This window comes from Scatophagus argus, chromosome 16 (assembly GCF_020382885.2).
Source record: "Scatophagus argus isolate fScaArg1 chromosome 16, fScaArg1.pri, whole genome shotgun sequence".
Taxonomy (NCBI): domain Eukaryota; kingdom Metazoa; phylum Chordata; class Actinopteri; family Scatophagidae; genus Scatophagus; species Scatophagus argus.
Genome location: NC_058508.1, coordinates 20,291,273 through 20,430,279, shown reverse-complemented (window position 1 = coordinate 20,430,279; position 139,007 = coordinate 20,291,273). Strand labels below are relative to the sequence as shown.

General features: G+C 44.8%; 11 protein-coding genes, 1 long non-coding RNA gene and 2 other non-coding genes across 28 annotated transcripts in view; 6 read left to right on the top strand and 8 right to left on the bottom strand.

Moving 5' to 3' along the window:
- Positions 1-46,898, top strand: part of cacng2a (calcium channel, voltage-dependent, gamma subunit 2a) — a 49,278-nt gene extending 2,380 nt beyond the window's left edge. The window contains exons 2-4 of the mRNA XM_046416322.1: positions 29,986-30,069; positions 44,370-44,510; positions 45,762-46,898. Of these exons, the coding sequence (XP_046272278.1) occupies positions 29,986-30,069; positions 44,370-44,510; positions 45,762-46,297 (761 nt within the window). The 3' untranslated portion in view covers positions 46,298-46,898. The remainder of the gene's footprint in view (positions 1-29,985; positions 30,070-44,369; positions 44,511-45,761) is intronic.
- Positions 46,899-55,791: 8,893 nt separating this feature from the next.
- On the bottom strand, positions 55,792-59,462 carry rpl3 (ribosomal protein L3). The gene is made up of 9 exons (XM_046416090.1): positions 59,327-59,462; positions 58,530-58,722; positions 58,097-58,265; positions 57,594-57,729; positions 57,203-57,389; positions 56,792-57,054; positions 56,609-56,704; positions 56,319-56,438; positions 55,792-55,926 (listed from the first exon to the last, which is right to left on the bottom strand). The coding sequence occupies exons 1-9, from the start codon at positions 59,327-59,329 to the stop codon at positions 55,882-55,884; spliced, it is 1,212 nt and encodes a 403-aa protein (XP_046272046.1). The 5' UTR covers positions 59,330-59,462; the 3' UTR covers positions 55,792-55,881.
- On the bottom strand, positions 56,005-56,137 carry LOC124074061. Its single transcript, XR_006845779.1, has one exon. It is a non-coding gene; the product is annotated as a small nucleolar RNA SNORA54 (small nucleolar RNA).
- On the bottom strand, positions 57,464-57,555 carry LOC124074063. Its single transcript, XR_006845781.1, has one exon. It is a non-coding gene; the product is annotated as a small nucleolar RNA U83B (small nucleolar RNA).
- Positions 59,463-60,039: 577 nt separating the features above from the next.
- Positions 60,040-66,840, bottom strand: slc25a39 (solute carrier family 25 member 39). Of its 2 annotated transcripts, XM_046416112.1 has the most exons (12): positions 66,514-66,839; positions 64,847-64,952; positions 64,623-64,682; positions 64,442-64,492; positions 63,646-63,755; positions 63,494-63,561; positions 62,816-62,940; positions 62,535-62,708; positions 62,231-62,340; positions 61,467-61,548; positions 61,289-61,369; positions 60,040-61,196 (listed from the first exon to the last, which is right to left on the bottom strand). In XM_046416112.1, the coding sequence occupies exons 2-12, from the start codon at positions 64,941-64,943 to the stop codon at positions 61,090-61,092; spliced, it is 1,065 nt and encodes a 354-aa protein (XP_046272068.1). In that variant the 5' UTR covers positions 64,944-64,952; positions 66,514-66,839; the 3' UTR covers positions 60,040-61,089. The 2 variants fall into 2 exon arrangements, with proteins under 2 accessions (XP_046272068.1, XP_046272069.1); XM_046416113.1 differs by lacking the exon at positions 64,442-64,492 and having other exon boundaries at positions 66,514-66,840.
- A 672-nt stretch (positions 66,841-67,512) lies between these two features.
- On the top strand, positions 67,513-76,336 carry grna (granulin a). Its single transcript, XM_046415801.1, has 14 exons — positions 67,513-67,658; positions 68,242-68,382; positions 69,445-69,582; positions 69,691-69,819; positions 70,414-70,495; positions 71,088-71,194; positions 71,374-71,527; positions 71,627-71,740; positions 72,335-72,429; positions 72,524-72,760; positions 73,017-73,385; positions 74,109-74,345; positions 74,500-74,742; positions 75,522-76,336. The coding sequence occupies exons 2-14, from the start codon at positions 68,242-68,244 to the stop codon at positions 75,663-75,665; spliced, it is 2,190 nt and encodes a 729-aa protein (XP_046271757.1). The 5' UTR covers positions 67,513-67,658; the 3' UTR covers positions 75,666-76,336.
- LOC124073524 lies at positions 72,583-74,108 on the bottom strand. The gene is made up of 2 exons (XR_006845689.1): positions 73,846-74,108; positions 72,583-73,445 (listed from the first exon to the last, which is right to left on the bottom strand). It is a non-coding gene; the product is annotated as an uncharacterized LOC124073524 (long non-coding RNA).
- A 1,000-nt stretch (positions 76,337-77,336) lies between the features above and the next one.
- rundc1 (RUN domain containing 1) lies at positions 77,337-82,704 on the top strand. The gene is made up of 5 exons (XM_046414171.1): positions 77,337-77,956; positions 79,255-79,413; positions 79,763-79,961; positions 80,052-80,147; positions 80,399-82,704. The coding sequence occupies exons 1-5, from the start codon at positions 77,564-77,566 to the stop codon at positions 81,259-81,261; spliced, it is 1,710 nt and encodes a 569-aa protein (XP_046270127.1). The 5' UTR covers positions 77,337-77,563; the 3' UTR covers positions 81,262-82,704.
- An 883-nt stretch (positions 82,705-83,587) lies between these two features.
- rpl27 (ribosomal protein L27) lies at positions 83,588-86,352 on the top strand. Its single transcript, XM_046414177.1, has 5 exons — positions 83,588-83,665; positions 84,206-84,288; positions 84,440-84,609; positions 85,887-85,997; positions 86,267-86,352. Exons 2-5 carry the CDS (start codon positions 84,208-84,210, stop codon positions 86,313-86,315), a joined length of 411 nt encoding a protein of 136 aa, XP_046270133.1. The 5' UTR covers positions 83,588-83,665; positions 84,206-84,207; the 3' UTR covers positions 86,316-86,352.
- Positions 86,353-86,922: 570 nt separating this feature from the next.
- ifi35 (interferon-induced protein 35) lies at positions 86,923-91,218 on the top strand. Its single transcript, XM_046414173.1, has 10 exons — positions 86,923-87,040; positions 87,353-87,378; positions 87,638-87,715; positions 88,130-88,288; positions 89,101-89,217; positions 89,290-89,434; positions 89,794-89,903; positions 89,993-90,176; positions 90,347-90,453; positions 90,575-91,218. The coding sequence occupies exons 2-10, from the start codon at positions 87,364-87,366 to the stop codon at positions 90,788-90,790; spliced, it is 1,131 nt and encodes a 376-aa protein (XP_046270129.1). The 5' UTR covers positions 86,923-87,040; positions 87,353-87,363; the 3' UTR covers positions 90,791-91,218.
- A 484-nt stretch (positions 91,219-91,702) lies between these two features.
- Positions 91,703-100,973, bottom strand: bcat2 (branched chain amino-acid transaminase 2, mitochondrial). The gene is made up of 11 exons (XM_046414172.1): positions 100,530-100,973; positions 98,354-98,425; positions 97,702-97,902; positions 97,297-97,407; positions 96,786-96,905; positions 96,474-96,637; positions 94,585-94,727; positions 94,308-94,393; positions 93,877-94,017; positions 93,705-93,779; positions 91,703-93,307 (listed from the first exon to the last, which is right to left on the bottom strand). The coding sequence occupies exons 1-11, from the start codon at positions 100,545-100,547 to the stop codon at positions 93,266-93,268; spliced, it is 1,173 nt and encodes a 390-aa protein (XP_046270128.1). The 5' UTR covers positions 100,548-100,973; the 3' UTR covers positions 91,703-93,265.
- A 171-nt stretch (positions 100,974-101,144) lies between these two features.
- Positions 101,145-105,076, bottom strand: hsd17b14 (hydroxysteroid (17-beta) dehydrogenase 14). Of its 2 annotated transcripts, none has more exons than XM_046414176.1 (9): positions 104,866-105,076; positions 104,726-104,764; positions 104,041-104,138; positions 103,659-103,725; positions 103,472-103,563; positions 102,650-102,754; positions 102,477-102,544; positions 101,989-102,085; positions 101,145-101,432 (listed from the first exon to the last, which is right to left on the bottom strand). In XM_046414176.1, exons 1-9 carry the CDS (start codon positions 104,945-104,947, stop codon positions 101,286-101,288), a joined length of 795 nt encoding a protein of 264 aa, XP_046270132.1. In that variant the 5' UTR covers positions 104,948-105,076; the 3' UTR covers positions 101,145-101,285. The 2 variants fall into 2 exon arrangements, with proteins under 2 accessions (XP_046270132.1, XP_046270131.1); XM_046414175.1 differs by having other exon boundaries at positions 104,963-105,073.
- A 2,653-nt stretch (positions 105,077-107,729) lies between these two features.
- On the top strand, positions 107,730-114,061 carry kcna7 (potassium voltage-gated channel, shaker-related subfamily, member 7). 3 transcript variants are annotated; one of them, XM_046414158.1, is made up of 4 exons: positions 107,730-107,962; positions 108,256-108,287; positions 108,647-109,380; positions 111,884-114,061. In XM_046414158.1, the coding sequence occupies exons 3-4, from the start codon at positions 108,700-108,702 to the stop codon at positions 112,820-112,822; spliced, it is 1,620 nt and encodes a 539-aa protein (XP_046270114.1). In that variant the 5' UTR covers positions 107,730-107,962; positions 108,256-108,287; positions 108,647-108,699; the 3' UTR covers positions 112,823-114,061. The 3 variants fall into 3 exon arrangements, with proteins under 3 accessions (XP_046270114.1, XP_046270115.1, XP_046270116.1); XM_046414159.1 differs by having other exon boundaries at positions 107,730-108,287; XM_046414160.1 differs by lacking the exons at positions 107,730-107,962; positions 108,256-108,287 and having other exon boundaries at positions 108,428-109,380.
- A 2,486-nt stretch (positions 114,062-116,547) lies between these two features.
- Positions 116,548-135,893, bottom strand: slc1a9 (solute carrier family 1 member 9). Of its 11 annotated transcripts, none has more exons than XM_046414150.1 (14): positions 135,693-135,893; positions 135,405-135,501; positions 135,233-135,322; positions 134,570-134,696; positions 128,358-128,516; positions 127,250-127,402; positions 126,824-127,080; positions 125,318-125,423; positions 125,098-125,224; positions 123,286-123,519; positions 122,335-122,529; positions 119,314-119,448; positions 118,706-119,144; positions 116,548-118,264 (listed from the first exon to the last, which is right to left on the bottom strand). In XM_046414150.1, the coding sequence occupies exons 5-14, from the start codon at positions 128,509-128,511 to the stop codon at positions 118,082-118,084; spliced, it is 1,983 nt and encodes a 660-aa protein (XP_046270106.1). In that variant the 5' UTR covers positions 128,512-128,516; positions 134,570-134,696; positions 135,233-135,322; positions 135,405-135,501; positions 135,693-135,893; the 3' UTR covers positions 116,548-118,081. The 11 variants fall into 11 exon arrangements, with proteins under 11 accessions (XP_046270106.1, XP_046270107.1, XP_046270105.1 ...); XM_046414151.1 differs by lacking the exon at positions 135,233-135,322 and adding an exon at positions 134,790-134,841; XM_046414149.1 differs by having other exon boundaries at positions 135,405-135,498.
- Between the last annotated feature and the right edge of the window lie 3,114 nt (positions 135,894-139,007).

Here is a 139,007-nt window from a genome sequence, read left to right as displayed (position 1 = left end):
AGACCGAGGCAGCTCTTTCTGGGTGTTTGGCTCCTGCAGGCAGGTTGAAGCAGGTTTCTGGTTGCAGCCTGAAGCTGTTGCATAAAAGCCTCCCACACCACTCTGGAACATTTTCTCTAGTCAGACATTAGAGTTTAAATAATGAAATAATAGCGTTTTCAGGAGCTGTAGTTATGGAGGAACCTTCATCATCTATCAGCCTGATATACGGGCAAACCAATACACTGGCCTGAGCCTAATTAAGGGCCTCTGCAGGGGTTCTGTCCTGTTAAAGAGGATGTGACACACAGTTCAGACAGGGTGTTTATTTTCATAATGAAGCCCCAAGAGTGAAGTCATGGTAGCAGAGACGCACTTCAGTCAGCAGGCCTGACCTGCCCGACAACCTTGATGACGGCGTGGCTGAACGCTGCTCGTCACGTCACCTTTCACCTGGCTGAACTTTCTGAGATGTCAAATCAGAGCGAGTCTTTTGAGATGACCTCCCTCGTCCGCCCTGTCAGACGGAGGCGGCGTGTTTCCTGTTATGTTCCGGCGGAGGCGCAGACTGTGACACTGTAACCTTGTGAGGGCGCAAAGCGTTACAAATCTGCTCATCTTCTTAGGTGTGAGATCCTGAAAGGTCACGGCGTCTGACTTCATGCTCCTCTGGCTCCTGTGATAAGCAGCCAGGCTCTGGCTGCGCGTTCTGTTCAAAGCTTAATAGCTGGTTTGAAGTAACGAGTCTCATTTAAAACGTCTGTAATCAATATTTTTACAATCGCGGTGGATCAAGTGGCACAGTGACCTGAATCTGCAGTCTGTCTCTGCTTTAAAGAGCTTTGTAGTGAGTTTCAGCTCGTTTGGCTGTCTGACCAGAATTTCACTGTTTTTTAGTGGCACGTCACCTGCTCAGCACAGACATGCTTAGAGAGCAGCCGTTAACAGCTGAAGAGACAAAGGAAGACATCTCACCCAGGACCGGGTAGAGACCAAATACTGAGCTAAAAGATGGGCTTAAATTCACCAGGTGGACACAAAACACAACTCGATATGAATGAGGATGTTGCTCCCTAACTGCTGGATGTGTAAATAAAGGTCTGCCGACAAGGTTAACACATGAACCCAAAAGCCATTGTAAAGTCATAAGCCCTAAACTTTGGATTTCGAGTGCTAAACAAGTCATCACCAAATGTGACAGCATTTTAATAACGGAGCCTCCACTTGTATTCCCTGTGCAACTATAAATGTATCAGTGATTAAGTTTAGATGCAAGAACAGCTTGATTGACTGGAATCAGTGACAGAACAGTCGTCTCCTGTGTCAAAGTGGGACGTTTTCTTTGGCAGACAGCCTCTACCTCTGAGTAGGACTTCAATACGTTTTGATCATTGCATCGTGCCCTTGTCAATATCTGCCCAGCACCGAGAGCTGGCTCTGAATGCTCGATCAGATTCTTCCTCAGTCTTGCTTACAGATTCTTTGATCAATTATTTGATTTATTCAGCCACAGTCCTTGAATGTGTTTAGTCATGCACTCAGCAGGTGGAGCAGGTTGCCTACTAATCACAGGGTTGCCAGTTTGATTCCTGACTGCCGAGTTTCCTCGAGCAAGATTCTGAACCCTGCTAATTTAACCAAGCAAAGTATGGAAAGAAGTTTTAGTTTCTATACTGAACTTCAAATATCCGATCGGTACAGCTCTCAAAAAAGTTTCATTTTGTTTCCACCTCAACTTCTCATCACACTGTTTACACCTCAGCTGTTCCTGAGAAGCTGCTCAGGTGACAGCAACAGAAAACTGTGGTTTCACTGGTACAACTGCAGATGTGAGCGTCTTTGTAAGTCTGTGAAGGTGTCACAAAGAGTTCCTGGTAAAAGAGCTCATGCAGCCGTGCCTGGGTGGTTAAAAGAGCTAACGCTGAGTGCTGACACAGTGCTCTGGTGTATTAAATGTTCCTGTAAGGATAACATTAAAGCACATAGAATTAATCACAGCTGGAGTGTGATTGTGACGGTGAGTGGCCTTTATCCGTGCCAGGAAAACTGGCAAACAAAACGGACAGAGTCAAGACGAGATCAGAACATCACACTCTTGGCTTGGTGAGTGTGTGCGTGTGTGTTGCTTTTTCGTCGGCACAATGAGCCTCTCCCTTTGAATCCGAGATCAAAATGGCAGGAAATAAACCCAGATTTGTCATTTGTGATTCATGAATGATCCCCGGCCCAGAAGAGGCAAGGGAGTGGAAAAAAGGGGGCCAGCGCATTTACTTACCGGGGTCAGATTCATTTAAATTCTAATTCAAATAACTTCCTGCTCAGGAAATTGGGTCTTAAAAAGCAAGTACATTTAATTATAGGTAGTTTGCACATTTTAAACCAAAAATTGGGGCAGAAGTTGAAAAAACAGAGAAGCACAGAGCGGATGCAGCTGGAGAGCTGCAAGCCCGGCCTTGTTTCAGCATCGATAATCAGGAGGAGTGATATCAAGCTTAACATTTCAGATGTTAATTAGACTTCAGTTCGCAGCTCAGCGCAATTAATTCAAAGTGCCAAGATGACTAGCATTCATCTTTCCCGCAGCTCCTCTTAAATGCAGTCTTACTGGCGATCGGGCTGCAAACGGTTGCAGCAGTCGCTCGGTCCTTATAGCAGCAGAGAACACAGACTGGTGTGTTTGGCAGCGCAGGCCCACACATCCTGCTCGCAGAGTGGACACGGGTGGGCGACCGTTTGTGTTTGTATAACCAGCTACTGGAGAGGAGAACCTGCGAAAAAGCAAAATGGGAATACCCACACTGGGTGCTTCGACAGCTCGACCTCTGCTTCACTCACTGCCTGTCAGAGAAACACCAGCAGAGAAAAATCATCTCTTCTGGAGGAAGAAAGAACTGTGTTATCTGGCAGAAGAGCGTAGGTTTGTGTGTGTGTGTGTGTGCACATACATGCAGCATATTGCATAATATATCAGACATGTCCCAAGCCAATCAGACAGTCTCAGCTGAGATGAAGATGCTGATCATCCTGAACTCCACGGTGTCCACGTTGGCCTGCTCGTGTTGCATCTCTGCTCCTCTTCGCCCCAGCTTGGATCCACGGTGCAGCATTTCACTCCTTATATGAGTGAAAATTGGTGCGTGTGAATGCGAAAAGTTGACGGTGAACAAGCACCGATGCAGAGGTTGACAAAATGTATGGATTCGCTGAGCTACACGGGCAGTCGTGGATCAGCGGTTAGGGTATCGGACCCGTAACCGGTGGGGCGCTGGTTCGATTCCCCGTACCAGTGTCCATGGCTGAGGTACCCTTGAGCAAGGTACCTAACCCCCACTGCTCCCCGGGTTTGCTGTGTGTGTGTGCACGTCACTTGGGTGGGTTAAATGCAGAGCACGAATTTCGAAGTGAGTTCCCCCCAATGACAAAATATGTCACTTTAAAAAAATTAACAAAGAGCAGGGTGCAAAACACGCAGGCGGCGTCTCCTCAGTTTTAGCAGGTCTCGTGTCGACGTCCTTCAGAGAGCAACGACACCAGCGCTGATAAGACAGACGGGAGGTAATTGGCAGTAAATTTAAACGTCATCACCTGCAGATCACATCTGTGGCTTGTTGACAGGTTAAAAGTGTCTACTGTTTGGCTTTGCGTGTTTGACCTCTTTGTGTGTTTGACCACCACACACTTTCCGTAGTGCAAATTTTATATGTTGGACCAAACAAGGCGTTTGAGGAAGTCACCTCGGATGCTTTGCACTGTCTTCAAACATTTTATTATGAAATGATTAGTCGACTACTTGAAAGAATTAAATTTGATACCAAAACAAGCATCTGAATATACAACATCAATGTGTCCATTTTCATTTGTTCTGGCTTAGTTTCCCTCCAGATTTTGCTGCTTGTATCAGCTTTGCAAACTAGTTTGGTCGAAGATGAGATTTTGTTCAAGAAGCGGTAAACAGTTCGACTTCTTGCCTTCAGCTGTTTGATTCTATCTGCTGCCAGAAACGTCAGCTCTGACTGTTTCACTCTTTGGATGTTAAACCTGCACCTACTGCTGCCCTGCCGTTGTTGATGATGTTCAGTATTTTGACAATCCAGTCTTCCATTTTGGAGATGGATTTAACGGTTCCACAGACGCAGATGCAGCTGCAGACTGTGCAGACGGAGATTCGGCAGGTGAGGCGTGAGCTCTGCACGCCGTAAACAGGTGTGCTGCTGATGAATTGGGCCCCTGAAGCCGTCGCTCCTCCGTCCCTATGTGGGACGTCTTAAAGAGCAGCTGCTGCGCCTCCATGCACTCTCAGCCAGGTGTAGCGCTTTGCGTTTGCTGCTAATCTGAGGCATTCATCTTCATTACAGCGCCGCCCTCAGGCTCCACGCAGGCAGGACGACGGAGTCAGGGAGGACCCCGAGATGAGGGAGGGCGACCATCGTGTCTGATGTGTTCAGGCAATAAGAAGGAAGTGTTTAGATGTATTTTAGCGATGCAGGATCCAAAATCCAGTTGAAATTATGACCTTGCGAATATTTGCTCCTTTGCTTCCACGTCAACAGAACACCTACCGGCCAAGTTGTAGCCAGCGGATGTTTGCTTTATACAAGCACCATCAAGTGATCCTTACCAGGCAGAGATAAATTAGAAAAATGTGCTTTCCTTTTTCTTTTTTTTAGCTAAAATGGCTTCAGTAGCCTCCCACAGCTCCTGTCAATCATCACAGATCACAGTTCACACATACTGCCTCATGATTTTATGTATAAGCATGTGGGAGTATCAATGTAGTGTACATGCATGCATTTGGAAACACATGTGGGAGTATGTTGTGTGTGTGTGCATAGGTGCTTTTGTGAACATGTCTGAATGGTGGTGTTTATGAGTGCACAGCAGAGAGGCAGGATGAGATAAAAGCAGATAGCAGAGCAGCACAGCAGAGAAGAGTGGGATTAGTCTCATAGTCCAATCAGATAAGGATTACCCAGCTGGAGTATGCCCACCCAGGCTAATGTCCCGGCCCTAAAGTGGCATTACACTGTATTACGACACCGATCCACCGTACAGCCAGCTGCACGGGCCGGATTACAGTTAGTCACAAGTCGAGAGCAGCGTGGATGGTAAGTGTGTTCAGGGCCTCGCAGCCACTTGTTGAAAGGGAGCCTTCCCTCCTCCCGCTCCTCCTCCTCCTCCTCCTTCTCCTCCCCCTCCTCCTCCTCCTCCCCCGTCAGGATGGTATCACTACTCTGGGCTGCCTCTCCCCTCAGCTGATGGCAGCTTGTGTGAAGTGACTGAGCTTCAGCTGCACTGCACTGCCACTCTGCCCTGCAGCGGGCGATGGATGGGATTCATTTCGCCCTCGCCTGTCTTTCACTGGAGCTCCGCTGAGACTGCAGACAGTCGCTGCCGAACACGACTGTTTTATTGGTCTCCACTTTGCCCTCTCTATTGCCCACTAAGGCCAAATTACAGGACAGACATTACGGGATTAGGCCGAGGCCAGAGACAGAACAGTTTAGGGCTCCTGGCCTTCGGTTGTGTTGCTGGTGAGGTTGTCATTTGTTATAATTCTTCAGTCACAGCGATGTGCATCAACAGACTGGGATGCTCATTGACTGTGTGTGAGTGCAGCCGCAGGTCTGTTCAGGTTTGACACCAGTGCTGTTATGGTGCAGCACAGTACAGTATGTTGTGTTTACGTAAACGGTGCTGTGTTTGTGATTTAAACTGTTTCATTGCGTTATTGTTCATTATTTCAGACATTCTCTTGCATCCTGAATGGGGAGATAGAAGTAGCCTCAGTGTGTAATATGTAAACCAGCGTTTGAACACATAAGTGAGAGCAGACAGGCCAAAGAACTTAGAAACAGAAACTGCAAACGCTTCTTGTGGGAAACAGGAAGTTCACAACCCATTTACTGTGACAGATAGATCATGATCCAATTTTTTTTTAAAAAAATGATTTGATCTCTTCAGATGAACAAAAAACATCCAGAATTTTATCAGACTTGAAAGGATGGTGGAGGATAGAAGCACACGTCACAATGACCCCCCCCCTCGTATATTAATGGTCATGTCTTTGTAGCTCTGTGTAGCGGGATTCATCCGTCCTGACCGAGTCTCTGAGATGAGATGGACAGTAGACGGCTGTGATGGCGCAGTAATTGGTTTTGTGTATGATTAATGGCTCAGGTGGATTTCGTCGATGGCAGAGAGGCTGTAAACTTCAGTCGCACTCTCCCGTAAATGCTGTCACCCACTCAGAGTGAAGACCCTACCTCCTCCTCCTCCTCCTCCTCCTCCGCCTCCTCCTCACAGTCTCAGCTATAAATAAAAAAAAAAGAAATAAAAGAACAATCATTAAAGACATGCGTCAAAGCAGGCACAGCGTTTCAGTTACTACGCAATTATAGTCCCCTCTGACCCCCGACACACTCGGCTTCACTGTGTGGCTCTAGCCTTGATTTACACGTGTTATTTTTAGCTGTTGTTGGTCCTGTTGGGTGGGGTCTGTCTTTATCCTACATGACCAGAGAACAAATCAATACACAACATACCCTGGGCCGGTCTTTGTGTAAGCATGCTGTGTGGCACCAGACCACGAGAGCCATGGACTTCCGGCTGCTAGCACAAGCATTTCCACGTCGTCCTGCTCCTGTAACTCAACAGAATATTCACTTCAGATGGAAGTTTGGGACAGGACAACAAAAGGACATGATGTGCCAATAATGTAAGACATTTTTCAGGACAAATAGCCAACATTTTCTGTTGCTTCTCTGTGTCATATACACCATATAGACAAAAGTATTGACACACCTCTTTATTACTGAATCCAGGTGTGGGATGGGGCTGTTTCTAAGGGTTTGGGCTCGGCCCCTGACTTCCAGTGAAGGGAAATCTTAATGCTTCAGCACACCAAGACATTTTGGACAATGCTATGCTTCCAACTTTGTGGCAACAGTTTGTTGAAGGCCCTTTTCTATTCCAGCATGACTGTGCCCCAGTGCACAAAGCAAAGCTCCATAAAGACATGGTTGGATGAGTTTGGTGTGGAAGAACTTGACTGGCCCACACAGAGCCCTGACCTCAACCCCATCCAACACCTTTGGGATGAACTGGAACGGAGATTGTGAGCCAGGCCTTTTGGTCCAACATCAGTGTGTGACCTCACAAATGCTCTACTGCATGAATGGGCACAGAAACACTCCAACATGTTGTGGAAAGCCTTCACAGAAGAGTGGAAGCTGTTAGAGCTGCAAAGCTGTCTGTGTGTTTAGAATAAGACGTCATTAAAGTCACTGTTGGTGTGATGGTCAGGTGTCTCAGTACTTTTGTCCATGTATTGTATGTTCATGAACTGAATAACTCTTTTATGCGATTTTATGGTGAAAAATTTATTGATTAATAGAGAAAATAACCTGCAGATCAATCAACAATAAAAACAACCAAAAATAAACTATATACAAGTTGAGCAAGCTGTTCAGTCCACTGCAGGCCTCACAGGTCAGAGGTTAAGAGTCAAAATGGTGAAAATGGAAGTTGTGTTGGCTCTCAGCTTCTGTTTATCAAACAAACGTTGTTCCCCTGAAGATGTGAAGTTTCCATGTTAGAGTGGTTTGAATAACCACTCGATTTTCACTGAGATTGCACTCTGATTACATAGAATTGATCCTCTTACAATGAAAGTGTAATTACCAGCAGGCCAATCTGTGATTCCATCGCACAGCAGAGCTCCTCTCCGTTCCACTTCACCGGCCGTATCCTTAAGCTGTGGAAACATCCCAAAGAGACCCTGTAGTAAATGATAATTAACTGCAGATACAATCCATTCATTTAAGGAGGTGCGATTCACACTTTTTCTCTTTTTTTTGTTGTTGTTATTCCTGCAATGGCACGAAGAAAGTACGACAAGCGGCCTTTTGATTAATTGGTGGCGTCCGTAGCGCAGTTCATTTGCAATCTATTACGCCGTATTTGCTTTGTGTCAGAATGCAACCCAAACACACTGCATCATCTCAGAGTCGGAGGAAGAAACAGGAGCAGAAGTTCCAGAGCGGCTTTGGTGGCTGAGCCGCAGGTTCGACCGCCTGTTGCTTATGATGCTAACGCTAATAATAATAACAACAGTAATGATTGTAGGATCTATCAGCGCCTTAAGGATTACAGCTGTAGGCGTGATTCATTCTGTTCCAGCTTATTTTTAAAGGGTCAGTTCACCCAAAGTACAAAAGTACACATTTTGATTGAGAATATTTCTACCATACTTGGACTTAAACTCTTTATAGTACAAAAATTATTTCTCCAAAGACACTCACAAGTTGTTTGTGTGTGTGTGTGTGTGTGTACAATCATAATAGAGTTGATTTTTTTTGTTCAATATGACATTCCAGAGATCAGAACAAATTAACTGTAAAAATATTATGTGCAGTAATCAGCAGTGAAACTAACCCAGGTCAAAACCTCAAAACAGATAAAGTGTGACTTGGACTAACTGAGTGCTAAGATTATTGCGTGTGCTCATGGTGGACTTGTGGCGTGTTCTACTGATGAACAAGCTGAGGTGTTCCCACCTCTGCAAAGCCCTCTTTAGCACCTGGTGGGAGAGCTGCTGACAGCACAGTCCCAAGCCTGGACTCTGAGGCGGGGCGGGGCCGAGCCGTGGGGCACCACCCGGGGCCCGGGTGGAGGACGGCTGGAGGTCTGAGTGTGGAGAAGCAGATAGCGTGATGTACAGCTGATCCATGCGGCTCAGGAGAGCACAGGTGTGTGTCTGCATCTGAAGAGCACTGCACAGGCTTTGCGGTGCGTTCGGATGTCACATGTCTTTGGGATTTGTGATTGATTTGTTTTAGAGCAACAATGCAAAGACACCAGACGGTGCTGTAATTTCATCCGATTGATTTTTTTTTCAGTTTCAAGAGAACAAAAACGTCTGCACAAAATCTCACATCTGATTGGTGGATTAGAAGCGGTGATCCGACGTCGGCACCCTTAACGATGACGGGTCAAACAGCTCTTATTTTTCTTTTTTTCATTTTACTTTCATCTACACTTGTCAACGGATTTTATTTTATCCACTTTTCAGACTGATTTTGGCCCAGTAAAAACGTGAACATAATGAACTTAGTTTGGTGTCTTTGGAGGTGTGGCGCGTCCTTTGGCGGCCATGTTGGAAACGAAGCCCCGAAGGCACCAAACTGGCCTTTAGGGCTGCGTTTCCCTCTCTGAGGACGCGGGAGCCGCCAGTCAGCGTGACGCCGCTCAGATGGTCATGTTTACCGCACTCCAGAGTGACTATTTACTGCAGTCAACAGGACTGGCAGACCCCACTGTCACAGCAAATGGTGCTGTTGGGGAAACAAACAGTTGTAATGAGATTGTATCTGTCAAGTGAGACTGCTGAAAACCGCCTCAGTCCAGAACGCAGGAGTTTAAGAAGGAGGCAGAGACACAAGGTTATTACACAGTTCGCTGGTGAGCAGTGGAAGTTTGACATTTCGTGTGACTTCGCTGGGTCGACGTTCGACCTGCACAACCAGTAAAATTAAACAAAATCTGACTGTGACCAAACCTTATTGATTAAGACGCTGTTTATTCTATCACTCACATGTCTCGGCGGAGCAGCTTGATGGAGTGAGTCGGCCGTTTAACCTGAAGGATGATGATTTAATAGGCTTCCTACAGGAAATGATGTAAACGTGGTGTCTGAGAAAGGCTGACACTCGATTCTTCATGTCTGTGGAGGTGAGCTCTGTGACTGTAACGCTGAGACAAAGCATCGGCCCGAACTGCTGACGGTGCTGCTGATTTTTGCCGGGATAAAAAGACAATGCCGCGCTAAATCTGCAGATCGCAGCCAATCAGGGAATTTGTCAAAATGAAGTCGCCACATCCTGATGTGGGCGAGGATAAGGTGTTGGCAAAGTCCACTGAGGAGGATGATGTAATTTCCAGGAGAGCATGCTGCTTCTCACCCCCCCTTCCCCTGTGTGTGTGTGTGTGTGTGTGTGTGTGTGTGTGTGTGCAGACGTGTGTGTGAGCGCTCACCTTCATGTCTCTGTGTTTCTGAGAGCAGTAAGGAACAGGATGAATGTTTAATGAGGAGCAGCGTGGCTTCCCTTTGCTCCCTCAGATCTCTTTCCAGGACAGGGAGTCTCTCATGATCATAGCAGCATGCACACAGGCAGCTCTTGGTGAGAAGAGGCCACACGCGCGCACACACACACACACACACACACACACACACACACACACACACACACACACACACGTATGAACATGTGGAGATGTGAACCACACGTCTGCTTCTTTTCCTTCCTCTCGGCGTTGTGGATCTGAGTGCTGTTGCTTTATAGCTGTGTGTCTGTAATCGGCCTGCTGTGTGTGTGTGTGTGTGTGTGTGTGTGTGCGTCTTTAATGTGTCATGCCGTCCTTGACATCACCATGCCAGTCTTGAGGATGACTGCGTGAAGATGAATCTTTAATTTACCCACAGTGTTCCTCGTGAAGCCGGAGCTCAGCTGCTGTTCAGGAGCCTTCGAGGCTTCGCCTTTCGGTCCTCGAGTTGGCGTCGATCGCTGAAAAGAATCGAATCGTCTTTCATTGGCCGTCGTCTTTGCCATCTGTTGCCGGGTTGGTTTGAGACAGTCAGAGGTGAGAATACGCAGAGCGGTTAGATTAGATTAAACGATTACATGTTGTGATGAAGGCTGAAACAGAAAAGCCTCTGATTGGACAGGCTCCACCAGAGGCATGCTGGGATTGCCGGTGCACGACTAACAACGTACATAAAGTATGTAAGTTAAGTTCTTATTGAACAAAGTCTCTGAAAAGACACTGCAGTTCATGACAAAGCTTCTCAAAGGGGTGCAGCAGCTGCATGCAGCTTCCCGGAGACGCTCAGCACGTCGGGTGCGTTTGTTGACCGTAGACGAAGACGTCACGTGGTGACGAGTTACTCAGCGCAGTAAATGTAAGAATATCAAAATAGTGTTGGTTACTGTTACTGTAACACGTAAAGCTCACAGTGTGATTGGTTACACCTGGCAGATTCATATTACTTTCCTCAGACAGTCCTCAGAGAAAGACATGAAGGTTTGTGATAAAATAACTTCAGGCTGTTTGACCTGTCAGTCCAGCCCGACGTTGTCCCTTGTCCTTCTCTTACTAGTGTTAGTGTTATGATTAGATAATAAACACATTGCTTTATTGGTGCTTGAACCTTAACCAGACTGCGACCGTTTCGCCACATGCTCGCCAGGCACCGTGTTGTCACACCTGGTTTTTACTGACCGCAGAGCTTTTTTCAGCACTGCGTTTCAGAGCACATTACTCTCATAGGAAGACATCTGGGCTGGAATTGATCAGTTTGTGATTCCACATCCCTCACAGCCGTGGCAGGAGATGGACGGTCAGCGCGTTTCGTGGGTTTTCAAGCTTTCATCGTGCGGTGCAGGTTTGATTGAAGACTGTAACTGTCAGAAAGCCTGTTTTATGGATCCTCTCAATGGATTTCTGAGCACAAAGAGATCATAGTAAAGAATAATTGGTCATTATCTTGTACTTAGATGTACATGGTGGTACCGTTAGTGATGGCAGACTGTAAAACGAGGCATAAGCAAATACTCACAGTGACCTTGTTTATCTTCATCTGGAAGATTTTTGCGTCTCCGCCGGATTTTCTCTGTTTACGCCCCTTTCACGTTGCATATGCATTCATTTCACAGACTGTCAGCGCTGCTGCACGTGTGCCCTTGAAAGGACACTTGGACAAAATGGACATTTGTTGAACACTGTACACATTTCATCTCTCATGTTAACTGTATGAAGCCAGATGATCTGTGTGTGTGTGTGTGAGAGAGAGAGAGAGAGTGTAATTCGGCAAATGTGGGTCACACTCCAAACGTCATCTCTCAAAAATGTGCTTGTAGTACGCAGTGAGGCGGGCTCATCACTGCAAACGCTAACCACATACGGGCTTAATTAAAACGATTACTCAGTGGAATGAAGTGGCGATCTCACCTGTTCACCTTTTCGCGTTCAGAGGCCGTAACATTAAATGTCCTGTGTGGGGATTTCACCGAAAAGAAAGACACAGGGAATGATGGGGAGGGGGACCAAAAGAGGCAGTGAAGAATTGGCGAGGAGAAAAGTGCTCAAGACAACGTTTGTCTTCTGCCCTGAGAGGACGGGAGGGACACACACACACACACACACACACACACACACACATGCAGCTGCATTTACACAGTTGCAATGAAACAGGCAAGTGGATGAATACATGCCTCCATCCATCTAACCATCTTGCCTGCCCTCCCTTTGCTGCCATCCCTTAAACCCCCACCCGCCCGTTTATTTTCACCCCCCTCCATCCCTCCTCCCAGCATGCCGCGCTGCACGCCGCTGCAGCAGGGCAAGAGATGACATGTGGACACTCAGTGAATTGCCAATCGCCACCGAGAGAGGGAGAGACGGGGAGAGAGAGGGAGGGAGGGACGGGGGAGGTGGTTTGACGCATCCAGACTGCAACCATTGGCTTTTTTTTCCTACATTAAAGATTAGAAAAAAAGAACTGCAGAGAAGCACTACACTGAATACTGGATGTACCCCCCCTCCTCTTCCTCTTCTTCCTCCTCCCTCCAAGTCTCTGCCTCCTCAACCCTTTGCTTCTCTGACCCACCTCACCCTCTCCATCCCTCCCTCCCTCTCTTTCTCTCTCTCTCTCTCACACACACACACACACACACACACATACTTTCAGCTCAGGAAGAGAAATCAATAGCCACAAATTAATCATTCTGCCTTGGGCAGCCCAAAGGAGGAGGTGTGGGGGCGCCAGAGAGCGGGGCGTTTAGAGAGCTATAGAAAGGTATTAGGAGAGATTTCTCGAGATGTTAAGAATTTAGGGAAATTGGGACCACACACACATGCGCGCACACACACACACACATGTTGTTGAACCGCTGCAGAAGGTGTGTTAAAACTAAATCTGTGAGCTGTGAGGGGCAACATGAAGGAAATCCAGCTGCAGCACAAGGGTCACTGTCAAAGTTCACTTTTGGAAACATGTTCTGTTGTGGCCGCGTATTGGCAAGAACCTGGAGACAGAATCACAACACCTGGGCTTCAATTCAGTACGTCGTGACGCATGGCGATTTTTACTTCCTCCTGTCTCAGCTGCTGCTGTTACGTTGGAGTGGACGAATCACGTGCCTGAAGACAAAGACAAGCTTACAAGTTGCTGATTTGATGGTTGGCCTTTCAGTCTCCACCAAGGAGGCTCACAGTCAGTTATGAAGCAGTGAAGTGAAGTACAGCATGAGTTTGTGCCAGTCATCAGAGTCTGATTGAGTCAGGGACCAGGTCTACCAAATCACCAAACCTATCCAGTCATTGTAAGTAGTGGACAGTGGGAAGCAGGTGTCTCACAGTGCAGGGGTTGGTCTCTCCTGCCCATGAGCGATGAGTTACAGGACTGCACCTCAGACGGTGTGCCGGTCGTGAATTTTCTGATATCTAACTGTTATCGCTGCTTTTAAAATGGAGCTTTCGGCTTTCGGTGAGAGAAGCTCAGATCTCCTCCCGATGAGTCCGCCAAGTCGGGCTGCCATTTTGGTGCTGTGGACGGAGCAGCTTTGGCTCGGAGAGACGGAGAGGTTCACCATCACAGATATCGATCGGCCTGTCCGAGGCCTCGAGGAGTCATGTGAATTTGTAAACTGAGTAATGTTTCCACTTGAGAGACATCCAATAGCATCCAAGCCGGCACAAGATTCGTAATGTGGGCATGAGATACTGTGTTTACAGTAAACCAGCATTAGTCACCCTCACAGGCTGACAGTCGAAACCAGCTGAACGTAACTCTGCATTTACCTCACTTCACCTTTACTGGAAATTGCTGCTCTGAGTTTGGCTTTTATGCGTCTCTGTGCATTTGCCTTCGTGCTAAGACTTTATCTCTGCCCAATAACCTTATCTGCTAAACTGCTCAAGTGTTGCTGAGGTCTGCAGTTTTCAAGAACAAGAGGACTCAGATGGAATTATTTAAATCAAGTGAAAGCTCTGGTTAAATCATTATTCGAGCACGAGCAGAGACATGCCTCACACACACACACACACACACACACACACATGCTGCCGAAATCACAGGTTGTGGACAGAATTATAGCAATAGTGCGTCTTATGGCTGGTGTCTCAGTGGCTGCTTTGTTGATATCATTCATCTTTACGAATTAACAAGTGAGAAGTTGATATCTGAAGGCAGGCGAATGGATCAAAAACAGCTAAAAGTAGTGGACACACGAGATGTAATAGCAAGCGACAGGCAGAGTAAATGGTGGATCTTCAAAGTGCGTCCACGTCCTGAGCCACAGCTGCCCCAGCAAACAGAAACAGTAAGCTAAAATGTAGGCCTAAAGGACAAGTGGTTGGACAGCTAAATGTCTTTAAAATAGAAATAAAAATCTTTATTCAATTTAAAAGAGAGGAAAAAAGAGAAAACTGTGGGCTGAAAACTTCCACAAATGGACCGAGAACTAAACCTTAGCTTGTGTTAAAACAGGATGATGTTTCCCATCTGGCGGTTCTCACTCCATTCAGAGCAACAAGTGCTTCATTTGGGGGAGGAAAGGCCTCTCACACAGTAATGCAGGCACAGGGGCGGTGGGAGGGATCCTATCAGAACAGAGGAAACAGAAAAGGAGATGAGATGAGGGCATTGTGTAAATGAGAGCAGGCCGAGGGGGTTGAGATTAATATCATATGCTGGGAGGAGAGGGATATCAGGAAAACCTTCCGGGCTTCCTTATGAGCTCCAGGTAATGAAATCGGGCTGAGAAGATAACTTAGTGGGCCAATTTACTCGAGTGTACCCGACTTACTGAAAGACCAGGCAACCTTTAAATCTTTAAACCAGTAAGTTATTATTCGCCTTCTCGTTGAGTCAAAGCAGATGGCCGCCCACCTCAACTTCCTTATTTCAACCAAAACCATGATCTGCTTCCTGAACCTGGCCCAGTAGTCTGTGTGGCTAAACCTGATCAAACTGCAACTGTTTTACGTTAATAACAGTCCAAAAGTCCTGATGAACCCACACAGCTTTATTTTGAAAGTTCAAGCGGATGTTGGATCTCTTCTCAGGCGAGCCCTGCGCCACAGGAGTCCTGCTCCTCTGATGGACGAGTTCTGACTGGGCCTGTGTTTTGTTCCAGGCCGTCTCAACTAACAGATGAACAGATTTATGTACTTTCATCCCTGAGCCCCCCCCCCCCCCCCCGAGAGCTCATTTGTGATCGTTAAAACTCTTTCATACTGTCACCACTCTCACCCCCGGCAGCCCGGACTTGTCCTCGACGATGTGGCGAAACCGAGCCTCTTCCGGGTAACGACGACTTATGGGCCCACGTGTCATTAGCGAGCGATGGACTCCAAAATATCCTGTTTTCACTGCAAAGAAAGACTGACATATGAAGAGTGAATCACAGTCGCTGTACATTCAGCCAACTGAGAATGTGATGATGGCTCTGATATTCAGGCTGGATGGATGCTTTTCCAGCTCTTATCATCTCTTCCAAACACACATGAGATGTTTCTCTTTTTTACTGTTTGAAATATTTGGAGATCTTGTGTTATCCAGCTCTGACGTGGACAGCAGCCGCTAACCGTCAGTGTTATGTGGTGATATATCAGGTGGAGAGACTTGGCTCTGGATGCTCTGTAGGTATAACCTGATAGTCTGTTGGTGCCTTGTTGGCAGAGCATTAGCTGAGTATTATGTACAGTGGGAACGTTCCAGAGTACTACTGCACAGTACTACTTTACACAGCCTTTAACTTTCAGTCATACATATTCTATAGATTGTGAAAATGCTTAAGATTAAAAAAACAAAAATATTTTATCTAACAAGAAAACAATCCCATCTAGACATGTTTTAAGATTATTGATTATCATTATTATTATTATTAAAATACTTTAAATAATCTGAATTTGTTATTCTACAAAAAACACTCAAAATTATCTCTGAAATCCTTAGAGTGACATCTATTTCCCTCATTTAAAGTTCCAGAGTCTACAGATACGTGTTATTATTTTGCATTTCCAAAGCTGAACTGCTGGACACAGGATGTAAAGTTCATTCTCAGTGTTCTCAGGGGGAATTTACTCTTTCAGGAATGAACATGAAAACAATCTGCATCATCCTGCAAAGTGAAGCTCGGACACTCAGCTGCAGGGACAAGAAGAAAAGTCCGGGGGGTACTTTAAAGGATGTAGTGAAAAAAGGTTAGAGATGAGCCGATAAATTTAAAAACATTTAGAAAAGCTGTCACTTTATTCTATATAAAGAATGGGTCACATTTTTGATCTGAACTGTACGTGGATTCATTAACTCTACAAGCAACATTTAAGATAAGGGCAGCCTTATCTTAAAGTTCGACGGCGTGAAGACACTTCAAAGTCAAAATGCCTAATAAAACATCTGAGGGAGGGGACTCATGACAAGTCCCTGGCTTAAATATTTATATATCTTCCATATAATATATTCCAGAGGTCAAAGCTGTTGACCTTGTAGTTGAGGTTGTGCCAGAAGAAAGAACTGGTGACGTTTTTGATAACTTGAGAAGGACGAATCTGTTACACAGCATTAAGTAACAGTACGAAGTGGCATGAAGAGAAATCTCACATCTGTGCTTTAGTACAGTACCTGAGTAAGGCGGTTTGATGCATTACGCCACCACATTAAATCCATCACATCAGAGGTCGATCACCACGACGGTTCTGCAGTAAAACATCAGCCTGATGTGTGTGATCTCACCTTCACACGGTACGGCCTTGCAGTACTTTTGTGATATTACTGTGGATGATGACGTAAAAACACTACGACACTCGGAACAAAGTGGGAACAAAGATCTTCTCTGCGAACAGCCCACAGATAAACAGGAAACCAGTGTGCATATGGTGCCTTTCATGCCAGTGTGACACCAGTGAGATGGTGAAGGGAAGAGGAGGTGGGTTGCACAGCAGATTTGGAGTGTGTGTGTGTGTGTGTGTGTGTTGTTGAGAGCAGTGCTAAAGTGCATTTAACAGGCCTGGACCCCCGACACCCTGCAAACAGCAGAGTGAGTCAGCCTGTAGTCCTGATCAGTTCAACACAGAAAGCTAACGGATGACACAAACATGATAATATCTACTGACACACACACACACACACACACATGCTGACCACATCCTTCTGTTGAAATATCAGTTCACACGTGTGACTTCGGCAGCCAGAGGAAGAACAGCAGCGTCAACTCTTCAACTAAAGTTTGAAACAGATGTTTGAACCTTAAAGTTAAAATGACACCAAAGATGAACCCTGTAGATGTAGATGATGTGTCCTTCTGTTTGACCATATTGCCCATCACGCTCTCTCCGGGTGTTCTGTCCTCTTTGACTCTCCGTACCTTTTTACTCTTCGTTTCTGTTTCCATTACATTTTAACGGACACCTAATCCAAAGTGCTTTACACCATGTGAGCAGGTGGACGCTTCAGTGTCGTCCTCAAGGACACTTTGACAGGGTGCGTGAACTCTGTTACTCTGTCACTGTACACCGTGCAGTTTTGTTTCATTTAGTTTAAATTACGGCAACTGACGTCTTTAGAAATCCAATATGAGCAGCTCATGAAGATGTGTTTCCAGACCGGGTCAAACTACAGGTTTGTGGCTCAGCAGAAACCAGGATTCTCAGAGTCTGAAACACGAGACTTTTTTTACACAACTTTTACAAGAGCAAGACTTGACACAATAACACTGTGGCACTTTTAAATTTACTTCTATTGTTTTTATGGTGAGGGTTGCGTGATGCCAGTAAGTAAGTGAATAAACCAGTAAATTACATGTCAGTAATATCAACATTAGCAGATAAACAGTCTTTCCGTCTCTGTCTCCTTCCTGCTGTATTCCTGCATCTCTGTCCATCATTCCTGCTCTCTTTCTCACTGTCTCAGTGTGTTTCATTTCTCCTACGGTAATCGTTATAATCTAGTGAAACAGCTGCATCGACTGCCTTTGATTTGTGATCGTTTATTACCACCCCTCCTCCTCCTCCTCCTCCTCCTCGGATCTGTCCTCGTGTGTTCCCACTATTATTAATGGCTGTTGGGAATCCAGTTGACTTAAATAAGAGTGCGGCACGTTCACCAGATCAATGTGCAGCTGTTTTAAGAGGGAATTTATGATGCCCGGCCACTGTTGTGCTGTGCTCAGTGTGCAGATTTTGCGCTGATACGGTGAGCTCGCTTCCAGGCCACGTGATGTAAATCATAGGAACAGGCCAGCAGCGGGGTCAAATCATTTAGGGTTTCATCACAGCGAATGAGCATCAGCTACAAGTTCATCATCACCAGCGCGGGGAGGTGAACAGTACAGCGTGCCGATAGCTCAGCACTGCTGCCAGTTTATTAAAGTGAGCTGAAGTGAGTGTGATGTTTTCCAGGCTGTGGATATAAACCCGAGGTGAGAAAGTTTAAAGGACGCTTTGTTCTCCCTGCTTGGATGCCAAACTGTGAGCTTTGCTGCTAACAGCTAAAAGAGGAGCTCAGCATTAAAACAGGATTTAATGACGAAACGAAAGTTTGACAAGCTGAGAGCTATCTGATTAGCCTCGGCTAACCACGAGTGATGAAAAGGAAAAGAGGCTGAAGTTAAAAACAGACAGAGAGAGATGCTGATTGTTTGTTCGCAGGCCTGAACTCGAAATACACTTAAAACAACCTTCTGAGAGTCATTCCTTGCATGCATCATCCTGAACCAGGGATGCATGTAAACATTTATTTATTTATAACATCTCCTGTAGTCAGTGTCCTTAAGCGCTCTCACTGTTTCCACCTCGCAGCGAAAAATAAAACTCACATCTGCAGGTAGAATTTGTTGCAGCAACAAATCAGAATACAGCCGCAAGTCAGTGGCTTGTGTTGAATAATGGAGGTTAAGGGGACGTTCCTGTTTGTTTGGGTCCACTCAAACAATTAGTCAGTCAACTGAGAAGATGATTGAGTGAAAATCCCTTGAGGTAAAAGATGACTCTTCTGATGTTCACTTGAGTAATTATTTTAAGTGAAAATGCCAAAACAAAATCAAAGGTTGAAGGTTCTTAAATCTGAATATTTTCTTCTATCATTGTTGAGGATCTTTGGATTTTAAATTGTTGGGTGAACAAAACAAGAGCAGGAAATCAGTGTTTAGTTACTGCTGCTATGCAATGACATTGATAGAAAAAGACAAGAAAGAAGACTAACATAAAATGTTTGCATTGAAAAGCCTCCTGCTCACCTTCTCTGAGTAAACCGTGCTTCCCAGTCTGTTAGCATGTTGCTGTGGAACCTTTTAAGCTCATGCAGGTCCATTAATTCAGGTCTGAGGGATTAGATGGAGGTTTGTTGGAGTGCGGTGCTGTGCTGCAGGCAGGACCCACCTCAGTCCTGCAGAGAGGAAACTTTAGGTCCTGCAGCGACACGGCGAGTCCACCTCATGGTTGGTTGAGCTCCTGCCTTCAGTCAGACACATACTTTACACAGCATTACTTCAGCTCTCTCGCTTTGTCCTCACCCCACGCCACAAAAGGTCCTTTTGTGATTTGGGACTCCCTGAGATAAAAGGGATAAAATCTTTAATCCAGAATTTAAATCGATCGTTCTTCTGCAGCTGAACCAGACTTTTGAAAACCAAACACAGCTTGTGTTGAAATTCTGCAAGTATCAGAAATTTGAGAACAAATTCCCACAATGTGGCCACTGCCATCCACAAACCATCCAACCAACAACCAGAAATGACCAGACTCCATGAACCATGGGCTCAGTCTCTGTGACGTCCCCTCTGTGATGTTTCTGAAGAACCTTATGAAGGAGCTTCAATCTGCATAATCCATAAAGGGCCAAAGAAGCTGAGCACAGACTTCTTGGATGTCTGTTAGTACAATTAACAGCACAGTCAACCATATTGTTTGCTTGAAAAATTCTCCAAAAGGCTCCAACACCACGAACACAGCCAAGGTCTCCATGACTCGAATTAGCTGATGTGACGCCCGGCTAACAGCTCGTAGCTAGCTGTCACTCAGTGGCCACACCCTTAATTATCCACACCTTTAAGTTTTAATATAATTTGAACGAGTAGCTTATATAAACATTGTCATGAACGGGGAAATTAGATATTGAGACCAAATGTGTTTTTTGTTCCAGGCTATAAACATGATTACATTTTAACACAGTATCTTACGGGGAATGGTTCACTTTTGGAGCCAGCCTCAAGTGGCCATTCAAGGAACTGCAGTTTTTGGCTCTTCTTCATTGGTTTCATTTCTCAGCCGCTTTCTGCAGCTTGCAAATGACTGGGGCGACATTTCTTACGTTTTTCAATGCACTGGGCTGTCAGCACTTCAGCATCTCAGCTTCTTTGTTGTTCTGGTGCATCTTCAAAACAAAGACGGATGAGATGAGCTGATGATATAACTGCACTCTCATATACTGCTTTTATTTACATAGCGCTGTGATTCACCATCATCTGACGCACCTCAGAGTTATTATACAGTCTGACACACACTGCAGCCAGTATTTTATTGAGCCCGTCCTGCACAGTGTGACTTGTAAAGGTCTTAAATCTATTAACAGTGGAGAATAAGTGGGGTGACTGAAGGTCATTCGATATGAGGTTTTCTGGAACAAAAGGATGCTGTCACAGCACAAGTTATTTGACTCAGGACAACAGACCAAGCCATTAAGATCAGTCGTTTAAACTGTCATTTCTCTGCAGTCCCATTTGAATTTGTGATTTTGGTTGACGTCATTCCTGTGGATGAATCAGTGCGGGTTAATTCATCCTAATTTTTTTTCTGACGCTGAATTTTCTGAATCTTACACCAGGTTTTGGCAGATAGGAAGCAGCACTGAGTGCTGTTGGTCAGTGATGATGAAAACAAAGTTTAGGAATTTAGCATTTCTCAGTGTTTACAAGCTCTTACTCACCGACCTTTGGTTGATTGTCTTTCTCCTGCCTGACTCGGGCAAAGACTGAAACTAGACTCTGCATGTGTTCATTCTGCTTTTGAATGTGGTTTCTCAGTAGGTTTGGAAATAAGTCAGTCTGGTTTTACTGGTGAGCTCCTCCTCCACTTTATTATGTCCAGCTGTCTTTAAATAAAGTTGTACAAGTCTCAGAGCGCAGGATCACAAACTAGTTTCCCCCCTTGGAGCTGATTACATGATTATGATTGGCGTAGGTGAGGTGTTGCTTTTGCAATTGCCGTTATTAGCGCGAGGTGTTTACTTGGCCTGCGTTCTGGGAATGCCTCTCTCTGTGGGTGCTGCTGCTGCTCAGGGACTCTTCTGAGAACCGGACAGCTCTCGCTCTATCTGACCAGAAGGCTGTGACGCACTGCTGTGACACCGGTGACTCACTGGTTCCCTGTTCCTGGATCTGTGAAATCTCATCCTACCCTTCATCGCGGCCTCCGTGACCCCGCATGTCCCAGTGCGTCCACACGTCTCGACTGAGACACACACAGATGGACCACGGGCTGGAGAAATCCCTCCCACTCCCTCTGACATCTCTGAGGGTGATGCTGCTTGACTTGTCTTTGTTTATAATGTGCTGACACCTCACGGAGGAGGAAGATGAGGAGGAGGAGGAGGAGGAGGAGGCCTTTATGAGGAGTAAAAGGGAGGAAGAAGAAAGACAGCATGCATATCTGAACTGAAACTGGGAATGGACAACTTCATTCTGCTTTAACTTACAATTATGAAGTAAATGTTGATTACACAATGTAGTAGCTGTAGCATAATAACAGGTGTGTGTTTAGTTTGGCTCTCTGTGAGCCTCACTATTCAATCACTCTACAGTTCTGTGTGCTGCTGGGTACAAAATCTCCCACACACTTGATTCACTGTTCAACCCCCTCTGCTTTCATGTCTCCATTATAGCCTAAATGAATGAATTAGCTTTTTCTCCTGCTTTCCTCTGCAGAATGTCACCTGTGCACTGAAACAACCTTCCTTGCGTTTCTTAGCTGCCCACATGGCATACATTCATTATTAATGCTAATTATTGGTTACATTTTTGCACTCAGTCCCACCACATCTCAAGCTGCGCTGAAACGCAGAAGCTGCCTCTACGCCTGAAGTTCCTTCAGTGGCGAAGGGTCTAATGCAGAATAAAAACAGAGAGACTATAAATAAAGAGTGATTTGAAGAGAGGAGTCGAGGAAGCAGTGGGGTGAAGCGAATATGACGGAATGGGTCTGGCCTCCCTGCAGGTTCGCTGCTCCTTTGGTGGTGGATCACAGGCGATCACTTCCTCCCTCCCCATTTCTGTGGCATCAACACATCATGTCAGGAGTAAACAGACCCACACAGCTCAGCTGGCAGACAGACGCCGCTTTTCACGTCAGAAACGGCCGACGTCGCGGCATTCGGGGCAGAGAGGAGCGGCTTTGTTGGGGAAGCGCTCAGAGCCGAGCCGTGGGAGGTCAAACGACTGTCTAACATCTGTCAGTCATCCTCCAACGAGCCGAAACCTGACGGCACCTCGCTGCCTCCATTAATCTGCCTCCCACATCACCTACAGCTACAGCTGGGGTGTTACATACCTGCCAGCTTCTCCGCAGGCTGCAAGATGCATCTTTATTTGCAAAGCTGCTAATGTTGTGTTCTCCTTGTTCCCCGGGTTTCTTTTAATGTAGACACAGTGACACACAGTGACATAAAACACCCTGAAAACATATTTTATCTGATTGCACCTATGAGCGATGGGCTCCGACACGAACACAAGATTTTCTGTCAGTTTTTAGCATTTCACACTAGAGATTTTCTTCTTCGACAGTTAGAAGGTTATTCTATCAGTGTTTTAGTGTGTGTGTGTGTGTGTGTGTGTTGCTTAATTATGAATTTTAATGTTATAGAAAATACATTTGAAGTCACGATTTCAGGCACTTTACAGTCTGCCCCTGTTTTAATTCTGCTGCTCTTGTGATACATGTCAAATATATATTTTTAAAAACTTTTAAAAAACTTTTTTAAAATGTCTAAATCCCCCCTTCTCTGAAAAGGTATTTTTGATGACTCATCCTGCACTCGGGGGCGTATACAAAAATGATGTCCCATCAACTGTGATTTGGAGAAAGCAGCTAACCTTTCATACGGAGATTTTAACAAGCAGCACCAAGTGAAACGTCTGGGTGCTGCTCCAGAGCGGAGAGAACCTCATCCAACAATCCAGCCTGTCTCAACAATACATGCTTCACTCCATATGCTCCACATAAACCCATGAAAGAAATGCTGAATGAGTCATGAGTCACTGAGTCTCATATTGTATTATTAAACACCAGCATGTTTTGATCAAATGTAGGCTCATGGTGATCACAAGCAACAGATGTGAGTCTACACGAGGCAACACATTCCCACTTGAGATGCAAACAGGAATTCAGAGTGAATGACTCCGGTCTAAATCCCCTCCTCCTGCACCTCTTTAACAATAACATGGTGTTAGTGGGGGGGCCTTTGAGGTTTGTGTCCAGGTCTGATCTGTTGTGGATCTGAGCCACTAAGGCATTTTTAAATCCCTTGAACGATTTGATCAGATGCATCGTGAAATTATAACCTGCCAGGTCGTTCCGTTTCACTTTGAAATGCGTCGCATTACTTAAGCTAAAGATGCTATAACTGTCATTTCACTGTGTCTTTAAGTCCTCGCGCAACAGTTCGGCTCCGGCGCTGACATGAAAACAGCATGTTTTCACAGCCCGAGAGGCTTTGCCACATCTGCATTGTGTGTGTGTGTGTTCGTGTGTGCGTGCAATGGGGGAGAGACGGAGTGTATGGGCCTCCCTTCCTTAGCGGGGTCATTACCAAGATGAATATAGTGATTATAAGGATGAATAAGGTGTGATTATGAAGATGAATAAGGCGATTAGGGCTCTTGTCACTGCTGCTAGGGCGGCTGTTCATTAGAAGGCAGAAGGTGTCAGCGTGTAACATGCGTGAACCCATTACCTTTTCATCCACAGGGGATTTGTAGCCACATACCTATACATGCATGAGAATGCTGCGACGCCCCAGCAGCACGCCAGAGGAGACCATTTGTGTTCATTTGTGCGGTTAAATGACCCGTGTGTGCAATATATCTCTTTCCATTGGCTGTTCAGTGTTATAGTCGGGCTTATGTGTTTGACCCTAAAGGACGCGGGCACACCTGACTGCAGGTGGCTGCGTGGAGCTAACGCTGGCTTGCAGGTGCTGTAAGCGCAGCTGACTAATGCTGCATGCTGTGTCACTGAAGCCGCTGTGTGTCCAGGGGTTAAAGACACCTCACCGGCTCCGTCCATGTGATCCCGGAGGTGGGAGGAGGAGGAGGAGGAGGATGCAGGGGGAGGAAGGGGTTCCTAATGCACTCACTGGCTGCCTGGAAAGTTTTTGAAAATGCCGCCCACTGACAAAGCAGAAGTGGGCTTGAATCTCTCTCCAACTCTCTCTCTCTCTTTTAAACGCCACCTCCTACGCAGTCAAGAGTCCTCGTGACCTCCCTGCAACCCCCCCCACACCCCACACCCCTCCCTTCACTCCACTCCCCCGTTCCATCATGCACCTCCTCCATGTTTGTGTCTCATCAAAGCTTTGTCTGCAGCGCTGTGGCAGCTGTGATCAGGTTTGATCACTGTGTGAAGGTTTCGTGTGTGGGCAGGTCCGAGCAGGACGGCTCTCTCTCCTCCGCCAAGCAGGAAGGATTCGTCTGGTGCTTCTTCTTTCCTACCTGCAGATATGCACAATGTGATGATAGCCAGTGTGAATACAGTGTGGAGAGAAAGGATAGTTTTTCATGTATGGTCACGTTGGTGTGATAGATTGTTCACAATCAGTCGTAAGGGTTACAGCAACGGACTGCTTCCAGTTATTTCAAATAATGTGTCAGAGGTCAGAGGTCAGGCTGGTTGATGATGTTTTTGCTTGTTTTCATTACATACACATTCTTGAATCCACTTTGAGGTACAGAAAGGTTGTGAAATTGCTGTGTTTGAATCAATTTCTTCTCTTCTGTAGTTTTGGTAGATGTGTGCGTCTTCAGCTTGCATCACGCTAACCTCACAGCCGACCACCAGCAAAAATATATTCAGTGCAGCAAACTGTGGCTTTGCTGGGTGGTCACTTCTGTCACAGAGATCACAGCTATGGGGTTGGGGCAAATGAAGCTCAAGTGAGAGTCAGAGCCGGCGGCAGGCCATCATGGTTGGGGAGGCTGTGGTGAAACATAACAGCTTTAGGAGGGGTGTGTGTGTCTGTGTGTGTGACAGCTCAACAAATAGAGTCAAGTCTATCATTATTATATTGTTTAAAAGCAAACTTCACGTTGAGGAAACTAGCAGACGCAGAGACGTCATGACAGACGGGTTCGACTTCAGTGTGTTGAAGTGGGTTGTTGTTACCTTCCAAACTCTCAGGAAGTCCTCAGCAGCAGGCCAGAAAACCTTCTTCCCACTCACAGAAAGATGTTCCTGTCTAATAACCTGGAGCCAGAGGCCACGCTGCTGGTGTCAACAGCATTAGCAAAACCTTCTCAGCTGCATCACAGAGCTCTTTTTAACCAGTCATCACCTAAACCTTGGAACGCTTCCACATTAAACAGAGCTCTGCCTCAGCTGGAGCTGCTCCAAAACCTGCACCTATATGTGAACATCAGCCTGGGGAGAGCTTCTTTTTAAAAACACGAATGAAGAGCGACACTTCACCAGACCCAGAAATAGCTTCTCCCCGTGGTTATGTGTTTGTGCCAACGGGGCCTGAAACTGGGCTCGGCGCTGACCGGATAAACCCCGGGTCCCTCAGGAGCAGACCCAGAGCCTCGCTGCGGTGGCCGACTATAAATCTACATCCACCCGCCCTCCTTCTCTTTGCTACGACAGCCCCCTTCTCTCCACTGCTCTCCACTCTTGAGTGCCTCTCGGTCTCTCCAGGCTTTGTGGTAATGAAGTGCTTTACGGCTGCAGAGGACAGGAGGGGACGCAGGGGGCACGGGGTTAGCCCATAGCTCATTCACACTATGGGTGGTGGTGGTGGGGGACACAGCAGCCAGCAGAGGCTGGGCTGATTGAGTAAGTCAGGACAAACTCGTACACCCAGCACAAGGGTCCAAGGGGGTTTGGTGGTGGATCTCAGAAAACCGGCTCCCCTCTTTCAATGACGGCTCTGCAAATTATAACCACTTGATTTATACTGCTGAGTCAGGCTGAGCAGTCTACATTTATCGCCTGGATTTCAATCCTAAACCTGTTCTCGACGAGGGTTTAAAGTTCAGAGGGTTTCATTTTCCATTTGTTGTGTTAAATTATCTGAAGCCCTCTGAGACTGGAGCAGTGATTAAAGGCTGCACAAATAAGCTTGACTGACTGGCTTTAAAGTGAGGAAAAGCATCGTTCCATCTTGTTAGTTAATTCTTCTTGTCATAATGTTTGTCAGTGGAGAATGTGCTAAACCTTTGCCTCCTTTTGACATCAAAACCCAAGAGTGTCTCCTTCCCACTGAGCTGAATTTAATTTGTTCTCACTCTCAGTAGCTGCAGTGTTCAGACGGTAACTTTCAAGATGTAATATTAAAACGGACGGACTTCAGTAAAACTCAGTCTGCAAAATGTTCAAAAAACCCAACAAGACAAACAAAGAATTGCTGGACAAAAAGACACTACAGAACATTATGAACACATGGGAGAGGCAGAGCAGGGCTCTTATTGGGAAGGTAACGAGACACAGGTGAAACCAATCAGGGCAGGAGCAAACAATCCAAACTGGTGGGACAAAGAACAGACAGGAAATGAGACACAGAGAAAACAACACAAAGGGGAAATAACAAAAACAAATCAGGAAACACCAAAACAAAAGCACAGCTATGAAACAGGGGATGAGGAAATAGGAATTATTATTTGTTAAAAATACAAGAAGTAATGTAAGTATTAACAACAACTAAAAGACAACAAAATATATAACATTTATCCATTTTTAGACCTAATTGCTTTACCTCTAAGCCCCCAAATCCTGCAGCCTGATTCCCGAGGGTTCAATTTGACAGTAAACAAAACATTTAAAGCACATTTAAATATCCCTCTCCTGCTCCGTCGTCTGGTTTCATTCGGGTGAAACTGCAAAAGCAAGACACAGTTTTCATGTGACTTTCAACACACGATGCGGCGTCCTGTGCTCAGAGTGTTGCTCTGTGAGTACAGGTGTTTCTTCTTTAAGTGGTTTGACCCTCTGCACACCTGAGCCTCCAGTAGCACCTCTCCATTCAACAGTGGCGCCCCTGCCAAAGCTCTTAATGGCCGACCGACTCTCTCAGCGCCTCGGCCCTGTGCTCGCACTCACGTGGGGAGGTCCCCGAAATGAAAATGCCATTATAAAACATTTACCAGCCTGCTGAGTTTACATGTCTTACAAGAAAAGGACCGTTTGGAGCGGTTAAGTGTCACATAAATCTTTCAGCACGCTAATTGAAGTGGTTCCCCAATAGGCCGCTCTCCACAGCTGCTATTACAAATTGCACAACTGTGGATGGGACGGCCAGCTGCAAACCAAATCTTACACCCACTTGGTAATGTTGTTAAGACACACACAGCGCTCTGTGGATTGCTGCCGCCGCTAGTTTGCTCAGACAGCTCCACCGGGAGTGTGCAATGTAGTCGTATGTAAACACAAGTCATCTTTCAGTAAAATATGCTCTGAGAGGCGGCACGACTGTGTTCTCCCCTCCCTTCTTCTCTCCTCGAAATGCAACTTATTTAAAGCTTATTTAAGCAGGCAAGTTGAAGAGGAACATATTGTTATTTCCAGCAGCAGCCTGGGGGAGCAGTTGCAGGAGGCGGCAGGGTTACACCTACAGTGTGCACCAGCTCACATCTGAACGGCGGCGTGCCACAGCTAGCAGCCGAGCGTCTCCAGCAAAGCCTCCGAGGATTACGTGCTTTGAGCTTCCTGCTGCTGCCACGCTGGTTAACGGAGATCACCTTCCAGCTGACTGGAACGAACCCAACTCTAATCTCCAGCCTGCCACCGAAAGAGATGCTTCACGTCGTATATCAGAGCATCAAGTTCAAAACTGTGCAGGACCGTTAAACTCTGGAGGGCTTTTTCATGGCTCAGCAATTACCGAGGACTAAACTGTGACACTCAGACTTGATGTATTCCACCTCCCTCTCCATCTTCCCTCACCGTCCTTCAAAACCTCTCTGTTCCCTGCCCTTCCTACATTTATCTCCCTTCCTCCCTCACATTACCTTGTCTTTCTGCCTGCCTTTCTCTGGCTTTATCTCGCCCTCTCTCTCTTGTCCTAATTCCCTCAGAACCTGTTGATAAAAATCGATAAGTGTTTTTTTGATTATGGGCCAGAGCTGAGACAGTAAAGGAGTGGACACACACACACACACACACACACAGTCGGTACATTGGATTGTGTCCACTGAGGATCAGAGGGTTTTTCATGCAGAGCTTCCCACACTCGCCCCGATAAACCAAAAATGTTTGTCGCAATGAAACTGTTCAAGTAAGTTTCCATCCACTTGTTTTTACTCAAGTTTTCATTTTTTTAATTAATCAAAGACATATATTTTTGTTATATCGTTTGTCCAAATTTGCTACACATCTGGATGGAAACTTGAGCCCACGAGCCGAGTCTCTGAACGGGAGGCGGCGGTCTACTGTGCACAGGTGGGAGAGCAGGTCAAACACGCTTTCATGGCTCTTTTATTCCAGGTGACAGTTTCTAATGTTTGAGTGGTCGTCACCAGGGGGTCCCTCTCTCTCCACCGCATGTGGGCCATTCACAAAGTAATAACCGCACCCTGCTGTGCCCGTCACGCCTCGCTGCCAAATTCACCTAATTAGGGGGACACTGGAGGGTGAGGAGATGACGAAGTTAATGAAACGCTAATCTGGTCCAATCAAACGCCCGGACATCTGCCTCCTCGCTGCTGCTGCTGCTGCAACAGCAGTTCGCGGTAATGGCCGCCTTATGGGCACCTCCCCAGCCACGCCACCTCGAGTAACCTCATCAGTGCCAAACCTCAGCTGAGAGGCAGCAAGTAGAAGAGGGCAGATGGGAGGAAGTGGGAGGAAAAGGCCAGAGAAGGCGGCATGCTGCATCCTGGATGGACAGAGTCGCTGGACGATGAGGTGTCAGCCAAATGAACGAGCACTAAGAGATGAAGTTCCCCAGGCATGGCAGTGAGAGCGACTCCAGGTCGCACCAACTGCACTACTGTCGTTTAATTTCCGTCACCTGCTGCCGGTGTTGTTAGAGGTGTTGGTAACGTCTCTAAAGAGATCCAAAGACGTCCTTTATGAGAAATGTACAACAAATTTAACACATGACGCCGGGTCAGCCTCTGTTTGTTCAGCTAACTGCCTGATCAATCATGACTTTGTGGTGACCAGCACCTTACAAGCATTTTGTCATCAACCCACAACACACTGTTAGGGTCTTCTGCCTGATGATGTATAAAATCCATCACCTGGATTTTTCTTTTCTGAGATCTAAATCTTCTCCATGCAGGTTTTAACTCGCTCATGAAAGTTGCAGAATGTGTCTGACATGGTTTTAATAGACAAAGTTTCCCCATCACACTTGTGTATGCTGAGTACTGGACTGGAATCGGCTTCCTACAGTGTTCTTACAGAGACAGACTCTGCCTGTCACTCTACACAGTGAAGGTCAAACATTCAGCTGCAGGAACAAGCACAAAAACAGTTTGGGGGAATTTAAAGGTAGGATAGGAACTGTTCATGTGTAAGGCCCTTTTTCCTATGAATCTTGTCCTTACTGTTATTGCCATGGTTACCAATCATTTAAGACATCCTCTGATTTGTGTGAGAGCCGTGACCAGAGGACGGAGTCCACGGATGTGAACTGTCTGTCACTTTTCCGTGCTGTCAGTTAAAAAAACTGGAGTGTTTTGTGTCTCGTTGGCGTCTTCTTGTATGACCTCTCCTGAACTCTGTTTCTGTCTCTCCCAACAGGAAACTTCAAAGGGATGTGTAAACAGATAGACCACTTTCCAGAGGAAACAGATTACGAAGCAGACCCGTCTGAGTACTTCTTGCGTGAGTATCTCATCCTGCCTGTCCTGTTTGCGCATTAAACTGACTTTTGACTGTTGCTGCTCAGTCGTTTGTCTTAGAAGGTCTCCCCTCTGCGTTCCTCTTGACATTTACTATATTTTTAAAATTTGTCCCACTTTTTGCTCCGTCTCAGACTGGAGCTCGTGCCAGTAGGTTCTCTTGGCCCGCGTCTCGCTGCTGTCTCTGCCTGCTTATAGCACGAGGCCGGCCAGGCTGAGTCCTGCCAAGCAGCTCGTCTGTTTTTACTGCTTGGCTGTGTGTAACATAACGTGCAGTGTTACAGTCGGCTGTGTACCCTGTAAACACAGCCCATTGATTTCTGCTCTCTTTTCCTTTGTGCAAGCAAGACGGAGACGCTTGTCGAACTCATTTGCCCGCTAATCCTAAAAATCACAACAATGACTCCGAGCTCATGATGTACTGTTAGGGTCTTCAGCTCAATATTCTCTTCTGATTGGGCAATAAATGTGTCCGAGAAGTTATTTGTGATGTACAGAGTCATCGTGGTGCTTCAAGGGAACAGCGCTGAACATTTCTGATTGGGTCGAGTACACTATTTTTAAAATAGGTTTGCAAACTGATTTGCAGCCACAAACCAGTTTGTTTTGTGATGCATCAACGTGGAGTAACTGGCAAAAGACAGATGAACTCGTGAAGACAAAAATGCTGTGTGAAAAGTAGTTCCTGGGGCAGAAAGTACCACTTTATGGGTCACTGTCACATTGCAGCAAGAGGCGCAAGAAAAAACAACTCAGTACAGATGAGAAGCAATTATAAATATTCTCCTTCAATTTGCAGTGTCCCATATTTTTTGGAATCAGGGTTGCACACACTTGGTTTTAATTTGCTAGGACAGTAGCTGAAATGTTGCCGTTATGCTGCTCCGCTCCAGTGAGGAGGGTTTTGTTTTCTGATTTGGATGTCGCCTTGTGAGACAATCTGTTAAAACAGCTTTGATAAAAGAAACTTTTCTGGAGAGCTTCGCTGCGTTGGAAAGCCATTTATACACAATACGCAAACACTGAAATTTGGATGTTCCAGCCATCGTCCCACACCTGTTGATAGTCCATAACAAATTGTCCACATCGTTGCTGAGGAGTAAATTGATGATTTGTGTCAGTAAATGAGTTGCCTAAGGAATTACACCTCAGCAGTCTGGAGTGTTGGCTTATTTGCTCTGTCGGAGTTTGGTGGTGGGTTGATATTAGTTTGGTGTGTGTTCAGTGCCAGACGTGTTAGCTCAGTGCTGGAAAGCTGCTGTGCTCAGTCACTGAGGTTTCACGAGTTTGGTCCATGTCCCATCTGCTAACATGGACGGGGAAGAGTTTATGACCTGTGCTGCACCATGGGGCGATCTTCAGCCCAAACTGATGCTGCCTCAAGTGTCATCACTTGAGGACATTTATCAGACCTCACATATACAACCCCTGGAAATAGACTTTGATGTATAAAATCAGTGGAGCTGCCCTTTGATGAAACAAGTAGCTAATTATTTTTTCAGTGAGCAGAACTTTATGTGAAAGTCATTAAATTTTTCATGTAACTTTATATACTATAAAATATATTTCTCTACTAGATAAACAAACCAGTGTCCTGAGTCCCCGCTGACCCTTGATGTGGGACACCCCTTCCCCTCCTCCCCCGCTCGCTCTCCCTCACCCTACTGCAGCCCGCAGTGGTTTGAAGCTTGAAGTCAGAAAGTGTCCGTCTCCTCGTCTCCATCAGCGGTAATTGAGGCCTCTCAGAGAGCCGAGCAGTGCGTGCCAGTGCTGGAGATTAAGCCCAGCCAATTAGGCTATGTTTGACTTAGCGCTCTGAGCGGTTGTTCCCGTCCATATGTGCCAGAGAGAACGGTTATGATAACAGCTCTGGTAATGATTGTAAGAATGCCGGAGCCTCACTGAAGGCAGATCAGGCTCATGAAGAGGCGTCTCTCAGGCTGGGGACGATGGGGTTGTGGGGCAGAGGCCGCAATCCGGCCCTCGGACCACCAACGCGCGCCTGCACGTGAACGCGTGTGTGTGTTAACCTCTTCCCAGGCTGTGATTGGAGGAGAAGGCCGCAGTGCTCCCAGTGGCTTGCCAATTAGGACACTCACATCCATAAATATTTCAGCCTCCTTCTTATATAGGTCAGGCCTCTCTCGATCGCTGTCTCTCACACTCTGCCTCTCTTCACCCTCGTAATATTTCATGTCAGGAGATGTACTGTATGAGTGTCATCTCTCTGGCTTGAAAGAGAGAGCATTAAGCTGTTTGCTGGGTGCACAAAGAGGTCATAGAGGACTCAGCATCTCAGTTGGTGTTTCCGAATTAAACCCCAGTGATGCATTTTTGTATCTGCCTATTTCCATTTCATGGACACACACCTGGTATTTCAATAAGGAGGTGTTTCACGGCACCTCTGGGCGGCCAAAGACAGAGAAAAGCTGCCTCTGCTCCTACAGGCAGGAGGGGGGGTAGTTATGCAACAGAAATGATGTCACTTCAGGTGAAGGCCCGGCGGAAGTGACATCACCGGAGGAGCTCGCCGGTCCAAAATCGAGGGGACACGCCGGCGATGTCATCAAACAGCGTAGCGAGGAGGAGGGAGATATTTGGTGCTGCAGTTGCTGAGCAGAAAATCAGACTTTATATTCTGCTAAACACGCACCCCCGCTTCATCACACAAACGCACACTCTGATCTGCTGTCCTTCTGCTGACACACACACACATAAATACATACAAACACACCACATATCAGTAGCTTCTGTGTGTGTGTGTGTGTGTGTGAGACCTCAGCTCTCCCAATAACAAGGCAGTTTGCACATCCACACGGGGTTATATAAGCCAGCTGAGGCACACTAAAGCGCCAGTGGGTTTTTAGATCATGCCGTGTCGGAGCTCCCATCATCCACTGCTGTACTGGGCGCTAAGCAGCCGAGAGAGAAGAAAGAAGGGAAGAAAACGCCCAGTTATGCAAGCTACTAATACTAAACTGAAAGACATCAATTCTCTGCAATGTAGAGTAGATGTAAGACCACGTGAGGGGAGGGCGGATGGTTTGCATGTTTTTAGGGTGTTTTTAGGGTATTTTGCTTCTGTTTGGGTACCAGCGTTTTTGGTAAGAATTTTGATTATTTGGTTAATTGTTCTGCTGTCCTCCTTTTCTCTGATTATGTGAGAATAAATAAAATGTTTGGGACTGTCAGTCGGACAAAACAAGTGATTTGGTTACTTCACCTTCAGAGCTGAAACAATTATTGGATTAGTGCACTGAAAGAAAATTAACCTAAACTCTAAACTATTTCGATAAATCTATTTATTGTTTAAGTTGTATTTCAAGAAAATTTGCTGGTTTTTAAATGTCAGCATTTGCTGCTTTTCTGTCCTTTGTGATAGGAAATGAGGAGTCTTTGGATTGTGAAAGTTGTCACATTTGAGAAGCATTTCTGTCACCGTTACTGCTTGACAAATGACTGAGACGATGAATCGACTGAGCTGTTATTTCTTTGTCGATTGATTAATCAAGACACATCTTCTCTTACTCCTGGCTGCAACGTTTCCTACTGCCTCAGGCTGATGTATTTGCACGTTTTCAGATCAAAAAGCTGGAAACAATCCCCCAGTCATGCAGCGTGTCCCAGTTCCATAGCATAGACTCATACTTTAAAGCCTGCACTATATTCTGAAGTTGATACGGCGCTGCTTTAGCAGTAAATAATCATGAGAATCACATGACTACGTGTATGTGAAAGAGGTCGCTTGCAGTCACAGACTGCCAAAGTCTTTGTCTCCCCTCAGCTCTACTGAGCGTTTTAGCATCTTTCAGCCCACTGATTTGTCATTCCCTCTTGCAACTGTTCAACGGTTCAACATCAGATGTTTTCAGTAAAAACACACTACACAGCACAGAAGACTAACACAATAAGCAACTACCTGGAGTCACAGCCAAATATATCACTTTGATACTGGTGGAGACCAAAACAGAGCTAAAAGTGTGTGAATATTGGACTTAAATCATCGGGTGACTCCAGTGAAAGATTATCCCGCTGGTTTTTCTTGTGTGACTGTACTGCATGCTCACAAACGCTCATAGAATTAGGGCACAGCACTGGCCCACAGGCAAGTAGTTTCAGCATGTGAATGAGTCAAAACTTCAGCAAAAAATGGAGGAAAAGGTGAAATGCAAAAAGCAGCTGGTCTCTGCCTCTGGTGGTTGCATGTGTTCATCTGAGACTATTCGCTGACATTGATGACAGAAGGGCAGGCCTGTAACAGCCCATGTCAGCCTGGGGCCTCGCGGCAGACTGGACGCTGGCCTGAACTGGCTTTGGCGTCGCCCGATAAAATCAATGGGTCTGGGGCAGCACACGCAGGGGCTTGTAGGGCAGAGCAGGGGGTGGCTTGTCGACCAGTGCAGAGTCTGTAGTATCAGCTTGCATACAAGAGTGTCTGTGTGTGTGTGGTGGTGGTGGTGGTGGTGGTGGGGGTGTGCGCTAGTGTGATCACGTGACCTCAGTTGCGATTGTCAGGGGAGTAGATCATATGTTAATACTAGTCGTCCAGCTCGCTTTCACCTGTGTTTGCTCTAGCAGGTGTCCCAGTGGGTCGCCGTGACATTGACGGTCCTGTGCTTCTTGCAGTATCCACGGCAACTAATAAGTAACCCATCGACTGATATATAAACAGCACGCAGACGTAGCCCAATAAATTAAAAGCCAATCATTTTTGTCCTGGTTGACCGTGTGAGTACCAGCACTCTAACTTTATATCTTATTAACGGGGGACTATAGAGACAGAGCAGCTTGTAAAACACAGAGGTGAGAGTGTGTGTCCTTATATTAAAGCGAGATTAGGATAAACAGGACGAGCTGCAGCGCTGTCACTGGGGCATCACCCAAAGACGGCTTCGCCCTCTCGGATCACACACGCACATATTCATTCATCAGCTATGAGGCCGAAAATTGCCACCACTGTGAGAGAAAGCAGCAGATTACATACTTGTGTCCAAATATAAAGCAGGAGAGAGTCAGGAAAGCTGATCCACCTGCAGTCAAAAGCTAAATGACCTCCAGCTGCGGCAACATCAAGAAAAAACAATGAGATATCACGTGCTTTGTGTGCATATTTCTACATCACAGGTCATAAAATAATGACACTGGCATCAAATTTTGGTGTAAAGTCTTACTTTGATTCAGTAGGAGATCTGGAGTTGTTGTTCTTAGTGCTGTGTGGTTGATACGGATCACTGAAATGTGTGTGTGTGTGTGTGTGTGTGTGCTGGAATAATGGCAATAAAATAGACCTGCCATGAATAATCAATTTGCTGATCAAAAGAAAGTTTGCTGCTAACTATTTCAGTAGTCTGTCAATCGTGTGGGTAATGTGCTGCCTGGTTCCAGCTTCTTAAATGTGAGGATTTGCTGCTTTCTTTTGTCTACGACTGTTCAGTGGAAGAAGCACTCAGATCTCGTACTTGAGTAAAAGTTGTGTAATACCACCATGTAAAATACTAAAAGTAAAAGAACCTGTTCTGCATTACTTTAGACTGATGGATGTTATTTCTCTGCTGCGGCCTCTTGGTTTGGCCCTCACTCCCCCGGTGATGTGTGTTGCTGGCCATGATAAGCTCTGGCTGTCACGCCGCCGTGATCTGCGGGGACATCAGCAGCGGACTGGAGGGTAATTACAGTAATTGAAATGTGTTCTGTGGAGGGAATTTTAATTGTCTGAGCGAAGCCTGTCGTGTGAAGAGATCTCAGCGTGAGGGAGCTTCTTTTACTGTGTGCCACTGACCCGTCTGTGTCTGTGATGTGCTGTTAACATGACAGAGCTGTGTTCAGCTGTGTGTGTGTGTGTGTGTGTGTGTGTGTGATTTCTCCAACTTCCATTCACCAGCCTTTCAAAGACTTCAAATATGGTGGTATTGCACCTTTTCTTTTTCAGACTAATTATGCGAATATAAAAATGATATTAATGGACATTCTATACAAATGAATGGATATTCACTGGAAATTATGGGAAGAGCAATGAGAAATGGACAAAGGTGTTATGCTTTGGTGTTTCAGTTTAACAATTTCTGTTTCATTTTGAAAGCTTTGTCCTCTTGTGTCTTGTATGACCCTGATGAGTTTCACCTGTGCCTCGTTTGTTTCCCCTCTGGAGTGCATTGACACCAAAACTATGACACCAAACTACGACAAAAAGAACACAGAAACTGCCAAAACACAACACAACATAAATACAAAGTGGAGTCTTAAACGTAAAGTCTGAACATCTCAGCTCTGACTCTTGTTCTGCTTTATAAAATAGCAGCGAGCTAGACTTGCGTTTATTTTCCAATCAATTCAAGTCAAATTGCGTTCAGCCTGCGAGGCGCGCTGTCAGGACACATAAGCTCTCAGATGCAGGCTGAGAGCTGCGTAAGCATTCCTGCGCATTTTGAGTTTAGCCACCAAAGCTAATTTCCTTTGTTTATGCACATTGTTTCACACTGTGTGTTTTAACGCAGTCAGGAGCCACTCCCACTGATTTTTCATAGAGATGTTTTATTTGATGTCTGAGTTGGGGGCTACAAGCCTGCTGGTCAGGACGAGGACGATGCAAGGGCTTGGTACTGAGGAGGAGGAGGAGGAGGAGGAGGAGGAGGAAGAGGAGGAGCAGGAGGTGTGGAGGGGATTAATAAGCGTTTGTAGTATTAAATCAATGTGCCTGGGAGCTGAGGCACCTGATTAGCATGACCCTGTCCTGCACATCAGCACATTCTGGGCTGGGGGAGGCTGATTAAGAGCCAATGCTAATTTCCTCTCAACCCTGTCAATGAAAGAGAGGAAGAGAGAGAAGGAAAGTAAGAAAGACAGGGAGGGGATGAAAGGTGCAGAGAACCGGCTTTGTGAAGAGGACAGTGTGTGTGGACATGTGTGTTCTTGTAACTGCACACAGCTGTGTCTACGCAGTCCACCCTCTCATGTCCGTTTGTAGTGACAGAAAGTAACTGAGTACATTTACGCAAGTACTGTACTTAAATACAATTTTGAGGTAAAAAAAAACCCAAAAAAACAACATTTCCAATAAGTATTCCAATTCCAATAAGTAGTACTTTCTACCACTCTGTGTTTTTCCTTAAAGGACAACAACAACTGAGTAGGTGATTTAGTCATTTATGCTCTTGAATTAATCATTTCTCATCGTCTCTTCACACTCACTCAACTGGATTTAATGCATATTTATTTGATTTTTAACTGACATAGTGGATCAACTGGCAGCATCTTTAAGGGTCCTTCAATGTAAAGAATTCAAAACAGAGGGGATGTTTTAATGTAAAATCTAATTTTGTTGCAGCACTGAAATGAAAGCCCTTTAATGATGCTGACTAACAGAAAAAGACCCTCCTGCTGTCTACAGTGATCTGCTTCTTGGTTTGTATTCATTGCCTTTAATAGGATACACCTAAATCAGCACTTAAACAGCCAGTAGGTTTTAGAATTTTAGCGCTTTTTTTGGACATGTAGCTAAAATAAGCACATTTGAAAGTTTAAATGCAATATTTAGTGTGTAACTTAGAGTTTGACTCTGTACTTCAAGATAAATATTAAATGCAGGATTGACTCCCTCGCTCCCTTGTGTGTTTGTTTCCTGGTGCTCCAGGAAATTAAAGCAACTGCCAGCGCGTGAATGCCTCTAAATATTCAGACTCTTTAGCATTTGGACTTAGGTTGCACGAGTGAAGCCACAGAGGCAGTGAGGAGGACTGGAAGCTCAGCCACGGGCCTGCATGGGTGTTGAGTCTCATTAAGCTGTTTGTCAGCCAGCGGTGAAGAGTGCCAGCGCTTGGACACCAGCCTGAGCTGCAGCCGTGCCAATCAATACAGTACACACAGTATTCGCTCTCACCCTGTGTCTCTGGGAGCAGGTTGGCACGCATGCTGGCAGGAGGGCCCGGGCCGGGCCGGGCCAGGCCGGGCGGGGCTAACCAACCTTCATAGCTCACTACTACAGCTCCCACAGGAAGCCAGGCAGGGCGAGACAGCACCGGTGTCACTGGAACCACAGAGCAAATGGTGCAAAATCCTCCATTTTTTGAAACACGATTGTTCACTTTCTTATCGAGAGTTAGATGAGGTGACTCTCCTGTCATGCAGAGAACTCTGCAGGAGCAGAGTGCCCTGGTAGCTCACCTGGTGGAGGGAGTCCTTATCAGGATGCATGTCATCATCTCTCCTCTCTTACCTGTTTAGTCTAAGCTGTATTGTCTACTTACAGCTCAGGTCTAAGCTTATGGCTGTCGCTTCATGTTTACACTCAGACATCAGAGTATCAATATTCTAATCCGACTCCTACCAAGAAAGCAAATCTTCACATTTCCCAAACTATTTCTTTAATATATGAATCATCACTCTCATATGTATTTTGACATTCCTCATTGGTTTACTTTTCCATAAGCGGAGTAGCCCAGTGGCCTCTTCCTGTGAGTGTATACGAAATAATAATAATGATATGCGGGGTTCTCGCTCAGTAAAATCCAAGTAGAAGAGATTTCCTTCATCTAGGAAAAGTAAACCAGTATAAACAGAGATCGGTTAGAGTTTGAAAGGAGCTGTAGGTGGGAAACTTGTTAGATCATGCTAGCATTTGTAGCTTATGAAGCTAATGAAGCTTACAACTTGCTGTTTTATTTTAGGTTTATGGAAGAGCCATGTCCAGTTGTCATGATGTGATTTAGTAATCGCTGCTCAAAGGGGGTTTGGTGAATGGTCATGATGAAAATTATTTACAAAAGCTTTCATTCAAAATGTAATAGCAGAAAAGATGATGTGACCAGTCTTTATTGGCAAAGAAAGACAGACACACAGTCAGTCTTCTTTCTTTAAGTGGTCACATGAATGTGGGTGTCGTGGGGGAGGAAGATGCGCCACTCTGTGATCGTGACCTCGACCCGAATCAAAAACAGCGACCTCAGTGCTAATCACAGGCTCTCCCTAGAGCATCCTTTCATGTGGGCAGAGGCTTCAGAAACACAAGACGCTGCGGAGGTTGCCGCTGTCATTAGCTATTAGCACAGAGGTCAAAGCTTTCATTTGGACGGGGTCGTTGTTTTTAGCAGCCGGAGACTGACAGTGTTTTAGCGTGGAGTTGGTTCTCAGGACTGTAGCCAGACCAGCAGCTCTCTGTCAGAACAATGTCGCCCCAGCTGAGATAATCACTATCCACCAGCCCTCCTGTATGCACTGACAAGTCGTAACACTGGTTAATGAGCTGCTTTTATTTAGTTCGAGATAATGATTCTAGCAAATGTATACAAAGAATTGGACCATAAATAAAGTTTAAAAGGCTTTTCTTTTAGCCCTGAGTTGGCACAGCTGTTTATATTGAGCAGTTAAAACTAGTTCCACCTCAACCAGCTACAACAGTGAAATTCATTGATGCATCAGGGGCCAATTAGCTTTTCACAAAATACGTGAATTTGCTGCTATCAGTCAGAGACATGTTGTCCAACATGAAATCTGTCTTTCTTTTTTAAACAGAGCACAATGCAGAAAAAGTTTATTGTTACACTGTGAAATCTCCAGCCTCCATTACACAAATCTTTGCTGGTTTTTTTCATTTGTCTGATCAGTAAGATATCTTCAATATGTCAGAGGTGGCTGACATTATTAGCCAGTAGCTAATGTTTAATAGAAGGTCAACATCAGCTCAGCGTATCAACAGATCAATATCTTTGTCTCGGCCTGTGCAGAAGTGTCAAACATGGAGTATCATGGACTTGTCCTTTTGTTCCTGTACTAACCTGTCCACAGCAGAGACTAGTCCCTGTCTATCTGTCAGTTTGTCAGTCTCTCTGCTTGCCTCCCCCTGCGTCCCCCCCAGAGGGGTGATCCTGTGCTTAGACATCCCCTCCAGACCGGATACAAAACTCTGACAGGGACTCAGTTGATCCTTAAAACCTGGAATGAGTAGATGCGAGCTCTCCTGAATGTGGTGAAGAAGGACTGATTTTAAATAGCTGGCCTGTCTGACACCTCGGTGTCCTGGGGCATAGTTATTGTCCCGTCTCCCTGCAACATGGCCCATCGCCTGTGCACAACAAGCTGGTCGGAGACACGGCTATCTGAGCCTCGTACGCACGCTACGTAAACACTGACACACTCAGCATCACACAGGAGAACAGAGCGCATCCTGACATGAAAAATCTGCAGGGACTTCAGCCTTTTCTTCCGATGGTAGAGCCCAGCCAAAGCCAGGGGCAGCAAACCGAAGCCCGATCGCAGGAAAGGCACAGTGCATGCTGGGAGGTCATTGTGAAGGTCACTGCACTTTTCTCCTGCCAGACATGGATATTAATACACAGGATGCATAGAAGCACCGCAGGCCAGCCGACCCTCGAAGTCATACAAGTGAGTGGGATCTTCTCAGAGCCCGATCATTGTTCTGTTTGAAGAATATGGCCACATACTCTTCTGATACTTGATATTATTGTGCTAAAGGTGCCAGCAGTCAGCATTTTTGCATTGTTAAAGAGTGACCCTCTTTCGCTGGAAATTGTTTAGGTTTTCCACTGACAGTTATCCTTAATGGTAGGAAAAGTTTCTTGACCGTGCCAACATTTACTCTGGCCATTGTGTCGGCTGGTTTATTTAATTTCATAATCGTATACAGTTGCTTGAAAGAATCAAATCTTTATGGCCATTTGCATCTCCAGCACAACAACGCTGATGGCACACTGTAGTCTGGGCTGTGAAACTATAAAGGCTTAGCAACAGCTTTAGGATCTAAAACATACATCTGTCAGTTTGGACCAAAATGGACAAAACTGAAAAAATACCTAATTTTTAGCTAAATGAAGGGACACACGGCCCAAGAATGCTTAGACAAATGAGGAAATTTCATCTCATTGTCAGATTTTAAAGATTATGCTGCTGAAGTTTGACGTGTATTTGGAAAACCCTTATGATCTCGATGAGTGAACGTGCTGAAGTCGACCAGTTTTCGCCCTTTTTCTCTCTGTGAGGTGTTTTAAACTTTGGTGTCACCTTGAGATCCCCCACTATTAGGCAGCCCTACAGTCAACGATCAATAAATTTGGCTGTCCCTCTGTCCCTCTTTTGTCTCCGCAAATGAGGCTGATGGATGAAAAAGAGCCCCTTTGGCCTCTCCCAGGTAATGTGCTGTGAATGGCCATGTCAATATCTTCAGGGTTAACAGCATGGAGGGGCGGAGGAATGATGGTGGTGTTGGCTGGGGGGTATAGGAAGAGCGATGCATTTAGAGCGGGGCACAGGAGCAGGGTCAACTCTCAGGACAACTTAATATTTAATCAACCCAACTGATCGGTAACCCTAAACCCCACAATCCCCTCTGGTGGCGCAAAGAGACAAGTGGGAGAGGGAGGAGAGGAAGACTGGGGGAGGAAGAAGAGGAGGACGAGACGATACTTTATCTTTCAAATGGTCTTGTGCTTTGACTGAGTGCAGACTGAGAGAGAGATGGAAAAGAGACAAAGAAAAGATGAGACGGGGGACGATTGGGTGACGGAGACGGCGAGATGACTGTGTGCAGTAGACAGAGACAGACAGACGAAAGACAAATGGGAGATGGCGAATAACTGCATAAAAGTCTTCTTCATCTTACAGATTGGAGCTCAGTCGCAGGGTGCTTTCAGGCAAGGTTAAAGGAAGTGATAAGCACCTGGTGATGTTGAATGATTATGTGATGAACACAGGTGGGACAGAGAGCAGAGACAGTACAGTCGAGAGTCAAGTCAAGTCAAGTTTTAAAAGAAACAACCCAATGTGAAGTTAGAAGAGCTCATATATGAATTAATAATCACCGTTTTCTTACCCGCTGTCCTTTAACCTCATTACAGATTTGGTTTGAATGGCTATGCTACAAAAAAGTCACACAAGTATGGAGGACCGCATGGTAATTAAAAAAAATACTAAATGAAATTAAATTAATCCAAAAATAAAAACAGAAATTATTAAAAACAATATAAAAAAATCAACGTAAAATAAACGTAACCTGCCTGCATTTACGAGACACAACAAAGCTTCCATTATCAAAATGAGGGCTCCCACTGACACCCGATCATTCAAAGGCAACATGAAGAAGGAAAAGGAAAGTACCCCTGACTTTCAAAACTGCATTTTCAAGTTATTTTCAAATTTCCTTATTTTGGGTATGTATCTATAAAGTCATTTTAAATGATTATTCATTACTGATGGATTTGTTTATTTGTAACTTCACAGATTATGTGTTTTGGGATATAAATGTAATGTCTGGATCCACTTAAGTGCTCAACAAATGTCATAGCAACCACTAAAAAAAATGAAATATCTTGTGTCCAGTCACCTGTGAATCATAAATGCTTCCAGTCTGCCTGTTAGATTTTGATATTCCTTGTGCACAACTGAAACATTTTGGCCCGATGGTGGCAGGAGCAGAAAGGTCAGCGGGTCAATAAAATCACTGGTGTTCTGCCTCTGGGGACCACAAACAACCATATGAAATTTCACTGCATTTCATGGCCAGTATTTTTTTTTTTAATATCTACACCGAATGTGACACCAAAGTTAATTTATATACTGAGTTTATGAAACCTAGAGTCTTTGAATCAATCATAAGAATCATTGCACAAAAGAAAAAAGTTTTTGCTTTGTCCTTGTGCAGGATGTTGCATGTTTTAGAGGCCAGTTGTAACAGACTGGGTTCATGGGAATCTCACTCTTCTCATTTTTATATCTTATGTTTTAACATGGCTGCCTCCCTCCAGCTATAGGAGATTCAGTGTCTCAAGGACTCGGACCACCAACCCTGTGATTAGTGAACGACCTCACCATGAAACTGCACTGCTGAAACCGTTCTGCTCTTTGGTCATAACGGGAAATCAATCGGTCAGCTTTGCACTTTGCTGGATACTGTGTTTACATATGATGTGTCAAGGACAGGATGGGCTCAGCCAATCAGTGCAGAGGATCATGAGTTGTGTTCTTGTTTTTTTCAGTGAATTTTGGAGACCCAAAAGCTCTGAAAGACTTTTGAACACCTTTTGAAAGATTTGTGAATGAACTTATGTCAGGCACTGGTCTTGATGTAATTACTGCTGTAGTTACTGTTGAGAGCCCAGTGGTGGGTGAGTGGTGAACATCCAGGCAGCTGTGGTCACCACGCTTCTCTGCTGCAACCGCTGACTGCTGCCTATCAGTCCTCCTCCCCACGGAGCCGGATGGGCGCCACGAAGCCTTATGGTGTTGGGGTGTAGAGGAAGAGTGAATCCCTGGTGGGGAGAAGGCTGTGTAGGGGGGAGGGGAGCAATGAATGGCAGCAGGTATGCAGGCAGATGGGCCGCCGGGAGCCCCGGCGGGTCCCTGTGGAGGTGCAGGCGGCCGAGTTCAGCACAGAGTCACCCAGCCCGGCGTCAGCACTTTGGGGAGAAGCTGGGAAAGTGCTGAGGTGGCAGCCATGCGGGGAGATGAGGTGAAGTGGTGAAAATTTAACCAGCCTGATGAAAGATTAAGTGTGCATGTTAAACAGGAGAAAGGGGGAGGTAATGTATGAAGGATGGCAGGAGGTCACTGGGAAAAAAAGTTTGGGTGATTTTCTCATTGTTTCGCCAACAAAGACTGTCTGCTTCTCAAACTCCTGTATGACTGTAATTTCACCTGACACCTTGGGGCGCAGCGCAGCTCTTTTGTGACCCTGACTCGACCTCAAAAGTAACATCATATCCCACTTCCAGTTTTTGCTTCTTGATAATTAGCTGCAAGGACGCTGTGCTGTTTCAAGGACGCGGGCTGCATCCCCCTGCACTGCGGCCTGGCTGATGTACATGCCAGCACCCCGTAGCACTTTTGTTGACTGCCGTTCACATGATGCTACATAAAGCAGCCAGTTAGCTCTGTGCTCTGTGGAGAAGAGTGCTGAGAAAGAAAGAGAGAGAGCGAGAGGAGAGTCAAGCGGTGTGATTACATAAGGTTGGATAACAGGCTCACTGTGGGGATACACACTCACTAGACAGTGTTGATGGAGTCTTTCACAGGCCTGACGGGGTGTTGATTAGGATGTGCTCACACACAAGGAGCAGATGCTGAAATGGATTCTAATGTGCTTTTTTCTCTCTTTGTTTCTCGCTCCCTCTGCTTTACACTCAACACTTCTTTCATCCTCGAACTCGCCGCTGCCATTTCCCCTCTTTCTTTGTTGGCCCTCTGGCTGTTCTCCTCTCTGCGTGAACACCAAATCACACCCCATTCTCCGCTCGCCTCCTTCCCTCTTTGCCTTTGCTGTCCTCTGCTGATTTCCAGGTGCGGTGCGAGCCTCCAGCATCTTCCCCATCCTCAGTGTCATCCTGCTCTTCATGGGAGGCCTGTGTATAGCTGCCAGTGAGTTCTACAAGTCACGCCACAACATCATCCTCAGCGCAGGAATCTTCTTCGTGTCTGCAGGTGAGTTTTTATTACTTGCCACAGTCGCTAACTTCCGTGACTGCTTCCTGCTGCAGATTCACAATAAAAGCCTTTTGCGGTAGCTTATAAAATTACCACCGAAATATGTTAAGCTTATTTTTAATAAACTGAATACTTGGTTTTTGAGGAGTTCTATGATTGTTGTTCTAAATAAAACTGCAGGAGACCGAAAAGTTCAATTACAATTAACTGTACTTCATAAATTTCTGTAATCCAACCAATTGTACGACAGGATGTTTTATTTTGTCCTCCTATTTGTGGTCCTTTAAAGGAACAGTTAACCCAAAAATGAAAATTGAGTCATTATCTACCGACAGAAAGCAAGATTTAGTTTCTTGGTTCACAAAACATTTATGTGGCTTCACAACAAAAGCAGAATTACGGGATTTTCCTGAACAACTGAAGAAGCTGAGGACTTGATTCAAAGTCAGGTTAGAAATCTCCCACTGCTACTAGTCATTGTGCTAAGTTAACCAGCTTCTTAACAGAGCAGTTTGATATTATTATTATTAATATGCTTAACAAAGGCTCATACCACTCTCACGTCTGTACAGTGAATATGAAGCCAGCAGCTGGTTAATAACATCAAGCTACTCCTTCAAGATGCTGTCATTACTCAAATTATGCCACCATGTGAAATCAAAAGGCTACATATCCAGTGCTCTGTGTTCATCTCTTTTACTGCAGCTACAAGTGACTTCTTCTATTCTTCCTTCTTTTGTCCTCTTTTCCTTTCTCTTGATCCTGTTGCTGGGCTAAAAGCCACCCATTGGGACTCATCTCTAAAAATATGGTGTCCCTGACACACTTTCCTGACGATCCATCTTCCCACATATACCATGTCAAACATTTCTCTGTGTGTGACTAAACTAACAAGTCAAAGTATACATACGTGCACATACGATGGGCTGTAACACAGAACGCAGCTCCAGTGTGGATCATCCTCTGTCCCAAATGATCTGCATCAAGACCTGAAGCCGTGCAAGGCTTCACTGCAAGGGCAAAGACTAGGAGTCTGAGATCAGTCATGTCAGACGGAGAGTTGGACAGGATTGGAACACTGTGTACAGTGTATGAATCAGCCCTCTAGACAGGTTTGCTATGATACTGCACATTAACTTAAGCATACACTAACTCGACCTACTTTGTATCTTGCTTTCTTTGTCCCCATGAACCCATTACCCATAACCCACCCCTCTCCTGCTCATCCCGTACCTCCCAAACCTTCAGGCCTGAGCAACATCATCGGGATCATCGTGTACATATCAGCCAACGCAGGGGACCCTTCAAAAAGCGACTCGAAAAAGAACAGCTACTCTTACGGCTGGTCCTTCTACTTTGGCGCCCTCTCCTTCATCATGGCCGAGATGGTGGGCGTCTTGGCCGTGCACATGTTCATCGATCGCCATCGACAGCTCCGAATAGGGGCGCGCGCAGCCGACTACCTCCAAGGCTCGGCCATTACGCGAATCCCCAGCTACCGCTACCGCTACAGACGTCGCTCGCGCTCCTCCTCCCGCTCCACAGACCCATCACACTCTCGCGACACCTCGCCGGTGGGCCTCAAGGGCTTCAGTGCGCTGCCATCCACGGAGATCTCTATGTACACGCTGCCCCGGGACACCCTCAAGTCCTCTGGCACTCCTACCGCCACCTACAACTCTGAGAGGGACCACAACTTCCTGCAAGTCCACAACTGCATCCAGAAGGACCTGAAAGACTCAAGCCACACCAACACAGCGAACCGCCGCACCACGCCGGTATGAGGGAGTCCATACAGGCCAGGCCAACCCGGCGGAGACCAGGAGACACGGGAACCCCTGTGGGTGCAGTTTGCCCCAGGAGAAGATGGATTTCCATGTTTATAGACATTTGTTCTTTTTGTTCAGCTGCATGACTTTTCCATTGCCATTGTTGAGAGAGTTTCAACAAGTCTGCTGTGTTCCTGGATTGAATGGCAGAAGAGTGAGAATGGGTCAGGTTGTCCTGAGAGAGTGAGGTCTGTCATTTTATGCGCAGGGTTTGTTTATGAGGTTCGGGGCACTGGAAGGGAGGGTGGGAGGAGTGGGCATTTATGAGATGAAGAGTTAATTTCATGATTTCATAGCCCTTCGGTTTGACAATTTTGCCCCACAAGTTTGGTTGGAGCAACAGGTCAGGCTCCCCCTCAGCCCGCCCACCGCTCAGACATACACGTCTTTTATTTATTGACTCATTTGTTGATTTTTTGCATTAAAACTGTGAATTGTTACAGTTTGGGATTCAGTAAGAATTAGCCCAATCTGTAATCTCTAACAAAGGTACTATATATATGTATTACTTTTATAAATAAATTATTACGTTAATAATCAAGAGTTACAGACTTTACTGAAGCAAAAAAGAAAAAAACAAGTCAACTAAACCAAGTGCTGTTGGTAAGATGAGAAAAGACTCTTTTAGTATCTGTTCATTTGAAGGATGAGAACAAGAGAAGGTCCTTTGGGTAGCCACGGATGCTGCCAGAGGCAGAAGCAGACAGTCGACAGTAGAATAATATCTATTCTTTTAATAGAACCTTCTCGTCTTTTTCTTAGTCCCTGTTCGCTTTCCTTTTTCTTGGTGGGGTCGTAACGGGATGGTTGAACCCCTTAACAGAAAGAGCCGACAAAAGGGGTCAAAAGTTCACAAAGCAAAGACTCCAAACACGACTTCTACAAAATAAAAAGGAAGGAGCAGAGGGCAAGGAAAAGAAGAGGATGCCAAACACAAAAATAAAAAACAAGTTAAATAGTTACAAGAGAAGCTAAGTGACTCACAGTTTCAGAAATTAAATGCATGCTATAAAATTACAGCGAATCTGCTCTTGAGAAACTTAAGTTTTAAAGGTTAATAATTATGACGGGGAAAAAAAGCAAAGACGCTAAAGTTTAAAGTATTAATGTTTTCATGTGTATTTTTCTTATGTTTTATTTCTTTATTTATTTAGTTCATTTGATCTTATTGCTTTTGTGAGACAAACCAAACAATCTACATTGAACAAAACTGCTTTTTTAAATGGTTTGGTTGATTTCTTTATAAATATATAAAATATGTATGTATGTATTTTATTTTTAAACCTCACACAGCCTTAGCCATTTCTTTGTTTCTTTTGATTTTTCAATGTGTTGTTCAAATTGAAAATGAAATCTTTAAAGGTGCCAAAACCGAATGATCCTATACTTGGATGCATCAAGTCCTGATGAATAAAATACGAACCCTAGGGGGAACAAATCACCATGTTTCACTGCGTGTCTCTAACACACTTTACCTTATTTATTAGTTTCCAGCACTAACACACTTGTTTGTCTGTCACCATATCAGTATATCATAGAAGTTTTTTTGAAGCATATCCACACCTTTAAGGTTGGAGACAAGGAAACCATTATGTCAGTAAGGGTCCTCACAAGAATAGCAGTACAAATGTGCATTTGGTTGTGTACTAAATGTGTGCTTCTATCTTGGCGAGAACCGATTTCGCATTCAGTGAAGAAATGCTTTTAGAAGCTGTTTTAGGTTTGAAAATGTCCCATTTTTCAGACACTGAATATCGACAGTCTTCATATCTCAGCCTTTACACAGCACTAAAAATGAAAGCTGAGTTGTCACACATAAAACCCTGCGTGCTCTGCTGAAACCACAGCCTCTGCATGCTGTTGTAAAACGGTGATAACAAGTCGTAATCGACCGCTGGGAGTCACAATCCAAAAATATCAGCACTGGCCTTCAAAATGCTTGACAAAATCCCAATGTCGACATGAGTGTGTGCCCGAAAGTGGATTAATAGAGGCAGAAAACACTCATCTCTAACGCAACTTCCTGCCAATGATACAAGACCAACTCTAATGTATGTCCAGATACCTTGTGAGCTAAGTTTTTCAATGTAGAGCAGCTCAAACTGACAATTTATTAAATTGTTCTTTCCTCAGAAAAAACATTTTGACTCCTGCCTGTAGAGATACAGCTCGTTCATACAACAGTAAGGTAAAAAGCCACGGAGAAGACAGCATGTAAGACACAGACAGTCACGGCATCTTTCTAGGACATTGCTGAGAAAGAAACACAGGTTTGCAATAACATCACCCGGTTTATTCTACCAGCAGTCTCCCTGTAAAGAGAACAACCAACACCTTTCTACACCACCGCCCTAAAAGCATTGCTTTCAGGGCCAAACCGTGAGTGTGTATATGTGTGAGGAAGAGATGTTGAAGCAGATATACAAAGCAAATCTATTTGTGAGACACAAAGGGGTTCATTCTTCAGGACCAGGTGGTGTTTTATGCATGTGGGGTTGAATGAGAGAGTGCAGGGAAAGGTCCTTCCTAGAAAAAGACTAAATAAATAAACAACAAGGATTCACAGGATAGATGTACAGTATGCACTATCCCAAAAGCTCTGGGCAGGTTTAGAGGCCAGCAGATTCATCAAATAAGGGAGGAGAGGAAAAAAGTTTCTATTAGAAAAAGTGCTGAGATCCTGATTTGCCGTTATCTGAGTTCACTGACACAAGCTGCTCTCCATAAATTTGAGGGGAAAATATGTCAACGTAGCAGTCTAAATGCATAGGCCTTTTTTTTTAAGTATAGCCATCTTTATTCAGAATTCATAAGCAGAAGTCATTTTACAAGTCCGGATTACATTAAAGAGAAAGTGAGTGTGTGTGTGTGTGTGTGTGTTGGGGAGGAGGCTTAGATACTGGCTTTGTCATAACGCGGCACCTGGCTTTGGTCTATGAATGTCGCATTTTTAATATGTTTTAGGAATGTGTCTTCTCTGACTTGCCTCTCTTAACTTTACCCCTGTATGAGATTAAATTGTTGATTTTCTGGAATTGGTTGACCTTTAGTGTGAGCGATTGCAGGTTAGGGGGAAATAATACAGTCACATTCAAATAGATTAGTTGTTAGGGTTTTACACAGAATTAAACAAAAGCTGGTTTCCCATTTCAGGACGATAACCATGTTGTTCACTTAAATTGATGCTATCACTGGAAGATTCTATCAGTTGTAGGCTAGAGCAAGTGTAAGCTAAAGCTACCATTAACAGTCTTTCAGTTACTTGTCCCTGGATGACTTTTTAATGTTTACCGTTGATTCAGTTTAAACTGAAAAGCCTGCCCCTAGTTAGCATGAGCCCAAGCCCTAACTTAGCCACTCTAAACCCTAGCTAATATTAACCACAGCTAACAGTCCTAGCTTAGCTGCTCTAAACTCTAGCTAATGTTAGGCTTCACTTAGCCACTCTAAACCCTAGCTAACATTAGCTCTAGCTAACATGAGCCATCGCTTAGCCACTCTAAACCCTGGCTAATATTAAACACAGCTAACAGTCCTAGCTTATCTGCGCTAAACTCTAGCTAATGTTAGGCTTTACTTAGCCACTCTAAACCTTAGCTAACATTAGCTCTAGCTAACATGAGCCATCACTTAGCCACTCTAAACCCTGGCTAACGCTAGTCCTGGCTAATGTTAGGCCTCAGTTAGCCACTCCAAACCCCAGCTAACATTATCCCTAGTTTGGCTACTCTAATTCCTGCTATTGCTTGAACTAGAAGCTATTGTTTTTTTTCTGTGACATCAGTTTAAAACCCACTTGTTTAATTCTGAAGTGGGGAAAAACACCTGAAAATACGGAACAATCACTGGATTACAAGGTGTTGTGTTACATCCAACTCTTCACACCCTCCTCCTCCTCTTCCTCTGGCTCCTCGCAGTGGAAGTGAGACATGCCCTTGAAGAGTCAAAGTCGGTTTTTTTGGCAGGTTAACAGAGTTGGACACTGCACACTGATGTCAGGGAGGGTCAGGGTGAGAGCTCCAGCGCTAATACTAATGATATTAGCGCTGGAGCTCTCTAAACTCATGACAGCTCCACCCACAGCTGCACCATGCTGTTGGAGCAGGGCCCCATAATGCTCAGAGGCCACATTTCCATGCTCTGTTTGCTGGAGGGCACAAACTGTCATTTATTGGAAATAGGACAAGAGGAAAGAGGGAGGATGGGGGGGGAATCTCTTCCATTGCTTTCTATTGGGTGCTTTAACATGTGTGGATGTGTAATGTGTGTCACTTTATATCTCTAACTGTTCTTCCTTCAATTCTGGACCTTTAAAATCCTCGGCATTTGAGAATATAAAATTGGTTTATCTTTACATGTTTGGCTAGGATTTCTACCTGTTATGATAATATTGTGCTCACCAACAAAGGCATTTGTAAACAGATGTCTGATGGGGCAAATAACAGAAGCAGTAATCTGATCTAACAACATTTTAAACCTGTGATAATGTTGAGTTCTTGTTTTTTCTTTCCTTCTTTATTTTGGCCTCTTGGACAGTGAACACAAACTACTAATTTGTTTAATTTATGTGGAGCAATTTTTGCGGGGTTATAAGATAATGTGGCTTAACTCTTGGCTCGTTTGCAACCTGTCCAATCTTCTGCCTGCTCACATTTGCTGCCCTGTCAGAGTTTATTGCGATGTCTCTGATCTCAGCAATTAATTTGGCGGCCCCAAATGGTCAAGACCAATAGAAACAATGTCTAAAACCGCAAAACATTTACATATTTTGTTCTTCATGAGGATATATCACTCAAATCCATCAGTCAGTATCTACTGAAGAACAGAAATTTGATTTGCCAGTGAGTGAGGCAGCCCTCAGATCTGTAGTTTGATGTGCCTTCAACACCTCCTCTTCCCATCCTCCCTCAATCTTTCTCTCCCTGGCTTGCTTTATTCCTGTTGTAGCAACCAAAGAGCCTCAGCAGTGTCGTGTGATCAGAGGAGTGGGGCAACAGCCACTAGAGGGTGGTTGACGGCGTGGTGAGAAAAGGAGGCCTGAAGAGCAAACTGTCTCCTCCTGGCTGGGAATATTAAGAGCAAACACAGTGGCTCTCTCTGCCCGGGCCCGGCTTTATGTCTCTGGCAGCCGGCGAGGGTTACATAACCCCACATCAGACCGACTAATGACCTTTCTCTGACTTTACTGGGCGACATTCTGGGACAGAGAAGCAAGCACCCATGGGAGCTGTGTGGGCGCGACACCCGAAGCCTCCGAAGCGACCGCCAGTTTTAAGTCACTGAGGAGGAGGCTGCAGAGTTCGACATCCATTCACTGTGAATTACCGCTCTGGCAGCGAAATGCAACCTGATGTGCGTGTGTGGATTTTTGTTGGAGGAATGTTTATCTTTTTCCTGTGCGTGCAAACACTGCATTTGCATGTGCAAGCCTCAGTATGTGTGTTTGTGTGTGTGTTTGTGTGTGGGTGTGAGATGCAGCCTGTTGTTTGTGCTGACCAAAGAACAGTTGCTGACTACGCTCACCCCGGGTTATTTTTGGGTCAAACAGAGTTGAGTGGCAACAGAGAGCTACCAATGAAGAAGAAAAAAAAATCACTGAAGGAAACATAGTCTGAAATGACACCTTCACATCACCTCCACGGCTGATACAGGCAGCATGAAGCTTCACCATTTCCTCAATAAGAAACACATACATACATGCACCAAAGAGGAGTTGGAGCTGATATTTCACAAATCATCTGAAGCTTTTAAATCCAGCTCTGAATAGAGAGCAAAAAGGAGAGATAAAGAGGAGGAACCAAAGTAGGCTACAGCACACAAAGTGCTCTGGGAGGCGTGAAGCAAAGGCAGCGCTGTGCTCTGCCCTCTGGTGGTGTGATGGGGGACGGCGCGCAGGGCTGCCTGCCTCCGTCAGCTCAGGGAACGCCGTGTCCATGAACGGGCCTGGAATACTGATGCCACAGTGCAGGGGTGCAGGAGCTGCAGTCTGGCAGGCCCAAGAGGAACATTCAGGCCCTCAGATTCCATGTCCTTTGCAGAGACTGAAGAGGATCACTGCCTGCTTTGTGAGGAAACTTCGCTTCAGCCAGCATCACAGAAACAGCCAGATATCCACCTGTCTACACCATGATTACTAAGAGAGGCTGCAAATCAAATATAACATGCTGAAGGATTTCATCCATGTCACACAGAATATAAAAACGAAGCATCACCCCCAGCTCCTGTGGTGCATTTGATTTCACCTTGTAAAAAAAAAACACTTCCACTGGGGCTCCTAAAAATGATGGTTTTCATTGATTTGTTATTGAATGTGCAGACTTTGATTAATTGATTGGTCATTTAATTATTTTTTTTCCAGAAACTACTGAAAATGGGCACCACAACTTTGTAAAAAAAACATTTTGGGGCTTGGCTTTGTCTCACCAACAGTCCAAAAAACAAAAATATTCAATTTAGAGGATCAAAAAACAACCAAAAGCAGCAAATCCTCAGTCTCTCAACCAAAATAACCAAAACTGTTGGCAAAAATTATTTTTCACGTAAAAGCAGAGACAATCAGGCCTTCAACTGAGGAACAGAGCTGTTTATTATCTGCTGATCAACTCATCGTTTCAGTCAAGCTGCTCGTCACCACTGGGGCAGTAGTGGCCCGTCCTGTGGCCTCCGTCCTGTGTAATAATGGTCCTAAGTGTGTGGTCGTCCCCTCCTACAGTCTGTCCTCCTGTCAGACGCCTCACTGCAGCAACACCCAGTCACTTCCCTCGCTCCGCAGGACGGCCCGGCGCTGACTCGCTGCCAGCCGGCCAGCGACGATGCCAGGACACACACCAACACACACAGATGCACGCACCCACTTAGGTGTACAAGCAACAGCACACACTCACACACTCACATAAATCAAATGCTTGGCCCTCCTCTCTGCTGTCCCAGCATGCACCCTGGTTACCTGGCTGCTGTCCCACTAGCAACAGCTGCTACCTCAGAACTGGACTGGAGGTTCCACTGCAGGAGAGCAAGTACACACACAAACACACACACACACACACACATACAAATGCAGTCACATAAAGTAGAGATACAAACAGTACTGGCTTCATTTGTTCCCGGCTCAGAGGAGAGCTCATTTAAGATGATGGAGGACTGGACTAATCAGGGCCGGAGCCAGAGGGGGAGCCAGGGGTGGCACCGGACTCCCTGGAACCTGACTGGCCAGAACGTGATGGTTAGCTGGCTTGTTAGTATCATGGATGAATTATAGAACTAATCTACAGAAAATGACCACAGAAAGATGCAAAATGACCAGAAATTAATGCACATACGACCACAAAGAGACGCAAATAGACCACAAGGAGATGAATAAACCACAAGGGGACACAAAATGGCCATAAAGACACATAAAATGTTCAAATAAGGAAGCCAAATGACCTCAAAGACACACAAAATGATCTAAAAATGACCAAAAATGACTCAAATGGCCACAAAGTGATACAAAACAACCAGATAATCACTAGAAAATGACTACAAAGTGACACAAAAGCAACACAAAGCACCGTTTGTAGTCAGTTTGGTGTCTTTTTCCTTGTGGGGGGTTTGGGCCCTCAGTGCTCAGCGGATCTGTTGTTTTATAATCTGTTCAAGACTGTTGGAGCTACAAATATTAACTGATATTATTTCATATTTAAATAGTTAACATTGTATATTTGGAATTCATTTATTGCACTGAATAAGTTATAAGTTATAAAATATTTTGATTTATTTCCCAAATGCCCCCCCTTTGCTCTGGACTCTCTGAAACCACCCCCGCCTCGGCCATCCCCACTCTGAGGAGAGCTCATTTGAGATGATGGAGGACTGAGCTAATAGGATGGAATGGTGCGGACGGGCCTTTATGAAAAGTGCACGGAGATGCTGTTTGAGCAGATGCATGGGGTCATAAAGGGAGCGCCTGCTGGGACACCTCAGCCCACCTGAATGGGACAGAGGGAGCAATTAATGGCACAATTCCGGACCGTTAAGTGTCACATTTAGCAGAGAGGGCATTATGTAAAGCAGAGCTGTGTGGGAGCTTTGAACTGCAGCTCTGCCTGCGCTGCAGCGGGGCAGGGGTCACAGCCTCTGGAGGTTATTATGTAACAGCGGGGCCATCTCCATGACTGTCCTCTGGCCACAGTGACACAGGGCTCCACCCGCCTCCTCCCCGCTCTGCCTCTACATGGACAGCAGGCCTTTATTTTCAGGGCTCAGTTTATCTCAAGTGTCCTTTAGGGGATACTTTTCTCCTCACTGTAGAACTGCTTTGCCAGAGAAAATGTCAAATTCCTGAAGTGCTGCTCAACAGAGAGCGATTGTCCTTCAACTCCCTCGACTGTGGGTTAATGGGAGGTGGGTGGGACCTTGAAAACCCTTACAGGAAATCCACATTTCTGCTAAGCGTGCTGAATATTATGCAGAGACGTCTCAGAGAGGCGTTTTGCGGGACATCTAAATGGCCTGCAGAGCCCTCTCAGGGTCTTCCCTGCTACCTGCTGAAGTGGAGGTTTTAGTTTTGGCAGTGATGAGTCAGAATGGATGATGCTGGGGCTTAATTACTGTACTGTGACCGCCAGAGTTCTGATGTCAGCCGAATACAAGCCTTACAGCTCAAGGACACATTTTGCCAGTTAAAAAGCAATGTTAGCTAAACGGAGCGTCTCGCTGTCCATCAGTTCTGCAAAGGTGGCTGCTCTCATCGCAGCTGATGCAACACCACCACACTGGACTCAGGAGGCCGACCTCCGAGCTCAGAAAGCAACTGGACGACTAACTGAACACATTTACAAGTATTGTGCCAGCGGTTACTTTCTACATTCACATTTACATAATACAAGATACTGAAACTGTTGATCCCCAGGGGAAACTCAATCTATAAAGTAATATTTAAAATATGCTTGAACTGTCAGGCCTGCACTTACCAGCTGCAGTACTGAAGTGATGTTAACATTAATGCACCAATAATAATCCATTAACATAAATTATGCAGTTAGTAACATCTAGTTTTGGTACATCAGCTAAACTGACTTTTCAACATCATCACCTTTAGGTGAAGGAAATGATTGCAGTACTTTATCCACCTGTTTTTACTCTTTCATCATCTGAATTTTTGATCAACAGTAACTTCATAAATTAAGCTTTTACATAAACATACAAACTCTGAGGCAGCTACACATTTCCTCTAATAAACTTCTTCCTGAAGGCAACAGTCACTTGCTGTTGAACTTAAAGCATAACAACCTGACCAAGAAGCCACCGGCAACCTGCCAGCATGCTGCTCTCAGGCTGAGCTGAACACATTTCCTTCCATCACCACTTTAAAGACGTTTTCCTGACTTTAGATCAACACATCCTAATTAATCAATGTAAAGTGTACCAATTTAAAAAATAATTAAAAAAAAAAAGCCACAGACACATTGTTTGGCGTTTCTGTTTTATTAAACAACTCTGCAGAGCAGTAATGATGGTGACAGTCAATGCAGCAGAGAAACTGGATGTGGACAGCGACCTCAGGCAGTCTCCTCCTTGATAATGCGGTCCTTCTTGAGTGGTCCCTGTGGAAGAGGAGAACAGGATGATCAGCCATTTGCCAACATTTAGCCTGCAGTCCATGCGTGTTGGCTCAGAGCAGCCGGTGTTCCCAGAGAGTGAACAGGGAGCGAGCACAAAGAGGCACTGCTCCCCTGCCTCACTGGGGCTCACTGTGGCACTGGAATGGAACCCAGAGTTCATACTGAGGGCTGAACCAGGTTACGAACAGTGCAGGGCAACAGGAACAACATCTGCATACGTTTCAGTTAGCTCACCTTGTGTGCTTGTGCTACAACCCATTTGTGAGGGTGGGATGCCAAATGAATGTTTTAAACAGGACTTGTGTTTTACCTCAACCATTAGCCACTGAGATCCTAAGGGACCAGAAACAAATGTGATGAGAAGAACGCCTTACCATGAATGCCTTCTTTTCCTCCACGGTCTGGAAGCGGCCGTGACCGAACTTGGAGGTGGTGTCGATAAACTTGAGGTCGATCTTCTCCAAGGCACGGCGGCTGGTCTGCACCAGCAGAGACTGCGACAACAAAAAGAACAGAAAAATGAGTTTGGGCACAAAGCAGATTAAAGTACTAAGCTAAACTTAGGACAAGTGCAGACTTCTTTAAAAAAAGAAAAGGTAAGACTCTCCCAGACGTTGTCCATTAATTGATAAGCGCTACAAACTGTGCTGGACTTTGTCCTCACCTTGCGCAGAGTCAGCACCCTCTTCTTGGTTCCCACAACACAGCCCTTCACCATGACAAAGTCATTGGTCACCTCACCATAGTGGACAAATCCACCCTTTTAGGGAAACAGAAGTGAGTCACATCATTTGTTCACACATAGGATGATAAGAAGCAAAGCAGGGGTCTCATGTAGGCTACGTACCAGGGGGTTGATGCTCTTGTTGGACAGATCGTACTCAGTGGAGGCATTGCTCTTCACCAGCTTTCCGTCCTTGGTGTGGTAGCCCTGGCCAATCTTGTAGATCTTCTTGTTGATCTCAGTACGGTGGTGGTAACCCTTCTGACCAGCACGGGCCACAGAGAAAGCCACACGGGCGGGATGCCAGGCACCGATACAGGCCACCTTACGGAGACCACGATGGGTTTTGCGAGGAAGCTTCTTTGTGTGCCAACGGCTGGTGACACCTAAAAGGTCAGGAAATTATTTATTAGAACCAAGGCTGAGCAACAAAAACACAAGTGACCTTGTAGAGGGGCTCCACACAGCTAATGAGACCTACAAATGGCTCCAAACACGTGTTCTCTTATCTGACACATGAAATGTTGATCTCACCCTTGTATCCGTGACCCTTGGTGACACCAATGACGTCGATCATCTCGTCCTGAGTGAAAACTGTGCTGACGGGCACGGCCTGCTCCAGCTTCTCACGGGCCCAGTCAACCTTGTCGGAGATTGTGCCGCCGTTCAGCTGCACCTCCATGAGGTGAGACTTCTTCTGCCTCACGGGCAGCAAACGCATCTGCACAGATAAAATTAACAGGTCACAACTGAGAAAACAAGATACTTTAAAAATGCACAGTGCATATTTCAGCTGTAGTCTCAGAAGGAAGGCAGCATGGAAGGTATCTTCATGTGTATCAGGCGCCATGCCTGACGCAAGATCCGTGGTCTCATCACTGACAGACAAGCAGGAAACTATCGAAAATCTAACAATCATACTGACCTGTGTGTGGGCAATAATACGGATGACCTGGCAGTACTTCTTCATGGCAGCAAAGTCCTTCTCCAGCTGCTTCTTGCCCTCCTCATCCTGCCATTTCTTGCAGTATTTGGTGAAAGCCTTCTTCTTGGACTTGTACCTGAGAGAGTGCAGCATTGCAGGAGACAGGACACATTGGTTGGCACAAGTCCTTCATAGCCACAAAGGGCCAGCGGAAGAACATGGTGCACAGCTGCTCGCCCTCCCCTCCATGTGGACGGGGGGGCAGTATCAGCTAGTGAGGATTTCGGCTCATGGCACAGTTTCTAAGAAGCACTTTCCACTGGCCAGAGGAGCCCGGAGCTCATCAGGGCACATGGCACCTGAGCGGAGCTGCCACAGAGGCCACCGTAGTGTTAGATTTGCTCAGTGAAAAAAATGCAACTTGGCTCATTTCCACTGGGCAACTAACTTCTGCTTCAAGCTCAACTAACTATCAGGTACACTCATATTCTGTCACATCTTACCAGTTCTTGTAGAAGCGACGCTTGCACTCGTCACTGATGTGCTCGGCGAAGATGGTCTTGAAGGAACGCAGGCCACGTGGGGTGTTGACGTAGCCCACAACTCCAACTACAATCATGGGAGGAGTCTCCACAATGGTGACAGCCTCAACCACTTCTTTCTTGTTCACCTCTGCAGAGGGGAAGAAAAAAAAATTAAGTTTAATATGTCGAGAGAATCTGAACTTCAGCTTGTTCATTAGCTTGCTGGTATAGACTGCACTCAGTACTCGACATTCAGCAAGGGGTTTAGAACCCATTATGTCCGCCCGTCGAGAGCCTCATCACAGGCAGAACACCAACACAATAAAACTATCACTTAGTCTCTAACAAATCCACAACCTCTCAGTTCTTCCCTTATGATGATCATTCACAAACAGAAGTCTCTTGCACTCACTTGAGCCTGGTCTGTCGACCTCACGGACGATGTGGGTCATGCCGGCCTTGTAGCCCAGGAAGGCGGTCAGGTGCACGGGCTTGCTGGGGTCATCCTTAGGGAAGCTCTTGGCCTTACCACGGTGGCGTCGGCTCCTCTTACGGGGCAGGAACCCCAGGGATCCGTGTCGCGGAGCCGAAAACTTACGGTGGGACTATGGAGAGAAGAAACCGTTAGCTGTGTCAGCTATCCTAAGCTAACCGCAATGTTCACAAGGTTCGTACACGAACTTTTAGCCTAATGAGTCCCCGATATAAAACCATATACGTCACTTAATGTGCATGTTAACTGTAAAATATAATATCTCATGTCATTTTTGAGTGAGATTGTTCAAGACGCAAGACAGGACAACCCACTTAATCACGCTGTTAGCTTACTTAGCTCCATGCCACATGCAGGTTGCCGGCTCTTGTGACGGACACTTCAAAATGAGACGTCGTCGACTTTACGTTTTTAGGAGTCATGCGTTACGCCAATATAGTTTAGATATATGCAGGAGTGTTTACCCGAGACAGTTACTTTAAAAATTGCGAACAGAGGCCTAAGTCAAGCTGCCATTTTGGACACCGAGTCGTCGGTATGGTTAAACGTGCATCAGTTGAAGTATCAGACTGACATACCACAAAAACTATATGAGGCAATAATAGAACTTCCTATAAAAGCAAGCTGAGTATCTGAAATGAATTAGATCTAAAGGATGCCGCAGATGACAGACTGATTCGTGTTGATAGCGACAGCTACATGAACCGCACACTCACCATTTTGTCTCCAATCCGATTCAAAGAGGCCTACACAGGGGCGATCCGATCATATATACAAAAGCAAATGTCGCGAGATGTAACGTGATTATGGTCAGAGAAGGCCCGCCCTCCTCCGGTGGTTGTATTGAGGAACAGCCACTGGATGCCGCTATTTCATTTCACAAAGTACAATAAGTAACTTAATAAACTAGAGCGTTTTTTCTCGGGTTTGTTTTTTCTATGTTTTGAACCACTTCAGAACACAGGGCAGCTTTGGTGGAAAGATGTCTCACATCTCACATATGTAATGTGTATTTCTCTGTGATAACTAATATTTTGTTCGGCAGCTGTGGCCTAGAGGTTGGAGAAGGGGCTTGTGATCGGAGGGTCACCGGTTCGATTCCCCCTCTGGACGGGCAGGAAAAATTTGGGTGTGGTGGAGTGATTAATGTGAAAAAATGCCCCCCCCCCCTTCATTAGCCGGCTGATGAAGGGGGGAGCCCCCAATATGTTCCCCGGGCGCTTGATGCTGCCCACTGCTCCTGTGTGTGTTTCACTGCATGTAATTTGCCGGGTGTTGCATGTGTGTGCCCAACTACGGATGGGATAAATGCAGTAGTCAAATTCAGTATGTGCATGTAAAAATATATATACTGCTAATAAAGTTGATTCTTCTTCTTCTTAAATAAAGAACAAATTCATCAGAGAATAAATCACACAGAGCATAAAAATCACACTGTCTTAACATTTATTACCATTTCATTCATTAAAAAAAGGACAGACATTTACAAATTTCAGGTTAAGGCTGAAATAATATTTTGTGATATGATCCAGTGATGTATGAAGTCCTGATGTTAAGTTTATTGTACACAGGAAATTCAAATCATTTCATTACCAGAATGCCACCAGAGGAAATCTGGAAAGTTGTTTTCTTTAAGAAAATCTGTGTGACTTTCTGGCTGCAGTAGTTTTAACAAAAAATGCTGAAATGTCCATGAATTCTTGTAATATTATTATAGCATAAAAGGCTAAATTTCATGCAATGAAACTATAGCTTCTAAGAATATTTCCCATCAGGTGCTGTGTTTTGCATACTATGACTTGAGAGCAGACAAGAGGCTCAACATACAAGCTCTAGCTTCACAGCTCTTGCTTCACAAATTTAAAGTGCTGCAAATGATCAAAATCTATCCAGCATTCGAAAACTGATTTGTAAATCATCTACTCAGATGTCATGCATCACTGCTGAAGGAAAGCAGGGTAATGCCGCCGACTGATGGAGCAGCTCATCTGGATTCAGTACTGAATAAAGCTGTACACACCATGCAGATGGTTTCAGGCATTGCCAAATGTGGGAAACTGTTGCTGCTGCAATCCTGAGGAGGGTTTCAATTTTCCCATCATGCATTGTACCTTAAACCACTGCCTGCACAGTGGGTGAGTGGATTCACGGGTGCGATTCATGTCAGTGTAATTTGGTACTTGGTACGCTTAAACTTTGAAAGACACATTCTCTTTTTAGGATAACTGCAGAAATAATCAACACACATGAAGTCTGTGGTTCTTTCATCATCCAGGCTCATTGTTCAAGCTGGTTATGAAGGTCAAGGTCTGAAGTCTTATCACGGTCTGCGTTAATAATTCAAGACAGCAGATTTGCAGGAAAAAGGCGTCGCTTGTCCCAAATCCAGTGCCGGTCTGAGGAGATTTGGTCCAAGCGGTCCTAATAATGATGTCTGCATGTGGTCCTGTGCCACTGAGAAACACCCAGCGACACCTGGTCACTCCCGATCGAGGTTCATCTCTTGGAAGAAGGCCTTTCCAAACTCATAGGTGCTTATCATAATAGCACAGGCTGGGGCCACTTTGATCACCCTGGGCATGAAACCTGGGGAGGATACAAATGTTTTCATTTCTGAGCAAAAAAAACAAAGCAAAGCATCATGTTTTTATTTAACACATGACAGAAGAAATACGTACCTGCAAAAAGGCCCCTGTAGCCCAACTCGGCCCATATTTTCTTCATTATGTGCCATGTGGACGTGGTTTTCTTTAAGGAAGCTACGGGGGAAATGAGGACTGCTGTTAAGATTAAGCCACACACACACATAAGTAAATACATTTCTCACATGTCTATGTATCATGTATAAGGACAGACCTCCCAGAGTGTCCATTTCTCCCAGCTGGATCTGTCTGCGTGTCTTCACCACGTCAAAAGGCAGCGTAAGGACTGCAGCGATCTACACGCCATGACAGACAGCAACAGTCATGACCTGGACCATACGCAGGTGCAGCCCCTGCCTGTTCCATACTATCTGTGCATGAAGGATGACCATTCAGCTGCTTAATTGCTGTACAAGAAACGTTACACTGAATGTAGGTCAGACACTGGCTTCATTCTCTGAACGGGTCCATCATTTGCTCTCACCTTTTGTTCAAGCTGAAAATAAGTCTGATCACATGAAGCCGTTCAGGACTTCTGACATTCAGGTTCTACAGGTTCAACTGCTGATGAACGTTAACGCTCACGTCTGCTTTCCCACAACATGAAAGTGTTGCAAAGTGGGAGGAGGAGATATTTTGGGTGATCCTGTTTTTGAGTCCCATTCATTGTTCTTCAGCTAATGTTTGGTGAATCACAGAACTTCTACAACTTGAGTGGTCGTCATCAGTACAAAAGCTCAGAAGCTTAAACAGCTTAATAACTCAATAACTAAAAACGTGAGAAGTCAACCACAACTCCCAAAGCAACGTTCCCACACCTTCTGCAACATCAAATTCAAGGTCAAGGTCCGCTTCCCTCAAATTCAAGGACCCAACATTGCATCGTTTGAGACACGCGTTTCCATGTGAACTAACAGAGGACATCATGAAAAGACAGACTTTGAAAGGTGCGTCCTTCCGTTAAAGCGGAGTACTCACAGCTCCAGAGACGGCTCCTGCAGTGAAGCTGATGGAGAAGTTGGCCTGAGTCGTTCGGGACCGTTCGCACAGCTGGGCCTTCACAAGTTCATAGTTAAACCAGTACAAAGCTGCAGACACACGCAAACAGGGACGTTACAGGGACATTACAGCCGTCTCTCCTACATCACCAGTACGAAACTTTTATATTTTTCCTGCTGCTCTTCCTGTTGGTTAGTTAAACAACAGCAGGGGAACAAACATGAAGTGAAGCGCCACAGCTCCTCTAAAAGTAAGACTTCACACGCTGTGCTGCTGCTCTCACCAGAGAAGGGCACGTCTCTGAGGACGGTGGGTCCCCAGCCCCTCCACAGGGACAGCAGGCCGTCCTGGGCCACAGCAGAGCGGATACACGCCCGCAGCTCGCTGTAGGGCAGCCGACGGGACTGCATCTTAGTCCTGACGAGCTCCAGAGGGCTGATCACAGTCACAGCCCCCACTGCAACACACACACACACACACACACACACACACACGTTGGAAATCTTTAAAAAAATACAGTCAGGAGGTCTACGTTTGTGTGTGTGTGTGCTTTAAGGGGCTTACATCTGGCCAGACCCCCGGCAACAAGAGGGACGTGGCTGCCCTGGAGACCCAAACCGAATCTCAGGAAGTCCCGCAGCTGGTCGTAGCAGGTGAAGTAGATGACGGTGGCAGGTACCGCCATAACCCTACACACACACACACACACACAAGTTTCAAATTAAGTACACTTACTAGAGTACATTTACTCAAGTACAATTTTGAAGGTACAAAAGAGTGTTTTTCTGCCTTGTTATACTTCAAACAAATGTTTTACATTTTAAATTTATTTGACAACTTCGGTTTCAATTTACTTTACAGATTGAAGGTTTCACCAGAGTCAAAGCAGCACATTTTTAAATGAATTTATTTTATCAGCAATCGCATTTAGAAACAAAACAACAAAAGCTGATTTCAATAAACGGAAAAACTCAGAATATCTGATCTGATAATCAGTCAGGTAGATAATCGGTTGACCCCAAGTATACAGTATGCATGTACATGTAATTTTATCTATGATGTACTTTTACTTACCTTTGATACTTAAGTACATATAATATCTGACACTTTAAGGCTTTTGCTCAAGGACTCTTTGAATGAATTCTTAAGTTAATATGAGGTCACAGTGACGAGAGAGAAATTCCCTCAAGGAGTCCCTGAAATCTGACGTTCGCAGGTGAGAGTGAGAGTCCGGACACTCACAGCGTTGGCGGCAGCCCGCTCCACAAAGACCTGAGTCCCTCGTGTCGGCTGATTTTCACAAAAGCGTCCTACGGCACAGAGAAACAAACATGGCTGAGACATTTGAGTTCATTCTGCAGCGACAGCAAAGCTGCTCGTATGCTTGTACTCACGAGTGTGCCGCTGAAGTGTGTCGGCGTCTTGTACCAGCTGGTGCAACTGGTTCCGTTCTGACAGACGTAGATGTGATCCATCAGTCCGTTACAATACAGGAAACATTTCCCTGTGAGAGACAGGACGACCAGCCATCAGTGGCGGAGACAGAAGCATACGATGACCAGATCGTTTCATCTTAAAACAGCAACCGACTTAAACAAGCATCTGAACATCAGTCTGATTCCATCTGAAAGTTTTCATCCAAGCCAGAGGAGAAAAAGGCTATTAATACTACATGTGATGGCAATGACCACAGAGTCACTCTGAAGGTAACATCAGTGCTGTCCTTGTCGCTGCTTACTTTGCCTGTTTACTCAGGGTTGGTTTAAGAGAGACTATTGATAAAAATTTCAAAGGAACCTTAAAAAAAAAAAAACAAAAGCCTCATTTCACAACGTGCTCGTACTACAGCTCTTACAGTATCGCAGGAAGCAAAAACATTCACAAGGGACAGACAAATGGAGGACATTTTCAGAGTTGTTTTGTGCTTGATGAAGCTTGCAGCTTAATTCCAGGAACAACACTGGAGCCACGTAAATTTCATACTATGCATCAACGACCAATAAGACTGGAGGGCAAACAAAAACACGCATATCGAAGCTGACAGAAACCACGTTAAAATATTTACAAAAGGACTTGTTTTGTCTTCACAGGTCTTTGTTAGTCACGCCTAAATCACTGTGCTTGTTATATATGTATTTTAAAAAGCGGTGGCCAAGTTTTGCCTGCAGCGGTGACGGTTCCCATACTCACTTTTGGAAGGGCGGATGACGCCACCCCATGGAACAGATTCACAGGCTAAAGCTATGAAACACAGCAAAAGGCGGGACAGACCGAGAGTTAGAAAAGCATCCACAAGCGGCAGTTAAAAGCAAAGTCAGTGTTTCATTACCAAAGTTAAAAACGACAGAAGAAGACAGGTTCCTTGTCCTACCTTGGTGGAAGGGTGTTTGCTGAGCCTGCAGCCTGATCTTCACAACGTCCAGCGGTGTGACTGCAAACAAATAAATGCAATCAGTTCAACAGCCGCAAATACAATAAGATTGTTATCCTGAAACTTTGGTCATGATATTAGTGTTGTGAAAATCCAAAGACAAAACATGGAAAGGAATCTGAATTACAGACACAAGTTGCTTTTTCTTGTTTCCATCATCTCACCAAAAACAGATGTGAGGAGGGCTCCGGTGCCTGAAGCCAACATCTGCTGCAGCGGAGAGATCGCAGCCACGGGGCCGCCGACGGCCTGCTCCCCCATCCTGCCCACCTGTCACACCAAAAAACACAAACACACCACGTCACAACGACAACACAATGGTGTGTCACTTCCCTTCCAACCCTTTTTACTTGAATCTCGTTTGTCTCTTTGTTATGTGAAACAGCTAAGGAGGAGTTTTGGCATCCTGCAAGACCAGCAACCTGATAGCCTTTTTTGTGTTTAGGCTCAGTGCCGTTAAGTCACAATGCTGTGTGACGGCTGCTCCTGAGAGACAAATGTTATCCAGCACCATGTAGAAGCAGGGTTTGTCCAGCTTTTTAAGGGCTAATTTCAAACTCTTTAAATGTACTTAAATCAAAATTTCAAGTCTCATTCTATTCAAATATTAAACGGCTTTCAGTTTACATGATGAAACGCCAGATCATGTTGAAAACCAAGCATTTTCCAAGGTGTGTAATCAAATTCAAACATATTTCTGCCCTAGAAAACATTAGGATTACAATTAAGCAACTATCATGACTTTGTACAAACTGATGAGAAGTGAAAGAAAAAAATTCACTGCAATTTATTCTCTCCGTCAGAAAAGACGAAATTCCTGAAAAACACAAACTGATTGTTTTTGTGTCATAACGTCAGACATGAATTGTTCAGTGATGTGAGCTGGGTGAGTCTAGGTGGGGTGGGTGTAATGGGGCCACTGAAACATTATGATAGCTTATCTGAAATGTCCAGGTCACCAGACGGCCAGTGAAGCCCACTCCTAACCAAGACAGCGAATAGCAGCAGCAGCCAACAGTGAAATGGAACAAAAATGAATGAAGGTGGGATGCCTGACTTTAAATTAAAAGTGTTTTTAAGAAGATGTACATGTCAACAAATCTATTACTCGCAGTCGAGATGTTGTGGCTGAATAGTCTTTAAAAAAAGGTGCATTATGGAGGACATATGGATGATATTTCAAACTTGCATGTTTACCAACCTGTGCAGTTACCTTTCATCTCCCCTGACTTGTTCTATTTCTGGAGTCAATTATACTTACGTGTGACAGTTATAGCCTGTTGGTCCTCAGTGTTTGTCTGATCACTAAGCTGCTCTGCCACAGTGTTCTTCTGCAGTGCCTAAAACTACTAGCAGCAGCATCCATCTCAAAATGAGAAGGTTATGTTTCCTGTCACCTTTAGCTAAAATACATTGCTAATGGCTTAGTCTCAGTATAAATACACTCAAATCAAAGGGACAAAAGTTAATTTAAAAAACTGACAGACACGAAACTACTTTCAAACTAGATCAGATTAACGTTTCTGAATTCTGCAGCTCCCCAGAGCCGCCTGTGCACACATTAGCACATTATGTTCCTTTTCTCTAGCTAGCTAATTCAGGTTAATTACACCCGAACAAAGGGAATATATACGATTAACCGACATTTGAGGAGAGAATGAAGGGTTGGATTAAAAGTAAACACGCTGATTTGTCAAATGCACTAACCGAAGTGTGTCTGACATATGCAACTGTCAACATTTCACTGACAATTAGCTTGTTAGCTAGCCAGCTAGCTTCATAGGCAAACTTATCTTGTTTTTTATGAGACGACGAGCTAACTGTTACTCACCTCTACTTTAGCTGCCAGCGTCGTTGGGAAACAGATGTGTCTTCATCCATTTCAGTTAAATTAACTATACGTTGCCACATTTACCGGCTAACGTTAAGCTGCAACTGATTGCGGTTCTCGACTGCGGATAAACCGTAAACATGTTTTCGGAGTCTGGCTCTCCACTCGGGAGACCAGCTTTTGGAAGCAGGCCCCACGAGTCACAGCATGTGCACGCAGGCTTCACAAATCTCTACAAAACTGCACCCAGCGATGGTCCCATAAATGATAGTGAGAGGGCGGTGCGCATGTTGTGAAGATCAGTTGGAAACCGTTGGCCTCCCCCTCGGCCCCGCCCTCTTCCGCTGCCGCTGCTTTGGCTCTGGCGCCGCCTGGTGGTGCTGTGGTGCGCTGGCGCTGAAGCAAACACGTTCATTCAAATGCATTATCAGTTACATTTAATTTCAAAATTATCAGGAGACCAGAAGTATACCATTTAATTCAATATTAAATAAATAAATAAATGCACCCATGAAACCAATCCTGGTATAAACAGATGAGGCAACAAATATATAAGTGAGTGTAAATATGAAAACAAAAGAGTCAATATAATTAATAAGTAATATGCTATGTAAATAAATTTGAATAATAAAGATAAGATAAGATAATCCTCTATTAGTCCCACAACTGCGAAATTACAGTATTACAGCAGCAAACAGGATATAGAGGGTGCAAAGCATGCAAGGATATGCATTCAAAAAGAATAAATCCAAAGGAAACAAGTATCTGCAGCTGTACACAGTACAGAAGAGAAAAATACTATTTACACTAGAGTCCCTCAAGTTATATGCAATATAAATATACAATAAATACATTCCAGTCTTGAAAAGGACATTTTTCAAATGACTTCTTTTATTTATTTCAAGGGGGCTTTTATATCACATTTATTTCTCGGCTCATTGTACTTCTGTCTGTTGCATGCAAACGGGGTGGCGCTGCAGCGCACTCAGGGAAATGAGGAACTTAACTCTGTCTGTCTCTGTCTCTCGTGTGCGTCCCGGGGGGGCGTGTTCAACAAAGTGAAGGTCTATCGTTTGCCTTATTCTGAGGTGAGGCACTTGCAAAGCAGCTTTCTGCTCACAGCAGCCATTCAGTCTTTCGTCAAGGTGAGAGCAAAATAAATTGTTTTTAACCTTAAGAGTCGGAAATGATAGACTTACTTGCTTTAACTATTTGATTAAATGTTTTACAACGATTGTTACACATTTACAGCAGATAATTATCATTGATTTTTGTTTTGTTTTGTTTTGTTTTGGGGTTTTTTGTTGCTTTTTTACATTGTGTTCATAATTTCCACCTCGCAAACAATAAGCACCTCGTGATTTCCGCAGTTTAGTCTAACCAGCCGAGATTTGTAGACGTAAAGCTTTTCTTTTCCAAGCGAAACTGAAAGTGAATTAATTTTTTTTGTATAATCTGCCTTTGTGCTCGAGTTGGTCGTTCATTGGGGAATTGATTAACATAACAGGAACAGGATATGGAGCATTATTGCAGTTAATGAAGAAAGACCGAGCTGAGTGTTAGAACGAGTTGAGCAGTTCGGAGTCTACATGCACACCTTTCACTTTCACTGAAGACCCTGTGTGTGTGTGGGTGTGTGTGTGTGTGTGTGTGTGTGTGTGTGTGTGTGTGTGTCTCTGTGTGTGTGTGTGTGTGTGTGTGTGTGTGTGTGTGTGTGTGTGTGTGCAGATGCAGTGGTTAGTTGTGGTCTGTTGGGCTCTCTTGGCCCTGGTTGGTGCAGATGAGTGCCCAGATGGAGGAAGCTGTGAAGTCGGTCAAACCTGCTGCAACGACCCGACCAATGGCTATGAATGCTGCCCGTTTGATCAGGTAGAAATGGCTCCTGGTGGCACGTAAAGCAACCATCAACCATCTGCATGAAACATAAAATATTAAAAGGCTGACGGACAAGCGGTGTTGAAAATGAATGGAGGCAGTTGGTAGACAGTTTGACACAGATTAACTTTAACTACTAATACCTAGCATATGTTTGTCTTAAAATAATCCAAAGCGACACAGATAGATAGATAGATACTTTATTGATTGAAATTCAAGATAAATAAAAATACAGTATAAGGGGAACTATCCATAATTTACCCAGACAACCTGAAAACTTTAACTTATTGTTCTTTCTTCAGCTTTTTGGCAGTTTGTCAGAATTTAGTTATCTGAAAACCAAGTAACCAAATTAAATGAAATTAAATTAAATGTGCAGTTAAAACAATACGCAGCTAAAAACCAAACAGGTCAACAACAAGTAACCAATCAGTGCAAGCTAGACAGAAATAACAGGAGCTAAGCTAAGTTAAATGTAAATGCACTCAATCCTCCCAGCTTCTTCTCACTGAAAGATGTCAGTGTAAATGAACTGAAATTAATCAGTTCATTAGCACTGACATCTTTCAATGAGAGCTTAGTAATTTAGCATGAATGAACAGCTGTAAAAAAAAATACCTGTTAGCAAACATTAGCATCGTAGTTTAGCAGTGTAGCAATAACTGCCAACTTAGTTTTTTGTGTCATATTAATTTAAAGGTTTTTGTTTAAAGTGTTAGCTAGAGCTAGCTAGAGCTGAAAGGACACATTTTGTTTGCTGAAACTGTGTTTTTGGCTCTTTCCTGACGTTTTTCCAAAAGTGTAATTCACTACAGTCTTTTGCTGCCTTTGTACTACACCTTTAGTAGAATACATTGTCCCTTTGTTCATCAGATAGTTCAATGTACTCCTGAGATAATCACTCCAAAAAAAAATGAATTAATGTTGTACTGTGGTTCTATTCATCCTCAGTGGTGTTTTATTATTTTATTGGCCAGACAAAAGCTCAGGCATCATTTAGTCACTGTGATAGCAACTTTGGTAGTCAAAGTGTTCCTACAACTGCTGTCCTCGCAGGCCGAGTGCTGTGAGGATCACATACATTGCTGTCCTGCGGAAACGGTCTGCGATACAGCCACATCCAGCTGCGTGAACGCGACTGTGTCCATCCCCTGGGTGGAAAGGACTCCCGCCGATCAACCCAGACACTCTAAAGTACAAATAAGAGACGTGTAGCTTCCAAACATCCAAATAAAATATGATCAAATACTGAGTAAGATCTCGAGGTATGTGATGTGAGTGCCTTCTGTCCTGTCACTGCAGTCCTTCAGGATGATCAAGACGTACATGGGGGAGGGTGACGACAACATCTGTCCCGATCAGTCACGATGTCCTCCTGAGTTTTCCTGTTTGAGGGCTTTGACAAGATTTGGCTGCTGTCCCCTGGCTCAGGTAATCAAACCTCGTCCGCAACAGATAAAAGATACAACATTTTAGGCATCAAATGCAGTTGGCAGGGAGGCAGAACCACACAGAATGTATTGATTAATAATGTATTTTTTCCAAAGAATCATTCCAGGGTCACTGAAGTGACAAAGTCAAAAAGACCAGTCAAGTGAAAGAACAAATAATAAAAACAGGAAATGAAAAAAGTACAGTGTTGTAAAACTGTAAAACAACAACTGTAAAACAACTGTAAAACAACAAACTGTTTTACAACAGTTTCTTGTAAAACAAACTCCTCAGGCGTACTCAGAATAACGCTGTTGGGAACTGTAAGTACACATGTTATGCAGAACATACAAAAAAGAAAAAAAAGTTTTGCTTTCTAGTTATTTCCTTTCACTAAGAAGATCGTTGCTTGTTTCACTTCACTGAAAACATGTTGAGTGATTTCTGCTATTGTGGTTGTTAGATGTTTTAGATGTTGAACTTAAAACCGAACCATTGTTTCTTTATAAAAATGTGAATGTGTGGCCTGCAGAGTAAAAATGATTGCAAGTGTGACACCATTTCTGAAGTGAATTGTTTCCTGGTCCCTGACAGGGAGTCCCCTGCTCTGACGGGAAACACTGCTGTCCCGAGGGCCACCAGTGCAGTGCAGACAGCCGCTCTTGTCTCAGAACAGGTTTGACTCTTCCACTTACTAGCACAGCATTACTGAAAAGCTGTGTGGGACTGTCTGGCACAGCCTTAAACCCGTGTGAATCCTGTCTGCATCTTAAGGGCTTCTTTGTGTCAACCTGAGCAAACAAACGTGGTGTGGAGTTCCTCAAGGTTCCATCCTCGGGCCTCTCCTGTTTAAACTACACATGCTGCCGCTAGTTCAGACTAGAAAACAACCAACAAAATGTTTTGCCAAAATTATGCAAACAACATAACAAATGTACTGATCTGTCATTATTATGGGATTATGGTCTTATGCAAGCACTGAGTGAGTGCATCGAAAAACGACCAGACCGGATGACTCGGCGCGGTCATGGACATTCAGACAATCACAAAATCAAAAGAATATATCAGGTGTTAAGTGAGTTATACCTCAGCAGGTTTTAGAAAAGACTTGTCCAAAGAGTCCATCAGACAGCTAGTTTATAAAGCCCTGAGTGGAAAAATATATTCCTGATCTGCTTATTTATTATGAACCAGTACTTTGAATCACCTTGTGATCACAAGGCCCTGAACTTAGACACATTTTTTAAAATTTGCTTGTCGTGTTGCAGAGCTCGTGACCACAGTCCTGTGTCCTGACGGAAAGTCAGAGTGTCCAGATGGAACCACCTGCTGTGTGAACCCAGAAGGCAAATGGGGTTGTTGCCCTTTGCCAGAGGTACAAAATGGCTGATTTTTTCATGACAGACATACACAAGGTGACAGCTGAGATTATAAATGAGTAAAAAGTCAAAGGAGGGATTTGCATGTCCTACTCTGATGTAATTGTGACTTTATGGTGTCTTATCATGTGTGTTTCTGTGGTTATACTCCATCTGTCCCTCGCTGTGTTAACAGGCTGTGTGCTGTGAGGACAAGCTACACTGCTGTCCTGCAGGAACCAAATGTGATATCGAACATTCAAAATGTATTTCCTCGTCTACCAACAAAGAGATGCCGATGTGGGCCAAACTCCCGGCCAGGATCAGAGCAGAGTGGGAGAACCAGAAAGGTCAGATTTGTTTTTGACTTTTTGTAAACTTAACTTCCTCATTCTGATTAATCATCACATGTGTTCAACGTTCTCGTTGGTGTGTGTTTCCACTTTCAGAGGTTGAACAAGTGACTGCAGAATCAGTTGATGGCGACCGCTCAGAAAAAGCCCCTGAAGCCAACACAGTGAACTCAGTTCCTCCTTCATCATCCGTCACCAGGGCAGCTGCAGGCGAGATGTTTATCATGCACCAAATTATGAAGAACAAGCACACATCTAAAAATAAAGTAGCGTGTGCATATTACATATGGGGGGCCAGGTGCACGTTTGGCTCCACAACAAAGGTTTAAAGTAGTCAAAGGTACAAATTTACCGTCAAACCTTATAGCAACCGGTTTGACTTAACAACAGCTGTGTTACCGGCACAGCTATTTATCAGTAAGTGTTTCCTGTTGGACAAGACAACTCATGTCAAGAGCAGAGACGTGAAGTACAGCAGCGTTTGTCTTGTATGCATAAAAGTTTTGTGGATTGTGAGTTCAGTTTGAACAGGTTACATTCGTCATACATTCTCGAACTGGGGATGTGGTCTTTCTGTGCTCGTGCAAGATAGTGAAAAAGTGCACATTTGATGGAAAATTAAAGATGACCTATGGGGAATGAAGTCCTCCTAGTCTCTCACAGTAGATAACTCATCAAGTCAAAAGATAGTGGAGTTATAAAAATGGACTGTAAAGACAGTGCCCTGTGTTATTCTCCCCCACTGACATGTTTTTGTCATTGAAAATGTTCAATCCTGACTTTGCGCTGTTGGTATTTTTTCAGGTGATGTCATCTGCAGTGATTCAGTAGCCTGTCCAGATGACACCACCTGCTGTAAGACCAAAGATGGCGGCTGGTCTTGCTGTCCTCTACCAGAGGTACAATTTTGGCTGCCATGTTTAGTTTGATGTTTAAGGTTTTGTCGATGCGGTCATGTTTTAATTTTCTGTCTTCTGATCATGCCATTCCCAGGCCGTTTGTTGTGAAGACTTCATTCACTGCTGCCCACACGGTAAGAAATGTAATTTTGCTGCCCAGACATGTGATGACGACACATGCTCTGTGCCGTGGGTCGAGAAGATACCCGCACTCCCCAGGCAGGTCGTACAGGTGGGGAATGTTACCTGTGACTCCACCTCCAGTTGTCCTGATGGCACCACCTGCTGCAAGAACAAGGAAGGGGACTGGTCCTGCTGTCCCCTGCCAGAGGTAAACACTCACTGCTTCTTCTTCACTATGACTCTTTCCTGGAAGTTTTAGTGACACGTGAGCACATGAGACGCACCGTTAATTTGAATTAAATTATGGATTTGAACATTGTTGGAAACATTTGGGATTTAAGTACAGAATTCAGCAAAATATATGAAGGTTTAGTCACTTTTAGACATTTTAATGTGAAAACGATTCATGTTGTATCCTTAACAAAGTTTCTGATGCAAAGTCTTGCTGCCATTTTGTTCCAAAGGCGGTGTGTTGTGATGACCATGAACACTGCTGCCCCCATGGCACCACCTGTGATCTGACCACCCTCACCTGTAACCATAACTCAGGCTCAACGCCCATGCTGCAGAAGGTGCCATCTTTTGTCACTGGGGCTCAGACTACGACCGCAACTACAGCCAAAACTACAGTGGAGTCTGAGGAGGAGAAGAAACCTGAGGAGGACGAGGTGATGACGGAGGACAAGGAGGAGAAAGAGGAAGACGAGGAGGAGGAGGAAAGCAAAGACGTGGAGGGTATGGTTCAGTGTGACGCTCACACCAGATGCCCTGAGTCCTCCACCTGCTGCTTCATGAAGGCGTCTCGGAGGTGGGGCTGTTGCCCGCTGCCGAAGGTGAGCGCTGCTCCTCCACCACATCATCGACTCCAGGAACATCCACCCTGAAATTTATATCTGCAGAGACAAGGAATTAACCGCCTCAGAGTGAAAAATGACCACCATACTGTAAAATGATTGTTTAAACTGTCCTTTGTGTAGGCTCGTTTATTCCTGAGAAAACCGGTTAATGGAAATGCACCTAATTCACGTTTTCTTTTTCCTTTTTTGGAGGGGCTTTTCGAAAATTTAATTTCAAATTCACTTGACACTTGATGATTAAATTGAAAGACAGGTACTGCAGCTGGAAGCAGATATCAGGCCATTAAGGCTTGTTTTTTTCTGTTTTTTACAACAGCTTACAACTACAGTATAATGCATACATTTATTCATACTGCTCATAAAGGCTGACCGGGAGAGATTTGAGTAAAGTGTTACCTCGATTATTATTTCAATTAATCAGAAACTGGTTCCCCACCTTGATGACAAACCCACCCACAGAGCAGGGGGGTGAATCATCACTTTCAAATCCCAAGTCACGCAGTTCTGTCTCAACTTCTCTTCTCTCCTCTGTGTTAACTTCTGACATTATTCTTCAGGGTGTCACTCTAAACTTCAATAAGTTACAGATGAATTAAACCGCTTTTACTTCGCTTCACCGCTCGTGTTCATCTTGAAAGAAGAACTAGAAAACAGAAGCGATGATGTGAAAGTAGCACTTCCTCTCTCGCTTCCCTGCAGGCTGTGTGCTGCGCTGATGGAACCCACTGCTGCCCCGCCCAGTACAAGTGCGACGAGCGTGGGACCTCGTGCGTCAAGGGAGAAGTGGTGATCCCGTGGTACACCAAGCTTCCGGCCACCACCAGCATCCAGGCTGAGCCCAGCGCTGTGAAGTGCGACGACCAGGAGGAGTGCCCCGAACACACCACCTGCTGCCAGCTGGGGACGGGCGAGTGGGGCTGCTGCCCGCTGGAGAATGTAAGCACTTTGTGTGTGGTGAGGTTACTGTGAACACCTACTTTGATATGAAAACTGTAAGACACACTATCAGTATGCATGAGCCTTGTCAGGGTTTGCTTATGTAAAACAGGGGACGCAGTTTTCTCGAAGTTTGCGTGTGCTGTGTCTGCAGGCCGTGTGCTGCCCAGATAAGGTGCACTGCTGCCCACACGGTTACACCTGCGACGTCGCCTCAAACTCCTGTCAGAAGCTCATCACGCTGCAGCTGGACACTGTGCCCCTGACTCAGGTGTACCTGCCCGACAGCCAGCCCCAGCTCAGAGAGGTCAAGTGTGATGACCAGCACAGCTGCGAAGACGGACAGACCTGCTGCCGGACGTCCGCTACCACATGGGGCTGCTGTCCATTACCTTCTGTATGATACACATTAATAACCTCAACTTTTTAAGAATAGTTCATCATTTTGGAAATTACTCTTATTAGTTTTGTTGCTGTGAGTTAGATGAGCAGCCTGATACCAGTTTCATGTCTTTGGGATAAATATGGAGCTGTGAGCAGGGTAGCTGGTTAGCTTAGCTTAGCACAAAGACCGGAAACAGATGGAAACTGCTAGCTTGGCTCTGTGTTAAGGTATTAACACCCCCCCCCCCACTAGCAGCTCTAGAGCTCACAAATGAACATGTTGCTTCTTGTTTGTTTAATCAGAACACAGCCACGCTAACTGATTATTTACTTTACGGATTTAATTTTTACACACAAAAGTTGTGCTTATCTTTTAAATTGCAATGCATGGTTATACATCAAACTATACTGCTATATACTTACAATACACCTCCACTTCATTGGACTTCATTAGGAAATAAGGTACTTTTTACTCCACCACATTTATCTGACAGTCATCTTTAGGCTGAGACTAATCAGCACTATGCAGCCAAAATTAACTCCACCTTGACCAGCTACAGCATTAAAATGCTGCTCATGTGTTCAGATATCATAGTGCAGTAATGTGGTAACACTTTTAATTCAATTCAGTTCAATTCAAATACTTTATTTGTCCCCAGGGGCAGTTTGAAGGCACCCAGAGTACTTACAGTAGTCAGTGACAGAGCATGTTTGTACTGTAGTATTGCTGTTCTGACTTCACTAAAGCACCTGACTGTTTCTTCTGTTGCACACCTTCTCTCTTCCCCACAGGCGGTGTGCTGCCCAGACATGCGGCACTGCTGTCCATCAGGCAGCACCTGCACCGACACTGGAGACTGCACCCAGGACACCGTGTTTCACTGGTCCAACTGGAACGTGTTCGTGGCCAACTCGAAGAGAGCTCAGATAGTTTAAAAACGTCTCTACAGCGCTGTCATTTGTTTCCGCCAGCAATGCACTAAATGAAAATGATGCAGAAGGATGTTGAGATGATTGTTTAACGCTTTTTGGGACACTGTCAAATTGAATTACACTTCTTGGGGTTTTGCTGCTCTGTGATGTTCTGAAGTGCAGCAGCATTTAGTTGAGAACTGACGTGTTCATTAAGTGTGAATAACGCATTTTAAAAGTCAGGTAGATTCTTGTTATTCCAAGTATTCAGGTTTTTACTTGAAATTCTACTCCACCAATGAAGGAAATCAACTGAAAACACTCCACAGGCAATATGATTTTATTCTCTGTCAGTCCTCTCTCTCTCTCTCTGTGTTCTGCTTCGGCTGCCTTGTGTTGTCCTTGTGTCCATCAATAATGAGTCGTAATTTAACATGCTATCCTTGATCACTTTGATTATGGCAAAACTTGAACTGCTGCAGGATTCCACCTCCTGATGAATGAATCTGCTGTTTGTGTTTTGACGTGTTTCTAGCGCCATCTGTAGGCGGTTATTCATTTGTAATCTCTGGAGTGATGGTTTAAATAATTTGGCAAACAACAAGAGGCGAACACGGAGAAACACATTCTTGGTTCAGCTTCTTTGTGAGTCAGAGAGGTCTCTGCACATTCTGTTCTAATAAAGATTTGACCATAACATCACAGCCTGGCACATCACTGACTTGTAGCAGTAGTACATGAGGTATGTGTGCGTGAAAGGCATAATTCAATTCAGTTCAGTTTATTTATATAGCACCAAGTCACAACAAAAGCTATCTCATGACACTTTCCAATGAGAGCAAGTCGAGACCAAACCCTTTAATTAAATTGTAATACAAAGAACCCATAATATATACTGTGTGTGAACAGGAAACACCTGTTGCATAAATGTCTCTTTTTTCTTGTCGTTACTTCCTTGTTGGAATTCCACAATTTAGGCTGACGTCGCAGTTTGGGTTTTCTTGACGTCAGGCTTTTCTTTTTTTGTGATTTAGGATTATTGTGTAGGATTATCGGGCCTCCCCCTTCAAAGTTTGCTACACGTAAAAATTAAAACTTCCGATTATGCAATTCAAAATAAAAGCCTGGATACCGACATTATTTTTCTTTAAATAGCCTACGAATTAAAAAAAATATATATCTGTCCGCTCTAAGAGGTGAGAAAACAGCAAAGCAAAAAAGATTAGAGTATAATTAATTATTATGTAGAGGATCACAAAAATCAATACATTACCTTACCTTATGTTGTACAAATGATGCAACAGAAGTCCATCAATGCAACTCCTGATGCCTTGATGTGCGTACAATAAAAAACATAAATAACATAAAGGTAGTATGGGCTTGTGTGAAGAATATATTTGCTGTTATTTATAATAGCTAAGTAATTTGTGACACACACCATGCAACTGATCATGTGTGATTTTATGTGTCTCAATTAATTATTTACACTTTACACTAAAAATTCTTTAAAATACGTAACTTTATTTATGAGTTAATGTAGGACTGAAAACATTTACCTACGATAATATGCTTTGTTATTAAATACAGACATTCTAATGTTCTAATGTTTTTTTCCTCCATGACTTGTCAACTTGTTTTCAGAATTAATAACGGTGGTATTTTTCTTTACTATTTCTTTATTTTGTAACGAGGGCGGTTTTATTCTGAAGACAAACGTACTGTACTTCCGGCATTTTCCTCGCTGGGTTCAGTAAGTTTGACGTGTCCCCGCTTTGACGTATGAATCATCCTTCCCAAGATGGCGACACACCTGTTTCCTCGGTGTTGATCCTTGTTGTCGTCTGCGCAGCCTAAGAAAACAAAGCATCAGGAACAGAGCGTTGAACTGGCGGCGTAGATAAACACCTGGAGTGACCTCCAAAATGTCCACAGAGGAGCTGTCAGCCTCGGACAGCGAGGCTGTCTTCGCCGGGGCAGGGGAGCGATGGGCACCGGTGGGCGCTGTGGCCAGTCCCGAGGATGAGAGCGGGAGCGGGAGCGCTGGCCAGGCGGCGCAGAGAGGCTCGTCCTCGGCCACCGAGGAGGAAATGGCCGTCAGGCTGGAGAAGCTGGAAGAGGAGCAAGCCTCGCTGAACTCCTCTCTCCTCGCCCTCACCTCGCACTTTGCTCAGGTGCAGTTCCGGCTGAAGCAGATAGTTCACGCTCAGAGCGAGGAGAAGGAGAGGATGCTGGTCGAGCTGGAGGAGTTCGCCTTCAGGGGCTGCCCGCATGTGGTGGGCTGCCGGGCTCAGGATGCCAAACAGCTGGAGAACTCGGTGAGCTTTCTGGTCTTGATCTGACAGCACAAAATCCGACCTCCGTGATGCTACACTCTCAGGGTGCATGTAGGCACTCTGAGTGGAAGCAGAACAGGTGTTCATAACCAGTTCTTTGTCATAAAGTGATGGAAAGTCCTTTATTTAGCTTTTCCTTTTTAATGACCCCTGTTACGTCACTGTGTAGATTTGGGACGATGCTTTTCTAGTTCCATCCATAGCCACAGACGTGAGATTAACAGTCTTGTGTGTGTGTGTGTGTGTGTGTGTGTGTGTGTGTGTGTGTGTGTGCCTCAGCACTGAAACAACTAGCTGATTAATCCATTTATCACTGAACAGAAAAATAAACAAACTTTATTGATTGAATAACATCCACTGCTGCCAGCTTCTTGACTGTGACGGTCTACTGTAATTTTTTTTTATTTTAGGCTGTTAGTTGGACTAAAACAGACAATTCCTGAACATCATTTAGGGATTTTAGAAAAACGTGGTTCATATCATTATTCTTGGACTTTTTAAAACTTGTAGTGACATTAATCAGTGATGAAACGTTGCAGGTTTAGTGAACATTCACCGTTCAGTTAGCTGACGTGTGCAGTGTGGACACTGAATGAAACGTGTAGATTTACATGCAGAGATATAAATACAGAAGCGCGCACACACACACACACACACACACACACACACACACAGGGAGTCAGTGTGGCTGTGAGGTTTCTCATTAAAGCAGATTAACGTGCGCTTGTTGCATCACACTCGCGGCTGCTGCGCCCACCTCAGTTTTGTTCCCACAGATTTCTTATCTCTAATGGAAAATGCTGCTTTCTGCCACAAGTGTGTGACTCACAGAGCTGCAGGTTTCAATGAAAATGCCTCCAGCAGATCACTATCTGTTTAATAAAGGCTTCTGTTTACAGAGTGGTGTTGAAGCAGCCTGCTTTGTTCCCTCCACTGTTTGCTCCCTGCCTCTTTACGTTCAGTCTAAACAGAAGCAAAGCCTCGGGCTCATGTGGTAATTGTTTGCCGTTATTGCTCTTCGTTCGCTCCACCCTAAAGGTCTTTTTATATCATTTCTCCCTTGTCACATGCTTTACTTGTAGGGGGATCTGGTGAGTATGATACCTGATGTCTCTTTTGTTTGGTTTGCGTATTTTTGTGTTGTGAAACGAGTAATAGCAACACTTAGATGTTGATATCGGTAGCAGAAATCCCTGGCATATGCTGTTCACTGTGGTGTTGTGGTCACTCCACACTCTGTCTGTGGAAATTAATCTGACTACGTGTGCTCCTCCTGTCAGAGTGAGAGGGAGAAGAGGGAGCGCCTGGAGGCTCAGAGGGAGAAGCAGAAGGATCTCATCTTCCAGCTGAAGACGCAGCTGGATGATCTGGAGCGCTTCGCCTATCAGGAGGGCAGCTACGACTCTCTGCCGCAGTCGGTCGTCATGGAGAGGCAGAAGGTGGGAAGGTGGAGATGTAACACAGGAGATCGGTTCTGAGAAGCTCATGTTAAATCCAAGTGTTCCCGTCTGTTGCTTTGAGCGCATCATTTAATGTTTACTGTTTCAGATCAGGTGTAACGAGTCAAACGTCTGCTCTTAAAACCCCTCAGGGTTTAGTTTTGGAACATCACTGAGTTGCTCATGTGTAGAGTTGGTTTGTAAAGCTCATCTGCACACATTTGACCCAAACAAAATCCTGCTTTTTTAATTCCTGTGCTGTTAATCTTTCCCTTTTAAAAAGTGCAGAATCGGGAAACAGCCTACAGCACGCCGTTCTTTAACTTCCAGCCTGTTGTCCATTTTTCAGGTCATCATTGATGAGTTGATCAAAAAGTTGGACGTGAACTTGAACGAGGACATCGGGAACTTGACGCCTGAGGAGCTGAGACAGAGAGTGGACGCCGCCATCTCTCAGATAGTGAACCCAGCGAGGGTCAAAGAGCAGCTGGTGGATCAGCTCAAAACCCAGATCAGAGACTTGGAGATGTTCATCAGCTTCATACAGGGTACACAGGACTCCCCTCTTTCATTGCCAGCGTCCGCTCATTTGTTTTCATCTGACAGTTGACTGAACGGCTTTGCTTTTCCCTCCGCAGATGAGGTGGGGAACCCTCTGTTGTCAGACGGCAGACACAGCCAGCAGCCCCAGGCAGCAGGAACCAATGCCCGAACGCCAGGAGTGAAGAAGAACGGTCAGTTGGTTCATATCGAACTCTAGTGGTTGCAGTGATAAAGTCAGGAGTCAGGAGGAGCTTACAGCTCTTTGCTCAGACATGTCAGCATTAACTTTTATTTTTGAGCCACATGTCAGGAAAAAGAAACTCAGGAGTCTTAATGAATAAAAGTAGTTGCAGTAGTTGCTCAAGTTTGCCAGGCAGATGTGGTGTCCAACAGTGCAGCAAAGTTTAAGTGTAGTCCTCTGATTGTCCCCCTCTCACTGCAGTGGACCCGGAGCAGGCCCAGAAGATGCGAGAGACCGGCCTGCAGCTGATCCAGAAGGCCCTTGCTGTGTTACAGATCTTCGCCGCGAGCCAGTTCGGCTGCGCACCCGGCCACGTCCCTCAGAGCATGTGGCCCCAGGAGTCGACAGGGCGGGACTACGGGCCCCTGCTGCAGCGTCTGGAGGCGGCTGTGGAGAAGGTGCGAGTGCTTGGTTCACGCAGGCAGCCGTCCCTCGAACATGTCGTCAACTACACCAGCAACACGGCGCTGGGACCACGAGACGAGCTGACGACGTCTGTGAGGAAGGAGCTGGCCTTTGCTCTGAAAGACTTGTTGGCTCATGGCCTCTTCTCGCCCTCGCAGACCATGAGCCTGGTGCTGGCCCCCATCTCCTGCCTGCTGCCTTACAGATCATCCCCACAGACCATGCACCCGTGGGAACTCTTTGTTAAGTACTACCACTCCAAAAACGGGAAGGCCTTTGTGGAGTCACCGGCCCGCCAGCTTTCACAGTCCTTCAGCCTGCCTGTAGGGGGCGGCCCGGTGACCGTCACCCCTAAACAGTCTCTGCTGTGGGCCGTCCACACTGTGCTGAAGGAGCACGGGCGCTACAAACGAGGACCGGACACAGAGTTCAAAGCGCTGGTGTGCATGGCTCTGAATGAGCAGCGCCTGGTGTCCTGGCTCAACCTGCTGTGTAAGTCAGGCACTCTGATACACCCGCACTACCAGCCCTGGAGCTACATGGCCCAGACCGGCTTCGAGGGAGCCCTGCGAATCCTGGGCCGCATCAGCCACCTCAAATTCAACCTCCCGGTGGACCTGGCTGTTCGGCAGCTGAAGAACATTAAGGATGCTTTCTAAAGGGGAAAAAGGAAACAAATCTGTGAAACGTCAAGAAGCATCAGTCTCAGAAATCAAGTATTTTATCAGCTAAACTCCACTGCTCTTAAGCTGGCATTCAGGACCAACAGCAAGACTTTGTACTTTAAGTATGTAACCTTATTAAAGGTTGTTCAAGTAGCCACCCATCTGAAGTGAAGTGCAAGTGTGTGATGTCTACAGTACGTGCATGCATGGTTATGTTGTGCGAGCTTCAGCCATAATAATCTGCATTTCCCACTTTGTTTAAGATGCCAAAATGTCAAGATGACGATGCTAATTGTACTGTAAAGACGCCTTAGAACGGAGACTGAGATTACCTCATGTTTAGTGAAGCCTTCCTGACCTGTGCGTCCTGTGCTCGTCATACAGCATCGCTCCCCTGTGTGAATGTGACAGCGCCCTAACCTATGCAGCAAAGAAACAGAGAGGCTGGATTTGTGCAGTAATCAGTACTGCAACGCGTTCGCCTTCTAGACATGAATGTGCAGGCAGAAACACTTTGTCAGTACTGAGGCTTCTGCACAGGAACCGGGAGCTTGTTGGTGCTGCTCCATTGTTCTTCTGTGATGAACCGTTTCACGTGTAGCAGATTGGATGGTCGTGAAGCTAAACTGCAGCGCTCAGGTCAGGTCAGCTTAAAGTGACAAATGTGTTACAGTTTCCGTGGCGATGCAGGAGACAAACGTGAAGTGCTGGCGTTATGTGACATGATGCAGATGTTAGGCGACTCCATTTGAAATCCGAGGCTGTTCTCACTTCCTGCACATCTTCTATTTCAGGCGTGGGTTAGACACTTAGACCCTGTATGAACTGCTGCTTTCCTCCGGTTCCAGGTTTAGTCAGATTTAAGATTTATTTAATGATGTAACGGCTTACATCTCATGTGTAACATGAATGTAGGACATAAGAGTTTAAATTTGTTTTTATCTTCCTGAGACAGCTGAGTTGCACGTATGATATCCTTAAATACTGAATGTACAAACCGCAGATGCTGTTAAACTGACGTTACTTTCTGTCTGCTGTATGTTTCCCTGCTGTTTATGGGAATCAAAGTTCAGTGTTTGTCAGCCCACATGTATGCATCAAACCTCTGACAGCAGACGTGCTGCATTTATGTTTCCTGAGATAAAAACCTGATTCCATAACGATGCACTTTGTTATCTGAGTGCGCTGGGAGACACATTTTATTCTCTTTTTTTGTTACTGTTTAAATGGAAATGTTGCAATCTGTTTGGGAGTCCTGTTGTGAATATAATGTTATGTTTTACATCATATTTTCCCTTTTTTGTTGTATTTTGTTGAGCTGTTATGTTGTGATTTATGTAACGAGACTTTTATTTATTAGATAGCATGTTTTAGCTCAAACACACCAAAACACTTTGTTGAAGTAGCTGCTGAATCACACTAAATCATTTAAATCGTGCTATTTGTGTTGTTTTATTTCATTGCTTTAATCACAAATAATATATTGGGATGTGAATTGTGTTTGTCTTTTTGATTTTTATCATGTTTAACGCAGCTGTAAACAAATTAAAACATGGTATATGAATCGCTGTGCTGCTCATGAGTCTTTATCCTTTCAGTTTTAAAAAGAAATCAAGAGACAAAAGTTTGCACATTTTGGATTTTGTTTTGGTTTGTGTTTTCCAATTTTAATTGAACTCATCTCATGCAAAATTAAGTGAGACACCAAATATACTTAAAAAGTTCAGTATGTACATTTATTTCAATAAAAGAAAGGTAAACTCATTAAAGTGCAAATAGTTGCTCATCTCAAAGATAGAAGAGATTCAGAAAACTTGTTCATTTGAAAATTAAAAACAAAAATAAAATTGGTCAGTTTTATTTTCTAACAATAAGAAGAATTTTATGATTTCTTCAATGAGCCACATAATCATCCAATCATTTCTGAGCGCCCCTGTGCATGAACAGTTAAAATGAATGAATGAATAAATAAAGTTCTACTGTGTCCTCTTTATCTTTACAAGCGTCACGTTTGTTGAATTATTAGTCTGCTGCAGCAGTATACCACTGACAGAGATTCACTCTGCACGCCGCTGCTTTCATTTTTGGCTTTTTAAGTAAGTTCAGCTAAGAAAATGTTGTGCTTTGTGCTAACATTTTGAATACAGGACTTTTACTTGTAGTGGAGTAATTTTACCTTAACGTAAAAATGATTTACTTATTAAAATATCGGAATTTTCTGCCTTAAAATTCATACTTACCTAACTAAACACAACACATACAAATAAGAACAAACAAACCAGACATGTTTAAAACAATCGCCATCACCGGAAGTGACGTAGGTTGGTCGGTAGGGTCAAAGTTGACAAAAACCTTCTCGACTTCCTTTCTCGATAGCGGCGGCCGTAGAACAGCATCAGTGAGTGAAATTTCCCTTGAAACAATCTTCAACCATCGCCCCGAATCTGACCAATTTTGTAGTTTTTATCATATCACATGTGCGACAGTCACTCATTTACCACAGACGTGTGTGCTATTTTGTTGTATTTTAATTTGGCAAAGGAAGAAAATTAGCTGTTAGTGCAGCGTTTTCGTCTCCGTAGTGCTCATTTCAACATGGCAGCTTCCCTGATGTAGACACTCAGTCCGTGTGAGCAGTTAGTCACAGATGCCAATACATTATATGTCCAGGTTACATAGAGAGCTTATTTAGTTTAATACCAACTAAACCAGAGGTAGTCGTGTTACAGACGTGAGTTGGAGTTTAATGAATGTTTCAGCCTCTAGAAAACGAAATCGGCTCCCTAGCTGGAAGCTAATGCTAACTTAGCCGGCTATTCAGGCAGCAGTTACGAGCCGAGCACTTGCTGAAGTTTCCTCGGGTTTCTGTATTTAACTTGGTCAGGTTTACAGTAGAAATGTTGCATTTGTTGAGCTGACCATGTTTTCTCTGTGGCAGAAATGGGCAAGTTTATGAAGCCTGGGAAGGTGGTGATGGTCCTAGCTGGACGCTACGCCGGGCGCAAAGCTGTCATCGTGAAGGTAAAACATGGCTTCAGACTGGCGTTATATGCCGTGTAAAACTAAACATCAACCACAGCTTTGCAAAAATCATTGAAGGATTGACATCAAAGTCTCACAATTGTTGTTTCATTGAGTCAGTCTGACGTCCTGCTTTGATGTCTCTTTGCAGAACATTGATGACGGCACAGCCGACCGTCCTTACAGCCACGCTCTGGTCGCAGGCATCGACCGCTACCCCCGTAAGGTGACCACCACCATGGGCAAAAAGAAGATTGCCAAGAGGTCTAAGATCAAGGCCTTCGTCAAGGTGTTCAACTACAACCACCTCATGCCCACCAGGTGAGTGTATTTGCTACAGTAAGATGGGATCTTCTGTTGTTTGATGGATATTTTCCTGGTATGGTTAAAGTATTTATACTCCAGTGAAACAAATCAGGCGTTGAGTTTGATAATTTGAAGTACGTCTTTTGGAAAAGGTGATGGTCCAAGTGCACTTGAAACTTCTTGCGAAATCATGTGAAAGACATTTCAATGTCAAGGATATCTTTAAGAGAAAAATTAAAAATGGGAGTTTAATGTGGGTGGATACTTCAGGAACCTGCGGTTCCTCCTGCTTCACATCTTTGTTGTAAAGAAACATGAGGAACTTGAACCTTAGTGTCACAAACTACACTCATCCCAGTTTCTTTATTTTCTGTTGCTCCTGTACCCTCATCCAACCTGCCCATCATTCAAACCAGTTTTAGTGTACACAGTGAGTCCGTAACAACATGTGAGACAGTACAGGATGTAAGCAGACATGCACACTTCAGACCATAGCTTAAACATTTATTTGTTTGGAGAGATGTTTAGTGTTTCCCACAAGCTGATGGTGTAACTGGAACCAGGAGGTGGGGGGTGCTGGTTATATTTGTTTACTGAAATATTGAAAAGAATATATTAGTTACCCCATTTCTAGTATAAGTTATGTTATCATGAAAGTCCTACTTTATCCTCCTGCTTATTTTAGTGTTTACACTCAAACCTTCATCTTCTCACTTTGCTTCTACCTTCTGTTGTCTTTCCTGACACACACATCCTGTACATCTCTGGTTTACGCACACACACACACGCTGGCCTCTTTGAGTTTGTCTGCTGACTTTCTTCATCAGCAAGATGTCTTACAAAACACAACAGTTTACTTCTGTTTTCACGACAGCAGATGAGTTGGAAAAGGCTTGGTATTAATACTGGCACTAACCAGGTTTATTAAACAGCGAAACAAGTTGAACAGGAGAGGCTGCATCACAGTCTGTGCATTGACAGGAAGGACGTAATACCACCGTACGTCTGTTTCTCTGCGGAGCGTCTGATTGGTTTGATTGTAGGCAGAGCGAGAAATCGTCCTGTAAATCCACTGAAGATGGTGTCGTTAACATGAGTGAGCTGAAGGCTGCATAACTTTTGAATTCCTCTGTATGCACTAAATGCGGACAGCAACAGACATGGAGCAGGTTTATGGCAGCTCATGGACCGGGACATGGACGTGAATCTGTCATCAACCAGCCATTCTGCTCAGTCAGTCTTCTTGACTAAGTGGAGGGTTTAAATGGCTTTTTGTTTCTTGTTTCCTTCAGATACTCTGTGGATATTCCTCTGGACAAAACTGTTGTCAACAAGGACGTCTTCAGGGATCCTGCTCTCAAGCGCAAAGCCAGGCGGGAGGCCAAGGTCAAGTTTGAGGAGAGGTGAGTCCGTAATCTCTCTCAGGCTTTGGAGCGGGTTTGATGGGATAAAACGCCACCTTAAGAGCAGCAGAAACGTGCTGTCGACGTGAGGCTTGCGTGAGAGGAAAGCTTCATTTTGTTTTGGTGGGATGTTTCTGCTGATAGCAAGCAGTGATGTGGTTTGTGAGATACGAGTTTAGAAAAGTGTCAGAGATTTGATTTTAATGCAGTCAACCTTTGGTCCCATGTCTCATCAGAATGTCCTACACTTTTGTACTTTCTGTTTCCAGGTACAAGACGGGCAAGAACAAGTGGTTCTTCCAGAAGCTCAGATTCTAACTTCACCCCGTTTCACAAATAAATGTTTAAAAATGGATTCTGACTGCTGACTCTTCTTTGACATTTTCCTTGTTTTGAATTGCGTTGGAGGACGTGCGCTCTGTAAATAAAACCAAATTTGTTAAGGCAGTCGAGAGTGTTTTTAATGAACTTTTATTGTCGTCTCTGCCAAGTAATTCATAAAAAATGAGCTGTGATGTGTGTTCAACTGGATTACTGATCTAACTTCTACTGGTGAAAATCTATTTGAAATAGGTTTACTAAATGCTTTTGAGAGGTAAAAAAACAAATGCGTACCTGCAGAAGTGAAAATAATATTTGTAGGACATATAAGTGAGTGTACAGGCTGTGTTATCGCAGGATGTGCTGACGTGAAATCGATCTTTAATGCAAATTTTCATATTGAACAGGCTCTCAATCAAATGTCTTTATGCACAAATAATTACATGATGAAATTAGTAAGAAATGTTTACTTCAGGTGCACAACACTACCTGGAAACGTTCAAGTTCAGCATCCTGCGTCGCGTAGGATGGACTCACAAACTCATTGTTTACATCAAAGAAACGCGAACCTCAATGAGACCCGATCAGACGTCTCATCAACCGGATTAACCGGAAACACCTGTGTCGGTGTAGCGCCCCCTGGTGGAGACCAACAGGCGCGTTCAGGACTGATGGGGAAAAAGAAACTGAAACAGTATGCGACTTTAATTCGCCCACAGCAGGTAAGCTCTCATCTTCCTTTTGACAAAAACTAACAAACTGAAGTTCAGTTGACAGGATTAAAGTTAACATCAGTGCAGGAGAAACGTGAAAGTTTTGGCTGTTGTTGAATTTGACTTCTTCACAATAATTATTCACAAGTTAGTTTTTAAAGCTCCAAAGAGTCGCTGAGACGGCGGCTCGTTCATGTGAACGCATTATTTCTACAGTTTTAGGTTTAGTTTTACACAGTCTTTGTTATCAATCAGCACATTTAACACACTGACTTTGGTTGACTTCATGCTGAACTTTTAATATTTTACGAATCGTTTCAGATTGATTCACCATGTCTTCAGAAGAGGTGAGACGTCATTTTGTCCTCTTTTTGTCCTTCGTTATGTTTTTGGAAATAAATATCACACATCAGAATTAGTAAAATGTTTCTGGTATTTTCTCTGTGGGCTGAAACGTTGTCGAAATGCTGTTTTGAACCACTTTCACTTTAAAGATTATTAACATACCTCACAGCAGCTCGATCATTAAATTAGATATAAAATGATGAAAAAATGTATTGTTTCCCTCCACCAGCTCCCCAACTCAGGCGTGTCTTTGTGTTTCAGGATTTCTCCCTGGTGGACATCCAGAAGCCACCGGAAAACACGTTGGAGGGGGTCAAGGCCTCGATCAGCAACTACAAGGTGCTCAGGCAGTCACCAGGCCGGGATGTTTTCACTTTGAATTCATTTCCTGTCCCCGATTCACGTCCGGAAGTCACGTGGCCGTAAGACCAAACAGTTCACGTGTTCTACCCCTCAGCTGTGGTGCTCTTCACCATCCAGACAAACCCGAGATTAAAGTATTAAAGATTACGATGCGATTTTGAAATATACGGAATATAAAGATGTCGACGTAAGTGCAAGATGTTAGCGGGTAAAAGCTTAGTAAAAAGCTGTAACATTTAATGTAATGCGGTTTAACTTCAGTAACCTGTCTGACCCGCTGCTCGGTCCAGCTTTAGACCCACACGAACTGCCATTTGGCGTCTCGGTTGTGGATACTCGGGCTGAATGTGGGGGAAATAAAACAGGAAAACTCTGCTCGTTTCTTCACAGAAAAAGTACGAGCAGCTGGTCCAGGAGCAGAAGGAGCTGGCCGCCAGGAGGGACGACCTGCGGGATCTGGCCGAGCAGTTCAGGCAGCGCACCAAAAAGCTGACCCTGGGTCTGAGAGAGGACGAGCTCGCCTACGAGGACCAGCTTGAAAAGGAGAAGGTGTGTTGCTGGAGCTCCACCGTGCGGCAGGCACGGAAACCAGCCGAGTACACATTTTAATACACTTGAATGTCATCACTTTCTGATTGCACTTCGCACAGAAATGTCGTACTTTCCACTACAGTGATGGTGGCCCGTCAAGCCTCACAAAGCGCGTTTCGCAAAATTGTCCAGCTACTCCTATAAACTGCCAAAGGGTCACAATGCAAGACCCGAATAACCTGAACAGTTTTGAAGTATGCAAAAGTTAGCACAAAAAGAAAACGAGCTAAAACAGAATGTGCCTCAAAGTGCCAAAAAGAACAAAAAGAACAAAAACATAAGTTCATTCAGGGTTAGACTGTATGACTGCGTCTCATTAATCACATTTACATAACACACAGTCTGTTAACATTTATTTGTTTGACAGTTTAAATGGATTAAACCAAAAGAGCATACATTTGGTTTAATACATTAACCCTAGAACACTAACGTCGGGTGATTTTCACCCACACAATTTTGAAGTGATCGAATTTTACAACCAAATGAAGGGATGTGTTGATAATTTCGACCAAATGTGTGCTCAGTACAGCTGTGAAAGAAAAACCAAGAGGTGGCCACTGTGTGTCCTATATGGCATGATGAACGCTGGTGTGATAAACTGTATTTTATCCGAGATATTATATCGGGTAGAATATACCCAACGTTAGTGATGGTGTTACTAATTTTAACGTTAGTGTTCTAGGGTTAAAGCACTACTAAAAAGGCATTTGCTTCACAAAGTCTGCTGCTGATCGGACATCACGATAGCTGAAGTCTTTGGTCTCCCGCAGGCCACCGTGAACCAGCTCATGCAGGAGGAGGCCGAGCTGATGGAGGAGATCCGGAAGGCGGAGGCAGCCCTGGAGGAGGAAGATGCCCGCAACAAACTTCTGAAAGAGCAGGCTGACGTACGTTTATCTCCGACGTCATACGGCCGTCGTCCACCACACCTTCAGTGAACCTGAACCTTTTGATTCCAGGTGTTCACTGCCGTACCTGAGAGGGCGGTCGTCTTCAGTGGGGCCACAGCAAAGGTAGACGCCACACAGAAATTTGACATGGATGCACGGATAGTTTACCCGATGGAGGGGGGGACGGCTCTGATTACGTTTGAGGAAGAAGAAGGTGAGCTGATCCACAAGCTGCCACCCCAGTCTCTTCGTTGGTCTGGATTTTCCACGCACTCCTGTTTGTCGTGCTTTAATCAAGCTACCGGGGCCTTTTAAAACCACAAGCTACGACATGTCGAAGTAAATTTAGCCATAAGATTGTATGCTGGAGTGATTTTATTTAAAAACTGGGGCTGCAGGGTATCTACGGGTGCTTTTCAAGACCTTTTCAAGATAATTTCTAACGTTTTTTCATGCCGACATGCTTAACTAAATGTATAAAATTGTATAAATATTATATCTGCATAACATGAGCGTGTTAGCATATTGATGAGCCTGTGAAGTCCTGATTGACTGTGTTCCCTATGTCCCCAGTGGCCAAGAAGATCCTGAGCATGAGGGAGCACAAGGTGGATCTGGGAGCAGAGTGCAACATCACTGTGAAGGCCAGGCCAGTCAAGCTGATGGTGCCCAGTCTGGTGGAGGTAACGACGAGGAGCCGAAATCTGAACCATTCATTCAGTCTGATCTTTATTTATTTCCTGTGAGTGATCTGTGTCCGTCTGTCCCACAGATAGACTCCAAGGTGTGTCCTCAGCGCATATTAATCTCCAACCTGCCCAGGATGGATGCAGAGATCCTGACGAACAAGCTGGAGATCCACTTCTCCAAGAGGAAACATGGAGGCGGAGAGGTGGAGGAATGTGAAATGATGCCTGACTCATGGACGGTGGTCATCACCTTTGTGGAGAAAGACGGTGAGCGAGCTCTGTTCTCAACACTTAATACTGATGGACTATTGAGTGTTTTACATGGGAGACTCGGTGGGAGGGAGTCCACTTTGTGAGTGTCCAGAGCACTGTAGACGTAAAGACAAAATCTGAATTCAGACGTGCATATTGGCTGATGAAACTCTTTGTGCCATCAGTTGCCAAAGGTTTGACAGATACAGAATACCATGAAGTGAAACTACAAGACAAGATGCACCGAGTGAGAGTGACTCCGTTTCTCAACGGAAATATTACGAACCTAAAGGTAAGGAGGAAAGAAGCAGCTTTCTACTCTCACATTCTCTATGACTTTTGGAATATTTTTCAAAGTCGGTCCAGATAAACGTCCAAACCCCTGCTGCGTGTCTCTGGTGTTTCCCGTCCAGACCGAGATGAAGGTGTGCCCTCGGACTGTGATGCTGACGGGAATCCCTGACGTCATGGAGCACGAGACCCTGCAGGATCTACTGGAGATCCACTTCCAGAAAACATCCAACAGCGGAGGCGAGATCGAAGCCTTCCTCTACAACCCGCTGGGTCAGGACGCCTCGGCCCTGTTTGACACCGTCTCCCAAAACGTAGGGGAGGAGGAGGAGGAGTAGGCGGTAAACTTATTACTGTTGCTCAAAAAACAAACCACAAAACACTCTTAAGTTCAGGTTGGATGTGAAGACCGGATCCATCCTGCCAAAAAGTCTTACCTTTGTGATGCAGGACGATATAATCCAGGGCCAAGTAACAGACGTGTTTCTTAGTATCGAGAAAACAGAACTAATCTCTGATGCCTGTCAGCATTTATCAAATTATAAAACTTAAAGCTGTATATCACAGAGTATATAACCTGGTGTTTCCTATATAGTTACTTAGATATAAATACAAGGATGGCAGTGACATATTAAGTCTAATCACACTGATGTAATAACCTCATTAATCAATCAGTAATAAGTTTCATTCCATCAGAGTATGAAGGACCTGCTTTAAGATGTTACTTTGTATTTGCTTGGTGCAATTAAACTGGTGTGTGACAGGACACAAGTTTTTGTTTTCTTCAAACTGATGAGGAAACACAACAGTTTGGCTGTTTAGATAAGTCACTTACTTTCTGCTGGAGAGAGAGAACGTTTGGTGCCACTTCACAATGAGGCTTCGCTCGCGGAGGATTTCTGGATGGTTTTATCAAGCACGAAACACATCAGATAAAAAAGGGCAGCAGTGAGCCCACAACCTGTGACTTTAACACGGATTAAACCGACCACATGAAGGAGTGTCGCGCTTTCGAGGTGCCGGCGGGTTGGTTTATTGTATCTGAGCTAAGCCAAACGACCACAGCTTCATATTTAATGTCAGAGTGGTATCAAATCCAATCATATGTCTGATTCCCGACATGTTGAACTAGTCTTTCAAATCCTTAGAAGAACTGCAGTAAGTTTATTTTTGTGAACATCCAAAAAATTACAGCCGACGTAAACTGAAAAGGCCTCAAAACGCAAATCGACTCAAGTAAAAACCAAGACTGAACTCACGAGCAGGTTTATTGTAAAAACATAAAAGTAAAAGTGACACCACATTAAAAAAAGAAACTAAATCTAAACCAGCTAAATCTGCAATGAACAAAATGGAAAAACAAAACACCAACTAAAGATCCACAGAAGAAGAAGAAACCAACAGACGGAGGCACTTGGACACGGAGAGGGACAGGATGTGTGAAAAATAAAAACCTGTTCAAAGGAGAACACTGGTGACACAGTCAAGTACATTGGAAGACAGTCGGCCTGATTTCAGATCAAAACAAAAAGGGACAAAAATAATAATTTAAAAACCTCTAAAATAAGGGCACAATCCAGCCGTTTTCATAAGGATAACACACAGATTAGTGCAGGAGTAACTGCCAGTACACAACAGTCATGTACAGTATCTACACCTTCCGTCCTCCAACCGTTTGTGCGTGCCAAGGTTCACCGCAGACCTCGTCGTTTTCAATCGCAACCAGTTTCTGTGCAGTCGTTATTCTCAAACAAACACGTACGAACCCGACATCAAAGCAAAGTGCAAACTGCGGCGTCAACGAGACGCGGCCCCTCGGAGACTGCGGCAGTAATCCGTTACATCATCACGTACACGACAGTAACACGACGCATCCTATGACGCTTCACTACGCACGCGGAACAGTTTACCGTTTCGGAGAAAACACCACAGGTTGTCGCAAGTAGTACAGCTTATTAAGTTTTTCCTGTTGGAAAATACATTTTAATACGTTTGTTGACGAGAAACAGCACTTAGAAAGAGTGCGTGCTGCCAAGAGGCATCTACTGTTAAAGGGGCAGTTCACCCAAAAGTGAGAACTAGATATCTTCCTTCTTACCTGTAGTGCTTTTTATCCATCTAGAGTTTTTCTGTGAGTTGCAGACTCCAAAGCTATCCAGACAGATAAACAGCAGCACAGGTAAGAGGGAGAACACGCATCGGGTGAACTGTCCCTTTAAGTCCTACACACATTATGTAACTGCTATATTTAAACATATATTGCCTTTTATGTCAGAAATGTCAGTTTGTTTCTTTTCTTGTAAATGCTTGAATGTAATGTAGTGGAAAATGATTGAGTGCTGTTAGCTATCGATTCACTGGTGGAGCTGAGTGAATCAAAGGACAAACACCTGAACAGAGTGCAACCTTTGAAGCAAGCTGACCCAAGAGGAGCTTTGAAAGCAGTCAAAATGCTACTCTGACATCGCCAAGGCATCGATCAACTCTTATTTTGCTGGGGGGGGGTTTTCTGCCGTCTTTGTAGTACATAACCTGGAGGTTAAGGGTCAAGTCAAACATTGCATATTGTTGTTCATATTGCTTTCCAAGCCGAGCTGTTATTTTCCAACCACCAACCGTATTCCTGTGAGAGTCCACACGGAGAGGAACGTCTGTAATATTTGGGCGAGGAGGCGGACGGAAAAGGCCGTCCGTCTCCTCGCTGGGCCAAGTGAGCAGGGGTGCATCGGTGGGTTTGCAGGCGGAGTCTGTTGGTCGTCCACACTGGACTAACGGAACGAACCGTCGATTCAACTGGCGTGCAATATAGCCGATTACACGACCAGCGGAGCCCATTCACTTGGCGTGCGTCCGTACTGAAGGGAGCAAAAAGGAAAAGAGAAAGTTAAATTTGATGCCTTCATAATAAGAAGATAAAATAAATCAGCTGTCATATGAAGTTAAAATGGGATGCAGACCTGCATAGGATTAACGAAACAATTTATCAATAATTCTACAAAAAAATGATCTGTAACTAGAGGACAACACCTTGGAGAACCGTGACGGGCATTTTATCACCGTTTCTCTTGACATAAACTAATGAATAATCGACTGGCATTAACTGACAATGAAAATAATCAATAATTCAGTGTTAATTCAGTCACTGAAGGTTAAACTAACATTTGTTCTCTTTTGCTGCCACTTGGAGGCGCCAGGCTTCAGGTTTTTCTGTAGCAGGTTTTAAAGAAGCCCCCCGAACTCGGCTGCTCCTACCTGAATATCAGTAAGCTCTTTGTGGAACCTCTTCGCCAGGTACGGACCGTTCTGCATCGTCGGGATCTGGTACGTCTGAGGGAGGACAGGGTCATTCAGCCCACACATTTCACCACAATAATTTACAATCCGTGTCATGTGGACCAGAAACCCGACAGGTGAACCCTCCTACCTTTCCTTTGTAGAGGAGGCTGCCCACAGGACAGACGACGCAGGCCGTCCCTGCTCCGAACACCTCCAGGATCCTCCCGGCATCCAGAGCCCCCAGCAGCTCCTTCATGTCCATCGTGCGCTCCGTCACCTTAAACTCGCCCTGCCGGACACACGGGAAGCAATCGACACCAACACGAGAGTTTAATGGTCGACTGCAGCGGCAGCGAAGGTGTCACTTCAAACAAAAGAGCGATTTTCATTCTTAGTTTGAGTCAATTGTAAGTGTGCAAGATGCAAAATGATCAATTATTTCTTCTTTTCTGTTCAGCTGACGTGTGTGAGAGAAATTCAGGAGAAATAACGTGCTAAAACATCAGTGAATATGAACTAGCACACATCCTAACTGATGTGAAAGATCTGTGATGTGACTGTGATTATGTTTGGTCTTACCCAGTCCCTGGCCAGGTCCAGCAGAGACTGTCTGGTCACTCCTGGGAGAATGATGCCATCCAGAGGAGGAGTCACCAGCTCCTTCTCTGCAGGCAGACAGGCAGACAGACAGACAGACAGACAGACAGACAGACAGACAGACAGACAGACAGACAGGCAGGCAGACACAGCTGGTTTTATGTCAGTTAAAATAAGGAGATGCTCTAAGATTGCTATGAAGAGCGTTTCAGAGTATTTCAGTCACAGCAGAGGAACTGAAGACAGAACAGGGTCTGACCTCCGTTCTCGTTGGTCCAGTAGATGAAGAGGTTCATGGTGCCGACCTCGGTGATCTCCTCCTGCTCGCCGTACAGCCACAGGACCTGCTGACAGCCGCGCTTCACCGCCTCGTTCTGCACTGCTATCGTGGGACCGTAGTTACTGAGGAGAGATGAAATGACCCACACAGAGGGCCGAGTGTCAGGACGGCAGCTGGGCGGGAAAAGGCGAAAACCAAGCAGCACTTTGGCTTGTTCACAGGTGTTTTTAAACAGGGATTTTCTGAAGTATCTCAGGAGACTTAAGATTGCGAACATCTGAAGCTGGGAGGCTGTGACATTCAGGTGTGTTTTTCCTCCCTCGTGACGCCCACAGACGAGCGTTTGTGCTCCGACGTGGGTTTCGGCTGAAACATTAGTCACTGCTGTGTCCTGCTGTGTCGAGCACACAAAGCCTCCTCTCACAGACAGACAGTTTAGCATCTGCCAAGAAACTAAAAGATGTTCCGAGAAATGTCCAGCGCCGCCTGGGACTTCTGGAAACATTTCTTCCTTCTGACTGCGAGGATTTCAGTAAAACAATGAACAATGCAACTCACAGATAAGACAAGTGATGAGTCATGCTGAACTGTGGAGCTTTTTTAATCGATTATTCAATACTGGATTTTTAGTCACCAGGGAGGCAACAAAGTTGACAACAAGCTGACAGACCCGCAGCCTGGACAAATCGCCTCAGTCAGTTTATCACGTTAGGTATTTTAGGATGTTCCACAATTTCGTGACATTTATGGACACTTATGGACAATGCACTGCAGAAATAATTTAGTTTGCTAAATTATCATGATGGTTCCATTACCTCGTTTGTCCACCAGAGAGCACTGACAAGATGAGTTTTCTAATGTATAAAAGTTCTGCTCCTCATGACTCCGGGTCACAATGACCAAGCAAAACCAAACCAAAGGGATTCGTATTACATCGTTCATGTTATGTGTTTGTGCTCAAACTGAACTAAAAATCAGCTAATATCAACTAATCAACTAATATCTGGCACTGAAAAAAGGAAAAGGGACTTTAAATTCCCCCGACCGTGCGTGAGTCTTTCACAGAGATTAAATAAACACAAAGCCACCCTGCAGTCCCGTGACTCCTGCTGGCTTAGTGAGAGGAGTGTGTGTTACACAACCACGCTGTAGCTGAGCAGGTGTGACTTTAGATGATCAGACTCGTGTGGCGGCAGGCCTGCGATGACATGAGCGCTGACAGTATCTGCATGTGTCTGAGCTGAGTCGACCTGTCACAGCTGAAAAAAGCTTAATGGTGGCTCCTTTCCATGAGTCCTACTGTGTTTGACTTGTTGAAGTGGTCTTATCAGTGTTTGTTTTTCCTCGGTGTTTAAATACACCTCGTGGAAAACCTCATATCAGCTCTAACAGACGTCTCACATGCACCTGCCGACATTAATATTCCGTTCTTTTCCTGCTGCGATCGGACAAAATGTCTGTGTGTCTGTCTTTACTGGCACTGACGTGACGCTGATGCCAGCCAGTTCTGGGCCTGTCTGTCCAGGCTTCAGAGGCAAAGTGGCAAATCCACATAGTTGAACTCTGTCCAGATCCACTGCTGAATACAAACACACTGCAGAAACTCCACTCAGCCGTGACTGTGGTAGGAAGCAGGCGATTCTGAAATGAAGTCTACAGATCACTTCTGTTTTTTACTGTTCTTCTCAAACAGCAGCATGCGGTCCGAGTTTTGTAAGCCACGATTAGCTCTGTAAATTCTTAACCTCACTTAACGGGAAGCAACCACACAAACACTGTCAGTGTTCTCATGACGCCACAGGCTGCACTGCACTCCTTCAGTAAAGCAAAGTGCACCTGCAGTAAGAGAAGAGAGACACCAAACTCACCCTCCCATCTTGTAGGCCCCGACGCCTCCCTTCCAAGCCCTGACAAACGAGGGGTCTGCCAGCAGAGAAACTGGGTTGAAGGACCCTGTGGCAAAGTAGGGTCCTACTGGGCTGATGATGACAAAGATCATAGCCTTTCCTGCCCGGGACACGCCGAGGGAGGGCTGGAGGAGGGAGGAGGAGGGAGAGGATGGGACAGGAACTCAGTGACAACAATGAGAGCAAGGAGGATGGTTTCCAACCACATTTAGCAGCCGCTGATTTGACTGTTAAACGACAGTGTGTGGTTTGTTTGTTCACTCTGAAGCTCACTTCGGTTCCTATGAAGGTGGGTCTGATGTAGAGGCTGGCATCCAGGGAGTAGGGAACCCAGTCCTGGTCCACCTCCACCAGCTTCCTGATGCACTCCAGCAGTTCACCCTTATCGAACAGCTGCAAAGAACACAGAGGTTAGCTGACTTCATAGTCTTTCTTTACTTGTGCTACTGCATGTTCAGCTAACATGAGTAAATCTGACATGGCCGCCTGAGTCAAAATATGAACCATGAGGTCCAGATTTCCAGTCTGGGATGTCAACTTTCATCACAGCTGCTACAAGGTGTGCAGTTTGCTCAGGACCAGCACAGGAGGGTTTTTGCCACAGTGACTTAGTGCCATCACCACTGAGTTTTATAGGGCGTTCAGAGTGAACATAACCCGGTGCCAGTGGGAACGAGTTGCTTCAGGTATCAGTGACACAATGAACCCAAACACAGAAACCTGGACCACATGAAGAATCCTCAGTGAGGGATCCTGGAGTGGACGAGATGGAGTGCGAACTCACAGGCAGGGAGCTTCTGTCAGCACTTCGATGCATCCTCTCCATGTTCAGCATGGGTCTGAACAGGCGGATGTGGTTGTCGACTCCGCGAAACGCCTTCATGCCTTCAAACAGCTGGAGGGAAGACAAAAACAAGCTTTTTATCTCTGAACAGAAGCACACTGGAAGGTTTCTGATATCACGAGGTTCAAACACCACGTGGACATGTAAAGAAAGTGTCTCCCTTCAGCTGAACGGTCACAGTGAGTTCAAGCCCAGTGTGGTTAGTTACTGACCATCCATATACTCATAATTATTTTGGTATGACAGTGATAATCCATCTACAAGAAATACAAGCCCTTCAGAAGTTTGGTGTAAAATCTTGCATGTGTTATCAGTGGAACTACAGCAGGTGGAGCTACTACTCACCTCTACGGAGTAGTGCAGGGCAGAGCTGGCAGGGTGCAGCGACAGGTTCTGGAAAGGTTTGATCTGAGGAGCCTCCCAGCCGCCCTGCTCCGACCAGTTGATGGTCAGCATGTGGTCGGAGAACTGTTTTCCGAACAACAAGGTGGAGGGGTCGGGCTTCGGCTTGCACGTCGGGTTGCGTTCGATGACGAGATCCGCTGCCTGAGACGGAGACGGACGACCGAGCCGGAGACGGGAGGGGGACAAAGAAGTAGACAGGACAAGAGCAGAGCAGGCGACGGATACAGTGATCGTTTTTAAATCGTCATTATTGACAGAGCATGCTTTAAATTAGTTGAGAGTTACACAGAGTCGGTCGAGATGTGTACACATCTGCTCAATTAGAGACAATTAATCATGTGCAATTACACTGAATTAAATAATTACAACAAGCAGACAGTGAGGGGAACACAGAGGAGGGGAAAGAAACTTTAAATTCCACACAACTTGTACAAGTCGAAGAGACAAACTTCACTTCCTTATCTCCATAATGAGCAGTTAACACTCTGAGACAACACCTGCAGGCAGCTGCAGGCAGGCCAGACTGCCAGTCAGGCTGGCTGGAGATGACGCAGGCCTCACCTGACGAGGAAGAGAATGTTTGTCTCATTACCTTAAAGGAGCTGGCGAACCGCAGCGAGCCAAAGGAGAAGGGGAGGGCCTGAACCAGTCGTCCATGGAGTGCCTGCAAATGAAACATGACAAAGCGCTTTGCAAGATGACACGCGCATGTGGCAGTCAGCTATATATAGCACCAGTCATTTAAAGGTTTAACCAGACAACTTGGTGAAAAAGTGTATATGAGAGGCGCTCAAAGTTTGGACGACTGCGTCTCGATTCAGCGAGGCACGAGAACATCCATGAAGCAGGATTTGTTCTTGGTCTGGTAGAATTCAACAGTAAAGACTCACTGAGCTCCAAACGTGCTTGCAGAAGAAGCAGACCACTTAATCTGTCTCCTGAGAGCCAACAAAGATCCATTTTTCCTGAAACCTCCTTGACCACACAGCGTTTCTTTTCCCAACGCAGTTTAATTTTCAGATTAAAGTGCAGTGCTGTCCAGGGAAGTGCAGCACTGACGACACAACACCTTCTACCAGTGGTCAGTCCTCGTGTGACTTGTTAGGTATAGCGCATGCATTTCATGTCACGCTGCATAACGCTCCACTGGTCTGCAGGCCACACTCTGAGACCCTCTGCTGTGGAAGATCTTCTCTACGTGTGACGACTATTCACTCAGCCTCAGGAATACACAGGGACGCCCTGTCCGACATTTTGTGGGTGTGTGACTCTGCACCAATCATTCTGCCTGCAGTTCACAGTGTATAGCTGCCAACACAGGTCTGCAGCCGACAGCTGGTGCTGAGTGCACATGCCGTATGCAGGCTACTCTGCAAAGTGAGGAATGCGAGGTGAGAAGCTACTTTGCAACTTGTGTGGCTGACAAAACAATCACAAGTCAGGAAAAGGTGGCTCTAATAGCCAAAACACCCAACAAGTCACCAACTTGGACAAGCGAACCACAAGACACCTGATACAATGACTGCAAAGCAAGTAAAGCCACTTCATGCTCCTGTTACTGCCTTTCCTTCTTCAGTTTGCAAATGGCTGCTCTGTCCACGCAGTTACACGCTTGTAAACCGGATTGTGCTTTCACAATCCCCATACATAATCTTAATCTGCCATTGTGCTCCGTCACGACGAGTTCCCGGTATGTTTGACTTGACTTTACTGTGAATCTCAAATACTCCTCGGCATCAAACCAACCACAAGTCATGCAAGTGGCCTCATGAGGACATCGCAGCTGTGATGCGTTACTAACTCCTACAAAAGAAGTTGGACAGCGATTCTGGCGCAGGAGCCCATGTGCATATGACGCAAGTTTAGTCTTTATTGCAACCCTGAGTATGCGGAAGGCAGCCCGTATATAACTGCCGTGAGGTTTGTGCGATTCTGGTGCAACAAATTTGATCTTCTTTTCGGTTCACTTGGACCCACAGGATGGAAATTCACTTAGCGAATGCTAGTTAGCATTTGTACCAAGCGTTAACATCAGACTCTGAGCCAGCAGCAACGTGAATAACGTAATCAATTACAAATGTGAAGTCTGCATTATAAGCAGAATGAGATAATAAACGCACACATTGCACTTTACATCTGGCACATTCTGTAAGTCTGCGTCTTAAAAACCTGAGATGGGTGGGTGCTGCTTTATTGCAGCCACAGGCCAAATTCAGTTGAAGAAGCAGACAGTTCAATGAAAACTTGCATACAAACTATACTGAAGCATTCTAACGACTAGCACAGTGACAACGACTCATTCTTCAATTCGGTGCACTAAGAAGCTAACGAACATCTAACTGGGTTGCCTGCCACCATCCAAGAATCCAAGACATAGGTAGTTTTTTTAAAAAGGAGAATTTTACAACATCACGTCTAAATTATTGACTGGGTGTTGGCCGAATTCATTATCGAAACTTGAATATTTATATCAGGCCTTGAGTTGAGAATTGGCAAGTGTTATCTTCCGCCGACATACAACACAGATTTAGTTTTCAGATTTCAGCGCGGGGTTTGGTTGAATGACCTTCCCATGCTGTGCTGTTTTGCCACCGTCGGTGCTGGCGGGACGGACACATCAGTCTGTGAAAAACAGCCCTAGATAAGGGCCTCGTTATCTTTCTCTGTCATTACCAGCTTACCTATCGCTCATTTAGATGAATCATTTACCCAGATAATCAGTGAAAAGAGATAACAAACAGCTCACAGACATTATTCAATGAACTCACCGTTCGAAGGGCTGCCATCTCCGCTACGTAACAGTGATAAACGAAGATTATTTGTTCGTGTGGAAACACACACTCAGCTCAATGTCAACTTGAGTTCCGCTCTGAAATACGAGACGCCGCTCTGCTGAGGGGAAGTCAGAAACCTCCCACACTTTCAAATTTCCCTCAAGGAATTTAGTCCTTCGACTGAAACACTTGAGCTGGCTAGTTTGTAAATCACCCTAAACCGTTTTTGAATATTTTGTCATTTCCTTTATGTTTTTTTTCTGGGTTCATGCGTTAACATCACCTGGACTGTTCTGTATGAAGACACAAGAAGAATGAATGAAAAAAGCCGCAAATTAATTTAATTTTATGCAGTCATCGGTTACCGGTCATTTGAAAGTATATCTCATTCAGGAAGTTACTGGAGGCGTGACAGAAAGCGTAACATCTGATTGGCGGCTACCAGCAGACAGAGAGAGGAGGAGGTTACTTAAGGTCGGTGAGGTTGATGCTGATTGGTCGATCGATGGGGAGTGGCGCAGGTCTTGTTATATAATTGGACAGGCCACGAAACGTTGCGCTTGCTGACCTCAGCCAGACAATTTGCTCATGTAAATGAATTAAAACTTAGTCAGTAAAAATTTTTATTGAATAAAAAAATCATATTTATATTCATGTAGTATTGATTTAAGAAAGTAAAAGCTGAACATATGTATCATCTGCAACTGAACAAATGAATGTTCCAAAACCAGGAGGACGTTTGGCAGAAGGTCAGGATGGGACCTGACTCTTGAAGCCGTAGTTGAGTTCAGCTCCACCGCTGAACAGCAGGTCTATCCCGGTGCAGAAGGTCGCATCAGCAGCGAGATACAAGGCAGCCAGTCCACACTCGAGCTCAGTCCCCATCCGGCCCAGCAGCTGTTTGAGAAGAAAAGCCGTCATTTGTCACTCCTGCTGCTGTTCCCACAGCGGCTGCTGCTGTGAAATAAGTTTCAAAACTGGCTGCAGGAGCTGACATGTTCTTTAAGACTCCATGCAAAAGAAAAGAAAAAGATTCCCTCATTTTAATGAGTGAAAACTACTGAACAACGCAGACTTAACATATGCTGTTTTACTGTATACTGTAGGTCAGCTCAATTTATGTGAATGACTAATGTTAAAATAATTTCTGCTCCTCTGGTCTTTCTAGAGAACAGGATGTTCAACTCCATACGCTTTTGTCACAGTAAAAACTTTACTCACAACACCTCAGACACAAAAACACAAAGTCTTCAGAACTTCATTGTTATTTACTGTTATCAGGGCTTTGTGGTCGAGTTGGGAGCCTTCTGTTGTATTACTGTGCTGCATTTTATTTACTCGCAACTCATCCGTTAATGCTGGCGGAAAAGAAGAGTTCGCAAACACGTCTGTTTTCTTCCACAAGTCCTCAATAAAATCCAAACCCCGAGTGGGATCCACTGTGAGAACTCACCTGGCAGTTTTCTCCCACCTTAATGGCTGCCGCAGCGTCTGGAGTCTGTCCTGCTAATTCTTCCCACAGAGGTGTCAGCACATTACCTGGAGAGATGCTGCGAGACGAAAAGGTAACCAGTGCTGTACAGTTCTGAGGTACTTGTACTGTACTTCAGTGCTCCCTTTTTATGCTAGATTGCATATTCAGAGGTTACTATTTTATACTTTAGCTGTACTACATTTAACTGACTGAAACTGTTACTCTCTCAATGAAGATTTTTTCTTGAACATGTTATAAAATACTCTGCATTTTTACAGATTAAACCACTTGTGCCTCATCTTTTAGGCTTAGGAACCCTTAGAAACAAAGGAGCTCACACGGTTTGGCCCAGATAAAACTTAATCTGCACCACATTTAAATATAAAAGTACTGAAAGTGAAATCAAAGGTCTAAGCCAGGAGGAGGCTGAGGAAACCAGGCTGGACACAGGAACCAGTTTGGCTCACCAGTTGACTCTCACATTGTAGCGACTCTCATCCACAGCCATGGCCTTCGTCATGGAAATTATCGCCCCCTTGTGGAGAAAAGATCACATTACAGGACACTGTTGCTGTCTCTCGAGGTGAGATTGTTATGGCCGGTGAAGAGTGGAGGCTGGTCACCTGGGGGATTGACTCACCTTGGTGGCGACATACGGTGCGGCGTCTTTCTGACCGATGGTGGCCACCAGACTGGAGACATTAATGATGTTTCCCTGACGCTGGCGGAGGTGCGGCAACGCATACTGAGGACAGAGTGAGACCTCGAATGATTTCAAAGATCCTACAAACACACTTATGAGTCTGTGGAGTCTGAGGGAGATCAATGGAAGCAAAGGAAGGTCGCGATAATCTGAATTTCATAAGAACTTGATAATGTCACGATTAAATACTTCCTGAAGTATGAAGTACCGTTAAATGTAAAGCACTGAAGTAACTTAATGCCTGAATTCAGGTTGTTTAAAATCCCCTTCCAGCTCAGCTCCTGTCAATACTGCGATTTCAAAAACTTCACAAATTCAGATTTTTGTTAAAAAAACAAAAAAACTTCATCACGTGACAGACAGAAGTTCATCTGATTGGACAGCAGTCTCAACAATTCCATTCTGTCTCCTAAATTTTCACCCTGAATCCTCAAATTTCTCCAATTATTTCTAAATTTATTATTTATGAGTTTCTAGATGTACTAATTTAATTTTCTGTTTGGTATTTATTTTTACATTTCTTCATGCCTTTTGCTTCCTTATGCGAATGATGGGCCTGTCATTCAATAAATAAGTATAAATAAGAGAAAAATTAAATGAGACAGTAAATAATGGGAATTGATACAAAGATGACTAAATCCAGAAACACATTTAAAAAGACACATCAATTTCAATATCACATTTTATAAATGAATTAAACCTTTAATTATTATTATTTTTGTTCTATTTGAATATATTGATTCATTTATTTATTACTACCTTAGAAGCCACGAAGTAGCTGATGAGGTTCAGATTCAGCAGGTCCCTAAACTCCTCTGCTGTGGTGTCATCAGTAGGTTTATGAGGTGGGTCTGCAGAGGGGAAGAACAAAGAGATAAATGGCAAACGTGCCACAAGGCTCTTCATCACCACATCTGCTGGAGGGAATAAGAAATGTGCGACTCACGCCACCCTGCATTGTTGACCAGGCAGTCAATGTGTCCATAATGTTCCACAGTGAAGGCAATCAGTCTCTGTGGAGACACAGTCACACCAGTTTTGCAAGCCCGAGAAACCAGTTACAAACAAAAGAGCATCACCCAGCAAAACAAACACAAGCTGGAGCCAACACACAACTGGCTGGAGTCAAAGTCTGTGAATTGTTTCACAAGCTCCAACTAGATTCTGGCTGTGGCTTTCCAAATGTTTTGTTCAGACGTGTGGATCCTGGGATCAGAGTCGACGCAGTGATCGCGCAGGTCTTGTGAACGTGACTAGACTGTGCCATAAGGAAACTTTTAATACATTCCAGTATAACCAGACCAGTGACACCACAGCTGCCCTTTTACCTTGATATCATCCTCTTTGGAGACGTCACATGGGACAAATTTGCATGAGCCTGGGCCTGCTTTGTTGAGCTCAGCCTCCAGAGCCTCACCTGCAGCTCCTGGAAAACATGGAAGATTATGGTGAAACATCCATCCATCCATTTTCTATACCGCTTATCCGTCAGGGTCGCGGGGGAGCTGGAGCCTATCCCAGCTGACTACGGGCGAGAGGCGGGGTTCACCCTGGACTGGTCGCCAGTCAATCGCAGGGCCAACACACAAAGACAGACAACCACACACTCTCACACTCACACCTAGGGCCAATTTAGAGTAGCCAATAAACCTAATGTGCATGTTTTTGGTATTGTGGGAGGAAGCCGGAGAACCCGGAGAAAACCCACGCAGGCACAGGGAGAACATGCAAACTCCACATAGAAGGGCCCAGACCGGGATTCGAACCTGGAACCCTCTTGCTATGAGGCGACAGTGCTAACCACTGCACCACCGTGCCGCCCATGGTGAAACATATCACTTATATATCACTTCACTTAGAACGGTTGTATATAGTGCAGATCCACGTGCACATTTAAAGTCATATCAAAGAAGTGTCACATGTATCCCAAAATGTGGAAATACACACTACAAAACTGAATGCAAAAAAAATGAACAGAGTGAATGGAAATGAAACGTTAATAAATACACTCACCACCTCTTGCACAAAACGTCACTTTGGCACCATTCTCCACTAAAAACAAGAAAAGATGCAGATTGTTTAGTGCGCCACTTCCTGCTCTGATCACAACAACTTCAGTCAAAATAAACCACAAATAACGATAAGCACCATACCAAACACTCTGACAATCCCTCTGCCAATCCCTTTGGACCCGCCAGTGACAATTACAACTTTGTTGTTGTAGCGGAGGGACATTTTGTCTGACGCTACCTGCTGTGCCGCAGAGGACGAGCAAAACAAAATTTGTTCTCAATTCGCTCGGATATCCAGGAAGTCTGCGCCTTCCCCAGTTCATCCACCTTCTCTGATCATCACCGCTTACAGCCGCAGTGTTTGTGTTAGGTTCAAAGTTCCACAAAATCATTGGGTCTGCTCTGCTGCCTTCAGGTGCTATTAGAGGCGAAGGGAATCACAAGTTCACTCAGTAACGTGGGTGATTAGAAAGCAGATTAGAAAGCAGAAATTTAGCAGTCAAAGTGTGAACTTTATTAATTAAAGAACATTAAAAACGTATTGCCACAGCCTGTTAAATTACATGAAAACTCTTGTAGTGAGAGACTAGAGCTAGCAGTTGTCTGTTTCGGCTAAAATGCTAACATTAACATACAGAACACACTCACAGTGATAATGCTAATGTCAGCCTGCTAACGTGCTGCTTGTGGCAATATAACTATGTTTAGCAGGTATAATTTGTACCATGTTCAATCTTAGTTTAGCGTATTAACATGCTAACATTTGCTGACAGGCACTGAACACAAAGTACAGCTGATGCTTAAAATGACAAACTAGTTTCAAATTAGTTTAGCGAATATTTTGGTCATAAATCAAAGTGCTGGAAAAAAACACCAATCTGTCTGGTAGAAATTGAAATATTGCACAGAGTAAGTAAAAACTTTGACCTGGAAGTCAGGAGGTAAACCAAAGTCATCTGCAGACCACAAATCTCTACACAAAATTTCATAACAATCCATCTGATAAGTGTTCAAATACAATATTTGGACAAAAGTATTGGGACAGCTGACCATCACACCAGCAGGGACTTCAATGACGTCTCTTTCTAAACACACAGACAGCTTTGCAGCTCTAACAGCTTCCACTCTTCTGTGAAGGCTTTCCACAACATGTTGGAGTGTTTCTGTGGGAGTTTGTGCCCATTCATGCAGTAGAGCATTTGTGAGGTCACACACTGATGTTGGACCAAAAGGCCTGGCTCACAGTCTCCGTTCCAGTTCATCCCAAAGGTGTTGGATGGGGTTGAGGTCAGGGCTCTGTGTGGGCCAGTCAAGTTCTTCCACACCAAACTCATCCAACCATGTCTTTATGGAGCTTTGCTTTGTGCACTGGGGCACAGTCATGCTGGAATAGAAAAGGGCCTTCAACAAACTGTTGCCACAAAGTTGGAAGCATAGCATTGTCCAAAATGTCTTGGTATGCTGAAGCATTAAGACTTCCCTTCACTGGAGGTCAGGGACTGTTAAGGAATCTCAGATGGTGATTAGACAGGAAGTGGGCGGTGGTGCTCATATGTGCAGGGGAGGAGACCAGGAGGTATTTAAGAGGCTGTGTGCTCTCCACAGACTCCCTTTGTTCCCTGCCATGCTGCCACACCAGTAAGTTGTGCTGTTATCTGGTCCTTGTTTTCATGATGCTGCTTATATTTGAGTTTATTTTCCACAATTCAGTACCATTAAAGTAACTTGGTTGTATATTAATTGTTTCTTTATGTAGATGGGGTGATATAGAGCAGCACTCCCCTCATCCTCTGATGGATGCATAATTACATAAGATAATTGTTTTCCTTTGTTTATTTAGATGATGTGACATGCATGGCAGTACATGATTATATATTTTTTCCTTTGTTTAGAAAATCATCCATTCATCCAAACCTTTGTCAACCCGTCCTAATAAAACGATTGAAATGGCTCTTGGTTTAAATGTGCACACCAGACAGGGGTTCAAATCCCAAAGACAGTCTTTTTGAGGGACTGAGCCCAAACCCTGAGAAACAACCCCATAAAGAGGAGTGTCTGGATGTTTTTGTGCACGTAATGTATGTAATAAATGGTGAACTTAATTAGATTAACCAGCCAGCTTGCAGCTTTATTGATTTATGAAACCAAACAATAGTTCGTAAAAATGATTGCGAGCTTGTCCAATTTCTTATTTAAAGTACCAAACAGTTGCAATCATGCTTCTGAAAAGTCTGACATAACAATTTACTCAGGGTATTTGAAGGCATCATTTGCAAAGCACTCCTGTCACAAAATGCTGTTATGGGAATTGTAGTTTTCATGCACACAAAGTGCGGGGCGGGGGGGGGTTACTTCAGTGTAGACTTCATGATGTGTCTAAAATAACCACAGACACCAGATTTATATTTCACACAAAATGAGGTCATGTTTTATGAGTCCTGTTTTAAATTTGTGGACAATTTCGGCTCAAGCCACAGTCAAACAGGCAAATGTAGTTCATTTAAAAAGATAATGACGGCAGAAATATGAAAGCATTTAGAGGAGAGAAGGGAAATCACCAACCACACATTTGTGGTCTGATCCCAGAGTATAAGTTGTAACTATCAATAACAACAATCAAAACAACTTTCCCTTTTTTTAAAATTTCCTTTTGTTGAGCATAATATTTTGGCCTCTGCTATGTGTCAGTTCACGTGTGCACAGTCGTGCAAACGTCCAGCATGTTTAAGAAAGAGTGAGAGGTTCAAAGGCTGACGGGGAGGGCTGTTGGGGGCAGAGAAAGGCTTGGACGAGGAAAGGGTTCAAGATTGAATTTCTGCCCGACAGCATTCAGCTGAGAAAGTACTGAGCACAAGTGAAGACAGCGAGTGACCTACAAACAAGCTTAACTATCTTAACCTCACCCGCGCTGCAGATTAACACTGCAGGAGCCCCTGAAGGAGCCACGCTGCTCCCTCTGCTGCCTCCCCCTCCCCTCCCAGATGAAGGTGGGACTATATGGAGGAGGAGGAGGGGTTGTCTGGTCATCGTGCATGATGAGGAACTCATACACAAACTGTCTGAAAAGGAGGGAGGGGTCAGCCCAAAAGGCAACCTGTGGCTGAGGTACAGTAGGAGAGTCATGGTGCCTCTGAGGGAGGCGTGATTAGTTCGAATCTGCAGCTCTGGCAGGCAGACGGGTGAGAGGAGGGGACCGGCCTGAGTCTCTACTGGGTGCACTGGACGCGGTGATAAACTGGTGATGAGCTCGAGGCCGACTGCACGTGTAGGGCTTCTTGCATGGAGGGTGTGCATGATGTGATTTACAGTAAAATGTAGCACAATATGGTGGAGAAAGAGCAAAAACAAAATGAATGGGGAGTTTTCAGATAAAAGTCTACTAATTCATGTCAAAACTGAGAACATTTTGATACAAGCTCCTTTGTTGTTAATGTAGCAGACTTCCACTCTCTCTCGACGCTACAATATTCATGACGATATAATGTTTTATAATGTAATCGAAATAACAAATCTTTTCTTTCTGATGTCCAGAATATTGCTCTTGATTTGCGGGAATAACTGAGGTGAGATTTAATGTTTTCCTGATCAGTTCCAAAATATTCTGGGGAAATAAGAACGTATTAATGGTGATGTTGTGTTACTGGTCAGGGGATTCTATGACAAAATGCACATAAAATACAAGTTTTGAAATCAGTCACAGAATGAGGCTACAGTGGAGGTTTATCACCACATTTTTTTCAATCACGTCTTTTTATCATTTGCATTTAAGAAAGAAAATGCTTTTTTCTACCCGTTATGGCATGATAAATATGTGATATCTAACACAACATGTGCAGCCAAAAGGACTATAGATATAGTCATTAATGGGTTGTGATGTTCTGTTGTTCTGCACTGCCCAGTTAACCTTTTGGTGTTTTTCCAGAGCAAAGACACAAAATAAGTTAGAGAAGGAAGACAAAAATCCAAGACTGAGATATGGATAATCAAGACAAAGGAGGAGGAGGAGGAGGAGGAGGAGAGCAGACAAAGGAGGTCACTGATGAATATAAGTGGACCAAAGATAAACACAACAAGCTGGAGAAAGAGAGCAGCGAGAAGGAGTCGAACGGAGGGGTCAAGAGGGAGAACCGCCGCTGTCAGTGGAGGAGCGGCTGGGCTCTGACCGAGCGCCTGGCCATCAACGTCTCAGGAATGCGTTACGAGACCCAGCTCCGAACCCTCGCCCAGTTCCCCGACTCCCTGCTCGGTGACCCCCGTCGTCGTCTTCGCTACTACGACCCCACACGGAACGAACTCTTCCTGGACAGGAGCCGCGTCTGCTTTGATGCCATCCTGTACTTCTACCAGTCAGGCGGGAGGCTGCGGAGGCCTGCCAACGTCCCTCTGGACATGTTCCTGGAGGAGCTACACTTCTACGAGCTCGGAGAGGAGATCATTGATCGCTACAAGGAGGATGAAGGCTTCCCCAAGGAGGAAGAGAGGCCCCTACCCACCAATGACTTGCAGCGTCGCCTCTGGATGCTGTTTGAGTATCCAGAGTCGTCCGGTGGAGCTCGGATCATCGCCATCATCAGCGTCATGGTCATTGTGATCTCTATTCTCATCTTCTGCCTGGAGACTCTGCCTGAGTTCAGGAATGAGAAGGAACAGAGGGAGGTGAGGATGGCTTGCATGGTGCTGACACATACAAGAGTGATAGGGAGGGAAAGGCTGTGAGGGTGCAAAGACTGCATGGAAGTGAAGAGGTGAGCATAGAGGGACAACAGGTGCCAACAGGTGTCACCTTGTCAAAACTGACAAAACACCTTCATCTCTGCTCTCATTGCTGGGGGAAAAATGGAGAGTAAATCCAAAAGAACTGGAGTGATGGAAAAGCAAAGGCTGCAGATACAGAAGATAAGGCAAGGGAGAGGTTTTCCTGAGATTATTTTGGACTTGTCGTTAAATCTGATCCACTAAGACCTGAGGGGAAGGAATGAAGGGGATGAGGAGGGCAATTAAACCTCTGTTTGGAAAAACAAGAGTAAGGAAAGAGGAGGATAGCAGGTTGGGTGGAGGTTTACTGTTAGAGGAGGGATATGATGTGGATATGATCCTCAGGGATCACTGCCAGAGCCAACAAGTAGATTCAGGTGGAGTGAATATTGCAAAAGTACTGAGAGGACAGAGAGAGGGAAGAGAGAGAGAGAGAGTGGAAGGAGTAAAGAGACAAGTGTGAAGGGAAGGAAAGGAGATGAGCTTGTCTCACGTTACTCCTTGGAGATCTAAAGGGCTATATATAGAGTAAGGACAACCCTAAGAGCACATCAACACATAAACGAATGTCTGTATTAATAAACCCTGTGACTCATAGGCTACACACTGAAAACAGCACGGAAAAGAGGGTTGCAGATCAACATTTCTGATGACCGGCGCAAAATGAAATTAGCCTCACACACGCTCGGGCAGCCTGTAGACGAGGAGGATTCTGCAGGTTCAGGCAGCAGCGCTTGTGGGATTTATGTTTCCTGTCACCACCGACACTGCTCTGTTACTACCATACAAAGATAGATACACCCATGTGATCAGAACATTTGACACTTTTAAAGACTACACAAACAAAGACAAACCTACATGCACAGCCGTCCCCACGCAATCACTCACTCGCCAAATGTTAAATGAAAGTACAACCGGACAAAATTCGTTTAAATTCTGCTGCGTGCGCGCTCCCTGTTCTATATGAAAACTTACATATAATTTAAAAGGCTGAAGGATCGCGTAAGATGACTCACCTAGAGCAAAATCCAGCCATGCACACATCTGATTTCTGAGAGCCTGGATTTTGACATAATCTTGTTACAGTGGAGGTGAATGAGACACTGAATTGTGAAGCCCAAGTATGTCAGCCCAGGTATTTTGCCTGATTTGTATCCCATTATCTGTACTTTCTCAGTTCATTAAAGTCCATTTAAAAATGTATGACAGTGAACCCACAGGTATAGTCATTTATTTCTTTGAGAGCTCTTTGTAACACCAAACAACAGAAATGTGCACATCAAAAGCATTAAAATGTGGCATAAACTTTTATCAGTCATTAGAATTTGATTTTCCTGCATGGGTGCTGATGATGCACGACGACAGTCGGCAAAACTGTCCAATGAACAAGTTTTGTTCATTGTTTTGTTCAAGCTGTACTGGGGCATTTTGGTGCTTCGCATTAAATGCTGTATGGTGATGCAATGGAAAATTCATCTGGATTTATCCTCTAGGGACCATGAATGTCTTTGTATCATTTCATGGTATCCATTCATTAACTGAGATATTTCAGTCTGGACCAAAGTGGTGAACATGCAAACCAACACTGACTTCACTCGCTGTACTGCTGCAGATAACAAAAAAATATGCATTTTGTGAATTTTTTGTGAACTGACCCTCTGATAGGTAAAACAGTTTGGCTGGTATGAACAGATGCAGACATGAACAAAGAAACGTATAAAAACATATAAAAATACTGTGTTGGAGACAATATGTGCTGTAAGGCCACCAGAAGCTTAAGAGTAACTCAATCCAACTTGTTTAAAGACACTAACGCCCAGTTATTTCAAACCTGCACCTACTTCCCAGAAAAAAAAAAACAACCAACCGGGTCAAACGAAGTGTCAAATGCCTTGACTGTGCCGGTGTCCGAGGTGTAACGCAACCCAGAGTCACATGAACTTAATGTTTTTTTGTGTGTGTTTAAATATAGAAAAACTGATTTATATAAAAGTCTGTGAGGAAAAATAAAGCCGGCGGAGTGAAAATGGAGAGGGGGGGAAAGTTAGCACAGTATCACAGATCTCACAGGCTCGATCAGATCCCGATGGCAGATGTCGTACTTCGAATGTGCTGAGGACAAACTTCCATAATAATCGCTTCTTCTCACTTATCGTCTGTCCCTCTGCTGTTTACTCTGTCCTTGTTTTCTCTATGTTTACCCTCCTGTAAACATCGTCTCCATGGAGCTATTTATTATAGCCTTACCTTTCCCCTTTATTCTCACATTTCTCTTTCCAACTCATGTTTGAAACAGATGTCAGAATATGTTCAGATATTAGCTCATACATTTTGGTGTTTTCAAAGTGTTTCTTCATCTCTGAGTTCAGTTGTAACCACCTTGCCTTCATCCTTTGTTTTACAGCAATTCACCATCGTACCTCACCCCACCATAGCGAATGAAACCATTACGATCCCACCTGGTTTCACCCCCTTCCAGGATCCCTTCTTCATTGTAGAGACGATCTGCATCTGCTGGTTCTCCTTTGAACTCATTGTGCGCTTCACCTGTGCTCCGAGCAAGATGCACTTCTTCAAAGACGTCATGAACACCATCGACTTCTTCGCCATCATTCCCTATTTCGTCACACTGGGCACGGAGCTGGCCAAAGACAAGGGTGCACAGCCATCCGTGTCCCTGGCCCTCATCAGGGTCATCAGGCTAGTGAGAGTTTTCAGGATCTTCAAGCTCTCTCGTCACTCTAAGGGCCTCCAGATCCTGGGCCAGACACTGAAGGCCAGCCTCAGAGAGCTTGCCCTGCTAATTTTCTTCCTCTTCATTGGAGTCATACTCTTTTCTAGTGCCGCGTACTTTGCAGAGGTGGACAGTCCTGACACAGCATTCACCAGCATCCCTGAGGCGTTCTGGTGGGCCGTGGTATCCATGACGACGGTTGGCTACGGGGACATGTACCCGGAGACGGTCGGGGGAAAGCTGGTGGGCTCCATGTGCGCCATTGCCGGCGTGCTCACCATCTCTTTGCCAGTTCCTGTCATCGTGTCCAATTTCAGCTATTTCTACCACCGCGAGATGGAGTGTGAGGACACTACCCAGTACCAGCATGTCTCCACGTCGCTCTGGGAAAAGGACGGAGAGGATGATGAGGAGGAGAAGGATGAGGAAGGAGTGGATGAGATGCTCGAATACATGGGAGACCATGCTCCCCTGTATGGGCAGAACAGCGGCGGTATCTGTCCTCCGCTCAACGGGACTCTCCTGGCAGGACTCTGTGCCGGACAAGCCGCTGGTAATCAGAGAGGGTTAAACTTCTACCTCGAAAAACCTCTGGTCACTCAGGTTTGAGAGCAGAACGGACTGAGTATTTTCATTATCAACATTTAAACGCTGTCTCACTTTGAGAAAAGAAAGGTACCAAGATGGAGAGAAACTGTTAAACTGGTCGAAAGTGAAAACATAAGAAACGTAAGCAAAGACTTGCCATGACATTAGCCCAAATTTGTGCCTGTCATGTAATCAAGGTTTTCACACATTTTGCGGGATTATATTTGACTTACAGATACACAGTAAGCATCTCTTTTTCTCAGTAAATAAATACAAGCTAATCTTTGAAAAACCCTGCAGTTCATTTGACAAAGCTTACTGCTATCATAGACATTTTCAGTTTCTTCAGAAAAACGTCTGTGCAGCTCACCGACTGCAAAATAAAGATGGATGACATGAGAGCTCCTCAAAAGATGAAGCCAAAACATCTGGGTCGCCCCCTGGTGGCTGACTCCAGTATAGGCCTTAGCTCCCTCCTCCGCTGTGTTAGCAGATGGGAAATGGGCTGAACTGAAAGCTCAAAAGTACAAGTTGAATAAACGAATAAATTTCCCAAAGATGGCTTTTGTCAATTTCATGAAAACTATGTTAATAAATACCAAATGTTAGGAAACCTTGGAATTTCCCTTGATATAAACCCAAGTAAATATTCAGTCACTATCTTAAATCTTAGATAGAATATGTTTCATCATGGCTGGCTGCATATTTGAGGAACCTGGAAACAGAACAGTTGAGGTTTTGCACATATTTTGCTCATCTCGCTTGAATCATCATTAAACAAAGCAGGGCCACAGTGACGCTATCACTCAATGTTTGCATAATCCCTGTAAAAACTGTTTGCTGATGTCACTGGGATGAGACAATGAGAATGACTGACGTGCCGCATGCTGCTGAGGCAAAACGTTCAGCGAATGTCGCAGGTGTTGATTCCCTGCGCTGGTCAGAGTTATGACAGAAATGTGGTGCTGTAATCCCGCGCTGACGTGGACAACAAAAACACGGCTCAGCGGCCGCTGACGGAGGTGCAGACAGAGTTCATGCACTGTAGCTGCTCCCAAAGCCAGTTTGTATGTTACATAGAGACACAGTGTAACAGAGACAGCCTGCGGACACGTATAGAGAAAGCTGATATCAGCACAGAGATGGTGAAGATCCTCTCAGTGCTGAGAGAAAAACGCTGTACTCTGGCGGTCTGAGGCGTCTGAGGTGCCCGTAAACAGGAAGCAGCTCTCGAGCCTAAAACAAGCAGCATCTCAGACACAGCAAGGACGATACGTCTCAGTCAGCTGATTGACGGTCAGTGGCTCATTCATCTGCCGAATGTTCATGTACGTGTTCATCAGGGGACAGTTCTTCTGTATTAGAGTCTGATCGAACGTGTGTACATGCAGTACAAATACCATCATTTCAATGAGCGTGAGATCTCAAGGCTTTCGGAGACCAGACGACCTGCATGGAGCCATTTTACTTTTTTTTTTCTTTTGTTCTGAACATTTTACAACATGTCTCCAGATTGTTCAGTTGTTTAGCTGCAATGCTGCAATGCTGTTTTGCTGTGAAGCTTCAGAAACATTTTGTGGATTAAGAAACTTCACCTGACTTTCCATCAGCACGAGGGTGAGTAGACTTTTGGGTGAACTGTTCCTTTGAAGAGAGGACATGATGTGAATGATGGTCGCGTTTCGTCAAGACTATGAATGTCTGGAAGATACAGAGCATATGGATAAGCAGCAGATAAATGTGTTATTCTATTTTTTTAGCAAGACGTTTATACTTTCCTGTGGATTCTTGTCACTGCTGGAATCAACTGTAACCAACACAAATACAAGTTGACTGCAGCCTTTAAGAAGCTTTTTCAGGCGTAAAGGTTTACTGAATGTTTTTATCTCTAAAAGGCAGATTTTGTATGGAGTTCTACCTTTAAAAACAGAGCAGAACAGATACCTGCGTATATCCTGAACGCAGATGTCACTGCGTATGTACCTATGTCTCAGTTTACTCAATAAAGATCATATTTAACCACTCATGCCACGGATTTCTGAATTCCTTCCACATGACTCTGTGGGCAGTGACTCGGGAAGAATGTGATGATGTGCGCTCAGATCTAAACAACTTTTTCAAACGCACCATGAGATGTGAGGCGTGTGCGCAGTGCTATCAGAGGGTGTTGCAGTGTCAGCAACGTGTTGACGAAGGCTCTGGAAACGTCACGGAGGCGAGTCAGCAGAGACCGCGTGGCAAACCGTCAAACTGCTGCCGTCTCCTCCGTGTGATGAGCCATCCTGCCTCTAGATGTCAGGCTGTGTTTAGAGCACAAACCAGGACCCGAGTCTCACTCCTGCTGCCTGTGATTTACAGCAGCGTGACACAAAAGACCTCAGAGGAACCAAACGCAACGTTTTTCCTCTTGAAACGCTCGTGTTCATTTGATCCAGATGACTTACGTTCTTTCCTGTGATGCAAACCGAGACACATTTTAGTTTCTGTGGGAAACCATATGAACCGTCTCTGGACGGGTTCCACGTTACCACAAGGCCATCGAAGTGACTGAATTATTACACCAAGCCAGTAGCAGTTAAACTTGTCCTGTGGTTGCAATACTGCGTACGTCAAAAAAACATTCAGATCTCAGTGCTTTTCACTGCATTATTCAATACACAGACCTCTGAGTAATTTCCCAGGTAATATAATGTGATCCTTTCATCTTTTGTGTCATTAACCTCAGTTGAAATTTGGGTTTTCCAGCAGTCAGTAAATTAAAATCAGTTAAAATCAATAAAGTGATTAATTTAGAGTTGAACCAATCTGCTTATTGAATTGAAAGCTGTTTAAGTTTGAGTTAAGCATTTCATTATTTAAGCTTCTCAATCCTGAGGATTTGTTGCTTTTCTCTGTTTCAAGTGAATCAATTATCAGTTATTTATATATATATATAATTATTATATTGATATTTTTTACTCCCTAAAATATCGGCATTGAAAAATCCAGCATCAGTTGGGCTCCACTAAGGCGAAGCCAAGAGTCAAGACAATGTTTGAGTTGAGCTGAAGTAAAGGAAGCGGACACACACACACACACACACACACTCTCTCTCTGCTCGATGATGTTGGCTGCAGTGATTAAATTCCTGAACACCCCCCCCCCCCCGTCGCCTCAGATGCTGTGATATCCTCATGTCATGAGTTGGAGGGGCAGCTCTCTCGCATGCTCAGGACAGATTAGTGTTTCATTCCGCCGGCAGCCACGGCGTCGACTCACCAACATCACAGATTTGAATTTCACACATTTTCAAACAAAGCTCGGCACGCTGTCAGATTTTCAGATTTCTGCCGGGCACTTCAGCTTTTCCCTTCACCCAACTCGACTCTCCCCTGTGACGTGCGGGCACCCAAAGCTAACGTCAGTCCTGCTCGCAATTACCCACAATGCCCTTATGCTGTCTGGGAAGAATGAAAAGGATTGACGTCTTTCTGGCCATCTGCCGCCCCTCCGATCCCTCTCCTGTCCCTCGCTCTGTCCTGCCCATCTCTGACTCTTCTTTGAGAGGATTAACTGGGTGTCTTTGTCTCATCAATGTGTAATGTGTGCAGTTTTGTCTGTGTGTCTGTTGCAACTTTTCCATCCAGTAATATCTTTGTCTGTCTTTAGTCACCAAACGCTGACGTGTGTCCCGTTTCCACCGCAAATCCCTCCACGCAGATTGTACGAGTTACTTAAGCAGCAGAGAAAACACAAAATAATTGCAGTTATTTTAAATAAATCTCTAACACTTTATTACATACAGTATAGACGACCTGGACCTGTGAATCTGAGTTAAGACTTAAGGATGCAAGTGAAAGGCGATTCAGTGGGGAGGAAGAGACCAATGAACTTATTTTTACAGAAATCAAGAACTCATAAGTGAGAGTGACAGTGAGAAAACTTAAACATACGACAAAATCAAAACTTGCCTACTGCTCACCGTTTCAGACACCAGACCACAACAAGAAAATACAAACCATAGATAATACAGACAATTTTAACACCGAGTGACGGCCGGCTGGGAAGAAGGACGTGATGTGCAAGAAGAGCAGCGAGGATGAAAATGCAAAGACACGCGAGAAGGTAGAGGATTATAAAAATAAAGTCTGCTGGTTGTGCATTTATTTCATTTACACGACCCTGTTGGTCTGATTTAAAGGAATAATTTGACAGTATAGTGTTAATGAGGCAGTTTGGATATACTGATTCATTTGTTTGGCTGTTTACATAACATATGCTTAACATAATACGTTCTGTTGTCAGATTCCAGTGCAAACTCATTAAGTCAACATGAAGGCCAATGAAGTCAGAGTTTATGGTTTCATTTATAATTTGGTGTGTGGTGGAAGCCGGCGAACTCATGAGCAGATGTCGAGGAGAAAGAGAGTAATTTTCACCTCAACGTCAGCCCCTCGCCGCACAACATTCACTTCAGATGACTGAGGGACGGAAAAGTCACATTAATTCAAATGTAATATTTTATTTAGACCGAGATCGCACTGCAAAAAATCTGATCTGTGTCTGAGTTTGATCAGATTTCCATGTAATCTGTGCTGTTCACACTGTTAAGAAAAAAATCTGATCTGAGTCACATGAGCAAAAACATTCGTGCCTGCAGCTCAAATGTTGTGAACCCTGCAGAACAGAGGACACGTGTATTTCTAAAAATGTCAAACTATTCCTTTAAATATAATCATTTTCCCTTCTGGTCAGAAAATTAAAAGTAGAAGAGAAAGAGCTGAGGTAAAGGATCAACTAATGACTGACGGCTGTGCGTTAAAAGGCTCTTAAAAAGGTGGCCTTTTCTCATTGACAGCAGACTTGTAGGTTCTTCTTCTATCAAGCAAATGTAAGCAGGTTAAGACATACAGGGGCGTTTTAAGTGGTGAAATGACAAATCAAGACGGTGATGGACTCATATAAAGGAAACGACAGGAATGAACAAGGGAACCCTCCAATGACGCTCTGTTTTGTAGGGAACCAAAGACCCAAAAAGTCTCAGGCCTGATTTTAAGGGCCCTTTTAAGGAACTTTGCAGGGTGCTACCATCGCAACATGTGAATATTTATGCATGTTAAGCCCAAGGAGAGCTTACTAATCGTGTATCCGACTGTTCTGTTGGAGCTGTGACCTCCAAATAGCAAGTCATCCAGAAATCCACGGTGAACCTCCACGGGAACGTCGTGGAGCTCTGCACTAAAGCGGGAAAAGTTGTCGTGAAACCAATCAATGGGGAAGCTTTTCGGTGGTAAAATCCAATCACGGCAGGTCGCCCGGCGGGATGGCGTGCCTCCGATCGTAAGCCGTGTCGTCACTCTCCTCGCCGTCGCTCACCTCACCCAGAACCCTCTCCCTGTCCTCCTCCTCCTCCGTTTCGCTCTCTCGCCTCAGCCTCTCCCGCTCCCTGTCTCTCTCTCTGTAGGAGCGAGGCAGCGTGGGAATCTGGGAGGACAAAGACGCAAAGACGGTGAACATGTACATCGACTGAATTGTATGTACATCACTCGCACCACCTTCAATCAACTGGTCAGAATGCATTTTAAGACAATCCAGAGGTGACTGGAGCGTCTCTTCTGAAGGCCACATACTGATGTGTGTCCTTCAGAAGGCTAAGAGGTCAGTCATGCTCCTGGTCTTGAATTGGACACACAGCACGTTCTACAGAGTCACTGTAAAGTCTCTCTTCAGGTACTCACATGGAGTAAACCACCAACGCCCTGAAGATAAGTGGCTGATTTAGGTTTCCACTCTGTGTTCTCATTACTTAACTGATAAGCTGTCTCCAAAAAACATGGAGTATCTCTTCAAAGAAAACTTAAGGTACCACAGAGGAAAGTGTATTCTGCAGGGTTAGAACCAGAAGAGGCAGCAGTGGGCACGCACCTGGTTATCGTGGCTGGGCAGGGCGCAGTAGCCCGGCTCCGTCCTGTGGAGGAGGCGTGGCGAATGAGTACGGAAAGGCCGGGGGGAGTGGGAGCAGACGGAGCGCGGAGAGGGAGAGCGGATGGAGCGTGGTGATGGAGATCGGACAGAACGGGACGGTGAGTAAGTGATGGAGTGGGACTGGGAGAGCACGTGGCTGTGGTGGTTTTGTTTGGGCGGGCGAGGGGAGCGAGGTGGCAGCTCGGGCGGTTTGAAAGGGTCAACCAGGTCCATCTCGGTGAGGATCGGGGGCGGAGGGATGAAATCGAGCTCCTCCTCCGGCGGAATTATTTGCATTTCTGCCGCGTCGAGCTCAGCAAGCTCCGCTTTCGACAAGTGGTCCACGATGCCGGCGCCGAACGAGTCGCCCACCACATTGATGGAGGTACGCATTCTGTCACTGGGTGGACAAACAGTGTCAAGTGTGAGCGAGTGAAGGAGCCGCCAAGAGCTGAATAACACCAACCACCCTCACAAATGTTCAAAGTGAAAAGGCTCTTGAGCAGAAGCTAAAAGCATCAGAGCAGTGATTCCTCATTCACACCCTGCCTATCAGACACCTGACTCACAGCAGCCAGTCGACGGCGATGAGCAGACTGATGTCCTGAGTGGGCAGGCCCACGGCAGTCAGGATCAGCAGCATGGTAACCAGTCCAGCGCTGGGAATACTGGCAGCCCCAACACTGGCCAGGGTGGCAGTCATACTGGGCAAGAAAGAGAAGATAACACATCCATTTTAAGAAAGGACCTGCAAAAAATGATGGCGGTTTAAAGACCCCGACACACACGTACATCCACTTCAGACAACCAACACTGACAAAGGATTCATTACACATGCATGCATATGTTCTGTGTGAGTATTTGTCAGAAGTTTGTATTTGCAATCAAACCAGGAAAACCAAAAACAACAAAAACAAACATTTTCTCACAGTGCAAATCTTTTCAACACGTCTTGTTATATGTTTGGAATAATAACTGAGCACATACTTGAAAAAACTGGCCCTGCATACAGTGCTTTGCACTGGGCAGATAAACGAGAAACCACACTTGATGACGGGAAAGAAAGAATGACCGCTCACCAACTGCCTTCGCCGCTGATTCAACATTCTCAGTCACCAGAATGGCTGCCAATAAACTTAATTAGTCCATTTAACTTGGTGTGTCAGAGCCCTGAGAGCACAAAAGGGTGAACACGACTTTCTGTGATAATTACAGACAAATCCGCCAGCTGATTTATGTGTTGTTCTCTCTACTGATGCAGACAAACTGAACTCAGTCGCAGATTTTTGGTCATCAGTGAAAAAAAAAACAAAACAAAAACAAATATTTTTTGTCCAACTTCCACAAGTTCTGCCATAATTTTCATTCAGTAATTATTTTATCACTAAAACTCACACCAAAACAATCTGGATGTATAAACAGCACTGCAGGTAAGAGGAAAAATATGCACTGGTTTAAGTGAACTAATCTAAAAGATGGTCTGACACACGTTTAGTGCAGGGCTTTAACGATGTAGTAGATGTTTCACCTTCACTTCAAGATACATGCAGACAACTGCAGAATAATGTATTACATTTTCATTACGTGGCCCAATAAAAAGCCTGCTCTGCCTGAAGCGTAGCTGACAGCCCTGTTTAGAACACAGATTTGTGGTGTAATTTTGTGGTTTGCAGTTGCAGAACGAGGCCACACAGCGACAACCTGCATGCATTAATCCGACCACGTCATATCCACGCAGCCTGTGAGCGAAAGTGGAAGCCAGAAAGAGGGAGGATGGGGAAATGCTGACTGTGGTTCTTCCATCCACTACTTAACGTTTCCTGGAGACGAATCTTTAACACTCAGAGAAATGCTGCTTGTTGTGGTGCGTCTGCAAATAGAGAAATTATCAGCTCATGTCGGTCCCAGATGCGTCTGCAGGCCAGTTTGAACAATGATCTGATGCCGTTCATCTCATGGTAGAGCTCTGCGTTACATCTCAATCATTTTTTAACAAAGTGCAGCCTTAATTATCACCCTGTCATGGGAGGGACATTAAGTGGAACATTCATGAGATTTACACACCACACATGGATTTTATTCACCACACATGATACAAAAAGCATCTAGAACTTTTGAAAATTAGATTTTGGAATTTGGTGGAAACCAGCCGCTGATGAAAGACATACAACAAACAACTTCAAAGTGCTCAGCGTCATTTGTGACCCGCGGCCACAGCAGTCTGATCCAAGTAGACTGTTTCCAATCAGACGTAGATGTTTTGCTAAAACCTCAGAAATGAGAAACAAATATCCAGGGGTGTAAGTTTGGTCTCAGCATTGGTTGGGAACCCAACCCCCCCCCACCCCCCACAAACCCGAGTGCCAGGATGAAAAGACTGAGTTGTTACCACCACATATCCTCCAAAAGGCTAAAAACAGCAACGTAAGGGCGTTTGTCCACGAACACAAGCCCCAAGGCTATCGATATCAAAGAATGCATTTAATAATCCGAGCGCCCGCGTAAGAATGTGGCAGAGCGCTAAACTGTTTTAAATGTATGAATAGTTCTCTGTCAAATAGACACAGAAAGGGCTGTGGTTTGCAGAGTGGTCAGAGACCTCATAATTCTGCACGTTTGTTTTCTGCTTGTTTGATGAATCGATCCTACGGTGTCCATTTGGTTGCACTTGTGGTTAATGACAGGGATGGATTTTTTCAGAAGTTCATAATCTGTAGTTTATGCCCATCTGAGGGTAAAAAAGGCTAAAATGGATGATTTAATATTCCATGGCTCTACTAAGGACTGCTGTGGTACAACTCCCTCCTCTCTGAACCCTTGAGGAACATGTGTTGCAAGTTACAATCGTCCTCCGAAACTGTAAAAAAAAACGTCCATGCTGGTGACCACATGTTCGGTTTTCCAGTCTACGTTGCATGTTAAGACAATGAATGCAATTTGGCTTCATATTATTGGCTCTATTTATCTGCTGTAATTTCATCATTGGGCTCATGATTTATCTGTCAGATCTATAACACACATTTCTAGATAAGGAGAATTATCATTGCTGACTCGACTGGGAGCTCAGAGCTGTTGCATTAAATCCAATCTATCTGTTTAATCTGGTTTTGACATGTGCAACTAGACTGATCCAACAGCCAATCAAAATGTTGAGATTACATCATGTGACTTTCAGCTGGGCACTACAAGGACCTCCTGTGATCATCTAAGGGTGTAAACAGTAAGAATGGGCAACAAATTTCTCAAATTCATGCATGCATTTTTACTCAGCCCGGATTTTTCAGTGAGGGAGAAGCTTTTTAGGAATCATATTAGGAAAGCGGTACTCTTCATGGAAAAGCCATATGAGTCTTGAAACATGTCTGAAGGAGATTTTAAAGTCATCTGAGGTGGGATGTTTTCATGCTGACAGTGTTGTGGGCTGTGGGGCAACTCATAAAGGACATTTAGGCCTCTTGTCTCTCTCTCTCTGTGTACTGCTTAGGTGCCAGCATAGCACTGCGTCTACCTTTGTTTGTGTTTGAAACATTTTCTGTAACTGGACAGTTGAACGATTCACGAGACATGCGTGCCAAGACCACGTGCCTCACCTGACAGTGACGATCTGCCCGCCATCCAGCGTGATGTCATTCATCTGGGCAATAAAAATGGCTGCCACCGCCTCATACAGTGCAGTGCCGTCCATATTAATGGTGGCACCTATGGGCAGCACGAAGCGAGTAACCCGCTTATCAATCTTCAGATTCTCCTCCAGGCAGCGGAAGGTGACGGGTAACGTTCCTGCACTGAGAGAAGAAGACCCCACAAGTCGGCCAGTTAGTGGGAAAAAAAGGTGCAGCTGTACAAAGAGCAGGAGCAAAGTGTCTGCTGATGGACATAAAATAGGTAGACAGGTGGTGAAAGACTAAAGTGCAGAGGTGAGGAGGGAGGTGAGGGGGTGTAGAAAAAAAAGCAGTAGAAATGTGAGTCGGCTGACAGCCTCCTCCTGACAGCTGGTGCAGGCCACTGTTGCAAACCTCCAACATGTGAATTAAAGGAATTTGATTCCCAGCCCTGCTAAGCTCGGGTCATAATATAATTAGAGAAAACGTTGATAGGATTACCCATATTCACTAAAGCCTCAGTAATGTGCCAAAATGACAGTTGGTTTCAGTAGAATCCCAGGCAGGCCGAGCCAAGCCGAGCCGGGCAGGATACAGCGGGGCCAGTTTGGCGGGCGACGACTAATCCAAAGGCTTATATATTTACAACACAGGATCTGTCTGGCATGGACTTGACTACGATAGCCTTTGCTTACACACATTTGGCTCCACTGTCTTGATTTGTCAGGTCACTTGCACTCACTGAATTTTGCCTTTGGCCCTTTCAGATTCAAACCAAATAGCTGAAAGTCAGAAGCAGGCCACGCCGATCAATCATAGTAACCACAGCAGCTGCTCGAGGAATAGATGTTGTAAAGGAAACATGTGACACACATGTGTTAACACATTCCCTTGACAGAGAACACACATACACACACACATTCTTGCAGGCTGTCCTACCTGCTGGCGGTGCCCAAAGCTGTGATCCAAGCCTGGAAGATTCCAGAGTAGAAAGTGAAGGGGCTTTTTCTGGTGGTAGCGAAAAATATAGCAGGTAGGATCAAGCCGCCGTGGATCACCAGGCCCACGATGACGGTCACCATGTACATACCCAGCTGCCTGGCCACCACCTCCAGGTCCCCGATGGCCGCTATCTTCCCCGCGATCAGAGAGGCGATGCCAACAGGAGAGTACCTGAACGCACAGTCAGCAAGATCAGAGCTGCAATGGCTGAAATGGAATTCTATTATACTTTGCAACCTTTTAGTGGCTTATTCTTTATAATTATCTGACTGCTTACTCAGTGTCTATAGTACTGTGTGTGTATATGTTTATTAAGCCAGAGTATAAACCAACTTGTATTTTTAGATTTTCAGCTATTGGTGAATCTTGTCTGCAAAGCACTGAAACTGGTCATGTGACATGTTTCTTGAGATAACCTTGACTTGCTTTAGATTATTCTTAGGAGAAAAACATCCATGGATGATGAATGGACGACAACTTTCACAATTTTAAAAGAAAGGCAGATGGCAGATGATGAAGCAGTTCTAGAAGTATATTCCCTGGCACACGGATGCATTTAGGAGTTTAAGACTAGTTTTGATAATCAAAACTATTTCAAGTATGTCTGTGTCAAGATGTCAAGAACCTCCTACTAGATCTTTATTCACCGTTAAAGAAGCAGTTTTCACCACGAGAGGACACGACACATTCTTGGATCTCCGATTTCCAGCTTTGGAGTGCAGTTGTTTCTGTTGGTGAATACAGACCGCTGTGGGACGTGTGAATTAAACCTGTGTTCCCCTTTAAGCCGTCCTCCGTCCAAGTCAGCGTGGATCTCATCCCGACGGTGGCACACAGCTGACCGGGGAAGGCAGGGCATTCGGTGACAGTTGTTTGGTGGAATATGTGGTGCATATGATCTGATGGATGTGTTCCTTGTATGATATGTGTTTTTGTATACACTGGACTCTGTGTTTGGCTGGCTCCATAGGCCCATGAGTAATCTGTTTATACTGTGTGAGTGATACGAACAAGGACACAATTCCTTTGGTGTCCAGCTGCACATGTAGATGGCCTAGGAGAGCTGCGAGACAAGCATCCTGCTGTTTGTCTTCCAGTCGCCTCCCTGCTCCCCCCTTCCCCTCCCGTCCCTTCCCTCCCTGCTCTGAGTGCCACTATTTTCTCCTCCTCTGCGCGACTAGCGGGGGTCGCCTGCGAAGCCTCAAGGCGTGCACTGCTCTCTGAAGACATGCTCTCACACGCATCTTTCCACGTCTCGCCGTCCCTCCCTCCCACCCGCATCTGCTTTCTGCTCTGCTGCCAAGTGGCTCCTCTGCCGTCGGTAGATCCATTACGTTCTGGAGATTTTCCACCCCGGCTCCCCTGGGAGCCCACAACATTGTTCCGGGCCCCGGCTCCTGCTACTCCCCAGCATACCACAGGCCCCAGCGTGTGCCAGGGAAGCTCTCTTTCTTTCTCTCCCTCTCTTTCCATCTGTCCGTGTCCTTCACTGACACACTCTCTCGCTTTTCCTCTTTCTTTCTGTCCTCCTTTTCAGTCTTCGACGTCCACCGCTGGTGCTCACTCCCACAATTTGTCTCACGTACGCAGCCTCGGCCTTATCCATCACTGTCACTGAGCTTTGTGTGTGGTATCTCCAGAATGTCAAAGCATCGGAGCTGTTGGCCCACATGAGCAAAAACAGATACGCATGTTGTGCAGGCTTGAAAGCTCACAAATACACACGAGGGGGGAAAACAAGACACTGACCACATGATCAGGGAAACCATCGTCATGATAATCTCGTTGAGGATGTTGAAGAACTCGCACATGATCTTCCCTCGCTCGCCCATCCTGCCCATGCAGATCCCAAACGTGATGAAGAAGCCGATCAGACCTTGAGGAAGACACGGAGCAGCATGTCACTTCAGCGTGAAGTCCTGAAGTTTTCAGTGCAAAGCGAAAAACAACAACTCTGTCGTGAACTCACCGAGGACATTCATGCCCCATTTGTATTCTAGTTTCTTCTTGTTCACTAATATGGGCTCAGTTAGGTTTGCTGCTGGAACCGGCACCTTTTTCAGCACCGTCTGAACCTGGAGGAAGGACAGGACAACATTCAGATTGGTCAGGGGTTAAAACAGAGCTGACACGACTCCAGTTCCCACAGCAAAACTTTGATTTTGTAACTCATACTGTGTGAGAGCATCCAAAAGCTTGGCAGCTGCAAAATTTACTGAGATTTGTGTTTAAAGAAAAGACAAAACAGGGAAGAGGAGATTCTCACATAAAGACAACAAAGGGAAAGAACAGACAGAGAAGAAGGTTGAAAGGGGAAGGACAAATCCTTCCTGCAAAAGCAATTATGCCTTTTATGACTTCAATGAATCCCTGATGAGCGCAAACAAAGGAAAAGCAGTAAAACAGAGATGCAGACAGAAGAGAAGCATGAAGAAAAAGCCGGGGAAAATGAGAGAATACTGCAGGGAAAAGAAGTCTATAAGCTGGTGCTCAGCAGTGCTCCCTGTTCACCAGCAGATGTCTTACTGTGGTAAATAAGGTTGTAGTGTTACAGATGTAAACAGATTAGCGGTAGCAGAAGGGCTGACCCCCACCCAGTCCCACACAGACGACCACTTCTAATCATTCAGACACACACGCGTGACAGCGAGAAGAGGAGGGGAGGGAGGGACACAGGATTTGGACAGAAGAGGGCAACTGTCGCATCATGATTGAGACTTGGATAATCGTTTGAAAACGATCAGCTTGGATAACCAGTAGTCGTCTCGTGCTGTCCGCCATCAGCCAGCTGACCATTACCTTAACTGGGAGCTCAGATGGAAAATCTAAGTTTAAAAAACACGTATCTGCATGTGAATGTTCCCCGACATCTCACCTTTTTCAGTAATATTATTATTCCTTTTATTTCCTTTGCAGTGATTCTTTTCATTGTTTCATAAAACAGGAATTAATTAATAAATGAGTTTACAGTCTGATCAATGAAAAGGCCTGATGTCAGAGCCGAGAGGTCAGATTTATCTAACAAAAAGCAGAAAAACTTCTGTTGTTGAGGAATTGTAGTTGCTCATATTTGCATTTTTCTGAGTACGAGAAGGACTTGTCCACATCGGCTTAAAAACTGAGCTCCAAGCTTCTTGACCTTGGAAAAATAACCTTCATAACTAACAAAGATGTGTGTGACATGATCAAAAGTTTCAGCGCAGCTACTAATGAGATTGTTTTGTCAAGGTTGTTTTGAGGTTGCAAGGAAGCTATTTCTCTACGTGGACTGGTTCGCATTACCTTAAGGTGGTGTGATGCAAATTTAAACGCAGGAAGAACTTCAGTCATGCTGGAAGTGAAAAGCTACAAGCATCAGCCAATCAACTTGTTCTTGTCCTGTGTCCCATATCTGTTACATTTGAATGTTGACACATGCAACCCCACAGTGTGCACAAATGAAAAGCCAGAGTAATAGAACAGTTCCAAATGCTACCTGCTGGAAGCAAGCCTGCACCAGGTTCTCAGGGAAGAGGTTCCTGATCAGGTCGAGGAAGGCGTCCAGACTGCTGACTTCCTGGTTCTTTGGGGCGGCGTTCGTGCTTCCTCCTCCCCTCAGTTTGGGGTTCCCCGGGTGAATCCCCAACACCAGGATGACCCCGAGGATGGCAGCAATTACAGTGGTGGACATGTAGTACACCATGGCTCTGCTTCCCATCCTGCCGCTGGATCGAGCGTCTAGACCAGCCAGCCCTGACAGAGACAGATACGACCGTCAGCAGCCGCATAGCTCCTGTGAATGCAGCTGGGTTCAAAACTGCTTTAAATGGATTAAATTTGGAAAGTTAACTGGAACACAACACCTGTGCGCACTGGCCTGTACTCACTGTACACTGCTTACAATGTGTGTGTAGTGGCACACCTGTGATAAGGCTGGAGATGATTAAAGGCAGGATGAGCATCTTCAGCATCCTCATGAGGATTTCTCCAGGAAAGGAAACCATAGTGAGGGCGGAGCTGTCCGTCACCTTCATGTACCGCAACAGCATCCCAAACACCACTCCCATGACAACACCTGAGGACCGGAGACGAGAACGTGTTTAATATAAAACCAATAATGTTGATCCAGCATTTCTTTTTCTGGTTAGCGAGAGACTGACATATTTGTACCAAGATGACGAAATAATTTAAGTCAGATTTTGGTTTTGGACCACAAGAGTTTTAGATACTGGGTCCAAATTAGTTTTAAAAGTCCCTCACCACAAAGAGCAGCATATTAGTTTGGGTCGAGGAAGGTACAAATATAGTTGATCAGTAGATTCTTAAAAATTAAAAAACACTGAATAACTGCTAATGTGTGTTCTTGGTTAGACATAAAGATAAGGAAAATATGAGCAGTATCTGACTGCCTTCAGAAGCAGTATGTTAATACAATCAGTTTATAGGATTTTTGGGAACTCACTGGGCTACTTCTCTTCCTCCCAAAAAGTGATGTTTCATGTCTGACATGTAAGAGTCCTCTGACTTATGAGAACCGCCTACTGTAATGTAAACGAGTTTAAATCGAGGTTTAAAGTCGGGTGACAAATGACAGACAAAAATAACACACTTCTTGACTTTGCAGGGGCTTTTTTTTTTACATAGAACACAGCTATGCAGAGACATACCAAAGTGTTTACAGAGGCAGACTAAAGACAACAACAAGCCTAAGACGTCTCGTGAGAAAATGATCACAGAGTCTGTACGTCTACATTTGTGCGTGCAGATATTCGCTACAGCGCAAATGGCCATTTTTTTGAACAATAAAACTGACCTCAAATTGAGTTTCATTTAATCTGCGAAAAATGTTGGGATTTGCGATGTTAAATTATGTTAACCAAAAAATGTCTCTTGGAGTCATTGATTCTTAACTTTTATTCTATTTTAACAACTACACTTGAGGTTCACAAGCTGATGGGCAGCAGCTGAACACAGGGTGATATCAGCATACGCTGTATAAACACAGTCTGAGTCTCCCAGTTCACGTGTACCCATAACAGTGAGTCCCAGCAGCAGGTTGTGGGTGTTGCGGCTGCAGTGGCCGGCATCTTTATACGCGACTTCTGTGTTGTCATCTCGCTGGTTTTCTTCTTTCTCCTTTGCCTTGTTTGTGTTGGACTGGTTGGCTGTCGACTGGTTTGTCATCCTGCCTATGGAGACAGTTGAAGAAATGGGTTTACTGCTGGGAAAACACATGCTTAGACGCCATGTGCCGGCCTGCACAGTATTCAGTGTTGGTTAATGATGCACCTTTAGCTCCTAAATGATTTGTCAAATGTTACCGCTCTGGATTGTTTACAGACTATCTTAACAAAGCATTCTTCTCCTGTGGCTAGTGAGGACACAGATTGTTGCCATTCTGGGTGGCTGACTGTGTTCTTAAAGAAAGATTCACAACAATCCGGGCTACCTACCTACAGTCTTCGGAGTATTTGGTTTGGGTTCTTAAGGGAAGCAAAGAAGCATGACTGCAGGCAACCCAAACACAGCAGGCGACAGCTAAACAGGACATGAAGAAACATCTCAAGAGATGTAATCTGTAATCATCCTCGAAATGTAAATCTAAATACAGCTCAATATGGAGTTGCTGATAAAGGAGGAGATATAGCTGGTGAGTGCATTAGAGAACGAGTCAGCCAGGGGCCCCATCTTATGGCTCCTGGCTGACTCATTCTTTAATGCTTATATGCCATCTGCCTGACTGACAGGCCTGGACAAGGACTTGAGTGGAAGTTAGTGATTAGCTAAACCCATACAGGAAATGACAAGACTAACGGGCTGCGTCCACCAGTTTTTTCTCATATTGTGACGGCGAGTGTTTACAATGGGGCCATATATCTACACTTTGTTACAACCACCAGGAGTGTGACAATGTGCTGCACGTGACTTCGGTCTACTCACAGAGAACTGAAAAATCTTCAACCTGCTTGACACTGTCAGTTTTTACCCAGCCATCCAATCACAGTGGGGGAGGGGCGGGACAAACACCACACCGACCAACCGTAACCTCCTGCATGTACAAGTTCAGTGAAATGGAACATTGGAGGAGAGGTTAATTCTGGTCCCTGAGTATCCATGTCTGTACGAGATGACATCGGCAGACCGTATTGATGAAAATGCTTGGAGGAGCATTTTTGTTTCGAGATCAATAAAGCAATTGTGATTTAATCTCTAGAGATTAAGCCAACATTGCCATGCCTAGAAGGGCATGCTAAAAGGGAAATCTGGTATAGATGACATTCAAGCATGATCTCTGCCCAAATGCAGTTCAGTAGCAAGAATGATCAGAAAGGATGCAGTTAAAAAAAAATCATACCATCAGAGTTTATTTAACAAGCAGCCAAACAGCTCTCCGATAAACACTTTTCAACGACCAATAATCATCACTCAAAGTCTATTTTAGCTCCTGTGCATCAACACAGGATTGTTATGGAAGCAATCAGATTTTCCCCAAGGCACAGTCATCACCTTCAACACGAAGAAAGAGTCAACGAGTAAGAATGTGTCCACTGTCCAATAACACTACACATTTCTGCTCAACACAGAAAATTTCAGAGACCTCCACCTCCACAATCTCTAAACATTAATCTTACGTAAACACATCTGGAGAGCAGCGCAGCCATGCCAAATCCTTGTCAGAAGTATGAATGCCACATTTACAAACAGTCTGACTCAGTGAGACAATTGCAATCAGACATGATTATAATTCATCAACTGAGTGGATGGCATTTTCTGAAGGGATACGTTCGCACCCTAAGACAGCGGGACAAAAAAACCAAAAGAAAACATTACCTATTAGTTGGTCTGATCTCACTCCTTCACCTCCCCCTCCTCATCTCCATACCCCTGCCCCTCTCTGGTCTCTGCAACAACCGCCAGTCGGACTGCCGGTGTGATCTGAAATTGTACATTTTTGGGGGAGGAGAATGTCCTGCTACGTTTCAATTGCAAAGATATAATCCTCTGTTGACGGAGTACCGAGGAGATGAGGGGGAGGGTGTTCCACTGTTCAACTCTTCACAAATCCTCTTTTCAATCCTTATGTCATTCTTAGCATGGACGTTGTTTGGTAACGTCAGCCGCTGGATGAGGGAAATCAGCTTTTTGTTGAACAATAAACTCGAAAAGAGTGATTCATAATGATAAAGTCAACTCCACGTACAGGTCATCAAACTAATATTAAGGCTGGTTTGCTTAGTTTGGGACAAAACCCTTGGCAGCTTATTGATGTCGTGCTGTAGAATATAAAGAGAAAAGGTCATGAACTTCCCACAATACACATATGAGGTAATTTAAGTTGTTCAATAGCAAAAATAAAGATGATTCTCATCTCTCTGGCACTGAAAGCTGGGTATTAAACCTCTGTTGCCTGAAGAGGTCAGATGGAGGCCCTGAAGTAATGAAGCAACAGCCTGTGTCCTGCGAGGAGAGCGGCGCTGAAGAGCATAAGCTGCAAGGACATACTCAAGGACCTGAAGCTGCTCTGCAAATCTGCCTTCCGTCCCCAACAGACAGATTATTTTCCCGCTCCAGGAAATGTCAGAGCTGCCTCGAGATGAAACGTAGCTGGCCTCTAGGAACCAGCTCCTACTGGGCTGCCCTGGTGGTTCTGTTCAAGTGAAGGTAGAAACTATTTACAAACTTGTAGGGCTGAATTTGACTCCTTTCTTTCTAAGTTTCTAATATTTTGTTTGCAAACTACTTACCAAAGTACTGTCTATAGAGGCAAAGGAAACAGACCCTGACCAGAGCATCAGAGCAACAGCCAGGAGAGGAACGAGTGGCTTTAAACACACCTGTTACACCATATTACAGCTTAGCATCCCTAATAAAACACAGCAATGCAAGTCAGCGGTTTCAGACTGTTTGGTCAGGCAGCTTATAGTAAATCCTGGATTTCGTAGCAACATGACACAGGTATTACTATTACTGCTAGGTTGGCTGTGGAGCACGAGACATTTCCCCCTTTGAAGGGAGGGCTGGTCTTTGAGAGACAACTCTGACAGCACAAAAGTGATGAGAGATGAAGCACAGAGGTGAAGATGGAGGGACTTCAAAGTGAGTCGAGCTCCAAGCCAAGACACAAAGAAGGAACTTTTTACATGCCCTCATGAGCCAAACACAGCCGTGACACAGTAAGTGACTTTCAAAGTAATGGTGACTGGATAAGCATCAGCGTCCTCAATGTAAACACTCTTGTAGTCCATCAGATGTGTGATGGTGATCTATGCAGTGCGTGATAACCATCACAATCAGTCTCTGCATGCGGTCATGTACTTACGACACATCTTCTTAATCGTCATGGTTTCCAGGACGACGGGCCCGCGATGATAGAATGAGTTAATCTCCCAGAGGAGCAGGCTTTGATTACTGTAAATGAGCCCAAGCTGCTGAGGATAAAGGTGCACATACCATCAGAGCAGGACACGGCGAACTACCTCAGTACTCGCTCCAGTCTGCCTGTCGCAGGCTCATCATGAACTTATAGCCTTCTTCCACATTAACGATCCAGCCAGGTCTCCAGCCAATCGCTGATGTTGGCTCAAGAGATCAAACAGATGCACGCTGGCTATACATACAGTTACACCCCCCCCACCACCACCACCCTCACCACCACCAATCTGTCGGCCTGCCTCTGATCTTAACTTAGACATTATAGTGAGTCTCAATAGCTCGGCTACAGAATATGAATGTGGTTTGACTGCCAGCCTTTAAAGCCTCTAGAAATAGACTACAGCAATTAATACATGCATTTGATCTCGCTTGAGTACTTGAGTACTGCATGCATGAGTATTGCAATTATTTTTCAAGCAAATAGTGAAAAAATTCACAAACATTCTCAGTTCCCAGCCTTTCAAGTGAGATGATTTAGTGCTTTGTCTTTGTCATGTATTGCTGTTCAGTGATCTTTGGGATTTGGACTTCTGGTTGAACAAAGACATCTGAAGATGTCACTTCAGGCTCTGGGGAGTAGCGATGGCCATTTTGATGTTTCATAGGCAGATAAATCATTGGAAATTATTGTTAGTCGCAGCCCTAAATGTAATGATGGAATTAGTGGAACGACCACATGCTGTCAGTGGAACATCAAGATTACCAAAACAATAAAAAACTTTAGACTTTATTTTATCTTGAGGCTAATAAATATTATTTGTAGATCATCCTTAACAATGTAGAATCCCTATAAATGGTTTTATAGATGTGTTGAAATGTATTATTTAAAAGGCATGTGTGTGTGTGTCTGCATGTGTGTGTGTTGGGGTGTCTGTGTGTCTCAGAGGATTATTTCAAACAGTTGATTGTTTGGTGTGAGCTTTGCAAAGGGATCGAGATATAATCCCCGCCCCGCCCCTCCATCCTCCACTCGTTCAGCAGGGGATGAGGATGGTCACTGCGGCACTACAACACACTCCTCACATGTCTGAGGTCACCGTTACCTGACACACATGGTGCTCAGCGTGGACCCATATGAGAATTTAAGTGTGTGGCTATCTTATCCAAAACTGAATCAGTAAGCAGTATGATGGAATCAGTGTACTGCAGTTTTCTGCAGTAAGAGCAGGAGAGATGACACTGAGAGATGACAACACTTAACTTCTGCTTTCAGTTTTAGTCTGTTTTTAAACTTTATGTCACTTGTGACTGAAAAAAGCTAAAATAGTAAAAAGATTAAGGAGTTGGATTTAATAATTGGATTCAACGCTGATTTTAGATTTCAAACTGCCGTTGGAGAAAAGGCAGATGCTCGTGACTGTTGTGGGTTACTGTGATAACTGCAGTAACAAACTGTACACGCGAGTACACAGTGATATGAGCAGAATCAGATGTCATCTCACCCTTCATACCACGAGCGAGCAGACAAACATATTTTATATAAATATCAATAATGGCACAGAAACAGATCCTGTCTATCTCACACACTCTCTCTCTCTCTCATACACACACACACACACACACACACACATCCATGCAGATCAAAGCTGAGTGGTACCTAATTCCTATAACATATGCACAACTGCGATCCGGCACGTGTCCGGCTTCACCACACCGTGACAGCAGGACGGTTCTCACTGAAGGTCGGCGTCAATCAACGTGGTCTGCGCTCCATCAGGAGTTGGATGTGACCACATGCAGGTCAACACTTGGCATGTTTGAAAGCCTTACGAGGTATTTGGCGCTCAACTTCTGGTGCTCATAAATTTTATTTGTTAACTGGATTGAAAGTTAAATTTAGTTCTGGTAAGAACGCAGAGAGGAAGATGAAACCAGGAACTCTGAGGCAAAAAGATTTTTGTTTGCGTCTTGTCAGTATTTGAAATTACTATTACTAAGACTGAGAGTCTGTGTGAGTGTGACATTAATCTCAGCCTAATTGAATTTGTGAGATCTCTCAATTATTTTTTAAATAAAATACCTATCGCAACTTCCAGATCTCTGTGACGTCTTCAAGTGTCTTGTTTGGCTGGAAACCCAAACATATTTAAAAGACAAAGACATAAAACAGCAAAATCTCACATTTGAGAAGCTTGGATGCATCAGATGTTTGACTGAAACCATTAATAAACTGTGTGTGTGTGTGTGTGTGTGTGTGTGTGTGTGTGTCCACACGTCCTGCACACGCCCTGCCATGCCTTCCCCTCTCTCTCCCTCGGACGATAATCTGAATGTATTAATCTGTTGTTTGAACTCCTTAAGCACAGACTGTCTATCACATCTGCTCTCTTCACCCTTGTAAAGCTCTGCTATTTATAAACTTTCTCTTTCTCCTCTCATTCCTTTTTGATCTGTCATCACAGTTTTCCTATCGCTCCTCACTCCAGCAGGGCCGAATTTCACACAGCTCATTCGCTTCGTACAGTAAATCCGTCTTCTCATTTGGCCAGCAGACGTCTTGGAAAGTCCTTATCCCAGCCTTAAATCCCTCTCATCCTCTCCTCTCTGACAGCACACACAGAGGACTAAAACAATGCTGAGAACTGATACTACAGGTCCCACATGTTCAAACATCATGAGTCCCCCTCACCCCCTGGAGAGGAATAAACACACATCAAGCCAATAATCAGAAAGGACTGAGCACCCAAACAATCCATTCTGACACTGAAAAAAAAAAAGCCTGTCAAAAGTGAAAACTGGCTGTTAGTAGTGAATGAATGGGGGTGTGCTGAGGAGGAAAAGAGGAAAACAAGGAGGTGACCGGGCTTACCTGCTGCGTGTTGATGTCTCCCCGCCGATAAGAGCGAGGCATCGGGAGAGATGCCGGCGAGAGGAAGGACGTGGAGATGGTGGAAGGGGAGAGGCGACGGGAGGCAAAGTCACAGTCTTTGCGTCATCTGAGAAAATTTGCAGATTAATACAACAGCTTGGTGCTCTGAGCCCCCCGTCGCCACCCACCCCACCCTCATACCCCTCCTCCCTTCTCTCACTTCTCCCATCATCCACCCACTTCCTCTCCATCACAGCTTTGCCTCATCCCAACTGTTATCAGGACAGGGCAAAAAAGCAAAAGTAAGAAAGTTATTATTTAAGAAATCAGATGAAGGAAGTGTCCTCTAAACAGACAGAGAGTTACCAGACATTTGGGAGGGGTGGGTGGTTATGATTACCCTCCCGTCCACAGGAGGGCGCTCTGACTCTGCACTGTGTGGTGGAAAATGTGTACAGTAGCTCCCTTCTGAGGGATCCTTTGACAGGTATCAGTGTCAGTCAGTGAGGCCTCAAAGCGCCTCAAGTGGGGCACCCATGGGTGGAGCCGCTCCATACTGCACAAACAAAACCGTGGCTTCTCCCACGAACCACGACACCTCATCAATACACAAAATTAGAAATAAACTGATCGAGAAGTTATGGTGTTTCAGGTATGTCATACCAGAGATGTTGTGCTGTGGCAGGAGGAATGCAGGCCGATGACTGAGATTTATGACAGGGCCATGACGGATTTATGTGCAGAGCTTCTCACCTATCAAACACGATGTTGTGTAACGACGTGACTGTGTAGACAGAGTGACTCTAAAATCCAAACTTAAAACTCATCCTTTCACCTTTCAGCCAGTTGCATCTTCTCTGATTACTTCAGCAGGTCGATCTCAGTCGCAGTGAATCTATTATCACTTCAACTTAAAGTCCATGTTTATCCTGCTGAAGAGAATAATTCAATTCAGTTCAACGGTATCAAATCACAAGAAAAGTTAGTACATGAAACTTTCCAAACAGAGCAGGTGCAGACCATACTACAATATACAGAGACCCAACATTCGCCCATGAGCAAACACTTGGCAAGTGCGGTGAAGAAAGACTGTACTGTAAATAGAGCATTGCTGGTGCCTCACCCCAGATGTTCTGGATCTTCAGCCTCCCCTCTCGTCTCCCTCTCTCACTTTGTTTGTCTGTTTCCTCTCTCCTTTCTGTGTGAACGCTGAGCCTGAGCTTTGCCTCCTGTGTGCTCTGTCCTCTTTCAGGTCTGGAGAGGAGGTCATGTGGTTCAGGTCTGTTTGGTGACACCTTGGCTTGACCTTGAACCCTCCTCTGTTGCTCTTTTCTTGCTCTACTTCTTCTTTATTTGAATCAATGATCTAAGGACAGAGGGTGTCATATACTGCATAGATTAGGCAGCTATATAATTGGGCTATGTAAATAAAATTGACTTGACTCACACTATTAGCAAACACTAATTAGACTCTCACTAATTAGTACACCCTTCAACTACTTCTTTATTGGCATGACAGATACAAAACCAGACTGGAGGATAAGCCAAAGTCTTGTATAAACAGGTTACAGACAATGAATACAGTTTAAGTCCTCCTATTCAGCACTTATAAGGGCTAGTTAATATATGCTTTATAACGCACTATAGCCAACAGATTATAAGGACAGTTTTAAGGGTTTAAAAATGTGAAGAGCTTAAATAATTAAGACTGTGTTTTACTATATTGTAATTCATTTTAAGTGTATACAGCAGACACCACTTAAGCATCTTTCTGTGTCAAAGACCGTTTTAAAAATGTTTAAATGCTGCTGGTAAAAATGCACTAAAAGTTAAGTGTTACCGTTTACACACATGCAAACACAGATGCAGCATTCAAATGCACGCACACACACACACACACACACACACACACACACACACACACAGGAGTGACAGATGGACAGGGGCAGGATGGGAACAGGGGCTTGTACAACTGGGTCGGTGTCTCCATTGTGCAGTAGGTGCTCTGTAAGTCTATCCTTTACTAATTGCCAGAGCAGTTCAAACACAAAGTCTGCCTCTGAAATCCAATCCTGTGGGGTGTTGTACAGTGAGTAAACTTTACAATGTGTAACATTTTCCCTCTGGCAAGAAAGGGGACAAAACATGGCTTATGGAAGGACAGGGGGGTGTGCAGGGACAGACAGGTGGACAAGTGAAAAAAAAAAAATCAAACAAACAGAAGGAAGAAGAAACTGGAAATAGATCATTCATGTTCAGGCTGCACGTCTAACTCGGGGGGCATCCAGAATGCAATCTGTGGCAAGTGAATGAAAGTGCAGCCGCTGTAGGAGGACTGTAAGGAGACACTGAGGAGGGACAGATAAGGAGGCGAGGAGGACGAGTGAGAGGTGATCTGGGGAGAGAGAGACAGACAGAGCAGGGTGCTGTAAGCGGAGAGGCATCGGCCGTGCAGACGATGTAAACAAGACGAGCAGAGCATCTGCGCGCGGCGACGGCTGTGAAGTGACAACCGGCCAACTTCCACACCAACATCACACACAGAAACACAAAATGTGGAGCAGGGCGGGCCGCCAGGCACTGCAGCGCCGCACCAGTCCGCTTTCTGCACCCATTCGAACCTGGTTCTCATTAGGCTTTAAACAGAATTACCAAACTAAGTTCTCCGCTCCCCTAATGAGGGCTTTGCAGCTCTGATGCTCTCATGTTCCCTCTCCCCTCCCAACCCGTTTTCCCGAAGGTGAACATTCCATACACTCATTTCAGTTTCACGCAGGAAAGACTTGTAGGCGCATGTGTTGTTTGTTTGTCAGAGCGAATGTGTGTGTGTGTGCATACTATACTCGGTGTGCATGTGTGCTGTTTGTGTGTTTATGTGTGGTCTGGCTCCAGACCCTGTCACTCATCCTCTCTGACCTTTAGTAAGCTGTGAAATTTAATTTCAAGCTTGGGTTGCTTTTTCTCTGCACAATCCTACACCTGTGCCAAACATGTCTGTGGGGAGGTTGGACGGCTGCTAAAGCGCCTCAGCCAGGGATGTTTCAGACCGGACCGTGAGCCAGACAGACGGGGTGACGCACTGATCAGAGTCTGACCTCACCTTTGACCCTTTACCTCTTTACCACCGTGACTGGCGACTGGGGCATTTCCAGGAGGCTTTGGCTAATTGGCTCAGATTGCAGAGAGAGCAGCATTACGCCTGAAATTGGAAGCATATGCAGCTATACCTCAGTGTGTATGTGTGCGAGGCAACGTCGGCGATGTTTGGTGCTGCTCTCGCTGGTTTGAATTTAGGGGAAAATAGGAGGAGAGAGTGGAGTTCAGCAGGAGAGGAGAATGACTGCAAGCAAAGGGCTGCTGGAGAAAAATTAAACAGAAAAGAAGGAAGGAGAAGATGGAGGAAATGATGGAGGACTGACACCGAGTACCTCAGGGAGGTGGAGGATCCGTAATTGAGTTCTGACGTCTGTCTTGGTGGCTCAGTTATGGACAGACAGACTGTTAGTTTCACCCTGACAGCTCAGCTCAGCTATTTGCGATAATTGGCCATAATAGCTACCTTCCAATTACACTCAGATATGAGTCTCAAGCGAAGGAGGATGTCCCAACGCGAAAGCAATAAGTTGATGTCTGCGTGTGGGAAAGATTTCATCAGAGGCAGTCAGCGAGACATCTGGAAACTTCAAAACATATCAGTGTGTTTTTTTTCTTTAACAGCAAACTGAGAAGCGGTGAGAGATATCAGACTTCAGAGGAAAAGGAGCAGAAAATGTTTCTACTAAAGCTGTTATGAGACACAGTAAGTGATGTTGTAAGTTCCTGCCGTAAAAAGGATCGCTTTGTTTTTATGGGGCTTTAATAAAAGTCTGAAAATCTGTGTGGGTCATGAAAACGTTTGTTTGTTGAAAAACACAAATCCCCAAAGGAAAAACAGAAAGCCGCTGCACTGTTGTGTTATTTGGCTGAAATATAGTGTGACTTATCTTCACAGGCTTTTGGTGACGCTGGGATTTAGGAAATCCTTTAATGTGAAGTGTCACTACAAAGCAGAATTTGTTTTGTGAGTGAACATCTTAAATAAACTTCTATATCCTCATAATTATGAAACGGTTGTGGTTATTTTTGTATTTCTGAGTGTGTGTGTGTGTGTGTGCCTGTGTGTGAGAGTGTGTGTGCATGTGTGAGAGAGAGAAAGAGAGAGAACAAGTGGGTAAGAGCCCAAGAAAACGACATTTGTGTGTCCCTGCCCTTTCAATCGTCATCTTTGTTCAACTGTCCACACTTAGCTAACAACTTTCTCTCTTTCTCCCACTCCAACTCTCACTGATGCGCCCTGAGGCGGAAATATCTAAGTGCATGCAGGGCAAGTTCTGACAAAGAAGGAGCTGGAGAGAATGGTGGGAGGGTTGCGAGGATTTCGAGTGACTGACACTAAATG

Coding starts and splice junctions, on each gene's coding strand:
- rpl27 (XM_046414177.1), top strand. CDS start 84,208: ATGGGCAAGTTTATGAAGCCTGGGAAGGTGGTGATGGTCCTAGCTGGA. Junction 84,610..85,886: donor AACCACCTCATGCCCACCAG/GTGAGTGTATTT, acceptor TGTTTCCTTCAG/ATACTCTGTGGATATTCCTC. Junction 85,998..86,266: donor AAGGTCAAGTTTGAGGAGAG/GTGAGTCCGTAA, acceptor TTCTGTTTCCAG/GTACAAGACGGGCAAGAACA.
- hsd17b14 (XM_046414175.1), bottom strand. CDS start 105,047: ATGAACTGGGGAAGGCGCAGACTTCCTGGATATCCGAGCGAATTGAGA. Junction 103,726..104,040: donor CCAAAGAGGATGATATCAAG/GTAAAAGGGCAG, acceptor GTGTCTCCACAG/AGACTGATTGCCTTCACTGT. Junction 103,564..103,658: donor GGTCAACAATGCAGGGTGGC/GTGAGTCGCACA, acceptor TCCCCTCTGCAG/ACCCACCTCATAAACCTACT.
- grna (XM_046415801.1), top strand. CDS start 68,242: ATGCAGTGGTTAGTTGTGGTCTGTTGGGCTCTCTTGGCCCTGGTTGGT. Junction 72,430..72,523: donor CTTGCTGTCCTCTACCAGAG/GTACAATTTTGG, acceptor TGCCATTCCCAG/GCCGTTTGTTGTGAAGACTT. Junction 74,346..74,499: donor GCTGCTGCCCGCTGGAGAAT/GTAAGCACTTTG, acceptor CTGTGTCTGCAG/GCCGTGTGCTGCCCAGATAA.
- rpl3 (XM_046416090.1), bottom strand. Junction 58,266..58,529: donor GGTCGACAGACCAGGCTCAA/GTGAGTGCAAGA, acceptor TCCCCTCTGCAG/AGGTGAACAAGAAAGAAGTG. Junction 55,927..56,318: donor AGGAAAAGAAGGCATTCATG/GTAAGGCGTTCT, acceptor CCTCTTCCACAG/GGACCACTCAAGAAGGACCG.
- slc25a39 (XM_046416112.1), bottom strand. CDS start 64,943: ATGGGGGAGCAGGCCGTCGGCGGCCCCGTGGCTGCGATCTCTCCGCTG. Junction 64,683..64,846: donor CCTCCTCACATCTGTTTTTG/GTGAGATGATGG, acceptor ATTTGTTTGCAG/TCACACCGCTGGACGTTGTG. Junction 62,709..62,815: donor TGCCGGGGGTCTGGCCAGAT/GTAAGCCCCTTA, acceptor TGTGTGTTGCAG/TGGGGGCTGTGACTGTGATC.
- kcna7 (XM_046414158.1), top strand. CDS start 108,700: ATGGATAATCAAGACAAAGGAGGAGGAGGAGGAGGAGGAGGAGAGCAG. Junction 109,381..111,883: donor ATGAGAAGGAACAGAGGGAG/GTGAGGATGGCT, acceptor TTTGTTTTACAG/CAATTCACCATCGTACCTCA.
- rundc1 (XM_046414171.1), top strand. CDS start 77,564: ATGTCCACAGAGGAGCTGTCAGCCTCGGACAGCGAGGCTGTCTTCGCC. Junction 77,957..79,254: donor CCAAACAGCTGGAGAACTCG/GTGAGCTTTCTG, acceptor TCCTCCTGTCAG/AGTGAGAGGGAGAAGAGGGA. Junction 79,414..79,762: donor TCGTCATGGAGAGGCAGAAG/GTGGGAAGGTGG, acceptor TCCATTTTTCAG/GTCATCATTGATGAGTTGAT.
- ifi35 (XM_046414173.1), top strand. Junction 88,289..89,100: donor ACCAGCTTGAAAAGGAGAAG/GTGTGTTGCTGG, acceptor GGTCTCCCGCAG/GCCACCGTGAACCAGCTCAT. Junction 89,904..89,992: donor TGGTGCCCAGTCTGGTGGAG/GTAACGACGAGG, acceptor TCTGTCCCACAG/ATAGACTCCAAGGTGTGTCC.
- bcat2 (XM_046414172.1), bottom strand. Junction 97,903..98,353: donor GGTTCGCCAGCTCCTTTAAG/GTAATGAGACAA, acceptor TCTCCGTCTCAG/GCAGCGGATCTCGTCATCGA. Junction 94,728..96,473: donor GGGGCCTACAAGATGGGAGG/GTGAGTTTGGTG, acceptor ATCTCTCCTCAG/TAACTACGGTCCCACGATAG.
- slc1a9 (XM_046414150.1), bottom strand. CDS start 128,511: ATGACAAACCAGTCGACAGCCAACCAGTCCAACACAAACAAGGCAAAG. Junction 127,403..128,357: donor GCTGGGACTCACTGTTATGG/GTACACGTGAAC, acceptor TCCGGTCCTCAG/GTGTTGTCATGGGAGTGGTG. Junction 125,225..125,317: donor ATGGGGCATGAATGTCCTCG/GTGAGTTCACGA, acceptor GTCTTCCTCAAG/GTCTGATCGGCTTCTTCATC.